Genomic DNA, 131,455 nt, shown 5'->3' on the forward strand with positions numbered 1-131,455 from the left:
AGGCAGTGTTAGCCTCTGGCCTGTACTCCAGCAGGCCAGTCCAAGCTCTGATGTTGGAGTGGCCCAGGTATATGAAGCAATTTGGCAGCAGGCAGGAGTGCAGATGTTCCTTAGGCCAGAGTTGTGCTGGTGTAGATGGGATAATGTATCTTTTGCAGCCTGATTGGTCTCAGGTTGGCTGAGGACTTCACTGAAGGAGACAAACCCAGAGATACTATTCATCTAAACAAATTAAGAGGTGCTGTTTTCTGTTCACCAGGAATTCAGGCAGCAACATGGGACCATCTCTGAGCATTAGAGTAACTGAAGTTTTAAGACCCTCCTATAACCACTTCACTTTTAGGTGATTTTTCTTTGCAGACCATACCATCAATTTGGTGGCTCAGGGATTTGCAAACAGTGAGTCATAACTTCCTGGGGTCAAAAATGCAGCTGCTGAGGCACCAGGCTTTGAAAAGTGTTGTCCAAGATAAAAGCAAAGCAAACCTCTCTGCCCACACACCCTTATCCTTCAAGGCTGAGTATCTTTGTCACCCTCTTCAAAAACATGCACTCAAATTTATACAGGCTTCTTGTGGTTGCTATTGATACAGAATTGGCTTCTCCTTTTAGAGCAGACCAGAGAGGATTGTGAAAATCTGTGACTTGAAAGAGCTGAGGCAGAGAGATCTGAAGGTAATATGCAGCACCCTGTGCTTGCAGAGAGGTAGCTGTAGGATGTGTCCATGTCCTTTCCAAGGTTGACCCAGAAAAGGGCTCCGAGCCTCACAGAATCACAGAATGTTAGGGGGCTAGAAGGGATCAAGAGATCATCTAGTCCACCCCCCCCCTGCCAGAGCAGGATCACCTATACCAGGTCTCTGCAGACAGCTCCTTGCCTTTTGCATCCAGGATGGGCCTATAGATCCTGGAGAGCATGCATGCAGCCAGAGCGGTTCTTACCCATGGAGCGCTGCCTTTGGGACACTTTTTGGCACTGACTCACTGCTAAGGAAGAAGCAAGTTGCGAGTCACCTGTTCCATGAAGTGTCCCACTCACAGTGGTCACGTGGCACCAGGCTCCTGTCTCATGACACATTCTGGGTACACCAGCAGCATGGCATGGCCACCTTTGCCACAAAACGCCTGGCTGCGGAGCTCATGTGGCTGGTCCACCCCATCACACAGTGCCCTGTGCAGAGAGGAGTGCTGGCACGCATCCTGTAGGTCCTGAAGAACATCCAAGCACTGCCAGCCCTCAGCATGTCTTGCCCATCCCCATGGCTTCAAAGCTGCTAGTATCACGACCTGTGAAAGGCCTCAGGCACACCAGACCATTGCTTCTTTGGCTTCAGAGCTTGGTAAATAACAGTTTGCAGAACCTGCTGCTCTGGTAATGCTGCTCTAACAGAACCTTGATTCCTGAAGAAAGGGCAGTTCTGTGCAGATCTGCCCTGGCTGTGTGCACCTCTCTGTACCTATTCGTACATTCCTACGGTTTATAAAACCTTTTGGACATGTCTGTCTTTAGAGGGCCTCAGACCTGACAAAATAACTGACTCACTCTAGCCTCAGGGAAGTTACTTCACGCCCTGGATCATCTTCTCCACTTGAGTACTGAGAACAATCATATGGAATTACCCTCCAATGCAACTGTAAAAAAATAATTATCTGTTAGTTAGCACCAGCTGTAGAAGTGGGAAGGTGCTGGTGGTGGTGGAGAACCTCTTTAACTGGGGAGGCCAGCTGGGAGTTCTGCAGGGGACTTGGGTGATGGTCACAATTTGTATGACAAAATCTTGGGATTACAGTCACAAAGAGAAAGGAGGGACCCCTGTGCCTCCAAGCCCAAACTTGGGACCTTCAAAACACCCCTTTGCTCCATGACACTTGAACTTTCCATGGGCTTTGGTTTTCTCCAGTCCAGGCTCTGGGTGGTACTAAATGAGTAAGTGCAAAACTGTGTGGTGCCCATCTGACACTGTAGCCCAGCAGCATGTGGTTGTTTCTCTCCGCCTGTCTCACCAGAGCCAGCAGAAGCATGTGTCTGAGGGGATGTCCCCTGTGCTAAGCATGTTGTACACAGTCTCTCCACAAGGCTGTGACTCAAAGGCAGAACAAGGGAGAGATTTGGACCTTCACATCTCAGGGAGCAGGCTGGCATCTAAGGAAAGGTGCCACCATTGCCACCTGACGGGTGGCAAAGGGATCAGAACTCTGCAGTGGTTTTGTGGCTCTTGCTGTTGAGCAAGGGGAAGCTGCTACACAAGTCCAAAGCCATTTCTTTTAGGTGTTTGTGTCTCCTTTCTCTGGCAGTGGGGATGTGGCAGAGTTAGGCTGTGTGCAATTCCACCTTCAGTGGCTGCATCTAGACCTGTTATCAGTGCTTTGGTTTTTCAAGATGTTCAACCTCCAGCAGCTGCATTTTATCAGTGAGTACAGATGCTGGTAATCCCTTGCACTATATGCAACATCCTCTGCACCTCAGCAGAAGCTCAGCTTGGAGATGTGCCATGAGATAACATGATTGCAGTTGCTTCCTATGGTTGGTATCTGGTGATCAAGTCTTGTCCAGAGCTAGCTTTTTGCTTTCATGTGTTGCTGTTGTACGATTTAGAAATCATCTGGAGATTGCAAAGGTGAAAGCATTAGTAGATTACTGGAGTGGCATTTGTACTGCAGGCAGGGATTAAAGAAGAGGGCAGGCAAAAAATTGGGCTCTGTTCTTGCTGGGGGAAATGCAAATGTGGTCATGCAATAGCAGATTTCTAATGCCAGCAGAAGCAGGGTGAATCTACTTTAGACAATAGGGTGACAAAGCTTGGAGTATAAAAGCAAGATATTGTATGTTTACTGCATTTTACTTCCTCATTTTCAATGTTAGCATAATGATAATTTGAGGAAGCTGGCCTGGAAAGCCAGAGGTGACAGGAGGAAAGTGTTGTATAGCTGGTTGAGAGAGAAAAGCTTTATATAGGGATCTCTGGACAGTCAGTTTTCACTCAGCAGGACAGCCAGTGTGAGCTGGTCCTAGATCTTTCTGGGCACAGAGACAAAGAAGAGTTCCAGGGCTGTGTCCAGTGATGAGGAGGAGGGACTGAAGGAGTGTGGAGAGCTGCAATATGCTGTAAAACTAGCAAAGGAATGACAAAAGGCTCTCTGCAAGCTTTTAACATCACAAATGGCCAGAGATGGGGTAGCTATGAAAAAGGGTGAAAGCATTAGGCACTGTGGAGAACGCCAGACATTCACAGCTAATGTCAGGGATTTGTAGGTACTAAGGTGATGAGCTCCCTGGACCCCTGCAGGCTCTTACAAACTTAGCAGCCAGCAGCTGGTTTTGTATCCCTGCTATTTATGTTCACGCTGCCATCTTACCGACTAAGAAGAGAAAGGGAGGGTCCCTTTTGTTCCAAGGACAAAAGGAGAGGTGGTGTAAGACATATTTTATGGTCTCTAGTTGGATCAGAAAGATTAGTAAATAGAGATTAGGTGTCACAAAAGGAAAAAAATCAAATCAAAGCTGGAGACATTCGTACTTCCTGGTTTAGAGGCATGAATGCATGAAAGTGAGGTTTCTACACTGGTTAATGTCTTAAATTCTGTCACTGTAACCTTAGGGTTCTGCTCACCTGTGGGAAGGTTCCTCCTTCTTCAGAGCAGTATTTGTGCTTGGGAGTGATTTGCTTTGGGTTTCAAACTGAGCTGTTTGTATGGGTTTTCATTGGGTTCTGATATTATGAAAATATGTGGTCAGATGAAGAATATGTTTTTTTTTTCTCTACAGACTACTGAGGCTACGTGTGCTGGGCTGCTCACTGCTCCACACTCTGGTTTCTCCCAGGCCAGATGTTTATTCTGGTGGGGAGGTGTGTGCCCACAGGGCCAGGCAAAATGCATGAGGCATGGCTTGGTAGTTTCCATTTGCTAATTTCTTACTGCTATCTTTCTACCTTCCTTCTGTGAATCTAGATGTCATCAGTGCCGAGAGACAGCTGTCCAGCCTGGATAGCAAGGACCTCTCTGATGACACTGGTCCTCCTAGATGCCAAGATTTGTCTCTTCTGACAAGGCAAGATCTTGCCTTGTCAGCCTGAGAAAATGCTGCATTCTTAAAGAGGATCAGAAACTCATCATGAACTGCTATTGCACAACACAGGTGTTGGTCATGCCAAGAAAGCTTAGTGACCTGTGCTTCCACCTGTGCTTTTTGATAGCTTTTCATATTGCATAGAAAGAAAAAAAGGAAAGTTTTAGGAGCTGAAGAACACTATAATTCACCATTAGTGTCTCCTGTGGGTCCCATGTGGGTCTCCTGCTGAAAAAGTGCTTTGCCCCATGAGCTGTTGATGTGCACAGATCCCACAGTCCTGGAGCTGAACGGAGTGGATGTTTTCCTCCCCATCCAAGAAATTATGTTTTGGAGGGTTTCCTCCATCATTTCACTAAGGAAATTTTGTTCAAACCATGTTTCAACTGGTCCCAGATTCTTCTGCAGCTCTTTGCATCTAACGTGGCACCTTAAAAGCACTAATAAAGCAGATGAAATCATAGAATTGTTTTGGTTGGAAGCGACCTCTAAGATTATCAAGTCCAACTGTCAGCCTGACACTACATGGCCATTAAGCCATGTCTCAAAGTGCCATGCCTACACGTTTTTTTAATGCCTCCAAGGACAGTGACTCCTCCACCTCCTTGGCCAGCTTATGCCAGATGTCACAGGCTCCCCTCTCTTGTTAACAATGATAAGGTACTAAACTTGTAAGGAACTTGCTGGCATTGTATGAGAAGAGCCCAGCTGCCCTGGCTCCCATTCACCTTCTCTTAGTCTGCATTTCCACAGCACAAGCACATGGACCAGCAGCCATGTCCTGCCTTATCCACTCCCCGTCCATGAGGTGTGCCCTGCATGAAGCCAGTTCAGTGCGTTAAGCTGGCAGAAAAATTATCCATGCTGATTTGTTGCTGATTAGCAGATTTAGTGCTTTGGTAACTCGGAGCAGCTTCATCAGAGAGCAGGCACTGGTGCACAAGAGGGAGAGTGTGACAGTGACTACCTGAAGTTGGCTTGGGCTGAGCTGCCCTTCGGAGCAGTGGTGGTTCCTGCTGCAGGCAGAACACAGCCTTCTCTGGGTAACCAAGATGCCAAATAGGGCTCAAGCCCCTGTGCCACTGCTGTTTGATTTTTTTTTTTTGAAGTAGGACATTGTAAGGACTCTCCATGTGCTCTGCAGTAGGGATTCCTCAGAAGGGATTCAGGCCAGGCCTTGTCAGGTGACTTTAACAGCACACTCACAGTGCTGTGCTACCATAACTCTATTGATCTCTAACTGCTTTGTGAGCATTAATGAATCAAACCTTGCAGCATCTTTCCGAGGGAGCCTTTCCAGGTGACAGACTGTGATTACCCTACAGAGGAGGTAAGCAATTTGCCTAATATGTGGCAGATCTGTCTCTGAACAGAAGGAAGAAAAAAGGTGTTCTGCCTTCCAGTTCTGTCATCTGTGTAAATCAGTCCCTGTGACTTAAAAGAACTCGAAGCAATCTGCTGTATATTGCTCAGAAGCTATTTTCTTTTTAGTAAGTAGTTTTGTTCCTTTTATCTCTTTAATTAGCTCAAAAAAACTTTCTTCCTAGGTTGCTTCAGTTTTTGTTTTGTTGAGTTCACAGTAGCCATGTGATTTGGATGAACCCAAGAGAATATTCAAGTAATTGCTGAATAATAAAATGAACTTGCTGCCAACATGCAGTGGAAAATAAAGATTTCTCTTCTATCACCAGGGTGGTTATTATCCCATGAAGTACCAGAAAGTTTACATAGTCCCATTTTCCTTGCCTGTAGTATAGATCTTGGAGCTGCTTATTGCCTGATTAATCAACCTGAATGTGTATTAAATTGTCTAAATATTTTTTTTTTTACTTACAAATGCTGTTGCTACTACCTCACTCCAGATCACAGCTGCAAATAAAAAGATCACAAACAACAGATTTACGCCCTTGTGTCCTCATTGTTTATTTTTGAAACCATGAAGTGGGAAAATGTCTCCAGCCCTTTCCTCTTTAGGCCTCTACAGACCTGCAGGCAGTGGCTGTCAGCAGTGCTGCTAGGCACACGGTGCAGTGTGTTTTGCGACGCTAGGTGTTCAGGAGTGTTGTTAGCTATAGCGCTAGGTGTGATGGAAGGCTGCAGAGGAAGCCAAGCCCCCCCTACACCCACCCGCTGCGCCTGTGTGGGCATAGCCGCTCGAGTGGTAGCACAACCAACATCTGGACTCCCAACGGGCGTGCTCGGCCGGGCCCGTCTTCCCACTTAAACTCCCGGTTTCACCGGGAGGCCGTCGAACCCCTCGACTGGTGCGGAGCGCGCCCCGGCGCCCCAAGATGGCGGCGGGGAGCCCGCAATCACGTGAGGCAAGACACAGCCTCCCTTACCCACCCCTCGGGCGCCGCTCCGCTGGCTGCCGGGCAGCGTGCTGACGTCAGGGACAGCGGGCGAGCCCCGTGACCGGAAGTTGTCGGGGGGGAGGCGGAAGTGAAAGCGGGGAGGCGGCTGGGCCCATTAAAGCCGACCGAGGCAAGCGGGGGGTGGCAGTGAGTCTCGGGCGGGCGCCGCGGCACACGCACCAGGTAAGGTCTTGTGGGGTCCAGGGCTTCCCTTACTGATAGAGGGATCCTTCATGCCGGAGCGTGGGGTTGAGGGGTGACGGTTCCGCCCTGGCCGCAGGATCCGCCGGGCGGGGGACGCCAATTGGGGCCCCTCCTCGCGGCCTGGGTGGCGGGGGAGCGCCGAGGACCCCTCCGCAGACGGGGAGCGGAGGTAGGCGCTGCCTTCGTGCTTCTCGGGTGGGCTCATTACTGAGACCTGGCCTTCTGGGGACAGGCGGTGGTTGCCCGCCCCCGTGGCGGGGTCCGGCGGCCGGCGCTGCCGGGTGCCGGCTTCCTCGAGCCTTCCCGGGCCCAGCCCGCTGCTTCCCATGGAACAATAGAGCTGAGCGGCGAGGGTCTCCGCGGGAAAGGGTTTCTCCGCGCAGCACTGCAGGAAGGAGGACCTGCAGGCCTTTCCCGAGATGCGCGTTTCTCGAAGCCTTTGTGGGAGCCTCCCTGGTACCTCGCAAGGAGGAGAGCGTATTGTCTGTGACATGTGCTGCTGTAGCTTTTCCTCAAAGCGTGAAGAGAATTTGGGGCAGGTGGTGGCCTGAGTCTTTGGGAAGCGCTGCACTGAGGTGGTGAAATGCTGCTCTGGGTGGTCAGTACACACCGCTTTTAAGATGAGCAGGCTGCCCTGGGAACAATTACCGTGATAAAATAGGCGGCTGAAGGGACTGGCAGTTATTGCGAAAGTGGCTCTCAGCATGTGTAAAGCCTGAGTCAGTTCTAAGAAGTATTAGAGTGGATGTTGGCAGTGCTTTTGGCTGTGAGTGTATAATAAGGTAAATTAAATGATAGATAGGTTATTAGTCTTCAGGTGTATATAGACTAATAAATATGGAAATACTTAATTGTTGTACTTAAGACAAGTACAGTGTCTTCCCTGTAAATAGAGGGACTACTTTAGCAGTAAAAGTGCTGTAAGACTCTTACTCAGAAGTAAGATAGGTAACCTTAGCATTAAAATAAGTATGTCTTACCCAGTTATTCTAAACCCTTCAAGTTGAAGCGGGAATGTTTGGTGTTATCTTCCTGAAAACTAAAAATACTTGCTGATAGGCAAGGCTGTTGTGATATGTATGCATAGGGTAGAAAGCACCACAAAATGAGAGCACATGGCGAAACAAAGTTCTCTCAGCTGTAAGCAAGCAGTTCTTTGACAATTTGCCAATATGGCAACTTCAAAACTTGGAGCACTTGCCACTGGCCAGCCAGCTGTGGCCTGTGCTCTGGTACTGTGTGCGAGAACTAGGGCTGGGGGAAGTGAAGAGTTCCTCCCTTTTTTTTTTTTTTTTTTTTCCGAGGGAAATGGTACATGACCAGCTATGCCATGGTGTTTGGCTGGCTGTGACTTGAAGGTTTACTTGTCGTTATGCTTTGTTCATGGATTCTGGTAGTACTAGAAGCATATGGTAGAAGTTGCAGCCTTGCAGTGTTTCCAGTGGAGCCAGGCTGCTGGAGTACCTGGTTCTCAGCAGCTGTATTTAAGGTTAAAGTGGGTGGAGTCATTTGAATATTCCTTGTTAAATAAGCAGGACATCGTTGTTGTACTTATTCAGGAAGAACAAGTATACTTGTCTTTTTTTTTTTTTTTCTCCCCCCTCCCCCTTGTGACTTCAAACAGCTGACTGAACACATGACTTGTCTTCCATGAACTAATGAGTAGATCCACCATGCCTGGCCTGAGCCCTCAGAATCCAAAGCAGCTCTAAGAACTGTTACTCTCAAGTGCTGGTGCCCTTCCCCCCGCCTTTTTTTTGGTGTTATTATGTTAATACTCTGCTTCTCATGTAGAAAAGCTGTAAGATGGGGTTAATCTCACCCCTCAGTAAGGAAAGCTTTTTAAATCCAATAGAAGCTTCTTGCTCTCCTAATCTGCAGTGTGAAGTATACCTGTTAAGGTGCAAGGCAGTAGCTATGTGAAACTATCTTTCTTATGGTGTCACACAGTGGTCTGTGTCCTCAAATACCCCAGTAATAGTTCAACGTGGCACATTAAGTGTTGTACCTTAAAAGGCAAGGCTGGAATGCTAAGGATTTAACTGTGTTGCAGAGGTTGCACTACAGGCATCTTTGCCCTTCTACCGAAGCCAGTCAACCTCCGTGCTGAGTAGCAGTGGACAAGTTACAACAGTGAGCTCTTAACTGAAAGTGGAAGGTGTACAAGTTCTGCTCTAGACTCTTCTCTGAAATCCTAAGGAAGATAGCACTTGGTTTTGTTTACTACCCAAAATGAATGCCTGTAGGCAAGAGGGCTACCAGATTCAGTTTCTGCAGCACCTTTTTAAAGCTCCTGTTCTAAGACTTGTGTTGGAAAGTCATGTGAATTACCTGTTGGAGCAATCTCTAGCAAAGCTTGTCCTTGAGGAAACATGACAATTGCAATCAGACCATCTGTGCAAAACTATAAATAGCTTTGCCTCTAACATGTATGGGACTTTGGTCTGACTTTTCTGTGAAAATGAGACTAGTTTATGCAGATGTCTTGCTTGTAAACAAACATTCTCGTGCTTGATTAGGGTGCATTTTTAAATGCCATGTTGCAAGATGGGTGTCTAGCAAGCCCTGGTTTGGGAATAAAGGCTGTAGAATAGGGCACTTGGATTTTTTGCATTCTCTGAAACTGTTGGATGAGGGGAGGTGCGAGGGGGCTCACAGATACTTAATAGTAGCTGCCATCGTTTTATAATATATCAGTTTCTTCAGTACCTGCAGTAAATTGAGTATTTGATGAACAAGTACAGAACTCTCTCACCTTGTATGCTGCCACTGTTCCCTAATGTCTTCTGGGCTTCTCTTTAGCTGTGACCTGAACTGCTCTTGAGACTTTGTCACTAGGGTCTGATGGACTGAAGATTACCTTGCCCAACTGTAGGATAGCTTAAAGGCTGCTGTCTTAATGGGAGGGAGTCCAAATGAGACCTACATAGTGGACTTGGCTGGTCACCAGCATGCTTGCCTGCTGCTTGTCTGACAGCAGTCTACATCCTTCAGGTGCTGAAATGCTTCGTCCTCTCACAGCATTGTTTTGTTAATTGCAGTTTAATTGCCTGATGAGTTGGACTTCAGTTGGCTTCCCCCTACAGCTTCCTAAAATGATCTCTTGTAGTTGCTGTATAACACTTTGCCTCCAGACATAGGTTGTGACAGTGGCCTGTCCAGGGGTCACTTTCTGCAGTGACAATCCCAAGTGTGAGCAGTGCATCTCAAAATTGAATTAGGTATGGGTAATTAATTGAATGACAATAGTTAATATACTGTTTTCAGTTCTACAGTTAGCTGCTTTAGTGAAGGTCCTATTTCCCTTTAAATGCACCTTGAGTCAAGCTTCCCAACGAGTGCCCAAGGTCAGCGACTCCACATGTGCTGTTCAGAAATAGCAGGCAGTGAAGGGATACCCCTCTATCACATGGCTGCTCTCCGGCTTCCAGCGTGCTTGTTGCTGTTGTGCTCGGTCTGCGGGGATGCAGTGCTCAAACCTGGTGTGCTGCTGCGTTTTCTGCTCGGTGGAGATCTGCTGTGGTGATGTCATTGTTGCTGTTATCGCTGTTCCTGCGAGACTGCTTCTCCTCCTTAGTGCCAGCAATAAGCGCTCGGTCCGTGGGGGAAGCTGTGTCAATACTGCTGTTGCTAACTCACAGGCAGTGATAGAGAGGGAAGCAAGCTTGTCAAGGCCACTGGAGTGTGTTGATTTACAGTTGATCTCAAATAGCCTTGACTTCTCTTGCTAGGGAAACTATTCTTGAGGCCATGGCTGTTTTCACAGGGCAGTGAAATTTCAGGAGGGGTGCACTGCCTTTGTGATGGGATTGAAATGTAAACTTGTGGCACAGAGTCCTGTTTCTTTAACTTAAAGACACTTCGTTTAGTGAGTGGTGTCTCTGCATACCTTCTTAAAATGTCAACTTAAGGTGACTAACTGTATCTAACTGTACTTGCATGAGTTTCAAGCAGAAATTCCTAAATGAAACTGAGTAGATCTTTATATTGTCAATTAAAAAAAAAATGCAGTATTTTTCTTTAGTCTGTCCTGTGTTGCTGCATCCTCGTGATTTTGGCCACTTGGCAGACAAGCTGGACTTGAGAAGTTGGGCAGCTGGAACTGCCTTCAGAGTTTGCCTGGCTGTCTGGACCTTGGTTGGCAGGGCTACCAGTTTATCTAATGAGTATGTGCAGAACCCTTGATCTCCCTGTCTGGGAAGTAGCATCCTCTTGAAAGTAACCTGATTGGTGCCTATCTCCAAGCAGACTGAGTCACTTGGTTGTGCAGCAATCTCTTCCCTTCAGCTTCCAGACACATAATGATATCTGAAGTCCAAACTGTCACTATGATAAGTGTCTCAAGCATGAGCAGTGAGATGGTTATAACTGAGGTGTGTCGAGGCCTGATCTTCACCCCTTTGCCCCCAACAAGAAGACGCAGTTCACCAGTGCTGCTTGCTTAATCTCATCATGCAAGTCACTTCAGTGAGGTTTTTGGTCCTTTGTGGAGCTTCACTGGGAGAATATTTGAGCTGTTAAAGCATTGGTGCAGGGTCTGGGCAAGAGGTATTAGGATATGAGTCTGAAGCCAAGTCCCCACAGTAGGAATTCTTTGTTAGGCACTGACTCAGCTGTCATGGCAAGTTACCTGTTATCCTCCTGTACTGGTACTGAAATACTTGTCCTTCCTGCTCTGCAAACTGCATTAGCATAGTAAGATGTATTGAGTGTGTGTAGGATCACACATCAAGGTTCTTAGATTGCAGCCTGTCCCCAGAGGAACTCTCCTCTGTAGAAGACTTGTTACTGAGAATGGGAGGAGCTTGTGAAATATATGTAAGGTTCTTGCCATCACTGGTCTTGTATTTCTCCACATCTTCTTGTGTCTGGCAGTAGGATTTCTCATCAGTGTTTGCCCTCTCTCTCTTATCAAGCTTCCGGTGCTCACAGAGAGACAATGTTAATTTTCAGATTAAAATCTCAGGTGTAAACTCCAGGGTCTGGCAGGCCTCTTGAGTGCCATTGTTTTTAACTTGAGGGTCTGAGCCTTGGTCGAAGTCTCATTTCAATCTCTTGTTTCCTGCCCAGCCTCTAGGAACTGGTGGAAGCTAGCAGCCAGGAACAGATAAACAAGGTTTGTTTGCCACTGACAAGGTCTAAAATCTGTGCTTTGCTTACACTGCAAAGGTTATCTAACACCACTTCTTTGTGTTTCTAGAAATGAAAGCATGAAAGGAGTGTGTGAAACCTTGGGAAGATGTAGACAAAACCTAGAAATTTATCTGAGTACTTGGAAAATACTGTCAGATACGGTAAAGATCTAAGCACTTTACTGGGTTTAGTGGTGTGGCTAACTTGCAGTGTTTTGGATTGGGCAGCCTTGCCTTCTGGACACAAAGATTAAAACCCAGCTGCCTCTAGCACAGCTTGATTTATTGGGAGAATTGTGTTCTGTGGGAGGGACTGGCATGAGATCTGGGCTGGGCTGTTGGTATTAATACAGGGGCTACTGAAACTTAGCTGGCTGGGTGGCTGTGTGCCAAAAGGCTGACAGACATGGCTATGTAAACCAGGCTTTATGGGTACTGTAGCTAAGATTTGTCTTGCTTGATTTGAGAGGTCTCCACCAAGGAGCCTGCTCTGGTTAGAGCAACATGGAAGCTATACTGGTACAGCTGAAATGCTTTGCGTAGGCAAGGCCCTTAGTCAAGACACATGGCTTGTTGCCTAGTGTCTCCCAGCAGCCAGCAATGTGCTCAACTCTCCTCCCACATCCTGAGATTGTCTCCCCCAGGGCAGAATAGGGGAAGTTCGGCTTGCTCTGATAAAGGGGGATGGGTGTTAAAGCAAGCATGCCTGTTCTTGTAACAGCTTGATCCGTGGGGAAAATCTGCTGGGAACTACCTGAAATCCCGTGAGATTTGCAGGGGAATTGCTTCCTCCTGGAAGGCAGTGGCATGCCAGTGCCGATTCTTGAATGACAATGTAACTTGAGCCTCCAAAGGAAGAGCAGCTGAAGATCCCTTGGGGATCTGTGTATGTCTGCCCATTCTGGGAGGAAGAGATCCTGCAGTCTAAGGGCCCTTCAGATGCTGGGGGAACTGGTGGTCTAAAACTTCATGATTAGAAACACCAGCTTTCAGTGAAGCTTCTGGCCTATGGCTTTCTGATAGATCTGTCTTCCTATAACCTCAAGACTACCACTTCAGCAGCCCTGGCTTTCTTTCTGGGCATCCTGGGGGTGTTACGACGTGGCATTAGCTCTGAAAGCGCCTTTCTGCCAGCTGCCTGGTGCACAGCTGCAGTCTCCAAGTACCTGCTGCCTGCTGTGGTAGATGATGATAATCATCCTCAGCTTGCTGATGAGCAAAGTGATCTGTACAGGATGGCTGTCCAGCATTGCTGGGGACACTTTCTGCACTCCCTTCCTTTCCTCTGGCTCAGGCTATTTATCTCTTGGAAGAGCTTATGTGTTCTGCTGTAATTTTTAGTCTAAGCAGCAGTCTGGGCAAAGTAATGTTCCTGTAGACACCATGAAATGATCTCCAGACCTTTCCCACTCCTCCTAAGCAATCTGGTGGCTTGACTTAAACATTCAGAGACACATCTACCTTGGTACTGTAAGCAAATGAGTTTCTGTGCTTGTTTTGTTCCTGCTTTCAAACCATATTGTCAGATCAACATGATAGCTCCTCAAGAGAAGGTGTCTGCTGTAAAACCTAAACTGGTAGAGATCAGGTTCTAAGCTTTCTACCTTCCTGGATGGGGGGGTGGGAGCTAGTCCCATGTAGCTTAGACTTTTCAAGGATAGAGTCACAATTCATAGTGGCAACTTTAAAGCAACAAACTTGTTCAGTTCCACATATAGTATTTAAGCGTTGTGCAGGCGTAAACCAGCTCTGATCTGGAGAAATGCTGAGAGGTGTAGCAGGGTTGTGAATCAGTGAGGCTTGGACCGGAGAACTTGGCTTCAAGAAGTCAGGCTTTGAGCCTGGTAATACACATCAGTGCCTCTCAGGAATGCAGTGCTCTCCAAATCTCAGCACTCACAGCCCTAACTGAGCTGCAGCTGAGCTGAGACCTAAGGGCAGACCCCTTCTCACATGCAAGTCCTGTGATGCTACTCCAGAGATGGCTCCTACCACTGGTATTGCTTCTGCCTTCCTTGTGCCATCTGGACTCTCTGACAAACTGGCCATTGGCATATCCTCTCCCAAGGAGCTCTTGGAACCCTCATCCACAACATGCATGCATCCTATAACCTCCAACTAGGGATTGAGGGTATGTCTGAGGAAAGTTAAAACATTGTTGTGACAAAGGTGCATCTTCCATAATGCCAACTCTGAAGCTTTCTTGGTCACACCAAGAGCCTTTTCTGCTCACACTGTTACAAAGCTTTTGCTTTCTGTTTGGGTTTCCTACATGTTTGCCCAAGCTGCATCATTCTCTCACTTGAGCCTGAGCTGTCTTAAGAGCATGCTCAGGAACAGGGTGCAGCAGACTGTGTGTAGTTCTGGTGTCATATCCATCTGGTGGCTAGCTCAGACCAGATCACTTGGCTATTAGCCCCATGTCTCACCAGTTTGGTACTCACACTGAGGCAGCCACTGGACCAAACTTGGACCCATGTGGCTGAGCTGTAGCTGGCTGCTCCTGCCTAGTTCCTGAGCTTCACTTGATCCTAGAGCAGTTCTGCCAGCATTGGGAGGCTGCAACTCCACCCTCAAAATGAGGTGGAGACTTACTGCACACAGCTGTAGTCTGAGAAGACAATTCCTCTGGGATGCTGAAATGTGTGTTAAGATTTTTATTTTGATCTGAGCTATATACATGTGCTAACAAGCATCTAAAGCTCTAGGCTGTTCTTCAGGAAGGTAGAATTTCAGGTGGGGGCTGGAGACATCGAACAGCACACCTATACCTGACTACTTGCAATATAATGCTTTGCACAAGGTATCAAAAATTAATTTGTAGCTGAAGCTCCCAGCTCCCTGAGCAGAGGTAATTCCTGCCTCACAGGGTTGTCTGGGAAAGGTACCAACTGGATGGAAGCCTGCTTTTGGTGAAACTGCAGTAAGTAGCAGGCAGCCTATCTGCTCCTCCTGAGAAGGGAATGATGAGCTGTGCTTGAGCTCTTGGCTGGCTGTCAGAAGGAGGGAATATGTTGGTTAGAACAGCAACATAAATGTGTGGGGAGGAAGGAGGTGGAAAGCAGTTTTGAGATGCTACTGATAGAGCAGCAGCTAGAGTGTATCCTTCTGTGAAGCTATTGGAGGAATATCTTGCCAGCTGCTTTTGGTATGGGCTTTACTTTGCTGCTCTGTGGTGCATCAGTGAGGCCTGAAAGCACCTCCAAAGCATGTATGGACTGTAGGAGCCTGTTGCCCTGAAAAGCAACCTGTTTACAGAGAGCAGTTCTTGCAAGCTGTCAACCCCAGTGGCAAGATCTTCCTATTTTGTTTTTTAGGCACAATGTTCAGTCTGCCCTTCCCCTAAATCAGAGGTTTTCCTAGCTGGGCTCTTTGAACCAGCTGGGGAAGCTGAGCTACTAGTAGAACTGTCAAGAAGGCTGAAGAGGGTCCTAGGGTCCTGTTGTGCTTGTGTGTTCTTTGTCAATGCAAGGCTCAACTTGCTGTTGAAACTTCATCTTCTTTTGTGGCAGTCCTCAGTGCAAGGATGCCAGGCACTTTTTCTACTTGTAGAGCACTCAAGTGTTGTAAGGGAAATATGCAGGCTTTGTAGCAGTCAAAAAAATCAAAGGCAGGCTTATCTCTAGTTTATTCATGAAAGGCAGCTTGGCATCTTTTAAGCCATGTTCATATGAAGGTAATAGGCTCTGCTGATTGTCCTCTGGCTAGCTTTTTCCCAGCTGGAAAGACAGGGCTTCTGATGTGCTTGTGGACTGTTGTCACCCTCAGGAGAATGCAGGCAAGAGCTGTTCAAGACTAATATTTGCTAGTGTCAGACAGGCATTCATTTTGAATTGCCCAGGCTGTCACTTGCAGCTCTGTAGTAGCAGGCACCTTCTTAGCTCTGTCTGCATGACCAGGTAGTTGGAACCAAGCTGCTGTTAGTAAATGGCATCAGTAAAACTTATTTAGCACCACCTTGAGCTCCTGCAGCACTTGGAGTCTGAGGATTCCATACAGAGGTTTTCTGGACCACCTGGGTGCTCTGGAAGTGGGAACTGTGATCCTGGTCAACTAATGGCAATTGCAGACCATCTACATTCTCTCAGGATGAGGCCTTGTTTTCCGAGTAACTGAACTGGAAGAAATTTGTCTGCTTAAAGCCTCACCTAAACTTGGTAATCACCTAATCATGGCAGAGTCTAGTGTGACTGTGGAGCAAGTGATATATGCTGGTGTGGTGTACTTGATCCTCTAAGAACAGGGTAAACATCCAGTGAGCATCTTACTTTTGGTGGCTGAAGGTCCAAGCAGGCTGAACTTCCTGCTTCAGGGAAGGAACTAGTTCAGTCTGAGCTGGTTCTGAATCATTCTTCCAGCTTCAGTTTCCTTAAAATGCATAACCATTGGAGGGGGAGAATAAAAATAGTTTTTTGTAGTACAGAGATGTAATGCTTTGCAGTCTCTCCCATGAAGAGAGAACAGTGAGCAGAGATGATGTTTCTGTGTCAGAAATGTACTTAGCTGCATTTTGGGACACTTCTTGCATTTCAGGAGCAAAAGTTGTTTGAGTGTGGCTGTCTTCTGTTGAGTATTGTCACTGCAGTGTGTGGTATGTCCTAACACAGTTCTACTCTATCCAAACCCTTTTGGTTGGTTATTTTTGCTGAAGGTCCTCCAACATAGTGGAGAAGTGAATGCTCCACTTACCAGCCACAGCACTTGGAACAGACGTGCAGTGCTACAGGAGCACCTACTTGTGCTGCCTGCTGGAATGGGAGAGCAGAACTCAGTGTTCATAGGTGTTGCAGCGAGTCGAGCTCTGAGTGCTCCCTCACCTACCACTCTCTGCCTTGTCAGCAGAGTGTTAAATATCCCTGGCAGAGGACAAGGCTAGAGATGCAGACCAACAGTCTTACTTCAGTGTTCAGCTGGTTTCTGGCAGAAGCTGCAGATGGCAAGCTGGTAGATATAGAAGCAGATAACTCCTGGTCCAATATCCCAGTTGTTCTAGCTTCTGCATAAACATGCTTTGCTTCTTGTTTAGGATTGGGATTTGAACTGTGTAACAGCAAAGTTTAAACAGTAATGACTGCTCCAGCAGCTTGTCAGCATGTTGAGAACTGAAACAGACAGGGAGCTGTTGTCTTCCCTGGAGGTGAGATTTCTGCCCCCAAGACTTACCTGCCTTTGTATTAAAATTGTCCATGAGCAGCTTTAATAGGGTGTTCCTACTGCAAGGCTTACATCTGTTAAAGGATAGGTAATCTAAGACAGCTGGTTGGGCCATCAATGCCAGCTCCTACTGCTCTTTGCTTGTACCAAGCTAATTAATATTAAAATGCCTACATTGTGCCTTGACACAGGAACATCTCTAAGGAATCCTTAAGCATCCATTTCTGCTTTGAGTTAAAGCAGCTGTCTTAATATAGCAAAAGGACAGTTGTGATGTACTCCAAAGCAGCAACAGAAGCCTAATCAGATTTGGCATAGGCTTTATTTGTGCTCACATCTGAGGAGCTGTAGCACTGTGGAGCTTCATAGGACAAATTTTGACCCTTCTTTTCTGATTAGCTAGGCCAGTAACACTTGCAGGTCAGCTGTTAGGGGTTCTCCCTTGCTGTTCCAGCAGGCCAGCCTTACCAAAGCAGTAAGGGTAATGGGAGAGAGAGTGTGTGCTGTACCAGGCTTAATATCATTCACAGTGTTTACCCTAATGGCTTGTTTGCTTAGAGGGATAGGCATTAAGAATTGAATGGGAAGACCCCTCTCCTGTATTAGCAGTGGTTGTCACTCCTTTGGTACCAGTTAAGCCAGGAGGAGTGATGCTCACTGATCTTCTGATGGCTCCTGAGCAGGGCTGGCTGGGTGTGTTGTTAGGCTGTGTTCTGAGCAGTCATGCAGGTGACCTTGCTCGAAGAGGCTTCACAGTGTGTAAAGCAGAACTGATGTCTTGGATCAAATCTTAAATGGGTTTTTCTTCATGGTGTTGTCTCTGAAAAAGGAAGTGTTTGTTCAGATATCCTCCTGGGACTGGATGTGAGCCCCGTGAGCTCTCGCTGCCATCTTAAGGGCTAACCTGACTCTTACAGAATGCTGCTCTGGAGTAATTACAGCAAGTGTCATAAAGGAAGACAGGATGCATCTGTAGTGCATAACAGCCTTAGACCTGGATATCACTGACTCAGCGCTATCACAGTTTTGATCAACCCAAGGAGAGCTTCTTCTTTGTCAGAACATGGGGGGGAAACCCTGCACAGCTTACATCTCAGCTTAGCTCACTAGTTTGATGTTTCTTGCAGGTGTGACTGGAGAAATACCTCCTGTGAACAAACTGCTCCTTTGGGTAGTCAAACCTCCTTTGTCTGAACTAGAACTATCTTGGTCTCCCTTAGCTGACTTTGTACTAGCAAGGTTCACTGGGAATGAGATCTGTGTGGCTTAGAAAATGTATGTGGGCTCTGTTAGGCAGTAATGAACCTACTCAGTGCTGTGCAATGTGAGAAACAGCCTGTGACTTCATGCAAGTAAATCTTGGGTACTGAACCTGGCCCAGGATGGGTTGGTTGCACCTTGTTCTCCTGACACAGCAAATGGCATGCTGTGACCAGGGTCAGCTGAGCTTTACTTGAACTGCAATGTGTGGAAGTATCCTTTGCCATGAAGATGTATTTGCTGGTGGCTTAGTTTGAATGAAGTCACCAAAATGCTTTTGTTAAGGAGACTGTAGTAAGGCTGCTCCTATAGGACCTTCAGGGAGCACTAATGTCTGTCACTTCTGCTGACTTGGCTTGTTAAAAGCATTGTGGCTGGAAGCAAACATTGGAGGAGATGTGATATCCTGTCCTTGGAGTAGTGTGGGTTAATCTGTCAAGACTAAGATCTCACTAGGACTGGTCAGACTTCTGCTTAGCAGAAATAGCTGCTTTAAAGTTGGAGCTACCCTGGAGACCTGCTCTGCTACACAGAACATGGTAAGGATAAGAGAAGCAGGCAAAGGTGGTGCTGTAGAAAGCAACTTGATGCTACTGAGAGGGTTTCCCTTCTGTAGGAATGCTTCAGGAAATGAGTGTCCTTCAAAACATGGAGATGTGGTCTCTTCTCCAAAGGCAACATCTCCTGTACTAAGCAAGGAATGTTTGTCTGTTTATACAGATTAAGAGGACTCTGCCCATCAACTGACTGGGCTTCCAAACAGCATTGATCAAGCCTGGTGGAAGAGAGTGGGAAACTCTGGGCAGTGTCCACTGCTGACCCCTGGCAGGACTGGAGTTCTTCGTGGTCTAATCGCTGAAACCAAATACCAAGCTGAGGCAGCTCCCTCAGTGCTATGGCTCATATCCGTTGCATCACCTGGGCTGGAAGCTGGCTGTCTCACCTGACTGGTGTTCATGGAGCAGTAATAGCTCCTCATGCTCATGGGGTAGCCTGTCAGCTATGACAAGAAGGCAGTGTCAGCTCTGACTTTTCACATGTCTGCAGGTGGCTGCTCAGATGAGCTTCTTCCAAGATAAGGAGATTTGACTGAGCAGTTTCCCCTCCTTTCATAGTGGGACTTCAGACTGTGTTGAATTTGGGTAGCAAGCATCCAGTGTGATTTAATGTTGTAATTAAGGGCTCTGCAAATCCCTCCTTGAGCATGAGAATGCCAGCTTGTCCAAAGCTGCTTCAGTGGCAAGTGATATTGCAAACACAGAGAAGAAGACAGAAGCAGTGTGTGCTGGGTCTGGCAGTCACTTCAGGGTGAGTTGTTTTCCTCTGTCCTGAGGAAAACAGGTGACTCATACTGGACTTGAACCTATGCAGATGTTTTCCATGACAGTTCAGTGTAACAGCTGCCTAAGCTGTTTCAAAGCTCTGCTTGCTTCTTGCTTCATCTGGGTTGATTGTGCTGTAGAAGTCTCTGGCTTGTAGCATACATGCCACATGCTTGGGAGACACAGGAGGTGCAGCTGACTTGAAGGAACTTAGGTGGTCTGTTGTCCCCATGGCTATAGAGGAGACATACTAGAGAATATGGATCTTGGCAAGAGCAGAAGCAGAACCAAATGCTGGCATTGTTAATGACTTTGACCTGTCTCTATCTTGGCTGCTAGAGCTGGGCTGCCAGTTGGATCATTGAGCAATGCAGTCCAGCATAGACAGCCTTGGAAAGGAGAGGTGTTTACACTTGGAGAAAGTGCCCTGTGCAGGCTCCCTGGCATCTGTTAACACCCATCTAAGGAAGGCATCAGCTCTGTGGGTGGCCTGATACTGCTGTTCACTCAACAGCCTTTGTTTGTTATCCTCTTAACCGTTTCCCCTCTGGATATGCCACTAGATGTGTGAGCAAGGTATAGCAATGAGTACAGCACCACCAGAGGTATATGGTGGCTTCTTCAGCTTCTGCAGCATCCAGTGATGGCAAAGTCTGAAAGACTTGTCTCCTAGCACTGAGAGCTTGAGAGGATTAAGACCTTTTGCAATTAGACTCTGCATCTAGTAAGAGGCTCCTGCAGCTTGGGCATGTTACCTGCTGTAGTAGTGGGATGAAGCAGGTTGCAGTTATCTAGCAGCTTAGGCTGTTGCATATTCCAAGAAACACAGAGGACTGAGTTGCTTGTAAGACACATCCATGTTGTAGAATTGAAGGTCTCTCTTAGCTGTGAAAATCAGGAATTGCCCCTGAAAAGTAGGAGTTGTATGGTGCAATGAAATGTAGCAGGGTGGGGATTTTAAGGCAGGCAAGTCCCTGTAATACATGAAACCTGTTGTCAAGGGTCTTTGAATTCAAGTAGCACAGCTATAACTATCTTTTGGCTCCCCTTGCTGTACAGAACCTGTGTAGCTCCTCAGGGAAGGCCAAGGGGTCCTTGTGTTGTAGACCAGGTCAGTACTAAATCAGAATCTGATCTGATTGACCCTGAGCACCCACGAATGTTTCCCTAGAGGTGGGAAGAAGTGCCTCCTGGTGGGAAGGGCATGCTCAACCGTTAATAGCAAGACTTGATACTTGCTCTCACTGTGCTAAAGCACATCCAGAAGTGTATTCAGGCCTGCTGCAGCTGATGAGCTTCTAGCCTCTTCACTAACTGGAAGGATACCTGAGAGCAAGTAAGAGTATATGGAGCTCTGGAGCTCATCTCTCACTCTTGCTAATTGGGTGGATTATTAGTGGCCCATTTAGAGGTACCTGCCTGTAAGATGGACAAGAGTCACGGCAGGATGCAGCGGAGCAAACATCTAACAGAGCAATAAGCTGAGTGTTGTGAGGTTTGTTGCTGTAGCCTTACTTGTCCCTCTACTGAAGGTGTGAGGTGGCAATAGTTAGCCTCATATGCTCTCAGCAGAGCTGCAGAGTCTGTTTGCTGTGTAACTCAGTTTTCAGCTGGTCTGTGTGGTGGTTGTGACCACTTCAACCACAGCGTATCCCTGGGACTCAACATCTTCACAAAGCACAGCTGCTAGAGAAAGCTCTCGCTTCTCCAAGCTGAACCTGAATGTAGAGGAAGTTCCCTTTTTTTTATGTTAAAGCTGCTGAACAGCATGAAAAAAGCTTGTGTGGTGTTAGACACATCTCTGCTTCCATCTGGCTTAGTGCCATGTGTAAGAATTCACCTGTGTTGGGAGCTGATCTGCTTTACTGCACTGTACCTGGGGAGGCTGAGGGAGATGGCCTAGGCTAATGTACCACACAACTGCCTGAAATAGGGTCCATAATGGACTTGGTACTGTAAAGGACAGGTGCCTGACTCATTTGCCTGTTGATATTAAGTTGCCACTACTAGTATGACATTGCCCTGCCTGTGAAGTGGGCAAACACCTGGTTAGTGCTGAAGCGTAGCTTTGAACTGAAGGAATCTGGTTTCAGGAGTGCTGGGCCCTGCCCCTTGCTGGTTCCTTGCTGGGAGTCAGGTTTCTCAGACTCCACACTTGCTGCTTTCTGCCTGAGGAATGACATGCTAATGGTGTCTGATGGGATTCTTCTTCCTTTCTAGTGTAAAAGATGACTTCTAGGAAGAAAGTGTTACTGAAAGTCATCATCCTTGGAGACTCTGGGTAAGTGGAGAAGCCTTTAAGCTGCCAATCTGCATCTACCTGGAGCAGTACTCTTGAGTAGTGGGAGCCTGGATGTACTCTAAGAAACCAGCACTGCCTGGAAGAGGGTTTTTTACAGTCCCAGGTAGCTGTGCTGCCTTACAGCTTTAAGAATTCTTCACCACCCTTTGTCATGAATGTGTTCTCTGTTTAATATCTTGCAGTTCTATCACAATGGTGAACAGTGGGCATGTGCTGGACAGACCATTCCAGGAGCAAACTGCAAGCCTTTCTGCAAGCAGGATGTGTGGTGTTGAAATGATCATTTAAATAATGAAAAACAAAAATCAATATTTTGCAGTCTTAGGTGACTTCTTAAAACTCTGCCTCTGACAGACACGGTTTATATTGAGCCATCTGCTCAGCTTCTGTCTCCTCTAGCTAGAGCCTGCCCCTTGCAGTGAAGGGCTTTGCTCTGTGCCATTGAGGAAGGAGTTTGCTGGCTGTTACAGGTTCCTTGCTATGCAGGCTGTAACCTGACTCCCATGACACAAGGCTTATTAATACCACAAGTGCCCAGTAAGCTGTTGATCAGGGAGTGTTTCTCAGCTACAGAACACATGTGAGCCTCTCAGCTGGCTCTCTGGGGAGGATCTCCACCTCTGGGTGCCTAGCAGAGTGTATGTGAGCTGTTACAAGTTGAGATTGTCTCTTCTTCCTCCACCTCCTGCAGAGGCTGAAGATGTCAGTTTCTTGGGGCAATTTCATCTTTTGCCATGCCCTCACAATCATAGTGTGATGCCTGCTCCTTACCAGGGATCAGATTACTCATGGGGCAAGGGTTTCTCCAGACTAATCCTTCATATCCTTTGGTAGCTAACGCTCTTACTCAGCATGTTGCTTCAGCATCTATTGCTGCAAAAGCCCCTTCTTGCAGGGATGGCTGCATTGTCCCTGGCTGAACGGCCAGAAAGAGGGCACTGTGGTGTCCTGTTCAGGGTGGTGAACACAAACACTGTTGCAGGAACAGCCTACCTAGTCTCTTCCTGTCTTTCTGTACAGGGTAGGAAAGACGTCGCTCATGAACCAGTATGTGAACAAGAAATTCAGTAACCAGTACAAGGCCACGATAGGCGCAGACTTCCTGACAAAAGAGGTTATGGTGGATGACAGGCTAGTGACAATGCAGGTAAGGAGTGACTCTGCTCCCTGCTGCAAGGGCTGCCTGGCTGCCAAGACCACACTTGTGTGGCCATATCAGCTGCAGTATAGTCCAGAGCAGTGCAGGCCTCAGTGCACTGGGTGTGAAGCTTGTTTGCACTGAGCTGCTCTTGGCCGTAAGTGCTGCTGGGCTTCTCTACAAGCCTGAGTTGGCTGAATGTGAGTGAGGGCAAGGATCAGCTTGGGCTCAGTTGAGTGCATCTTTGACAGGTCCAGTTAAAAAAGCAAAAAAAAAAAAAAAAAAAACAAAACACAAAACAACCCCAGCCTCTGGTACTGTCAGTAAATTAGGTCTTTTTTAAAAAATGGTTTTCCCTAGTGTTCAGGCTGGGAAGGGACTCCTTGGTCAGCTGAGCTGCTTGTGCTGCCCTGAGTCCTGTGGGTGTAGTGTTAAGCTGCCAGTCTGCTTAGGTCTCCAGTATCTGAAGCTTTCATCTCCCTATGGTGAGACTGACTGTAAGGCAGCAATAGGCTTGCTGCAGCCATCAGAAGAGTGTTTGAAGGCTGCTGCTGCCCAGGTGTACCCAAGCACTGCAGGCAGGTCACCTGCTGACCTTAATACTTAAGTTCTGCTTGCTCAGAACAAGGATATGTCCCTTGCTTATGCTGGGCACAAAGGGTCAGCTATCTTTAGAAGAGTGTTTCTGGTTCTTGTTACTTAGTGCCTACAGAAATTGCCAAGCCTTCAGGTGCTTCTCTCTGGCTTGCTGAGAGTTGTAGATTCCTACTGGGGAGTTTTGAAGTGTATGCCCCAGTTGTGGACTGTCAGAGTAGGCTTACCTGCCCTGTCTTTTGTTCCAGATATGGGATACAGCAGGACAAGAACGATTTCAGTCTCTGGGAGTTGCCTTCTACAGGGGAGCAGACTGCTGTGTGCTGGTGTTTGATGTCACGGCCCCCAACACGTTCAAGACCTTAGACAGCTGGAGGGACGAATTCCTCATTCAGGCCAGTCCAAGGGATCCTGAGAACTTTCCTTTTGTTGTGCTGGGAAACAAGATTGACCTAGAAAACAGACAAGTGAGTACTGGGACTTGCCTACTCTTAGGAAACTGTTGGAGTGGGAAACCTTGTAAGAACAGAAGAGGGTTATCTGAGAAACAGGAGTGGGAGGTGCCTGAGTGTGGCTCAGCTGTTCTGTGCCTCTGGGGAAGAGTTTCTCCTGCCCCTGCTCACAGCATGCTCCTGCCCACTGGTGGAAGGATTGCAGCAGCTTTCCAGGTTAGGTGCAAGGAGAGGAGCTGATTCTCCTCCCTCAGAATTGCTGAAGCACTTCTATGGGAGCAAGTACTCGCTCTGTAGTGCCAGTCTGTGCCCTGTGGTTTCATCTTTCTCAGACATGGTGCTCCTTGCCCCGGGGCTGAGTGTATCCAATGGTAGGCAGCAGTCTCCTGTGCTATGCTGCAGGTTTGATGAGGTCAGAGCTGTCTTAGCTCAGGCTGGATATGAGGGGTCTCTGGCCTTGTCCTGAGGATCAAATCATCTCTCTGCATAGCTGAAGGTGGTGCTTTCTGTCCACCCAGGTCACCACAAAACGAGCACAAGCCTGGTGCTACAGTAAAAACAACATCCCCTACTTTGAAACCAGTGCCAAGGAGGCCATTAATGTGGAACAAGCTTTCCAGACCATTGCACGAAATGCACTTAAACAGGTAGGGACTGCACCAATGGGTGACCTGCTGGTCCTGCCTGTTCAGCTCAGCTGCTGTGGGCAGCTTTGGGCTCTCCAACAGCTTTCCCCAGCTGAGAACAGTTCCTTGCATGCTAGGAGCTGTCTGTAGGGCCATGGCACTAACTCCTTCCTTCTCTCCCACCAGGAAACCGAAGTGGAGCTTTACAATGAATTCCCTGAACCCATCAAACTAGACAAGAATGACCGAGTGAAGGCTTCTGCAGAGAGCTGCAGCTGCTGAGGGGAGAGGGAGGGGTTGAGCACAGTCCTTCACAAATGAATATCACACTTAGGCCTTCAAACACACAGCCCCTCTTCTGTGTTTAAAATGAAATTTAAAAAAATTTCCATCTCCAGCTGCCAAAATCCACCCATCTCTCATGAGCATCTGTGAGTCCTACACCTCAGAGCTCACATCCCCACACCATCCACATCACACTTCATGGTAACAGACCTTTCTCTTAGTTTAAAATGGAAAGTCTTATGTATGTTTGGAACTGAATCTAATTCTGGGTGTCCAATGGAGAGAAACTGTTTACAGGTAATCTGTGTAACAAGTTACATACATTTTTAACTGTCTGGTGTTTTTTTCCCCCCCTGTGAAGGCTGCAACTGGAAAGGCTGATTACCCATAGTTCATTGCAAGCTCAGCACTCAGTCCAACTAGGTTGAGTTTTGTATGTATCTCTGTTTAATGCTTGTTACTTTTAACTAATCAGATCTTTTTACAAGTATCCATGTATTACGTAATGCTTCTTTAGGAAAAATCTTATAGTACATGTTAATATATGCAACCAATTAAAAAATGTATAAATTAGTGTAAAGTTCCTGAATTACATGTTCAAGTACTGAAACACAGATCGTGTAGAGAGTGAGGAGGACACTTTGTGAACTGCAGCGTGCTAGCAACACAGAGTCCAGATAGAGGCAGTATTCTGTACAGTAGAGATGAACTGTGTAAACCTTCTTGTTTTGAGGCCAAAAAGGCTTCATCTTCTGGAAAATCTGTCTGGCTTCCTTGTATCTAAATTCTCAGATTTGCATAACAGCATTGATATGCACACTGGATTATGGGATTTAAAATTAAATACAGGTATGAAAAGACCTCGTTTGTTCACCTCCCCTACTGCTTAACTCCTAACATCCTGGAGCGAGTGTGAGGAGCCAGAGCTGAGGTGTCCTGGTGACATTTTTGTACCGTGGAAGGAGCTTCTCTCCTACCTGGGTTGTGGTAGCTGTTTCTCCTTGAGTGACCTGGACTATGAATCTTCCCTTTCTTCCTACTGACTGCTAATCTGGATTTTTGGTATGGAAAAACCTGGCAATCTAGTCCCTTTCCTCTCTTTCCTCCTGGTATTTGTTCTTGCGTTTGTAGCTTGCTTAAATGGAGCCCTTCTACCTGTTTTTCCAGAGGTCTACATTCTAGTATGTAGGCTGAGCTCTTATGTAAAGAGACAAACATGATGCCAATAAACTTAACGAGAACAAACCTTCTTGTTTACTCCTGTTTCTGACTCTATTTTTTTTCCTTCACTAACATGCTTTCTTTCCTCTGTCTAGTGACCATTTTGGCAAGCCAGTACCTGCTAACTGGAGGATGTTTGTGCTTCTTCCTTACTCTAAAGTTTGTGTCTTTCAGACTGGTTTTCAAGGGTGGATTGAGCAGGCTTACCTGAAACTGCAGTGCCCCTCTGCTTCTCTTGAAGCTGGCTGCAAGAGCAGGAATGGTGCTGGATCTGATTGATGTTCTATCAGCATAGTCCTTCAGCCTGGTCCTAGACATGTGAAAACCTCTCTGGAAGGGTGGAGAGGAAGGCAATTCTGGTAAAGCTCTTGCTGCCCTCCTCTGGGAGGGGTTGGTGGGAAGAGCAGGCTCAGCCCTTCTCAGCTCACTAGTTAAATGCTTCAGCTGGAGGGGAAGCAAGGCTGGCCTGGGGTACTTCAGAATGAGTTAAGGACATTTCTGGGGTCCAGCCTAGTCAAGGTTAAGCCTTTAATTTCTAGATGCTGGGCATGACCCTCTTGCACTCAGCAGGACTGAGCTCACTGCCTACAGGAAGATGGAAAATAAAGTCTGGAGAAATGAGGCCAGTTATTTCAAGAGCCTTCTAACAGTCTTTGTGCTCTCTATCCTATTTTATGGCTTTGTCCTATCATGCTGTTCTCTCACTTGACTGGGCTTTTGCTGTCCACATCAATTTCAAGTAACTACTCTGCATCTTCTTGAAAGACTCAGACCTTCTGTTTGTCTCCATTTAAAGCATCACTCTGCACTTCTTTTCTGTAGATACAGTTCTAGTGTGGAGGAAGCCAAGCTGGAAGATGAGAAAGCAATAACTGTCAAGTGATGTTTTGGGGAGAGGGGATGGTCTTTTAATTCTGCACTGACCTCCTCCTGCTTTGGTCTTGGGTGCTGAGCTGAGGCTGGAAGGGCTGGGTGGTGCAGCTGCGGATGAGCTCTGAAGAGATCTTGTGTTTAATTCTGTCTCCCACCAAATAAACTGGCAGTGACACAAGGCAAAAGGAGAGTGCTCCACAAAGGGGGTAGGACAGCTGTGTAGCTCCTTGCCACAGGATGTTATGGATGCTAAAAGGGAAGGAAAGATTCCACTTAGTACTTACAAACCAATGGTTTTGCAAGTGGTAATATGATAGATAGGTGCACACGTGTGCAAAGAAGAGTAGAGTAGGCAAGCAGTGAGGGAATTACTGCACTGCTGTTGCACTCAGGGCTGATGGTGTCAGCTGGGGACTGGTGATCCTTCAAGATTCACTCTGTCACCACTGTGGTGTGAAGAAGTTGGCTGGAGCAGCATGTGAGGGCACTTAAACCCATCATTCAGACCCATTCCTAGCACTGATGAGGCCTCATGCCTTTTACTTCAGTGCTGACCTTTTTGCTTGATGAGCTGCCAGTGCAGTGATGATGTGTACAAGGGTTGCTGGCTGCTAGGCAAATCACAGAGCAAACCTGGCCCTGGAAGAGGCTGAAGCAGCCAGCTGATGCACTGAGGCAGCCAAGCTGGAGGGCTGCTTTTGCTCTTTGCTCAGGTCCTGGCCTGGCAGGAGGGAGAGACCCAAAGGAGGCTGGTTGGTGCAAGATGAGGGGGGTGGTTGCCCAGCCCACACCAAGTGTACTAGGCAGTATCTGTAACCAGCACCCCAGCCTGGCAAAGCAGTGTGAGCCTGGCCCCTGGCAGGGGCTAAAGCCATGCAAGGGTGCAGCAGGGCAGCCATGTGTGGGGCTTGGCAGCTGCAGCTGCTCCTGCTGAGGGTTGGAGCCGTTTGTGAAACAGCTGTGGTTGTGAGGTGCTGGTGCACAGGTGAAAGCTGGGGCCTCACACAACCCCATCTGTACTGAGGGAGTAGCATCAAAGAAGTTAAAGATCAGTGGCTGTTGCTGGTGCAGAGAAAGCAGCATGGAGGTGCCAAGCTGCATAGTTGGGGGCAGGAAGGCTCAATGCATGCCTTGGCAGCAGCACCCAAGTGGGCTTTGGGGCTGGAGGTGTCCTGCATTGCAACCTCTCCTGGCCCCACAGCAGGAGCCCTCCTGCCAGCCCAGTGCCTACTGCCACAGCTGGCAGGCAGGGTACCAGTCCCATCCCCGCACACCTGGAGCCCCAAAAGGCTGCTGCTGCCACCAGACCCGCTGCCATGGCCAGGGCTCCAGCACCCAGGTGCATACAGACCCCCTGCCTGGCACCCACCCTGGGGTGCTTGGAGAGAAACATGAGGTATAAGCACTGAAATATCTTCAGGATTCTATAGGCACACAGAAATACTTCAGCTAAATATAGGGAGGGGGAGGGACACACACAACAACTATGTGTGGAGAGTGTGGTTTACATAATCCAACATCTACACAACTAGTGATGTCCATGTGTACAAATTTACCAGGACACAGCTTTTGTGAGCTACAGAGCAAAGGAGCACAAGGCAGAGTGTGGATACATCCTCTGTGTGTGTGTGTGCTGCTGTGTTGTATTTACACAGACACCCCCAGGCTTACAGCATCAACGAGTTCAGTTATAAGTTTCTATTTGAGACACACATGGATGCAGGCTTCCCAGTGCACACACATGCACCATAAAGCATTTATTTCTTCATATACATGCATACACACTCAGGGAAAGAGAAGACATTTTCTCACAGGTAGATATGGCTCCTCTCATACACATAGTATTGACATTTATATAAGACCCTATGAATAATAGATATACACACAGGCAAACGTGTGTGTGTTATATGTCACCCTCATCTATGGACAGAGTGCTGGTCACACACAGACACATTTTACACTATTTTATGCTTCTCTGCTTGTATTTGTTTGTGTGCATGTGTGGGTTGTAGCTTTCTGTCTACACACCGAGACACTGCTCGTATTTCTTTTATTTTTATATCCATACACTTGTGTGTTTATATTTTTATATGTTATTTGTGTATTTATGGATTATTTCTATGTGTTATACACACACACACAATGAAGTCATATGGATACAGATGCATGTGCCTCTGTGTGTGTGTGTGTAGTTCAAATATTTTTCTATTTCTCTGCCAAAGAGGGGGAGAGAGGGAGGCGAGGAGAGAAAAATGAAAGAAAAGACAGACACGTAAATAAATAAATGTTAAATAAATCAGATGTAAAGGTGGATGTGGGGATATCTGTGTGTGAGTTGGGACAGCGGAATGACTGGATTCCTCACACTCTCCATACACACACGTGTCGTGTAGACAGAGAAGATATGCATGTATATATATGTGTGTGTATGTGTGTGTCACAATCGATACATATATGCATATGCAGTCCAGATACTATATATGGAAGTGGAAAAGAGTGGGAGAGATCACAACCTCACACAGACAGCTACCTCACATGCATATTTTTTTGGCAGGGGGAGTGGTGTGGGTGGGCCTTTTTTTTCCCCATTCTCTGTGTCTGTCTTTTTGTCTCTCTTGGGAGGAGGAGGGAAAGAGAGGAGGAATGATAGAAAATACAGACATAGCCCCAGACACAATTAGTTGCACATGTAAGGCAGCAAATAAAGTGTGTGTGTGTGTGAGGAGATACATGGAATGTGCTGTATGTGTGCCATGCACATGCTCTCCTATATGTATGTCCTGGATGTGTATAGACATTGTGTGTGTCTGCAGCAAGAGGCGGGGTACGTGTGTGAACAGCTCTTGCTCACACTCTCTAAGTTTTCACATCTATATGAATGCAGAGAGAGAGAGGGTGTGGTGTGCCTCTAAGTATAGATGTGAGATCCTGAACATCTCTAATTACAGCTATTATAATATATAAAATTATATATTCATAGATATGAATATAGAGAGCAAGAGAGAGTATTGTGTGCTTGTGTGACCAGGGTCCTCTCTCTCTTGTACATATGCAAAGACAGAGGTGAGTGAACAGGTCACTCTCTCCTCCATGTAATAAGTATATACACATATATATGTCTGTGTGTGTGTGTGTGTGTGTATATCTATAGGAAGAGGGTGTGTGTGTATGCAAGAGAACAACTCTCCATTTATACATACAAACATATATATATATATAAAAGTGTGTGTGTGTGTGTATATACAAGAGCTCTCTAGCCCTAAGTGTGTATACATATATATATATATATACATAAATATATATACACAGACACACACACATATATACATGCAGTGAGAAAATTATGTGTGAGCAGCTTGCATGCAGTTGCAACGTATATACATCTGTGTGTATGTAAACAGTGCTTTTATTGCATACATATACATAAAAATCATTTTGTGTGTGACCAGTCTCTCTCTCTCTCTCTCTGTACATAAGCATCTGTATAGGCATAACAAGAGCAAGTATTATGCATGCAAGCACAGCTATGTGACTGTAAAAAGCCCTCATTCTTTCTTTCTCTCTCCATATATATGTATATGTATGCACATATAGACAAAGGCTGAGCGAGAAGGAGGGGTGTGTAGGTGTGTGCAGACTGTGAACAGGGCTCTCAAAGTATAAATGCCTATATAAGTGTGTCTATATGCATACATGTAAAGAGACTGTTGTTTGCATGCGTGTGAACAGTCTCTGCACATGCATATATATATATATATATACACACATATATATATGCTTATATGTGTATATATGTGTATATATATATGCATATTTGTGTGTCTATATGTGTGTGTACATCTATCTATATCTATATTTATATCTATATCTCAAGAAAAGCCTGTGTGACAACAGTATAGATGTATATATAAAGGGGGGGAGGGGAGGAGAGGAGAGAAAGAAGAGACAGAGATCTTTGTTACCTCTCCCCCCACCCCAGCATCTAAGTATATGTATGTGTGTGTATACCAAGAGGGAACTGTGCAACTGTGTGAGTGAACAGCTGTCTCTCTGTATATATGTATGCATATAAATACATGCATGAGTGTGTCACATATGTACAGGAAGAGAATTGTGTTAGCAGCTCTCTGTATCTCTAAATATATGTAGGGCTGCAAGTGTGTGTATGTGTATGGGAGAAGAGCAGCCTCAATGGAGCATATATATGGATACATGCAGCAGGAGAGAGGAGTGCTGTGTGTGAAAACATATATATGTGTGGAGAAAGAATGGTGTGGTGTCTGTGGTGATGTGTTCTCTCTCATTCTGTGTATTATGTGTGAAAAACTATGTGTGAACAACCTCTCTGTGTATATTTATATATATATATATATATATATCAAGAGAGAGTATTGTGTGTAAGAATGGTTCTTGCTGCCTCTGCTTGTGCATATGCATACAGAGGGAATATATTGAGTTATATATGCACATATATTTATGTACCTCAGAGATTAGAGGTGATGGGGGGTGGTGTACGTGTGTGTGTCTGTGTCTGTGTGTAGAGAGTGATGGGAGATGTGTTTGTGTACACAAATCGTTTTCACTTGTTTTGTTACATATATCTATGTGTATATGTCTAAATTACAGATCTAGCAAGTGACAGAATGTGTGAGCAGCTCTCTCTCTCTCTCTCTCTCTCTCTCTCTGTGCATTTATGTGGAGAGAGTATGGTGTCCATGCACTGGTGTGTGACCAGCTCTCTAACTGGAGATGAGGATATGCAGTTTTCTGTAAAGGAGTGAGTGTGTGTGTTTGTGTGTGACAAGTGCGCACTCTCCTCTTACTGGAGAGAGATATATGTTCATATTGAGAGAGAAACAAGTGTCTATCTGCCTGATAGAGCAGATTTCTCCCCTCACACCAGTGTGTATGTGCATATGCATGTGTGGTAAGGGACTACCGCTTGTGTTTCAACACCCTAAAAAGTCCCTCCCCAGCTTTCTTGTAGGCCCCTTAAGGCCACAATAAGGTCTCCTTGGAGTCTTCTCTTCTCCAGACTGAATAGCTTGAATTCTCTCAATCTGTCTTCATAGGAGAGGTGCTCCAGCCCTCTGATCACCCTCGTGGCCCTTCTCTGGACACAATCCAGCACATCCATATCCCTCTTATAATAGGGGCTCCAGAACTGGAGTACATGTAGTGAGTATGTACATGTAGTGAGCAAATTAGGTTTGTGAACAGCTCTGTATATACAGTATATTTGTATATATACAATATATTTGTATATATACAGCAAGAGAAAGTAGTGGTGTGTGTGAGAGCAGCTCAGTATATAGAGAAAAATGCATATATATGGAAAGTGAAGTGTGTGTGTGTAAGCAGTGTGCTAATTACATAGGCATACAGAGAGAGAATTGTGTGGCCAGTTTCTCTGTATATATGTAAATATAAATGTATATACACAGCTATATAGAGATGGTATAGTGTGTGTGTGAGAGGGGAAAAACCCTTGCTCACTCGTTCCATATGTATGGACACACACATATACATTCATACTTCCATGCACCCCAGAGATTACACATGGATGTGAAGCAGGGAGCAAATGACAGAAGATGTGTGTGTGAGAGAGAGAGAGTAGTGCTGCCTCTTTTTCTTAATTATATATGCATGTATACCCATATAGAGACAGCAAGAGAGAAGAATGTGTGAGCAGCTCTCACTCCCTGTATCTGCATATATGTACCTATATAGTGAGAGAGATCACTGTGCTTATATTTTGTGTGTGAACAGCTAAGTATAAGGTGTATGTGTGCACTTCTGTGTATCAAGGGAGAGGGAGGGGCTTTGTGTGTGTGTATTGGACCAGACTCTCCAGGGAAGTGGTGCAGTCACTGTCCCTGGAGATATTTAAAAGATGTGGTGCTTAGGGACATGGTTTAGTGGTGTTGACTTACCAGAAGTGGTGGGATTGTGAGCTCTGTGTGTGCAGTTTGACTTGACAATCTCAAAGAGCTCTTGCAACCTCACCAATTCTATGATTCTATATATGTGCATATAGGGAGAGGTCAAGAGTGAAAAAGGAACTGTGTGACTGCCAGAGAACAGGTCTCTTACACCCATATCAGTCTGCATACATACATGATGCATACATATGTGTGAATGTGTAATGAGGCTGTTGCTTGTGTGTTTGAACAGCATGTTCTCTCTCTCTTCTCTCCAATTTCTATATATGCCTATATATTCATATATATGAATATTCATATATATATATGAATATATAGGCATATATAGTGACAGAACTGTGTGAACCTCTCCACATATGCTATGTACATATATATGCACATAACATACTGAGACAGAAGTGTGTCTTGATACATTTGAAAGATATGTATGCATAGGTGTGTGCACACATATATATGTATGTAAAGTATTTGTGTGAGAACAGGTCACTCAGTGTATGTGTACATAAGAGAGAGAGAGCAGCATGTATATGAGGACTCATACATGTATGTGAGAGATGGGTATATGTGAACAACTTTCTGTGTCTCTAAGTACGGATGTACATCTAGGGAGAGAATGTGTGCGTGTTGGGGCTGTTTCCTCCCGTTCTCTGTGTCTCTCTGAAAAGCACATGCACAGACACGGGCAGCCTCTCTCCATGCATGTGACTGCAATATGTATCCCCTCACACATCATACCTGTGTGCTGTTTCCTGCTCTCTCTCAGGAGTGGGGGGATGGATGCCCTCACCTGAACACCCCAGGTGTGCTGGGGGGAGTCTGTGTGTAAATCCACTTGCTTGTTGCACACACTCACAGCCACACAGATCAAGTGGGAGATCACTGCCACCTCACCCTCTCCATAAGGATTTTATTGAGATATGTGTATGTTATACAATTATTTTAAAAACATCTATACCTAGATGCTTATGTACAAGTGTGCACTTACATTTTTTTTTACATTTCCATGTAGCTATTACAATAACTAATAATTATCCTATATTACATATATATAAAATGCACATATGCACCTTCCCTCTGTACCATAACGTACAGCCAGCTTAGTTCAGTTTCCATTCGGTTGCAGCAATAGTTACACACCTGTGTGTTCGCATGTTCCATACACCCACACAGATCTATACATTACACATCCGACCCCCCTAACCTTACCCCCACCCCGCCCCACGGCAGCCGGTGGGTGTTGCGTCGCGGGTGTGGGTGACCGATAGTGGCCGTCCTGGGACCGACAGACTCCCACCGGGGGGGGTCCAGGGGCCGCGGTTCCTCCCGCACACCCAGCCCCCTCTCCCTTTCGCCAGGCCGGCGCCCCCGCCTCCTGCCCAAGCCCTCCGCGGCTCCCAGAGACCGGACGTAACTCAGCACGGCGGTGCCCGGGCATGGCTGATTTGGGGGCGCAGAACCCTGCCGCTATAGCGGGGTTCTCTCCTAGTGGGGTGATAGGGTGGTGGGAGAGGGCACCTTGCTGCGGGGGTGTGTGTGTGACGCGACCAGGCAGAATTCGGCTCCGAGTCAGGGCAGTGCCCCTCCCCTACCCAGGGATGCCCACCGCCGCGGGCAGCAGCGGCCGGTCCCCCCCGGCGCGGGAGGTCCGGGCTAGGGAAATGGCGGAGAGAAGCCGGGAGATGGGGAGAGGAGGAGGAAAGGGAGGCGGCGGGGATGTGCGGGCTCAACGCGGCGTGCGTGGGTTGGGGGCGGGGTGCGAGAGTGTGTGTGCGGGGGTGAACAGATATCTGCGTGCGTGTGCATGGTGTGTGCGTGTGCATGTGTAGGGGGTGTGTACGTGTGTGCACCCCCCTGTGCCTGGTGTCCCAGCACACGCTCGCGAACCCACCCGGCTAGGGGCTTACCCCCGCACACACGCTCTCCCCGGCCCACCCACGGCGGGGGCACATTGATCGCACTCCCAGGTACGAGGGGCAGAGAAGTCCCTCTAGGCCCGACCCTGAAGATCTGCAAGTAGAGGCATCGTGAACATTTCTACCCCGCGAAGGATCGGTTCTCTGGTGGGATTTATGGGGGTGGGTTACATTTTAGAGGGGCTTCATAGCACCGCTGCTGTCCCCTCCCCCAAGCCCTTGCAGAGCGGCTAAGAGAAACACATCCCACCACCGCAGCCCCCCACGCCGCGGCTAAGGGGATTCGCAGGCACTATTGATTCCCACAGCCCCTGCACTGTGCCAAGCCGATGGTCTTCCCCGTGTCCCCCACCTCCAGCCCACCCACACGCGCCGCGCTCTCCGTATTCTCCGCTGCAGGGCAATACCCGGGGAGGGGGGGGAGAGTACACGGGACACGCAGGGCTCCCCCCTTGTGGATCTCGACCGAACGACCGTAAGGGTAGGAGTCAGGGGAACGACCGTGGGGATAGGGGTCGGGAGAGGGGGCGGCCCCCGTCACCGGGGCGGGGACCCCCGGCCTCAACGCGGCATCTCCGTGCTGCTACCGGCGGCCGCGGGAGGGCGTCGCCTGTGTTAGTTCCCTCCGGAGAACCCCAGTCCAGCGTCGCCGCCACCGCCCCCCGCCGCCCGCCGCCTCCCCTCCCCTGCGGTGGCCCCTCTTGGGCAGCGGATGGCGGCGGCAGCGGCGCGCGAAGGGGCTGCCGCAGGGCATTAGCCGCCGCCGCGCCGGGCGCCCCCCTTCTCGCTGCTGCCGCCGCGTCGGGCGCGTCTCCGAAATCGCGGCGGGGGGCGGCGGATAGGGCGCGGCGAGGGGCGGGGGGGTGACGGCGGGCTAGGGGCCGGCAAGGTGCGGGGGGCCGAACGGGCGCAACGGCGCCGGGGGGGCCAGCGGCGGCGCGGGAGCCCCGCGAAAGGGCCCCAAGAAGCACAAGTTGGAGCTGGCGGCGGACCAGGCTGTTGTTGTTCTCAACGTGGTCCGCCCCGCGCCCATATAAAGGGCGGTGTCGGCGCCCGCCCCACCAGAGCGCGGCGGCGGCAGCGCGGAGCCGAGGAGAGAGGAGCTTGAGAGCAGTGCGCCCCGCCGGGCCTCAGCCACGCCGCGGGTGCCCCTTCCCGCCCCCGCTTCACTCCTGCCGCCTGTACTCCCCTCGGCACCATGTCGGTGGAGCTGGAAGAATCAGATTTGCCCCTGACCGAAGCGGAGGAGGTGCCTCTCTCTCCAGAAAAGAAAGCTGCCGCTAAGAAAGCGAAAGGCGGCGGCTCCTCGTTGTCGCCGTCAAAGAAGAAGAAAAACAACAAGAAGAAAAACCAGCCAGGTAAATACAGCCAGCTGGTGGTGGAGACGATCCGCAAACTGGGTGAGCGCAATGGCTCCTCGCTGGCCAAGATCTACAATGAGGCCAAGAAGGTGGCCTGGTTCGACCAGCAGAATGGCAGGACCTACCTGAAGTACTCCATCAAGGCGCTGGTGCAAAACGACACGCTGCTCCAGGTCAAGGGCACCGGCGCAAATGGCTCTTTCAAGCTCAACAGGAAGAAACTGGAAGGCGGTGGAGAGGGGGGCGCGGGCAGCAGCGCCCAGAAGTCCCATAAGAAGGCCACGGCATCGACGTCCCGGCGGGCGGAGAAGAAGCCAGTGACCAAGAGTAAGAAGCCCGAGAAGAAATCCCACAAGAAGGGAGCTAGCGGCGCAGCGGCGAAAAAGGACAAGGGGAAAACCAAGAAGGCCACCAAGAAGGGAGCCGCGTCCCCCGGGGGCAAGAAGGTGAAGAAGTCCGCAAAGCCCAAGGCACTCAAGAGCAGAAAGGCATGAGAGCGGGGCATAGGGAGCCCCCGCCGCCCCCCGGACTGTGGGCCCCGCGGCAAGGACTGCTCTGAGGACGGACTCCAGGGGACCCGCTTTGTCTTTGTGTTCCTGACTCGGCTTCGCAGCCGCCACCGTCCGCGGTGAGCGGGGCTGCGGCTGTCCCAGCCCCCTTCCCGTTCTCCGACGCCTTATTTTTTTTTCACCCCCAGTCTCCTCTTCCTTTCCCTCCCCCCCTCCCTTTTCCCTGCGGCATTACTCCCATTGCGCCCTTTTGTTTTCGGCTATTCCCCTCCCAGCGTGTAGACGGTTCCCGATTCCCTTCCCCCCGCCCCTAAACCCCCCCGTCTCCCCGGTGCTTTACGGAGGTTTTTTTTCCCGCCCGGTTTCCATAGCAGCCATTTTTGCGGCGGCGGCACCCCCGCGGCCCCCAGCGCCACGTGGGCCGGCTCCCGCCGCCCGGGCCCGCCGCGCGCCCCCGCCCCGCCCCGCCCCTCCCGCCGGGCGCCCCGTGCCTCCTCGAGGCCATTTCAAAAGCCACGGCGCCCCCTATTGGTTCCCGGCGCCCGCCGCCATGGCAACGGCCTGTGAAGCGCCAATTGGCTGCCGCGGCGTCGGGGCGCGCTCGCAATGTCCGCCCCGTGGCGGCACCGCCCGCGGGGCCCCTCGGACCGCCGGTTCAGGCGCCTCCTCAATGGCCTTTGCGGTTTTTTGTGTTCGTTTTTTGGTTTTGTTTTGTTGATTTTTTTTTTTTTTTTAAATCGGCTTTGGGTTGGGTTTTGTTTTTGGTTTTTTTTTGTTACTGTTTCTTTTCTGGGTGGGTGGGGGTTGTGTTAGTTTATTTTCGTTTATCGTCGTTTCAAATAAATTGTTACAAAATGTGGAGCTATCGTGTTGTCCCTGCGGGCAGGGAGGAGAGGCGGGGCGGGGCGGCAGAGCCCCCGGGGGAAGCGGGAGGGGCCCGGCTGTGCTGCGTTGGTCTCTACGGAGGAGGGGGCCGATGCCCGTCTAGGTTTTGATGCGCCAGGTTAAGCCCGAGGGACCGTGCCCTGCCTCCGGGTGAAGCTGCGTTGCAGGGCGAGAAGGGCAGGAGGAGAGGTGCGACCCGGGCTGGGATGCAGGGCGCTCCCTGAAGGCGGGGAGGGATGTGGGCTACAGTGAAGGGGTGCACCTTCGACCCCCACCCTAGTCGGCATCTCAACCTCCGCAGCACCCGGGTTGGGGGGAGTGCAGCTCCCAGGGTGCATCCTCCATCTCTTCAATCCCCACTGCTGCGAGCTTCTCCCCCGAGAGTGACAACGCAGGGAGCAGAGCCCACGGCAGAGCCCGCGGAGCCATGGCAGTTCCTATTTATAGCTCGCAACCAGCGATGTTGCGTAAAGCTCTCCTAGGGATCTGGGCCATCTTGTTCTGCCTGGTTGCAGGAGCCGAAGTGAGGGAAACCCGCAGCGCAAACTCGGCACACCCCGGGGACCCTCGGCTCATTGCAGGGCTGCCAGAGAGGGAGAGGGGGAAGAAGCCTGGCCCCCAGGCTTGCGGACAGGGAGCAGGCAAGGAGGGTGGCCAGAGGGGTTGCAGTGGCACTGTGCCTCACCATCTGGCTGCAGTACCCCCAGTGCAGGGCAGTGATGCCCTCACAACAGGCCAGCTGTCCCCAAGTCATCAGTGACAGCCTCACACCAGGGTCCTGCTCAGCTACCCCACCAGTGAGGGAGGAGAGAAAAATCGGGAGCATCACCCTAGGGTTGCTGTACCCAGAGCATCAATGTGCTCACAGTGCCTGAGGAGTGCAGCACTAACACACAAGGCCTCCCATTAAGCAGGGGACAGAGGGACAGCAGCCAGTGGTGCCTGGAGGCAGACACATTCCTGGGCAAATAGTCCCCTTCAAGGTCCCTCCTTGCATGGCTGCTTTATCTCTGGGCCCCTCAGAGCACAAACAGGGCGAAAGGCATCAAGTTTTATTCCCCGAAGAGAGTTCCATCAGCTGAATTCATCCAGAGCAGCCAGCTGTGCTCCTGGAAGAGACTAGGGCTGTTCTGCTGCTGGGAGGCTGTGGTGTCCTTCCAGGTCTATATTGAGAACAGGCAACTGCCAGGTCAGGCTAGCCACCCTCCTGCTGCCCTTGCAAGCCCTACACCAAGCCTGAGTGCCTACCAGCAATCTCAGGTACTGGGAAAGAAATGTGCATTTCAGCACTGACCTGCAGTTGTCTCTTCAGTCAACAGATGACAGTGCAGGTTTTGGAGGGTTGGAGAATATGCCACCACCAAAGTCTGGCTGGTTTCAAAGTCAGCAGCTGCCTGGAGCACACATGGCTGCAGGCAGAGGGTGTCTTCCTGCTCCCCAGAAGAGGTGGTCAGACTCACTGCCTCTCAGCAGGGGCACAGCTCTGCCCTTAGCACTGACCTGCGAGGAAAATCACTTGATCGATACAGAGCATGACCTCAAAGGGCAAACCACCAGTGGCCTTCCTGAGAGCAGGCACAGGGCAGCTGAGGGCAGAGGGAAGGCAGCCAGTCCAGCTGCAGCCCTCAGGTCTTGGTGGGAAGGGCTGGCAGCATCTTATTTCACAGGCTGAGACCATCAGGAGCCACAATTCCAAAGAATCCCCGAGTGAGCTCCCATGGTGCTGTCAGCCATGAGGGCCAGGCTCTAGACAGAAACCCAATTCCCAAGGATGCCCAAGGGATTCATCTCACAACCCAGACAGTGGCAGTCCCAGAGCTGAGGTAGAGCTGGCGGAGACCCTAACGCACATGGGGAGATATACAGCAGCCTCCTACAGCAGACAGCTCCAGTCCCAGGTCTGTGCTGATCTCACCTTCAGGTGCCCAAGAGGAGGCAGGGGAAGGTCCCTACAGCCTCCCTACCCTCTCCTCATGAGAAGCCAAGGCCAACAGACACCCTTCCAGGTTGACATGACCACTGAGAAGGCTCCACGCAGCCAAATCCTTCACATTTTATGAGCTCCACCACTCTGGTGCAACGAAACTTTGAAGGCCAGGACCAGCAGCACCACTCCAAAAAGCCATAAGACATAACTCTAATGCTGCAGGCTTGAAGGCAACAAAGCTCACTCCAACCAGACCAGGATTTCCACACTCCCCTGGTCATTACACTGTTCTCTTGTGAAGTTTAGGAGATGATCTGCACTTTATTAACACTTAATGAGTCAAACAGGATTTCCTTCCATCTGCCTTGCCACAGCCCAGCTTTCCCAGATGGTCCATCACATGGCTGGCAGAGGAAGTTCAGAACCCAGCTGGGGCTCAGTGTCAAAGGCACCATGTGTGCCACAGATCCTACTCATATCTGCAGGCATCACGCCACAGGCCTGAGCAGAGCCACAAAACAGCTCAGGTGGCCACAGACCTACTCAGCCCCAGGTGGGCAGTGCAGCTCAACCTGTCCCTGGTGCCTGCCCCAGGGCACCCCCAATTGATCAATACTCCTGTCTTTTGTTCTGGACAGCACATTTGGGCTGTCAAGTGACATGCTGCCCTACAGAGCAGCAGCTCCAGTCCTGTCCTGTCGCCCAGCACAGATGTCACCAGCACCCAAACCTGACCACATTGGAACCTAAGCTTCCCACAACCTCTCTTCCCCAAAACCCAAGCAAGAAGCAACTCTGGCTTGTGCACCAGACACTAGCACAGCAAACTGGGAGATGTCCAACAAAGGGAGAGGGTGTCAGAATAAGAAACAGCCCTGTGTCCCCCAGTCTCCTCCCTTCCCACCAGGATCAGCATTTCCCATCTGACCTCTACCAGCCTATCTCTGCCTACTTGCCTTTAAGGTCACCCAGAGGGTCCTGGGGCAGCCCATACAGTGGGGAAAGCACCACCAGCACTGGGGGAGGGTCCCAGGTCTAGCTCCACTCCTCTGCTGCTGCTGTACCCAGCCTAGGTCCAGTTCAGGCTTCCTGGCACTAGTGATGGATCAATCCAGCAACACAGCATTGCCATAGCAGGGAGAGAAGCCAGAGAAGAGTTTTATCTGCTCCTGGCATAGAAAAAGGCTATTTGTCCAAGTGAAGAGCAAGCAGGATCACTGCTAGGCCAAATCTGGTGTCTTAATGCTCCTTCCCCACTTGGAAAAAACTGAGCCCAGGCACCAAGCTGCCACCAGAGAGCCTGCTCCTCCTGCAGAGCACTGCCAGATCAGTAGGTTTGGTGAGGTGACAAGACACAGCACACCCGACAGCATTCAACCAGTTTAATCAGACATTGGGTTTGCACTGTTCTTGCCAGTATCACAAGTTCTGCATTTTTCTAAGAATACAAAGCACTCGTGGGTTGTACAGAACACTGGTCCTGGAGAAAACGAGAGGGAGAGAACACAACACTCAGAGTACAGACACATTGACTACCATGCTGGGCAGTGGAAAGGAAACCCCTCATCCCCACCTCGCTGATGGTAAGTCACTTCACAGGAGGAAGAGAGCCCAGGGGTCCGTGCCACAGCCATGGGGCTGCATCCTGCTACCCCCACCCACCCGAGGTCAGGGTACCCCATAAGCACAACACTAACGGACACTCCACTTCCATGATCCACGAGGGAGTGAGAAACCCCTTCATAAAGACCAGGCAACAAACATCGAGGTTCAGCTACTCTAGATAATAGACTCAGAGCCAGGGTAAGTTACTTCATCCACAAGATTAACAGCTGATTCAATAGGTTGAACACATGCTACTGGCAGCACATAAACAGAAGGTGCCTTTTTTTTTTTCTTTTTTTTTTCTACTTCAACACGTTATGAAGGTCTATGGTCTGATTTGCCTAGACACTGCCGCATGCACACGACTGTCAGCCTGCACAGAACCAGTCTGCTCTGGGCAGCAAGGAAAGCTGTCACTGCATCAACCATTCCAGGTGTCACAGGACAGCTCACCTGCCCCCATGCTCGCACCTTATCCACACAGCTGTCAATAAACACGGTACTAGCTAAGGGCAGGCTCGGTACAAACTCCAGGGTGGTTTTTAAAAAGAAATATTAATCCATAGAAGGTTACAGTTAACAGATAGCATCATCACTTTTATTTCTCTGAACCAGAAATAAGTGTGGAACAAACAAACAACAACAACAACAAAAAAAGGACACGGCATGTTGTTTCCATAAGTGCAACCAAGGTGGAGGGTAGCTCTCAGCAAGACGGAGGGCTGCAGCAGCCGGGAGAGGAGGGGAGCCGTAGCAGAAGATGGCAGCTCCCGCTCCCGGCGGGCGCCTGACCTTGCGACGCTCTGAGGGAATTCATCACTGCAGCCTCCACCCCACCCCACTAGCAGGACCCATGGCATGTGGGACCACAAAGTTCCCCAGCATCCACCCAGCCAGGGAGCTGCAGGAAGGTGATTTTGCAGGGATGTACCCCAAAATAAGAGACCTTAAAATAAATAGGACCAGAGCTTCTTTACAGTAGGCAACGCACTAGCTTTACCATGAACAAAACTAAGACTAACAGTCACTTCTTGCCAACGGAGAAACTTTTTCTCCTTTTCACATTTTTCCAGCCCCCTGCCCTCCCCACTGCAGTGCAGTCAGGATGGCATTGCTGCGGGGAGGGAGTGCAGCGAGTCCCATCCTCAAGCCAGGATAAGCAGGGCCGCCTGAGGAGACCCTACAGAGCCTCAGGACAAGTGTAGGAGAGAGGCAGACAGGGTGCCCATGTTCATCCCCACACCAGCCAAAATAATCCTCAGCAGCTACCAGCAGCTCTGCACCATGACCCAACCACACGGCTCCCGATGTCATCACCACCGACAGTTATGATCCAGCTGCCTCCTCTAAAAACACTTCTTCCAGAGGGAAAAGGGGCAGGGGGTGTGGACATGAGCAGGGTCTGACTTCACCCATGCTCCCCCAGCACCCCACCACAGCCTAACCGGGGGGGGGTGGGTGGGGGGCGGGCTACTAAAGGGCTGACGGGGTGCTGCCACAGCTCACTGCCCAGCCCGGGCTGGGGGGCAGGAAGGGATACTTCATCCCAATTGGAAGGAGAGATAGAGATGGGGTAGTGGCAAGGAGGGGACCAGAAGCAGGGAGCGGGGGAGCAGGGCTCACTTCTTGGAGCTCTGTGTCTTCTTGGGGAGTAGCACGGCCTGGATGTTGGGCAGGACACCGCCCTGGGCGATGGTCACGCCGCCCAGCAGCTTGTTGAGCTCCTCGTCGTTGCGGATGGCGAGCTGCAGGTGCCGCGGGATGATGCGCGTCTTCTTGTTGTCGCGGGCCGCGTTGCCCGCCAGCTCCAGGATCTCGGCAGAGAGGTACTCCAGCACCGCCGCCAGATACACCGGCGCCCCGGCGCCCACTCTCTCTGCGTAGTTGCCCTTCCGCAGCAGCCGGTGCACCCGGCCCACGGGGAACTGCAGCCCAGCCCGCGACGAGCGCGACTTGGCCTTGGCCCGCGCCTTGCCGCCGGACTTACCCCGGCCCGACATGGCCGGCAGGCAGCGGCACTTCGCCGCCGCCGCCTCTCGAGAAGCGCCGCGCACAGACGGTCCCGGCGCCTACAGAGAGACAAACGCCGTTACACCGCACCGCCGGGCCGGAGCCCCGCCGCTCCCCGCCCGCCGCTGCTCTTACCCGCAACAGCCTCCGCTCCGCCTTGCGTGTCTCCCGCCGCCGCACTGCCGGGGCCGCCGCCGCCGCGCCGCGGATATTCCTGCCCGCCCCACCGCTTGCCTCTTCCCATTGGCTACCGCCTCGGCCGGAGCAGGGCTGATTGGTCGCTGCCTCGATCCCTGATTTGCATAGGGCTCTCAGCGACCCGGCTCAGCCTCGGGGCTGGTGCCGAGGGCAGCGCCCGGCGAGGAGCAGGCTGGCGTGGCCCCTTGCTCCGGCGAGGTTCAGGCTTACAACCGTCCAAGCCCGGCTGCAGCCAGCGCTCCCCCACACCCTGTTAGCTCCTTGCAACAGCTCCTTGATGGCTGCGCCGAGGCCGAGGAGGCGGAGGGGTTGGCCGGAGCCCCCGTGCATGTCCCGGCAGCGCTACTCCTCACCAGCTACCCCTTTCGCCTCCTCGAAACCCCGGCCAGCGGGGTGGCTCTGATGGGAGAGTGCCAGGGCCTGCGGGCAGGGGGAATGCTCAGGGGTGGCAAGGAGTAGCACCTCGATAGAGGGGACACCCACCTCCGGAGCATTCCCACTGCGTTCCCTAGGCATCATGCATCAGAGGGGAAAGTTACTCCCAGGCCAGCTTTGGGGGCTAGGTTACCCCGCGTTGCATGGAATCATCTCCTCACCAGGTATGCAAACAGGGCAAACAGCACTGGGCAAGCAGCCAGGCTCCAGTTTAAAGGTGGCGTAGTTCAGCGATAACACCCCCTCACTAAACCCCCACTGCAGTTTCAGTGATGGTACTGCTGGTGCTCACAGCCTGGAGGCATATGATTTGCACCCTTCATCTTTGCATCAGCCCTGCTTCCCCGTGGGAAAGATAATGCTCCCCAGGGCAGGAAAATGTAAGCAATCCCCCCACTCGTGCTCAGCATCTTCCCTCCCTCCACAGTAACTAGAGATTAGCTAGTGACCTTTGGAAAAGCCTCATCTGCAGCTAGCACCCACGAGGGCCAGGGCAGCTGAGCTGAAGGCATTATGCTAGAGGAGCAATGGCTGGGCAAGGAACATCCCTTGCAGCTCCTGGTGACAGTCTCAGCACCTGCAGACCTATTTGTTGTGCCAGGAGCTGCTAATGTTGCAACTCTCTTGCCTCAAGTCACCATGGGAGCGATGAGGAACGAGATAACAACAGGCTTTCTATCTACAAATCCTAATCCCATCCAAGCTTTCCATAAACCAGGAGACCTTCTGGGCTCAGCTGCCTCTGTAGCACATGAGGAATTCAGAAGTGGATTTGGGTCTGAGAGCACTTGGGTCTCCCCAGGTGCCTGTCCAGTTGGTCCCTGGCTCCACAGTCCCACCCCAAGGATGAGCCCAGGCTACAGCAATATGAACCTGCTGGTACTGTGAGAGCTCAGCAGTGGGCAGCTGGTCTCCCCCACAGCAGACAGAGAGAATATATCAGATCTGCCTGTGAAACAGAAGCAATGGGGCTGCAGTGGGCAAGAGGGCTCACAGTCAGGCACATGGACAAGGGCACTGCACAGTCAACCAGTTAATCCCATTTATTGTTTCCAAACCAAATGAAATACTCCTTTCCAGCAAGAGCTGCACTGTGCAAGGCTTTTGGTCTGTAACATCTGGCTGTTTATGAAATCTCTGACCTCAAAAACAACTGCCCTATGCTGTTCTGTAATGGCACTTCGGTTATCCAGGCTTTAATGAATGACCTTTACAACAAGGCAGAGCGCATCCCTCCACAGATCAAGGAAATCCTCTCTAGGACTTCAAATCCCATTAACAAAAGGATTGTAGGAACAACGTGACCAAGACACCCTTTCCAACCCTGCTACCCACAGGGAAACCCAAGCAAAGTCCAGTTCCTCCCAGGTGCTACTTAACCATCTCTGTGTAGGGACCACAAACGAATGTGGCGATGCTGGTGCAGAGTGGGAAGGCTCTGGCAGACCTTCCCAGCCTTGGGTTTCCTCTGAGTATTTATTGCATGTTTCTCTGTACTGCAGCCACTGCTTGAGGGTGAGAGTAGTAGGAAGGAACTGGTACAGAATCAATATGGAATTAAATAGAAAAGAGGTATCAGTTTAACACTGAATATAAGGGAAAAGAAAAGAAAACAGGAGACATGAACTATGAACGCCATCAGAAGCTACTCCTCCCCAGCAGCCTGAGATGCTTCTCAGGGCTTTATCTTTAGCATGAGTGACTAGCAGAGTGGGAGGCCACCAAGTTATATTCACTCCTGCCACCACAAGACAAAGACTAAACCTTTAAAGACAAACAGAGAAGAACAGAGACGACAACCTGGAGCATCAAATCAACACCCGAGAGGCTTGGAGAATCTCAACATCAGTCTGCAAAGCCTTCCAAAAAAGCATTAACTCATTCTGCTTAGGAAGTTCAGGAAGAAGGATGGCCAGCCATCCCAGCTGGTGCCTAAGCCTTGTGCTTCTTTGCAGCTGGCTCTGCCTCTTTCCCCAGCCACTGTTGCAGGATACCTGCACTGGTTTTCTTGGGTGAAGGGCTGTGGATGAACTGACTTGTCCACTTCGGCAAATCATTTTCTTTCTTCTGCGGAGAGCCCTCCTGGGAGCTTTTTAACCAGCCCAGCATCACTTTGCTGCTTGAGGTAGCTTTGACCTCCTGGAGAGACAAAAGATAGTGGGAGAGAAGTCAGATGCATGGTGAGAGCAGGACTGAAGCCTACTGCCTGCGCTGGTGCAGAGTGGGATGCAGGGGCTGGAACTAAGGCCGTGCCTGTGATCAGGCACATCTGGGAGGTTCCCCAGGGTGCTGGAAACAGGCTTGTTTCAAGCCCAATTTCACATGGAAACTGCCTCATTTGGCAAAAAAATCCTGGTACAAGGTAACAGTTTATTTCTGGAAGCAGAGGTAAAAGCAGCTCTGGGGGTCTGCACTCCAGCATCATGCACAGGCATGCCCTGTAGATGCTGCCTGCTGCTGCCCCTTCTGCAGCCTAGCATCACTGTCGCTGCTTAGGGGCATCAAGACAGCCAAATTCTTCCCTGCCAAACTGCCACCATGACTCACCTTCTTGTCTCCCAGTTGGATGGGTGTGAGACACTCAGGTGTGTTGTTACGAATGCTGTTGACAAAGGTGGACACTGGGTGAAAAACTATATTCTCTGTGGGCTGGATGAGTTTAACTGCTTCTTGGGTTGGCACCTCAGCAAAGTCCAGCCATTTCCTGATGGCCTCATCCCCGTCCAGGATGGCTGGCATCCTAGGGAACAAGGCAGTCAGAGCCAAAGCCCAGCATGGATATGGCAAAGCTGGGTAGCAAAAGCCAGTCCTGTAAGGCGGCAAGGAATCAGCAGATCAGGAGGAAACAAGGTGAGAACCCAAGCAGCAGGATGTTTTTCTGCAAGGCAGAGCACGTGCTTGCTTTGCCCAGGTAGCTGCTTTGCTGGAAGAGGCAGAGGGGTTGACTGCCAGGCACTGGTCAGTGGAGAGTGATCCAAATTTGACTGCCACCTGCCAGGGCACAAAGATGGTGATTTCATGGAAAGGGCATGAGCCAGTAACCCAAAACAAATAGGGAATGCCATAGCATTTTCCTCTGGGGGCATCAGGAGCAGGCAGAGAGTCCTGCCTGCATGCTGTCAAGAGTGGTATTCAAAGGCTCTTTTCGTCCTACATGCTTTCCCCTTGCAGCCCCCTTGCTCACTCTCACTTGCCTGTGGTGGATGAAGCTCACGTCCTTGGAGGCATCCACAGTGATGATGGTGTAAGTGTATAGGGTTTCTCCTCCTGATGGTGGCTCCCAGCAGTCGAAAATGCCAGCCATGGTGAGCAATCTCCAACCTCTCCATTCCTCATCTTCCTCCTTCCCTTCACCCTGCAGGAGAGAGGCCCCATCATTGTGCTAACCCACAGGCAGCCAAAACATCACAGATTTGCCTGTGCCACAGCAGGTCAGCAACTCAGACCTGGAGCCATGAAATGAACTAATTTATTTAATGGCTTTCCAGGAGCCCTTCTATTCATTTGAGGTGACTCCAGAAGAAGTACCAGGAACCTCATCTTTTCACAGGCAAGTTCTGTTCTGAACATCCTAACCACCAGCTCAGCCCAAGGAAGGAGGTAGTGAAACTCCCAGTCCAGTCCCCTGTGAGATGCATCACCCAGATGTGCGAACATCCGGCACGTGCGGGGCAGAAAGCGTGACGGCAGGGACACCGATCGCAGCAGCAGGGACTGCTGGCCACAGAGGAATGCCAAAGTGCTGAGTCCACCACAGAACAGAGCCCCACTGGGAAACAGAGACCCCCCAAAGATGGGCACAGCTGGAGGGAAGGGAGCTTTTCCTGGGGCAGTTGGAGGAAGCAAGGCCTCAGGGGTGGGTGTGAGTGTTCAGACAGAGCGAGGGACCTCATACCATGGTGTCCTTGGTCTGGGGGAAGTAAATGAAATATGGTTGCTTCACCCCACTCTGCTGCTGCCACTCGTAGAAGCCATCTGCCAGGACCACACAGCGCTTACCCTTGAGGAGAGCACTCTGGGGAGAGAAAAAACAAGCAAGCGGTGAACAGCATGATGGGGACTCCTGAGACCACTTGTTCCCTCTTGAGACTCCCCTAAACTGCCCTGTAGGATGTGCAAATGCCACCACCAGTGCTGTGATGAAAGATGAGCTTCACCAGCAACAGCCTTTTTCATTCTCCTGTTTTAATGAAATCTGCCAACTCTGCAGTACAGGTAACTTACTCCCTGGTGCAGCAGGCAAAGGGTGACTGATACTTGCTAGGGAGATTCTTCAGCTCTGGTTCTACTAACTACAAGACCTCTCCGAGCTGGACACAAAGACAGCAGCAACTCACTTTGTAGGAGGACTTCTCGAGCATGGTGTCGCTGCGGCAGTTAGCGGTATTGAACTTCATTTTGGAAGGGTCATCCTTTTTGAACCAGGAGGGAATCAGGCCCCAGCGCATGTCCATGAGGACCCGCTCAGAGGAGTCGGCATCCTTTCACATGAGACAGAGAAACACCTCAGGTCAGAGCCACTTTGCAGAGACCACAAGCATCCTCACCACTTGAGAAAGAGGCTTTCATGGAGCACTAGCGGTTCCCCTCTGTAAGGTGGGGAACAGGATGGTGCCTTTACTGAGACCTGAGCTGGGGCTCCTAGTCTCTCCCATACTGTATCTGCCTTTTCTTTTCTGCACAGATGCCACTCACAAGCTGTGCAGAAATACCCATGAATTATAATCCTTTGCATATTCTAAATGGCTCTCCTGTAAGAACTGATCTTCAGCAGAAAGCGCAAGAATATTTTGCAGGAGTAAGTAACTGTGTGCCTCAGTGAGGTTCACCCAACAGCTCTCTGGAGGAATGAATTCAGTTATTCTTCAATGGGAAGTGCCTGGCCACCCAAGCTTGAGTGAATAGCCACACTGGGCTGATGTCAAGATCCTCAGAGCTCCCCTCTTCACAGCGAGTGTCCCACAGGGGGTGAGCCTCACCTTCATTTTAATGATTCCTCCTGACCTGGTTCACTCTTTCTCCTCATGCTTTGCATATTACCTGCCTTTGGACAATGCAAATGGCTTGTGGCTTTCACTTCTCCCCCAGCTCACTCTCACTTTCTGCCTGCAGCCGCCAGCCCTGAGTGGTACACAGCTGGAGCAAGTGAGGTCCCAGCAGGCATGTGCTCCCAAAGAACTGCAGTAGATGCATATATATACACATATATGTATGTATGCAGTAGGTGTGCATATATATATTATACACACACACACACTGCTGTGTATATGGATGTGTATGTGTCCAGTTTTGTGAAGTCTGCCAGAAACTCCTATAGTTGAGCAGCAAAAAGGGGCACCTTACACTGTACCTGTGTCCCAACAGCTGAACAAATGCACCACCAAGTAGGTGCCTGCCTGCACCCACCTGTGTCACACTCCCAGCCCCATACTCATCTGCTCCATAATCTTATTAGCTGCTCTTGGGGGGGATGTAAGACCTTAAGGTAGGAAAGAAGAGTACAAAGGATGTCCCACAGCATCCCCACAGGACTCCAAAGTGGCCCTACTGAGGTACCCCAGCCCATTGCCTGTACTGCTACCAGCTGTGAAGCGCATCAGCCCTTTTCACTGCCGCACTGGCCAAGTGAGGAAGAGTAGAGGGAACACAGATTGGGGTGTTTCGATTCAGCACACCCAGCTTCATCCCACTGAACATGAAAGAGCAGCAGGTTCCTTGGGCACCCTCTTCTGTGGAAGCCAAATGAGATGCACAAGCAGCTGTACATGCTGCTCAGGTTGCCTGGGGAAGGTTTGCTGAGGCTTAAATTAGCCAGATAACGGTCACTGCAGGTGTATGGTTATTTTACAGCTCTGAAGTTGAGAGGTTTTCTTTGGTCTGCCTTCCCCTATCAATGTGACCTGGGCACTCAGCAGCATTACGCAATGAACAAACATACAAACAAAGGCAGAACAAAGCCAGCATTTGAGAAAAAAAAATTCTACCCCAATTAATCACTTTTGTATCTATTTTTGCAGAAAATACAACACTACACTTGAAGCCCAGGAGATTCCCTGCCCTCCTTAGGAACACATAAATGCTTAACGAGACACCTTTGGAATCACAGACCCTGACACAAACACCGAGCCAGGAGGAGCCAAGCAAGCCGTTACCATCCGGACCGGCTACCCCACCTCCCCAGGAGGCACAACCCCACTCCCACCGCTCAGGCAAAGGCCGATCGAAGCGGCGGGACCCACAGCAGCTCTGCGGCCTTTAGCCCAGCAGCAGTCAGGCGCCCGGCGCCACAGGCCGCTGCCGGAGCTTGGTCGCGGCCCCCCGGGTTGCAGCGGGAAGGAAGGGAGGCACCTACCTGCTGGAGGTGCCGGCGGGAGAGCAGCACCGGTCCGCTGGACTGCGGGCCCTTGTTGTACGAGGGCCGGTAGCTTTCCGCCCGGACCCACTCAGGCTGCCGCCGGCGGCCCCGCCGGTCGCGATAGGCGCAGGCCCGGCGGAGGTTGTCGGCCCCGAGGGAGCAGGCCGTCCGCCCGCACATCGCCCGTTCGGCACACGGAGGCGGTTGGACGCGGCCAGGCAAGAGCTGCGCTCTGCTCCGCCCCGGGGGGAGGTGGCTACGGGCGGGGCGCAGCGGGACCGGGGCGAGGCGGCGCCAAGGCCGGCCCCGCGGCGCGGAACGGCGGTCGCGTCCCGAGAGACAGGCCAGGCAGAGTCACCAGATGGTTTTATTGGAACGAGAGAGAAAAGACAGGGCACGGCTGGCGCGGCCGCCCCTGCGCACGCCGCCACCGCCACATAGACCGGCCAGCCGCTACGGAACGCTCCAGCGCAGGGCGAAGCGCTTGGGAAAATCAGACCTTAAGATATCGTTATTTTACAGACAGAGCCCCGGGTACAGCCGCTCTACAGAGAGCGCAAAAGTCACGGTACGGAACGGGATCCCTATTCTGCTGCCAGAGAAGAAGCGTTGGCCACGGGGGCTCAGCCCTGGGACAGTCCCGGAGCAGGCGGTTTATCCGACGGAGGCCATGATCACATCCACCGGGAGCTCCTCTCCGCTGCGGGCAGTGACCTGCATTGTCACTGTGTCGGTCAGGACCAGACGAGACCGCACCAGAAGGTCATGGCCACCCCGAAACACACCTGGGAGGGAGAGTAGGAGGAAGGCATGAATGCTGCCCTGAAAGCTTAAAAATGCAAATAACTGCTTGGGGTTCTCACATGCAGCTCACCATGCCAGGTGAGACCTTTGGGCAGCACATTTCTCATTCATGATAATGTACCTGGGACTCTTATCACTGTAAAACTCCTAAGAATGTAAAATAAACACCAGTTGTGAAGAGATCCAGACACTCCTTCAGTGACTGCTCCAGTACATACCCGTTTTGCTCAGAAGGGTGCTTTACTTTGGCCCTGAGGCTCGCTCCAAAGCAGGATGTCACAGGTCATGAACACAGCAAATTCCACCCAACTGAGCCTGGGGCTGATCCTAGCATCCCCCTGCCACAGCACCCTCCCTGATCCCAGCATCAGCTGCTCTTCATTTGCAGAGACAGAAACCATAGCAGGTGTAAGAACCTAAGTCCTACTTGTAGATCAGTGGGCTCCATCAGAAACTCCTGCCCTGATCCTCAACAGGCAACTCCACGCAATTTCCCAGCTACTCCTCAAGCAGAGACCTCACCCCACAGCTCACCTGCCAGGTACAGTGTGTGGGAGTTCTTGTTATCTGGCACTTTATCCGATCGCTCACAGGGCTGCATCCCCAGGAACTTCACGATGTTGCTAACGGCCTCTAGTAAGATCAAAAATTAAACAAAACAGGCTCCATGTCACAGGTATCTTAACAAGGACACACAAAGGGCATCTAAAGGTGACTCAAGCTCTCCCTTCCTGTAAAGGTTCATGTTCCTTGTCCTGAGGGACACATTGCATTGGTCAGTATTGTGGTTTCGGAGGCTATCAGGCAGGCAAAGGCAACACACCAAACCCTGCCACCGGACAGCAGTTATTTTATCCGGTGTAGCAACAGTGCAACAGAAAGGTGACAAATGAGTCAGACAGTGGAGTAGGACAGCACAGCTGGCTGCATGCTTACTGCACAGCCCCAACAGCCTGCTTGCTTCTCTGGGGACAGATACAGAAGGAAGGAGACATCTTGCCAGAGACAAAGGTCTTCAGAAGGAATCTGCAAAGGCCTCAGGAAGAGTATTTCAAATCCCAAGGGGCTGTGCAAGGAAGCACAGAGATGGCTATAGAACAACGACACCCTTCTAAGCCATCAAAATGACTGATTTTTTTCACAGGTTTCTCAGGAAAAATAAAAGGGCTCTTTGATACATGCTGAAAGAGAAGAGGCCTTACACCACGAGCCTGCCCACCAACCTCTTTTGCTCTTTGCATCTTTTCTTACTGGTCTCAAGAAGGGAAGTGGGAGCTCACAGCTGAGCTATGGTCTATAGGTTTGGGAGGGCAGAGTGTGACAGAGCAAAGCAAGATGCTCTCTTGCTTTCCACAATCCAGCCTGGTCTCCACAGGGCACAGAATTCTCATTTGTTTAAATGAAACCTGAACTAACTTGTTATCAAGTAATAGTAGCTCTGCATTTAACAGCTGCAGTGGAATAGCTTGTGAAGGGTTTTGCCCCATTAGCCTTTCTGTGAGAGATCTGAAGCAAGCCAGACTCTGCCCCTTTGGACTCTGCCTGCTGGAGGGCATGTTAATAGTTCTGCTGGGCTCAGACACCCCCTTACCATCAAGGGTTTTAATGGCAGATAAAGTAAAGGTCTCTTCCTTTTCATACTCGTCACCCACTTCATCCCAGGCTGCTCCAAAGTTTGGCTTCAGAACTCGCTGGATGTGATCAGCCACTGTTACCTCCAGGTCTTCAAGCTGGTGGTAGAAGAGGTTGAAGTGAAACATGGTTGTTCTTAACCCTGCTTTCTCCAGAGTGAACTTCAAACTGTATTCCCTGAGATCAGGTGAACGTAGAAGAAAGCCTCCACTTCCACTCACAGATAAATCAGAGCAAGCTCTGCCCCTTTTGATTTGGTTGAGCAAATATTGCTTGGCTGAGCAACTGCTAGGTCTGGGAAAGTCACTGCTCAAGCCATCTCTGGTGTTTTCAAAGCAGGTTCCTGTTCTGTGGACAGCCCTTGGCCTGACAGAGATCAAAGCACTGAACAAACATCCAAAACACAGGAAAAAACAAAAGCTAAGCAATCGCTGCTTGTGCTCACACAGATGCAGTATTTACTCCCTGAGAGTACACATAAGCCTGTATTTTGCCTTTCTAGTTTATTGTTTTGCAGGCTGGCAAACTACAGTGGGACATTGTCAGATGCTTGCTATCATCTAATGCTGCCTGCTGGGTTAGCTGAGATGCTGGCTCTGACTATGTCTGTGCCAGGCAGAACTGGGCTTGTCCCTCCAGAGCATGCATTGAAGGGCAGCCCATGCCAGAACTGGCTGGACAGCAGCCCACGTTCATTTCAGCAGTCTCTGCAGGAAAGAAATCTCTTGATTCTAGCTGAAACACATGGAAGAGTTTGTTTAAATATCACTCAAATGACCTGGTGACTGGTGGGAAGCAGTGAAAGGGGTTAACCTCACACGTTCCATTGAGAAAAGCCCTCCCCATTCCTCCTGGGAGGACTCTGTGTCCCCAGTGACTCACTGCACAGAAGTGCCCCTAATCAGTTTTGAAGCAGTGACAGGAAACACGTACGAAACAGCCTCTGGAGCTAACAGGGCAAGCAGAGACTGTGTCACAACATCCCTTCCCCTCCAGAGGGTAAGCACCACCCTCTGTGAGCCAGTCTGAATTTCTAACCAAGCACAAGTTCACCTTTTTCCTTTGTGGTAAAAGAGCCTGCCTAGAAATAGCAAAGCCTGGAAGGGGGAAAGGTGCTCAGTGCTGGAGTAGGAAATCCCCATCTTCCCCAGGGCAAGGACAGGACATCAGACAGGAATCTAGGCAGCTACTCATGGAGAACACACGATGTGGTCCTAGGGCCCTGTCTCCACTTCCCTGACTGTGCAATTGCTGGAAGCCATAGGACACAGCTAGGCAAAACCTGGAGGACATACCATGGCCTCCCAAAACACTGGTATCCTGAAGAGTCAGGTATGGGCCTGGAGAGCAACAGAAGGATACTCCAAACAAGACAAAACAAGCTCTGCAGACCCACATCTGCATCCTGGGACAAACTTCAAAGAGACAGAAACAATCTACTGTACACACAGAGCTGCCCTCATCAGCATCACCAGTCACATCACTGCGTGAGATACAAGTGTGGCTTACAACCCCCCCCAAAACAACAGCAGTTTTCATGACTGGGTATGCACCCAGCTCCTTACCACATACTCATCCTCGTAACCTTCATCGTCTGTCTCACCCGTGTTCGGATCACAGTCCTTGACGGTGAACTTCATCATGCAGCTGAAGGTACAGGCAACTGGAGGAGGGGAAGGCAAAGCTCACATTACCACCAGATCTGTGCTCCCCTGCAGCAGAAAGGGTCTGGGAGATTTAAGGTGGCTGGGTTTTCCCCACTGCTGTCAGCAGCACAGGCTTAGCCACTGACCTACAGAGGGCTCTCTGACAGTTTCTGTCTCTCAAGGACAAATTATTCCTTTGTAATATTACAGCTAGCAAACAGTGATAAAGACAGGCTCATGATGGTTGTTCGGGACCATAATACTCAGATCCTCTGTGCTATTACTGATGAACCTCAAATTGTGGTGGAGAACACTAACTAATATGTCCCACGAGTGCCTTGTGAAGAGGCAAGTTCCTTATCAAGGGATCGTTTCATGCACCTCTGAAATGAAACCACCTTGCGCTGCAGCATGACAGCTGATTAATAGCACTCGGCTGGGAGAGGAAGCACTGACTCATCCACCAGGAGATGGCCACCGACGGGTGAACAGCAGCAACACCCAGAGGTGAGCAGTCCCAGAGCACAAATCAGGGTGACCAAGGTCCAGGCAAGGCCTGGCTCATATTCTGGACAGTGACAAATGAGGGGATGTTCAGTTCAAACAGAGAGCCTTGAAATCCTACCGGTTTGTCTGAAGCACCCCTTTGCTACTCGGAGCATCCTGAGCACTCACAGCACTTCCCAAGTGCCAGCCTCCACACATACAAACACAAAGGACAGGCTAAGGAACATGCCAAGGTGCATGGGAGACAACCCAGCAGAGAGCTGAATGCTCATCTGCCAGCTCTCAGAGCCTGACTCCACAATGCTACAGCACAAAGGAACGAGAAGGGAGGCCTGACAGCCCCCAAACAGCAAAGAGAAGTCATGTTCATCATCACTCCAGGCTGCACCCACACATAGGCTATAAATACCTGGCTAGGATGCAAGGTAGAGCGTATGGGGGCGAGCAATATGGCACGCTCAACTAGGGGCACATCAGGAAAACACAGAGAGCAAACTGTTTACCTGCTGTTGGATCCTCTTCAGACAGTGCCACCAGTGTGTAGCACGTACCCGGCTGGTTGTAGACCAGGGTTTTGGCAGGTACATAACCAATGACCTCATATCCCTCTGTTGGCTCCATCTGCACTGTGACATTCTCCAGGATCTGATCATTCAGGGTGTTCGTGCAGTCAAACTGAACAGGGAAGGGGAAAGCAGCAACAGCTTGAAGCTGCTCACTATAGATCTAGCAGCAGACTCACTTCAGGCAGAGCAGGGTCACGGTAACAGCTTGTGAATTACTGCCTCTGTGCACCTTGCAGTCAGCTGGCCAGTCACAGGGGTCATGAGTTCCAGTTTAGCCACAGATCGACATTTAAATGTTTTAGAGGAGAAACTAAAACCCTGCAGGAGCCTCCAATGCTCCAGCAAACTTTTTTTTTTTTTTTTTTAATAAGAGAACAAAACTTAAAATGGATCAGAACAAACCAGCCCACAGCTATCCAATGCCTATCCTCTGCAACACAGATTGGAGCAGAGATTCAGCTGAGAGGGGATGTGTCAGCTTCTGCCTGCTTCAGATCACCAGTTAGTTTAGAAGTTTTTCCTCTGAATGTACTTTATCCTTTCTCCCTGGGTGATTATTCTCAGGCTAACTCTTTGCTGTAATGAAATTTGAGAACTGCATTGCCTGTGTCTTCTCACTTGATACTACAGGGACACAGTGCCCCACACCAGATGGAACAGAATATCCTTTGCACAGCTGAAACTAAGGATAGTTTGGGCAAGTTTCAGCAAGTCTAAACTTGCTGGTCAGACTTGTTCCAGCTGCGGTGACAAGTCACTTAAACTCATGGTGGATGGACCACATAAGCAAAGATCAAGCCCCACAAGGACTGTGTAAGCAGTTCTAAGCTTTTGAGGAAGGAGTTGGCCAAGGACAAAACACACAGGACTTGCTCTGCCTTGAACTCCTCAGGCAAAAAGGCTGGCACAACATCCCTAACATCTCATATATGGCAGCCAGGTGGTACAGCCAAGGCCAAGACAGAGAGAAAAAAAGCACCTGTAATAAAACAAAGCATGTTTAGCACATGGGCTAAAACAAAATGTAGGGGATGAAAAGCTCTCCCCCACCATGTCCCTTTCTTGAGTATAATTTTCAGCCTTTCAGATAGAGTAAGGTTCACTCTTTCATGCCCAGACCCTTGCCAGCTGCTCAGTAAGAACTGCCCCATCTAGTGCCTCTGATTTCCTTTGACTGTGTGTATAACCATTGTTCAGACAAACACACAAGCTCCCTAATTAATTTTTTCTAGGGCTCTGCTGCCCTGGGTGAGAAATTAAGGGCTCCTCATTGTAGTCATGTGCTTTTTCTTCACCATGGAGCTTTCACCAAGTCAGGAGCTTATTTTCCAGTCCTTTGTCAGCACCACATGCCATAGCTTCCTACCTGGAACACCATGTGGTTGACGAATGTGTGCTTGGTGCAACGAACCACATACTCCGTCTCCAGCTCTGTCAGGGCGACAGGCTCTGGGGAAGACTTGAAAAGTGGGCCCAGTCCACGAAACTCTGGGATTGCCCCTAGTTGCTCTGAAACAGAGAACATGGAAACCATTGCCTTCCCCAACCCACAGGAAGATGCTGGCAGTTTCAGAGTTCTTGTTGAAGCCGCCAGAAGATGCTGCAGCAAGGAGCTATCCTTCAAACATTCACTATGGACTTTTAAAGGCAGAGTCATCCTTTACCTACATCCACTGCAAGACAGAAAGAACATGACTGCAGGCAACCCTACCCCCAAAAGTGAAAAGCTCTCTACAAGTTGGGAGCTCATGTCACTCTCTGAAAGGAGATGGGAAAAAAGCAGAGGGGCTAAGGCAGGCTCAGGAAGAGCTGCCTATACGGTTCACACACAAGCACAGAAGAGGCCTTGCATCATTTTACCCTGGAATATTTCTTGCCGTGTTGCTGCCACCTTTTCTGGCTGTTTGACTACAGCAACAGGAGCATTTTCTGCAAAAGAAAAAAAGAAAATACAAACACCAAAGGATTTGATGGTGAAGAACAAGAAGTAAGTAAATCAGAAAACAGATTAATGTCTGGAGGGGAATTTGACTAAAGAAAGGAAGGGAGCTCATTTCTTATCTTGCTATGGACTAGACACCCATATTTAGCTTCCTAAACACCTTTGGAACTGCAGCAGCTCCAGTGAGGATTATCAGCTATTACTAACAGTTGGATTAAACCAAAACATTAGTGTGGGAGCAACCAGATTTGCTGGCTTTAGTTTTCACAGAAGATGTAATCCCACAAAATTCCAATAGGATGGTGCTCAGCAATTCCCAGCAAGCCCAATGCAGCCTGTTGTCTGACAGCTGGAGCTGCAAGGGAATTTCTTCCTGTTTGGTCCAGCAGTCAGGGGACTGCTCCTCACCTGCTCTTTGCTCAATGATAGGAGCTGTTGCCAAAGGAACGGATTTCAAGTCAAAGGGTTTCTCAGAGGGTTCCAGAGTGTACTGGTGCAGAGCCCTCTCCAAGCCAGGTATGGACACTGTCAAACCTGGGGACAGAAGGGACAAGTCACTGAAACCACAGATAACATCAGCTCTTTATCACTTGTTAAACCAGGAAAGAGATATGGACTCGTTTTGTGGACTTTCTGCGTTACCATTCAGGATGTAGCCAGCATTGAGGGCTTTCTGCTTCTGCTCCAGGACATTCAGGTAGAAGGTGGCTCTATCTCTTACTTCATTGTCGTCGTCCATCACACACCTGAGAGCAGAAAACTTTGTTCAGTTCAAGGCAGCAGAGTCCACACGCTGAATCCAGGTGACTAAGCCACCTGGTCCATGAAGACCATGCCATAGGAGACAACCAGCAATCTACTAGTAATGGTATTAGAAAAGCAATCATCTGCCACATTTGTCTTCTGTCCAATTTGTGGTGCTGAATGCAGTGGTGATCCCATCACAGGAACCCAAGTATCCACTGCATCTTCTCAGATCTACAGCTAGAAGAGACCAGACATGCCTGGGGATGCTAACAAGCTCTCAAGCAAAGAGGGTTTTTTATCTCAGATGTTGAGAAACTCTGAGGTGTAACTCACCTCTTCAGTAACACCAAGATACTGGGCAACATCTCCTCATTCTGGGCTCCAAACTTGGCCAGGGCACTCACAGCACCTGTCACAGAAGTCACAAAAACAGAATTAGAAAACAAAGAAGCGAGCTGAAGTTTTCTCCATTTCTTGGCCATGATGAAATTCTGTCAGAGATGCTAGCACTAGGACAAAGCATTATTCTGACTAGAAAGAGGCAAACATATTACAACCAAATGCCTGCAAACCCTCTCTGTCCAGTTTCAGAGTCACTGTTTCTCCCTCCCTATCTCTCAGCTGCAGGCCACCTCTTCCATCAGTACTACTGCAGGATCTTTGCTGTGTAAAAAGATCTGCTCAGGACTAGAGCGAATCACAATCCTCCAAATCAGAGCTGTTCATACACTGCCTTTCCTTGAAGAGCTGTCATAAGGCAGACAACTTTCCAGGTCTGTCTCTTACCTGCCCGGACTTCTTCATGCTCCAGGACAACCCTGTTGTAGATGAAGCGAATGTATTTGGAGGGGTTGTTGGTCTTGGGTCCTTCCTGCCCCAGGAGGTGGAGGATACGGGTGGCCAGCACAGTGAACTCACAGTCCTCAATGAACTCGCAGAGGTGAGACAGGCCTGTCTCTTTGCTTTCTGAGTTCTCCTCAATGATGCTGATGATGCAGTCCACAATGGCTCTCTTGTATTCAAAGCCACCCTAAGGAGAAAAAGGGAGTTGCTCAGCTGGAAATCTCAAAGCATTTAGAGACTCTGAAATAGCCAGGCAGGAAAGAATTTCCTTTGACAAGGTACTTTTAATTTGTGTTTGAAAGGAGAAGGGCAGTAATACTGCCCCTACTTTTGACCCTCTTTACACCCAGAGGGGCAGCTAATATTCAAGATCTCCTGCCATCTCCCTTCAGAATGGCTGCAGTGAAGAAAAAAAATGTCCTAAAAAGGCTAAAAGAAACCATCCGCCTGAAGGGTTGACATCTCCTTCAAAATCCTCTGCTGCTGGAATTAGTGCATAAAACCAGCCATATGGGAGGAGGAAAAAAAAACAACCCTCTCCCCTTTAGCACATCCGAGGATGAATCAGGAGAGAAATATACTAAGGATCACATCTGCCACAGCAGGACCCAGCAAATAACCCATTAGTGAGGGAAGACAGGCAATCAATACCACCCCAGGCACACCCCATAACCTGCCACATCGTTAACGCTCTGTTATCTTCAGATATTATTTACTGGAGTCCTTAGTACACACCCGGGGATTAAACTGCACACTATCCTCTGCCAATTACATGCAGAGTGCTGCGCACTTAGGAGATCTTTCTGGAGCTATTTTGGATTGAAAAAGAAGCTTTAAAACAGAATGGTCTGAACTACAAAACCACATTCAAAATGATACCATCCACCCACAGAAAATCTGGGAAAGGAGAATGGTCCATTTTTCACGGGAGCAAAACGAGATGCTCTGGTTTGTTCCCAGTTAGGCTGTAATTGGCAGAAAGTGATGTCAGAGCAAGCAGTGGTGCCAGCTGTGTTGCAGACATGTTAGCTCTTTTAGAAATGGCCTCAGTAAACCTCTGTAAAACCGTCTTTATGCAATTTATGTCTGACTGAATGCAGAGAATGGTTGTAGGTACTCATGATCCCTTCACTGCCACAGCACAGAGAACAGAACAAAAGTGGGCCCGTGTCATCAATAAATAGGTTGTTATCAAATCTTTGTGTACAAGACAAAACTTCTTGGAATTTGCTGTCAAAGTACAAAAGAAAGCTGGTTCAGATGCAAAACACACATGGACTGCCAACAGATTTGCTGTTGCCTGCATTTGCTTTGAGAGCTAGTAAACCCCCAGAAAAATCAAAGAATGAAAACCACATTAAAAATATCCCTGGCAGTACTCATATAATTATTGTGCACAGCTGGTCATTTCTGCCAGTTAGACTGCAAGCTTTTCAGAGAGAGGCTTTTCTTGCACAGCATTATCAGTAAAAGCAGCCCTGCAGTTCATGCGTGCAAACAAGGAGCACAAAGTAGTTGTCTTGCAAACTTACCTCTTCCCGAAGCATTGTGAAGAGAAAGTTCATGAGGACAGTGTGTTTGCGAGGGTACTTCTGACACAGTGCATTGATGGCCTGCACCACTACAACCTTGAGGAAAAGGGGAGCAAGTAAAAAAGGATTCTGTCTCACAAAACAGGAAAATATAGTTGAACTATGTCAATTCCGTGCTGGTCCCTAGCCTGGAAATCCTTATCCAACAAATGCAGTTCCAGGACGTACAATACTAGGAATTGGAAGAGATCAATCTTTATGTACCAGCTAGCCCCTAGCAAAAGTCCACACCCACTGTAAAGAAAAAGAGATTTAATTCTCAAAGGGCATCTCCCCAGAAGAGAGCATGTGACTTTGGAGCTGGCTGCTGCATGACTGAGACATGGCTTAAGTCAAGAGCCTCAGATCCTTTCTCCCCACTGCAAACACTCAGCTCAGCTCCTGGAAGCTCAGCTCCATGGAGGTTTCAGAGAGCACACACAAACATAAACAAAGACCAAGGGGTTTCTTCAGGAGCTTGCACGTCCTTCCTCCTCCCACTTCCTTACTTTGAACTCATCTGAGATTTCTGACATGAAAGAGGAGATCTGCTTCATGAGCCGGTCAATGCTGCTTTCACTGCCAGTTTTCAGCAGCGTGGTGATGGCCAGGGTGGCTATGCTGCGGTTGGAGTCCGTCACAAGGTTCTCCAGGTCTAGGTTGCAGGCAGTCACAGCAGATGGGTGCTTCATGGCCACCTGGAACAGACAAGAAAGAGTGGAAACTGCTCATTAGATGCAAAAGGCCTAGCTGATAAAATCCACCAAGGATCTCACTGCTTCCTGTAAAAGCAAAGACTACAGACTGTACACAAGGGTCACCTCAGACAACTCTGAGGGTAGAGCTCTTTCTTCCTGCAGAACTTTATCTCTTGATGGAAGAGAAGCAGTAGTAATAAACAATCTTTCACTATTTTTAACTTTGTCATTCTACTTTATATATTAATAAAAAAAAAGCTATGAAGTCCCAACTGAAATTCAGTGAGCCCAGCTTTGCAGGACAGCTTTGTGGGTGGCAGCATAGCAGTTACCAGACCTTCTCTTGACAAGGTCAAGAGAAAAGCTGAAGCAAAGACTGCCACAGAGCAGGCAAGAAGCAACAGTTTTGGTCCCTGTTTTACAAGGAACTCCTTTGCCAGGGGAAACTCAGAACAGAGCAGTAACACTTAAGACCAATGACACTCTTATAGAGACCCGTAAAAATTATTTTTTTTCCTTCTGTAAAGTGTTCTTTGAGGTTTTATTCCACTCAGAAAGCAATGAAATGCAAGGCTTTAGCCCAGGATAAAGGTTATTCACACAAAATCATCAAATAATCTGGCCCCTTTTCTCTTCTGAAGCTTGCACCTCCCTGTACATGAGAACCTATTACACCTCCCCAGAGACTGGCTCCTACCTTGTTGAGGGTACGGACAGCTGCGTATCTCAGTGCTGCTTTTGGGGAGCTGCAGAACAGCTGCAAAACTGCAAGGTGGGAAAACCAACAAAGACAGACATTTAGGCATCTGTTACTGAGAAGTCTTTCATACCTAAAGCAAGAGTTTCAACGAAGAGGCAGCTGCAAGCACAAGATAACCAGAAGCCTGCTTAAGAAGCAGCTGTGAATTTACCAGCTTCCTCCCTCCCTTTTGCCACACACCCTGCTGACAATTTTCTTACCCATCTCCCTCTTTTCCCACAGTGCTGCTATCCTTTGCTCCTCTTGAAAGCAAATTTCATCACCTTGTCAACTTTTCTACTAAGTCAATGTGAACTGCTCTCCATTTCCATGCAAACCCTGTTTCTTTCCCAAGGCTGGTCCATGATGGGCACCCTCCCTGTCACCCAGAGGTGACACACAGCCTCCCTACTTGCCAGCAATCTCTGCTCAAGAGAACTATTGGACTGGGCTGAGCTGGGAAGGCAAGACCTTAACACCTGGGCTTCTTGCACTGTTACAGTCAGGGAGTGTAAAAGCAGGGAGATCTATCAGTTAGAGTTCATCCCTATTTCACAGAAAAATAAAATCAAATCCTTCCGGTAACCCACACTTTAACACACCAGGCAAATACCTTTACAGGAACAAAGCTATCCACACACATCATAGGCTAGCAGGAGCATAAAGCAGCAAAGGGTATGGTAGCATTATAAGCCTGAGACTACACAAGGTCCTTGTTTCCTGGGGTGATCAGCCAGTGACACCACTGCAGTCCCACGATGTCCTCGCCATTGCCCTGAGCACCACATTCACCTGAGACAGCTGGAGCCAGCTCTTTAGCAGTGCAGTTGGGCAGGTTAACAATGGCAGATGCAGCTTCATAGACCACCATCTCATGCTTGTTTCTTAGGCAGCTCTCGATGAAATCGAACAGGGGGCTATCACGGCTAAGGGACAAAAAAACCCAAAAGAATGAATTAAAACAAAGGCGCTAACAGAAATGAGCAATTTGGCAGTAGAAATAGGCAAGTCCCATAGCTCCTGGAAAGGTAAAAGCAGCCATGAATCCACTGTCCCCACATTTTGCAGTGGTCGTTATATTGTACTTTCAGAATGCTTGGGCTGGAAGTTAGGCTGCCTTCTGAGAAGACACCCTCTGCCTTAAAGGGAATCTCCCTCTGCCCTCACACCCTGAGAGCTGACTGTACACACAATGAGCCTTATCCACCAGAAAGCCACACTTCTAGCCAAATGATTACAGGGAAAATGAAGTAGAATGTCTCAATAAAGAACAGCTCTACAAAAAACAGTTTAGAGAAACAAGAAAATACTCCATGTGCAAGCACACAGACAAGACTTACAGAAGCCATCTCATAACAACCACAACAGCATTCAGCATCTTCTCTGCTGCCTTTTACCCAACAATAAGAGGGTAGAAGCTGTATGCTGAAATAATTGCCCTTTTGATATGGCAAGTGAGCCTGCAAGAGGAAATTCTTCCAGTGGGGCGAAGGAGCCCCCTCACCTGCCAGCCTCTTCCTCCAGCAGCTTGCTGGCTATTCGAATCATCATGCAGTAGGCAAATGGTGACTTGAGGCCATGGCGTGTGAACTTGCTGAGCATCTTGTTGACTGCCAGGCGGTCATTCTTCCGCACATGGTAGAGCAAGCCCAGAGCATGGTACTGTACAGGGAGAGAGGTTGTTACAAACCTGCGGTGTGTTTTCTCTGCTTTTATCCCCTCTGTTCCCCACAGGTGCCTGGCTGAACTAGAGCAGTTTGCTCCACTCCAAGCTGTTGCTTGCTGTTCCCTGTGTTGGCAGCGAGTCTCCTACCTGCACCATGATATTGTCACTGGAAGCTGCCTCCTGAGCCTCATTCACCCAGCGTTTTACCACATCGTAACTGGTCTTCAGCAGGTGCTGGGGGAAGAAAAAAAAAAAAGCAGGCAACTGATGAGAAGAACAGAGGAAGCTTTGGGAATCACAGCTCATGAGAGTGCTGGCAGCAGCAACTTATAGAAGAGCAAGAGATCAGTGTGCAGAGGCTTGGCCATGATGGCTGCAGCCTCAAGAGGTTGATCATCTTCCACAAAGTCAGTGCCAGTTCTTCACTTCACAAAGAGAGGAATAGCAACAACAAAACCCTGAAACTCCCAAGATATTCAGTCCCACTGCAGATGACTGCTTCCCAGCTTGGCTGTTCCTCAGGCCTGCCCTGCAGGGAGTACATACCAGGGAGGACACCAGAGCAGAGCTGGATACACTTGGCACTTTGTCAACAATCGCTTGCTTCATGTAGCGCTCAATGGCCTGCAACATGGTACTCTGCAGGTAGAAGGAAACAACAGCTGATACAGAAAAGCCATTTGGAGTGTGAAAGGGGAGATGTAAAAGCATGACACGCAGAGTAGTAGGTAGGATGGGGTGACACAGGGCAAGGTGAAAGATCTAGGGCTGCCCCAAGGGAAAAGCAGCACTTACATCAGTGATTTGACAGAGCGCTCTCACGGCAGGGCCTCGGTAATTGTCATCCTTCCCAGTCATGTCTTTGGTTAAGCTGGTTGAAAACGGAAAGCATTCAATGCTGCACTCCTGAGCCAGCAGCTTTCAGGTGCATGCACCCTGCACACAGAGCAGCAGGCAGCCAGCATCGCAGCTGAATGCTGAGCAGGCAACTGCAGGTCTCAGGCAAGTCCCACCAGGGTGGGAAGGCAGAAGAAAAAGATCGGTGGTGAGGTTCCAAGCCCAGCAGCAGGCTGTCTGAGCTCCTGATCACCAAGTGAGGCTGCAGCACACTCACATACCCCTGAGGCGTTTCCCTTCTTTACTGAACTCTCCTGCCTTTACCCAGAGTCCTAGTCAGTCTGAGACCATTTATGAGGGAACAGTTCGTCACATCACAGCACTTGGGACTGGCTTCTGCCTGCTGCATGGCCTCAGCCCTCAGCAGACTGCACACCCGCCAGCTCCTGTCTCCCCATACCACATGGGCCTTTCACTGAGATGATCAGCAATTCAGGAGTGAGTCACAGAGGGAATTTTTTTCCTGGTTGAAGTCGCATCCTGTTGTGCTTCAGAAACAGTAAATCCTTGACTACCTGTTGAAAGCCTTGGGATTTATGCCAGAAATCTTTAAAAAGCTTCAAGGCATTCAGACAGGAAAGGAGTAGTTAATTAAACAGCCTTTTGCAAAGTGGAAAAAGCACTGTCCTATCAAGTAACCAAGAGACAACCCAGACACCTATGTGCATAAGAGGTGAGGACACAGCACATTTTCCCCATACGTCACCAGGAGTTCGATGTCCGCATTTTAAAGACCCCTTTTAGAGGAAAAATTCTTCCTCACTAAAGTCATTCCCTACCCTTATCCTGCTTAGGGGCTACAATTATCTCCCAGAGGTTGGACAGGCACTATTGGCAGACATGTGAATCTAACAGTGAGAAAAAAGAAATGACTGACCTGCTAGTAACAATGATTACATCTTCTGCAATAGAAGACATCTCTTTGATAGTCAGGTAACACATCCTGCGAAGAGTTGGCTGACAAGGAAAGAGAGAAGCTAGATATCAGCTGAGAGGATCTCAGAAATAGGAAGGGATCTCAGTTTTCCCTGCTTCCACGATTTTAGTGTGAAGATCAAGAATCTGACACTTTCAGAGAGGCCCTGTGCCTAAGCATAAAAGATGTACAAATCCCACACTGATTAGCGAAACACCTTTTTCTTCTAACCCCCTCAATGTCAGAGTAAAGCTGCAGAGCTACCAGATTTAGCTGGATCTGAAGTTTCATCTTTCACTTGTCATTCACAGGAGCATGGAGAAAAGCTTGAAGTCATTAGCCGAATGCACCCTGTTGCTTCAAAAGCAAGAAGCAAACAATTTATACTCCTGAGTCTGGGGATTTCTACACGGGTCTCATGATTTTTAATGCCTTGTGGTTTGGGGGACAACTAGTGAGGGTACTACTGCTGTGGGTAGGCATTAATTTCCTGGCATCCTCCAGGACACACAGTCCTTGACTCTCAGCAGGAAGCAGCTGATCATATGCTTCATCAGTGTCTAACACAACCACAAGAGTTAAGCAGCAACTCAGAGGGAGGAATCTCCATCTCAAGAACAGAGAACGCTGCTACAAGGTCTGGAAAGGGCTAGGAAGCTGATTTCTCCTTCTAAACTTTCATGCCACTCCTCCCAAACTTTGTGATCCTACTCTTCCCACTCAGATCATACAGTTCCCAGGAAGGATGGAAAAGCTGATTGTACAAAATCACACACCTCCAGGCTGAAAAAGACACTGTTGACAACTTGTCGCAGTAAATAAACATAGCAGAAAATTACAAGCAGACTTACATCATTGGACTGGAACAGTTTGGTCATAGCAAAGAAGGACTCGGTAGCTTCCATAACACCAAGGTGCTCCCCCTGGGAGATGTTTGGAAGGAAGAAACTGCAGTTACCACAACCAGATTTGGGCCAGCTGCAAGTGATTCTGTACAGGTATAGATTTTCCCTCCCTTACCTGGTTTATGAGATACAGGATCTTGGTGAGGATATGAGCACATTTTCGTGGGTTTATGGGTGTCTCATTAAACACTCGTGCCTGGAAGCAAAGCACAGAGAAGAATGACGACACTAACACTCCCTTTCAAACACTCTCCTCTCTGGTCTTGGCTACCAATATGAGCATGCTGTGAGAGAGGTATGGCAAGATTCTTAATGGTTTTGGATCATGCTTCCTCTCAATTTCTGTTAAACATGGGACTCTTAAAAAGTTGGTCCTACAGTCTGGGCTCACAAATACCAGTGCAGGTAAGGTTTAAAGGCCAAATCCTCATCACACTTTCACCCACACAAGCCTGAACTGTGGGCTAGCTAAGATACTAGTCTTGAGACAGGCATACTCATGCTCTGTGAGGCCAAGGGGAACCACAACATTGCATCTACACAGATAACACTGAAACTAGTGGGTCTGGGGATTGAGGAGTTTACCTGCTGTGGAATACAAAGGCATTTTCTCAGACCAAATTCATAGACTATTCCTTAACCACTCGCACCCTACTCATGAACCTTGCCATCTACAAGACATTTGGGGTGTTCAAGGCCAATTTAGGGTGAGCTTTTCCCAGACAATTTTATTCATTACTTTTTATAGTACATAGTCTTTTAATTTATGACTACTTTTTTGCTTTTCTTCAACAATAAAGAGTGTTGCCCATTTCTTTCAGAGTTAACAAGACTGTAACAAACTCCCACTTCCTTGCTGAAGTTCTCCAGTGACCTTCTCTACAGAGGGAGAGACTCTATCCAGAAAGGGGTATGCAAAGGACATCGCCTGAGGATTTACCTCCTGCAAGACCGCACTTTTCTCCAGGTGCTGGAATGGGTTGGAGCCTCCACCTGCGAAATAAAGAGAGTAAAAGTCCAGGGACAGTGCTGTGGGAAAGCAACTTTCTAATCATGCCCACACTTTAAAACCAGATTGATCATTTTCAGGTAACCTTTTTCACAAATACCAAACACCCAGGGCTCCCTCTTAAGTAATATTAATAGGATGTCTTCATAGCAGTTAGAGAAGGCATTGCAGACAGGACGTTCTTCACTTTGTCATACACTCCAGAAGTAACTAGCCATGAGCCATAGCTGCTCCACTGTTATTCCCAAAGACCCATATCCAGCCCCTGGGCTGGGAGTGTGCTGACAGTTACAGCATCAATAAGACAGTCCTAGAAACAAAAGCTCAGACAGAAAGAGGTGTTGCTTGCCAGACTGTGAGTCGGGACTACTTTATTCACTTCCTTATAAACCAATCAGGAATCCACTAGTAAAGTATTTTTGGCTCTATTGCTAATTAAGAGAACAAGACAGTAGAGTCTGGACACAGCGTAACTTTCATTGTTCCACGTAAGAGAATAAATTATATTAAATAATTAAAAACCCCATCAATTAAGGATGAAATAATCAGAGAGAAAAGCACTATCATTCTGCATGGTCTCCATTAGCTTGCCTCTTAAGCATTTGTGAGCTGCAGCTTTTCAAAAGCTGCAAGTTATTGATAAGCAGATTTTAATTAGTACTGATGTTTAGCCTGGACCTGGGACAAAAAGCAGTCATTTCCAGCTCTGTTACAGTGTTTAACAAGTTTTATCTGCCAGACAGCACTACTCCAGGGCCAGCTCTGGTTTGTCCTTGTGGCTCCTGACTGGTGCCAGGAGCCTTTGCAAAAGTAAGCCTTAAACTTGAAGGCAAACCTCTGCACTCTGGCTCCTTCCTGGATCATAAGCTGCCCTCCTCCGGCTTGGGAGAAGTTTGCAAATGCAGCAGGTGACTGAACAAACACAGACACTTATGTGGGGTTGAGGAGAGAAGAAAACAAAAGGAAAGAACAGAACCGATGTCGTTAGTATGAACATGAACCAGTTCTAGCATTTGAACACTGCGCACCCAGGAGCAAAATATTTTCCACAGCCCAGCACATCTACAATACCTAAATCAACAACATCTACAACACCCAGACCAGCATCGCCTCTTAATCCTTCCTAATGCTAAGGATTTTGAAATATATTATAAATGAGGTCTTGTTCCCCGTAACACCCTGTGTCAAAGTGTTCTTCCACCAGAGAAGGAGAAAGGCACAGGGAAAGCAGAGGCTGTGTGTTCAGAATGCTCCTAGTATCAGATGCCTAACAACAATTTGTACTTATGTGCAGAGAAACCATCACTGACAAAGCAAGGATCTCAGAACGACTGTGTGCCCCAAATAGCATCTCAAAGTCCACTTCTGAGAGTCAATGGGACCAGCTCATCCCAGGCTACTAAACCATTCAAGAAAAGCAAAGACACAGATGCCAATTAAGCAGACACTCATCTCAACAAAAAAAAAGGACTGTTCTGTTAGCTTATACATGGAAAGAGTAAATTCAGGGATGATACATTCCACCTTATACTGGGAATGACACCAGGAATGACAGGCACTGAGGCTATATATTTTGGACATGTACACATCCACAGGAGAAAGGCAGGAGCAGAAGTAATAGGATGAGAAGTAAATGCAATAGCGAAGTAAACATGAAGCAGCAGTGGAAGAAAGAAGAAAGGAGAGATCTGTGAGCTCTTGGTATGAACAAAAGTCAACAAAAGTCAGCACTGCAATACAAGGAAGTGCATCTCCTGCCAGCCTTGGCCACAGGTAACACCAGTACCTTGAAGTGTGTGACAGGTGTAAATGGGGAATAGCCCCAAAAGTGAAAGCTAAGTGCACTTCCCCTCCAACAACTGCCTCACTAAATTTTCCATTTATCAAGATGTCACTGAAAGCTTTGGACAAGGGAAACAAGGGCAAAGCATTTAATGCACATTAGAATAAAGGGCAAGCACAGTTGCACAGAACAGTCACTAAGATTTACACTGAATCAATTCACTTCAGGACACACTGATTTGTTATGCACAACAAGCTGCATAAAGAGCTTCATAGGAAGGTGAAAAAGATATCACAAGGCACAACCATGAAAGCAAACAGTCATAGCTACCGCTATTCCACCTGAATTACATACCACACAAAATATCAGCCTCTCCCTTACTACTTGGGCCAAAAGATTTTAAAGATCAAGCAGTCTGCGTTTCTTCAGTGTTCTCAGCCTTTCAGATCCACTGAAAGTGACAGTGATCTTATTGGAAGGACAAACCACGTTTGTCAGAAAAAGTGACAGAAACTAGAAATGGGATTCTACCCTAAATTAGCACTTGGCTTGAGAGTTGGGCAACTGTGCTCAATATTTAGTCTCACATTCCACATTTGGCACTGCAGCAAGTAATCTCAGTGTGCTGTGCCCTGTGCAAGTGGTTTAGCCTCTGGCTGGAGCGGCGAGGACAGCACCAGACTGCTCTAGGGCTTCCTCAGCGCTCCTGTGCACACCAACCAGCCCCTGCGGTAAACCTGCTACCGAGCCGAGTCTCCCAGCTCCCCCCTACCCACGGTAGGGGTCTCCTCTCAGAGCTCACCCCTTACCCACAGGAGGGGTCTCCCTTCACAGCTTCCTCAAGGGTCGCCCCTCACAGCTGGCCCCATTACCGACAGGAGGAGTCTCCCCTCACAGCTCCCCCCTTACCCATAGTAGGGATCTCCCCTCATAGCTTCCCCTTCCCCACAAGAGGGGTCTCTTCTCGCAGCTTCCCTGCTACCCACAGGAGGGACCGCCCCTCACAGCCCAGCTCCGCCCGGCTCCCCCTGCCTCCCCTCACCGGACTCCTCGTCCTTCTTATCGAACTTCTTCAGCATGGTGCTGCCGAGTGGCCCCTCGACAAGGCCTTTCCCGCCCCGTGGCACTCCCGATGCCAGCCCCGATGCCAGTCCTGGAGCCGGTACCACCACCCGCCCCTTCCTGCTGCCCGCCCCTTCCTGCCAGCCTGTCACTGCCACCGCCCGGTCCCTGCGCAGGCGCGGCACAGCCTCCCTGACGTGGCTCCCGGCGGCGGCCCGGGGCGCGAGCGGGGCGTGGGGCCATGACTGACAGAAGGGGGGCGGACACCGGTTACGAAAGTTGCTGTCTGATTGGCGGAGAGGCAGGGGCGGGGCTGAGAGCGCTGGGCGTGAGAGGAAGCTGGGGTGGGGGACAGTGGCTGTATGGTGGCACGAGGGGGCACGCTGGAGGAGGGGGGAACACACGGGGCGGCAGAGGAAGGGCAGAGTGGGATACGTAGGAAACCGTGGGACATCACAGCTGGAGCAAGGAGTGGCACACTGGGACTCGGGTGGAGCAGGACATCGGAAGGGGAGATTCTGGCAGGGTCTTTGTGCCCAGGGGCAAGGAGGACGGCGAGGGAGAACTTCCTCCTGAGACTGGCAGTTGTCACCTAGACTGCCTGCCCTGAAGTGTCCCTGCTATAACACGGTGTCTCTGGCAGCTCCAATGCCTGTTGTGCTTGCTGCCACCTGCACTTTGTTTGTACCCTGCACCCACAAACCTCCAGGCCCAGCCCTTTGGTGCCCACATACTGAAGCAGGATGTCCTGAGATCCAGCACTGCCTAAGCATCACCGAAGCCCTGGGGTATCTAGGGAAAGCAAACAACCCAATTATCCACCCCAATGCCTCACACCGACCCACCTGTCTCCTGACACATTCCTTTGTTGGGTACCGAAGTATGTCCCTCCCATGGGGTGCAAGGTCACCTCATTTGTGTCTGCCTGCTTCCTGAAGCCAGCACCTTCTCCAAGGCAAAGAGGCTGCACTCACCCTGCGGCAGGTAGTCCTCAAAGAACATGGCTGTGTCCCCCACCAGCTCCACTGGCCTTCTCTAGGGGCGTCCCCCAGCCTCAGCCTCACTCGTGGCACCCTGTACTTTGCACGGGGTGGCCACACCATGCTTCATGCTGCTCTTATCTCCCAGCCTTGCTGAATACAGCAGCAACAGTGGCACAAGGCAGTGTGCCTGTTGGCCAGAGCTGCTGCAGGCACCTTGGGCTGGGCACCAACCCTGCTGCTTGTGTGGGGAGAGGGAACACAAAATGGGAGTGTACAGGGTTGCAGAACTGGTATAAATCACACCAAGTTGCATTTGATGCCACCTTTTATTGTGCATCCTCACCAACTCCAGCTCTAGGCTCAGCCGAGCTTTGCAGAACATTTGGTGTGCTGCAGCCGCCCAGAGTGAGGCAACACATGGAAAAGCTGCCTGACCAGATGTGGCCCCTTTGGAGGTGGGTAAATAGGGAGTGAAACAGGGCACAAAAATCCCCCAGGTGCATGGGGTTGAGATGCAGCTGTGCTCTGGTGCTGCCCTCCATGAGGTCAAACCCAGCTGTATCTTTGGTGGAGCTGTGGTGGCAGTTATTAAACCAAATCCTCCCGAGACTGCTTGTGCCATAGGCATGGGGACTGGGCAGACGAGGTGCTGTGTCCACAGTCCCTTGTAGGCACACCAGTGCCAGCTCGTGTTCCCTTCCAACAGCCCACTCAGCAGCCCTGCTGAGCTCTCCAGCCCTGTCCAAGAAGCGGTGTCCCAGCAGGGTAAGGTTTATTTCCTGCGCCCGAGACGGGCCATCAGCTCAGCATTGGCAGCTGCCTTGGCCTGCAGCTCCTTCTCTCTTGCCAGGTCAAGCATTATTTTCAGTACCTGGGTAGGGACATCAAGTGAGAGGGACACCTTTCTTGCCTTTTTCCTGGGAGCAGGTCTCTTGGTGGTCGGGCTAATTGGCCAGGACAATGCTTTTCTCGCTGACCCCTCTAGCAGCAGCAGGCTGGCTTTGTCCAGGTGAGACCCTTCCCCAGAGCCATGGTCGTTCCTCATCATTTCAGGGAGATCCGGCAGCATCCTATTAGCTCCAGTGGTTTCCTGCCCTGTCAGTTTGCCTCCATCCCCAGCTCTAGAGGCCAGTGGGAACCTCTCATGGCTTGGCCCCTTCCAGGCTTTCACTGGCACCACAAGGACAACCAGGCAGGTGAACAGCATCCTGCACTGCAGCACTGCCGGGAGCACCTACAGGAAGCACACATTGAGTATCCCCTGCATCGTACTGCCATGGCTCCAGGGCCCCTCAGCAGTGTGTGTCCCCACCAGAGTGCCATGCTCAGAGACCCTCTACTCCCCACACCAGCTGGCTATGTCTAGCAGTGGGGGGCTCACCTTCTTGCATGGCAGAGGGCATTTGAGGAGGCTGCAGCAGACAAGGGAAGTCGATCAGATGGGTGTTCTTGTTGTTTCCCACAGTCCCAGGGCAGATGCCCCACTTCCAGCCTTTTGCAACTCAGGGGAAGGGACATTCCCACCTGGAGCGGGTGGCTGCCTGGGGACTGCAGCGGCTCCTCTGCCCAGACCTGTCCTTTGGCCAGGGAAGTGTGACATGCCCAGGGTTTCAGGGCTAGGTAGGCTGTGGGGCTTTCCTTCCCTCACGACTTCCCCAGTGGATGCTGTCCCTGGATACTGTCACCTACGGGGCTGCTGGGCTCTCTGGGGCAAAAGCCACCCTGCTAGGAAGGACACGTGTCACTTAGCCTAAAATACACAGCTGGGCAGTGGCAGTGGTGTGGCAAGGGCACAAGTCTGGCCATGTGCACTGAGTTGTGCTGAACCTCAGCATCTTCCTCTGCTCCATGTCCCACCCTGGTCCCATGGAGGTCCCCAGGCGATGCAGGGTGCTGTGCCACAGGGTGGGGTCAGAGCAGCTGCGTGACACCACTGCACAAATTCTGCTGCATGGCTGCCTGTCCCCTGAATCAGTCAACCAGCAGGGTTTGCCCAGCTGGAACGAGGGCAGTGAAAGGCATCCAACCTCCTGTAACCCATCTCCAGGGTGAAACCCTCTGGAAAGTACTGGAGCAGGCAGCCAGATGTGGTTTAATTCACTGGGAAGCAGATAATGGAAAGCATCCAACACCCTGCAATGCATTTCCCAGATAAAAGCCCCCCGGAAAGCACCCCTAAAGGGCATGGCCTCACCATTTTCAGCAGGTCCTTGTTCCTGTGATGTTCAGGCAATGCTCCTGGGATGTGGGGACCACAAGCTGGGAGTCTGCACTGCTCCCTGCCAAGCCCTGGCTCTTATCCTGCCCTCAGCTCCACCTCTGACCCGCAAAGTGGGTGATGATGACATGCGGGAGGGGGTGAGGTTATTAATACATTTTGCCTAATAGCAGATGAAATCATCCCGGGCTGTGGGTATGCATGTGCCCCCCGCAGCTCCATCAGCTATATTTGGAAGGGATTCCAGGAACCTGGGATGGCTTATGCAGGGCTAAGAGTCAGGGCATCTGGTGCTGGGGGTCTTGCCCACCCCCATGGTCACAGGGTGACCTGTTCTGTCATTGGCAGTGGCGAGGACAGGAAATAATGCCAGCACTGTTCCTTCTCCCCGGGACAGTCAGGAACTCACCCTTGGCAGCCAAAATTAGCCAGCAGAACTGATTCAACCACCACATCATGCAGCCCCACGTGCTGACACGTCACAGCCCAACAGGGGGATCATGGCTTGACTTGCGTCAGCCGGGCATATGCTGGGCACAGGGCTGGGCAACGAGGAGGAAGGGCATCCCAGCTGGGATGGCTCAAGAGCAGCCCCCAAACCCCATGGGCATCTCCAGTGGTGCGCCAAGAAGCATGGCATCTCCCCATGAGCGCAGCTTTAATATCACCCCCCCCAACATTGGTACACATATACATTCCCTGTATACAGATGTACACAGAAAGCAGTAGTGTGTATGGGTGCCACACTGCCCACCCAGCAGCCCACATGCCCCTGGGAACTGACTCAGTGGAGACAATGTCTTCACTTGGACCTGGGCCTGGAAGGAGCTGCTGACCTTAGGAGCTGACATCACTTCTCGCAAAGGCTTTGAGGGTGAGCATAGATGAGCAGGAACCTCCTCTAACATAGCACCATCCTCAGGGTTTCCTAGATGGGCTGGAGGGTGCAGGTGGGCCCCCCCCAGATTAAAGATAGAGGTGCTGCTGACAGGCATGTGAGCTGAAGGGTAGATCATAGAGAAAGCCTCAAGTGTCCCTCTCAGGTCTTTGCCAAACCATAGCAGCCACAAAAGGGGAACTGGGCCCCAGTTGTGGTTAAGGTGAAATTTATTCAGATGGAGCTGTTTTCAGGATGGGGGTGGGTGAGGGATGCTGTGTATGGAGGTAATACCTTGTCCAAGGACACAGGTAGTGTGCCCCAGCAGGCAAAGGGAGCAGGGGAGGGTTAGGGGTCCATAGGGGCAGAAAAGGGGAGGAGGGTGTTAGATGAGGGGAGCCAACCATGGCAAGTCCCAGATCCACTCCTGGCCTGCCAGAGATGGGGCATGGGGCCAAGCATCATCCCATTGCAACAAATAAGTTAAAAATAAAATTGGGAACAGCCCAGGAAACCTCCAGGTGGGAAAATGGGTTAAGAGCCTTGGGGGTGGTTTCCTGTTTGATATTTCACCTTAATGGGCAATAAAACTGACATGAAAGGAAAAACCCATGAGCAGCAAAAAGACACGTTAGAAATAGCACCAGGTTCCTTTTCGGGGCTGGTGGGCACATGGCCTCCACCACCATGGGCAGCCCATCCCTGGCCAGGGCAGCAGCTGGGCCGAGCTGCTGGGCAGCCCTGCCTGCTGGGACACTGCCTATGCCTACACCTTTGTCTGCCTTCCCACCTTGCCACTGGCTGTGTCATGGGCACCTGTGGGGAGAAGCGAGGTGGTGTCAGGGCAGAGGCAGAGGGCCAGCACTGTCCCCGTGGCTCTGCACTGGGCACTGGGTGGAAACGCTGCCAGACCTGCCGGTGCCAGAGGCCATGCCCACCTGCCCTGGGGTGCTGCCCGCAGCGCAGCTCGCACTCCTCCTTGCTGTCGAAGCGGTTGAGGTTGCCCTGGCAGCCGCTGTAGACGAAGGGCCGGCACTCAGAGGCTCTTTGGTTGTAGTACCACCGCAGTGTGTAGCGTTGGCAGTCCCCCTCCTCCAGGGGCAGGCTGCAGGGCTCAGCTGCAGGGGGCAAACTGTGGTGGTGAGGGCAGGCAGCAGCCAACAGCCCACCAGTGGTGGAGGCAGCCTAACCCATTTATCAGAGAAGAAACCCCATGAAGGGGTAGGCAGGGGATGACTCCCTGCTGAGCACGGACATGATTTGGCTGGAGGGAACCTCTCTGTGCCATGCCCAAGTGCTGGGAGTTCCGGCAGGAGATTCCCCTCTGGGCAAGCCCTCTCCCAGGAAAGGCTGGAGGTAAAACTGGAAGAGAGGTGGCACAGGCACACAACAGCTACAGCATCCCTTGGAAGGGGGCTGGAGGGACACTCCACATACTGCTGCTGCCACCACCAGGCCTTCCCTGCTCTCCTGGGGATTTTAGGATCCCCTTCTGCAGCCCATGACCCAGTAGCATAGGAAACCTGCCACAGGGGCAGCTTGTCCCACCAGCCCAGCACACCACCCATCACTGCTGGTGAAGGCTTCAGTAGGGGTACAGAGCATGAGGTGTTCACAGCACTGTGATGAGGACCACACCGTCTGCCTGGGTGACAGTGAGAGGGCTGCAAATCCCAAATACCCCCGGCCAGAGGGCACAGGGACCCCACTGCTAGGTGAGATGTGGAAACACCATAGCAGCAAAGCCCAGGTAGCCCTGTGGCCACATGCAGTGGCTCCATTCTCTGTGCCAGGCAGGTGTGGCGAAGCTCACCACCGGCTGCAGGCTGCTCCAAGCGGTCCGCCTCCAGAACCTCATCATAGTCCTCCTCCTCGTCATACTCACTGTCGTACTCAAGGTCATCGGTGTCAAGCATGACCTGCCTGTCCTGCCCTGTGAGACGGCACCAGACATGAGCAGCCCTTGCCTCCTGCACTATCCCCTCTGCCCTGCTGCCCCCAGGCACAGCCCCTGCCCCGCGCACCCTGCAGGAACACAGCACACAGCTGTGCTTGCTGCATGCACACAGCACACACTCCCTGCTGCACACACCTGTGCTTGCTGCATGCACACAGCACACACTCCCTGCTGCACACACCTGTGCATGCTGCATGCACACAGTACACACTCCCTGCTGCACACACCTGTGCTTGCTGCATGCACACAGCACACACTCCCTGCTGCACACACCTGTGCTTGCTGCATGCACACAGCACACACTCCCTGCTGCACACACCTGTGCATGCTGCATGCACACAGCACACACTCCCTGCTGCACACACCTGTGCTTGCTGCATGCACACAGCACACACTCCCTGCTGCACACACCTGTGCATGCTGCATGCACACACACATGCACACACTCCCTGCTGCCCTCTGCTCTTCTCATTCTTTCATTAACCACCCGCCTGGGACTAGCAGCACAGCCACTGATGAATTATTCTTCAGTGTCTGAAAACTGAAGGCAGGGACATGACTGGCCACACACATGGAGCAGGTGAAAAGGAGGGATGGGGACTAAAAGCATAGAGATGACACTCACCCTCCTCTTCCTCAGCATGCGACAACTTGAGCACAGGGACTGCGCTGCCAGTGGGGAAGAGCTCTGTGAAAAAGGACACAGCAAAGGCATCAGGGAGGAGGCAAAGAGGTCCAGGGCTTCACCCAGTGCCTCCCATGTGGAAACCACCTCTAGCAGGTGGGGAGCAACCCAGCACTGCTGCAGTCTGCTGGGGTACCATGGCAAGGGATGGGGAAGCAGGGCATATCCTCTCTCTGCACTGCAGATGAAGCCTGCTAGGGACTCCCTGAGGAGGCACAAGCAGGAGGAGGAGGAGCTGCTGCCCAGTGAGACAGTGACCAGCAGGATGGAATAGGGATGACAATCAGCATGGGGAGGCACACAAGCCCATGGGGCTAGATCTTCTATGTCCTTGGAGCTCTTCATCACCTGTCTGCCCATGCTCTCTCTCCTGGCGGACAATTCTTCCTCCTCCATGGGTAGAGGGGAGGCTGCTTCTGGCCTGAGCCCCCCAGCCTCCTTGGAGAGAAAGCACCCACTTCATCTCAGTCCATGCTTTGCCCCTGTTCCTCCAGCCCACCCTCCCTTCCAGCCATCCTGGCCCCTGCAAGCCTGCCTGCCCCAGTTTCCCCACCCAGGCATGGATGTGGTGCAGTTCACATGGCCCCTACTTGATTTGCAGATCCTGAAAGCTCCTAGACCCTGTTGGCACCAACTCAAGTCAGCTGGTTCTGGGGATCTCTCCTTCACCATCACTTATGCACACACCATCCCCTCTTCCTGTGCATGGTCTCATGCTGATGGCAGCCCTGACTGAGGGGGTCCAGGAGCATCCCAGCTGCCTCCAGCCCACCCAAAACCAGGCACACCTGGGTGCCCGAACCCCTTCAATGCCACATGCACAGGGCAGGGTGGTAGGAAGGGAGAGCTGCAACCTGAGTGCTCACGTGAATCCAGACGCCGTGGGAAGTGGCCCCCGCAGGCTGCAGGAGAGAGGATGAGGGATCAGGGGCAGCAGGGCCAGACCCCCACCAGACCCCTAGTCCCAGAGCATCAGTAGGGGATGCTCACCACAGTGCTGGCTCATCTCCTGCCTGACAAAGGCACGGATCTCCTCCTCCTGCCAAGCACAAAGAGGGGCAAAGGGCACAAAGAGAGGCAAAGGGCACAAACAGGGGCAAAGGACACAAAGTGCAACAGGAGATGGTGCAATTAGGAGGAAAAGCTCTTTCCCCAGGCCCATGTGCCAGAGCAGAGCCCAGAGATGGGGAAGCCCCTCCCTGAGGGTGGGAAGGGACCAGGGCTCCATCCCACCCTGGTGACCTGAATGCCGGAGCCCGTGCCAGCTCCTCCCAGATCCTTACCCTCATGCCCGGCTCCCCTTTCTCCCCACGGAATCCCTGGGTGCCAGGACTGCCCTGGGAACAAGCAGAGGGGAAATGGGAGGCTGTCCCTGTTTGGGGGTCACTCAGACAGGGCCAGGCACCTGCTCACCCACCTGCTCTCCTCTCTCACCCGGAATGCCAGGCACACCACGGGCCCCTGGCACTGACTGTCCAGGGGGGCCTCTCTCCCCCTGCAAAGGATAAGTTCTTGTTATTTGGCTGGTGGCTCTGCAGCCTCTCTGCTCACCTCAGTTCCATGGATGTGCTGCTTTAACCACCCCCTCACCCTCTGGACTTCTGGGGCCGGATAGGTCCAGCCCAGCCCCAGGACAAGTAAGATCCCAACCCCCCAGGCTCCCATCCCCTGGACAGGGGGATGCAAAGGAGGAACTCAAAGCCAGTGAGCTGGAAGGGCAGGGACAGAACTGGGACGTGGCTCCTGATGCCACCAAATCCTCGCCCACTCCAGGGACAGGGCCACCCAGGGTGAGGACTCACCTTCTGGCCCTGCATGCCCTCAGGACCTCGGGGGCCAACACTCCCTGGGGGTCCAGGGGGACCAGGAGCACCATCAATGCCCCGGGGACCAGGGCCACCTATAATTCCTGGGGCACCCTGAAGGAGAGCAGGAGAGCAGAGGGTCAGGCCAGGGGTGTTGGAGACCCTGGCCCCACAGCAGCCACCATAAGCATCCTGCAATCCCACAGCTGGGCATCCCCAAAGCACCAACACTGGAGCCTTCTTGTGGAGCAGAGATTTTTTGTCATAGAGCAGCAACAGTATTTAGAGTATTGCTGGATGGCTCTTCTGGGAGCAGAAGACTCCAATGTGCTTTGAATCAAGGCTGGATCCTGGTAAAAGCACCATACCATCCCTTTCCAGCCTGCTCACCCGGTCTCCTTTCTCCCCGTGGTCTCCTTTGGCTCCCTGCTGCCCGTCGAATCCTCGGTCACCCTGCAAAGAGAAAGGAGCAGGCAGCAGGGGACAGGCAGCCAGGGAGCTGAAGTACAAGCACAGCTTTTCCCAACACTGCCCTGACCTACCTTGGGTCCCATGAGCCCCTCCTTCCCAGGGATGCCCGGTGGTCCTGACAGCCCCAGCTCTCCCTGGGGGACAAAGCAGATGTCTGTCAGCCGCCGGCTGCACATCCCCATCCCTCCTCAGCATCCGTGCGGTGCTTACCGGCTCGCCTTTCCTCCCTGGCAGCCCTGAGCGCCCCGGGATCCCTGGCTCTCCCTACAGCAGGCAGGAGAGAGGCAGGTTGGTCAGTCCTGTGTTCCTCAATGCTCACCCCAGAGCTACAGGCAGAGGAGGGGATCCCGTGCCCTGGCCGCAGGGCTGAGCTCCAGCCTCAGGCATCTCCCTGCTCCCACTGGCTGGCAGAGGGGATCCAAAGGGCCACGAGCTTCCAGGCACCATCCAGACTCCTGCAGCACCCAGTGGGCACCCACTCACCTTCTCGCCCTTGTCCCCATCAAGGCCACAGGCACCTTTCATGCCCCGGTCACCCTGCGAGGATAAGGAAGGGAGTCAGAACCCTGTGAAGCTGTCACAAGTCCTGGCCTGGAGGACTGCCTGTGGGCAGAGGAACCAACTCACCTTGGGGCCACGCATGCCCAGAGGTCCTATGTCCCCCTTCTCTCCCCGGGCTCCGGGGATCCCATCGCGGCCAGGCTGTCCCTGCAGAAGAACACAGTGTGAAGGGGATGCGCTCCTGCTCTGTGGGGAGTGACAGTGGTACTGAGATGCAGCTCCTCACCGGCTCACCAGGCTCTCCTGACACTCCAACCTCTCCCTGGGGAAGGCAAAGGCATGAGTCAGGTCAGGCAAAGGGGATGGTACCCCCAGCATGCCCTCAGCACCCTGCCAGTGGCGAGGGGTGCCCAGCTCTTTACCTTCTGCCCGCCAGGGCCACGTGCCCCAGGGAAGCCCACGGAGCCCTTCTCACCTTGCTCGCCCCTTGTCCCCTGCAAGCAGAAACCCAGATGGACACAGGGCAGGAGGGGGCTGTCTGGCCACAGCATGGCCATGATGACCTCCAAGGCCAGCTCTGACAGCTCCCCTTGCCATGGTGTCAAAAACCATGTCAGAGTGCCCACAAGCACCAGGACATGGGGTGCAGGGATGCCATCATGCCCTGGTCCCTCTCTCCATTGCCCTCTGCACCCCTCCATGGTCCCAAACTCAGCACATTCCAGCTCCACAGAGGACCCCTCAAGCCCTGTACCTTCTCTCCAGGCATGCCTTGCTCCCCCTTGTCACCTTTGTCTCCTTCCATGCCCTTCAGACCACGCTCACCCTGCAGAGAAGGGAACACAGGAAGAGGTCAGGGGACAGGGAGATGTTCAGATGAACACACGCTTGGGGTGTGTTGGGGTGGAGAGGACAGATACCCCAGGGCAGGGTCACAGGGCTCTGTAGAGTGGCTAAAAGAAAGGACACGACACGCTCTGTGAATGAGGGTCCCTCAGCTGCAAGAAGCACCACCAGCTCCTCTGGCAGGTGGAGGTGTGTGAGGGGCACAAGCAGGACAGGCAGGGCCTTGGGGAAGGGGACACACAGAACAGTCTCTGCACATCAGGCCAAGAAGGGACAACGCAGAGTGAGGCAGGGAATGTCTCTTACCGGCTCTCCCTTGCTGCCTCGAGCTCCAGCAGGCCCCTCCACCACCACAGTATCACCCTGCACACCCAAAGTTGGGGGAGAGGAGTGAGGAGGATGGGCCAGTGCTGCTGCCCTTCCTCCCACTGCCCCCTGCTCCTGGGACTCACCTTGTCTCCTTTGGGCCCTGGAGCCCCAACATCTCCCTAAGAGGAAAGGGAGATGGTGAGACACTGCAAAGATGCACAGCAGGGAGCAGCAAACACCTCCCTGAGGACCCCGCCCGGGATCTCCAGCCTGCAGGGTCCCTTACCTTGTCCCCGCGCTCCCCCCGGTTCCCAGGCAAGCCCTGTGGGAGACAGGAGAAGGGTGGTCAGGGAGGGGCCTGGCTGGGGATGCAGGCCAGGGCTGGGGGCTACTTACAGCTGGCCCTCGATCGCCTTCTGGTCCTGGGCGTCCATCTTCACCCTGCAAGAGGAAAGGGATGTGAGGAAGGAGCTTGGGATGGGAGCACCCCCAATGTGTCACCCTACACGTGCCTGCATGGTGCAGGCTCCCTGTGCCCTTAGGGCTGGCATGGTGGAATTTCTGGAAGTGGGGACATGAGTGGCTGTGGTGAGGCTGCAGAGGGAGTGTTGTGGTACCTACCCGTGGCCCTGGGTCTCCACGCTCACCTCTGGCTCCTGGCAGCCCAGCCCCAGGGGCACCCTGCAAGGGTAAAGCAAGAGCTTGTCCCTGTCCTTGCTGCCCAATGCTCCTCCCAACCATGCCATGTCTCCCCCATGCCAGGGGCACCCCACAGACCCACCACCACCCCAAAAGCCCAACACAGAGCAGGCTCCTATGCGCCATCATTCAGAGTGGTTTCAGCATCACTCAGGGGTGGCTGCAGTAGGGACACCCCTCAAAGGGGTGGCTCTCACATGCTTCATGCTGTAATGCTGCCCCTATCCTACCTTGTCGCCCTTCAGGCCAGAGGCCCCTTGTATGCCCTAAAAGAAAGGAGAGGGGTGAATGAACCACAGGAGGAAGGCAGTGCCAGGGGCTCCACCAACCATCTCTGGGGCTCTCACAGTAGGTCCTGCCTTGTGCCAGAGCCCCTGGCAACTCCCAGCCTCAGGGGGTGGGATTGGGAGGTGCAGGGTAGGGTCCCTACCACACTGCCCAACCTGGGGACAGAGCCAGAGCAGAGCCTGCACCCCCCAGGGATACTGTGGCACTGAAGCCCCTACTCACAGCTGGCCCAGGGGGCCCTGCAGGTCCTGGTGGTCCAGAGGTGCCATCTCTCCCTGGAAAGCCAATCATTCCCTGGCAGAGAAACACTGTGAGCAGGCAGGGGCCACATCTAGGGACCAGTGGGGCTTGCAAGGGAACTGACTGGCACAGTCTGAGGGTCCAGGGTCACCCAGAACAGAGAAGCTGAGCATTGTCCATAGCCTTTACCCTCTCTCCTGGGGCACCTGGTGGGCCAGGCTGCCCATTATCCCCTCTCAGGCCTGGCTGTCCTGGTGTCCCAGCAATGCCTGCTAACCCTGGAGGTCCTGGTGGTCCTGGCAAGCCAATGTCACCCTGCAGCAGAGAGGAAAAATACGAGGTCCAGAGAAACAGCCTTCAGGATCATGTTTCCTCCATGACTGGCTGAACCAGGGCAGCACCTGGGTGCCAGGGACACAGTGAAAGCCAGGGTGACATGGATGGAGGCACGGCTTACCTTCAAGCCTGGAGGCCCATCCTGTCCTGGAGGTCCCTGCACACCGACACCTGATGATCCCTGTGTGGTGGCAGAGCACACAGTGTGTCCCCTGGCTGACAGGCACAGGTTTGCTGAGGGCAACCTGCCACTCAGATTTGCCCCACAGGGTTGGGGCATTGCCTGGGACCTGTGGACACTCACTTTCTCTCCTTTGGCTCCAGAGGACCCCTTGGCTCCCTGTGAAGACACCAAGCCACCAGGAAGGGCTGTATGGTGAGTAGCAGGGGCACAGGTCCCACTTGACAGCAACCGTTGCCCCCAGCACCAACACCCTCGCCCTCCTACTCACATCTTCCCCAGGATCCCCTGGCTCTCCGAATCCTCCTGTCTCTCCCTGACAAGGAGAAACAAGCAAAAAGCAGAGTTGGGAGACAATGTGAAGGGGGAATGGCTGCAGCCAGCCAGCCTCCTGCCATGGGCAGGCAGATGGAGAGCCCCATGGCTGACTTCCCAACAGGTTCCCAGGGCAGTGCTCACCTTCTCACCCTTGGGGCCAGGTAAGCCTCGGTCGCCCTTGGAGCCCTAGCAGGGGGAGAGCAGCATTAGGGTAGCAGGGTGGCCACAGGGCTGGCTCACCCCCCAGAAGGTGTGGGGTGGTAGTGGCAGGGGACATGAGGTTAATGAGGAGGGGATAAGATTAATGGGGCCAACTCACAGGTTCTCCCAGCAGCAGATCCTTCAGCAGCGCTGGCTCACCCTGCAGTGGCACATGGGTGCTCAGGGGTGCCCACAGCAGGCACTAACACCCTGCAGACCCCTGCCTGCCCTGGGGGCTTTGGCAGCACTCAGAGGTGGAGGTTGCCCTGCTTTGTACCCTGTCTGCTTACCTTCTCACCTTTGGCACCAGGAGGGCCAGCGATGGCCTGGAGCACGGGGGAGAGAGACCACAGGTGAGCAAAGCTGCATAGGGATGCTCCCTCTCATCCCAGTCTGGGAATGCTGGGGAACTTCCCAGCAGCTCTGCACTGACCTGTCCTGGGGCTCCAACATCCCCTGGCTCTCCCTTGGGACCTGCAGGGCCTGAAGGTCCTGGCATACCCTGGCACAAGCAGCACAGCCCTCAGCCTCAGTAGCAGATACCCCAGGCTGAGCCCCATGGGGATCCTGCCAGAACAGGATGGGGTGAGCAGCAACGTACCATCTTTCCAGGCATCCCAGCCTCACCATCCTTCCCTGGCACACCATCCCTGCCGGGCACACCTGGCTTCCCGCTCTCCCCCTGCGGGCAGTAAGAGAGGAGCTGGGGTACAGGGATCCTGCAGCCCCCCCCTCAAGCGGTGCTGAGCACCCACTCTGATGGCCACTGGGCAGGACAGGGATGACACACTCACCACTTGTCCTGGCAGTCCTGGGACACCTGGTGGACCCTGCAAGAGAGGCATGAGTAGCAATCAAGTGGCAGCTGGGGTACCAGGAACAACCAGGGAAGGGGATGGAGGGAGCTACGGACACCTACCCCTGGACCAGGGGGGCCGGTGGGGCCAGGCAGCCCCATGCTACCCTGGGGACCAGGCAAACCCTGCAATGGAAACAGCCACATCAAAGAGGGGACACTGCTGCCCTGGCATAGATGGCACCTCAGCTGCTCCTGAAGGAAGGTGCACAGCAGCAGGGCTGGCCACTTTTGGTGAGGTTGTATGGCATTGAGCAGGGCAAGAGAGCATTGGGGGTGGGAGGTGCAGGTGCTTACCCGGATGCCAGAGCCAGGCTCCCCTGGCTCACCCTGTGAAGAGAGTGTCTGTGTCAGTCCCAACACCCTGATCTACTGGCCACCATGCTCACAGCCACATCCCTGTGCCCACCAAGGGGCTGTTCCCCAGTGCTGCCTGGATCCAAGAGGGGACCCAGACTGAAATGTCCCTTCCTTCATCCCAAAATATCCTCAGATGTAGTCCTCCCACCAGCTCCCAAATCTGGCAAATCACTGCTTTCCTCTGCCAGGTTGGACGTGGCAGTGCTGATGCCGGTGCCATACCTTGGTCCCAGCTGGCCCTTGAGTCCCTGGCGGGCCAGTGCTGCCCTGTGAGGGACAAAAGGACATTATATCAGGGTAGTGCCTGCTGGTGGCACAACTCAGAGAGGGGGCAGTGCAGTCTCAGCATTGCCATCCCACTCCTGCTCCCTGAGGGGGCTGTCATGCAACGGAGATGTCAACCAGAGCAGATGTCTCCCTTGCATGACAATCCCCTGCATGTAGTGCAGTGTGGCTCCTTACTGGAGGTCCTGGGGGTCCTGGGTCTCCCTGGTTGCCCTAAAGAGAAGAAGAGATGGGGTCACTGCAGGAGTGGGTTTTCCCCACCGGGTGCATGGGCTGTCCCCTGGGAGAGGAGACCCAGACAGTGCCAGTGGCTTTGGTAAGCACCCATACTAAGTGAGGACAAGCCTGGCTAGATCTTGGAAAGATGCCTGGGGCAAAACACCCTTCAAGGCAGCAGGGTGGGCCCCATGGCTAGAAGCCCCCAGCTGCATGCTGAGTCAGCAGGGCACATTGGCATGGGGGGAGGACACAGACACCTACCGGGCGTCCCAGCACGCCGGGGAAGCCTGGCAAGCCCTGCAAAGAACCACATCAGAGCCAGGGGTGAGTGGGAACCTGTGACCTCAAAGCAGTCCTGCCTGCCCCCCAAGGCATGATCCCCATTTCTGGTGTGTGGTATCCAGCTCAGGGTACTTATGGGGAGGGAGGCAGGAGGCCCCATAAAGCCCTGTGGGTCTGGTGCTGGTGGGGAAAGGAGGTAAACAAGACTTGAATGATCCTGCTGGTGTGGGTGGTGGCTGGTGTGGGGCCACAGCACCTTCCCCACATCCCAGCCTGAATCCCCATACCATATCCTCACTCACCGGCTTCCCCTCGAGGCCAGCCAGCCCTCTCTCACCCGGGAGGCCCTGGAGCAAGAGACAGAGCCGGGGTTAGTGCCAGGTTGGTGTCTGGGGCCAGCACCAGGTGGGGCACTGTGGTACTCACCTGGGCACCATCCCTGCCCTTCTCGCCGGGCTCCCCTCGCTCTCCCCGTGAGCCACCATCGCCCTTCAGTGGGGACAGAGCAGACACTGGGTTGTAAGACGGGCAGGGACCTACCTGTTTCCCTCTAGGGCCTGATAACACCCAAAGAGGGGTGCCCCCAGCAGTGACCCTGCCCAGGGCTTTGCTCCATGTGGTGCCACATTGGCAGCAGGAGAGTTACAACTGCAGACCTTATCTCCTTTGGGTCCCCTCTCGCCATCGGCTCCTGGCTCACCCTGTACCAAGGAGAAAACAGATGCCATCAGCCCCCACTTCTTCCCTGAGGACACCTGCCCCACCACCATCCATAGTCCCAGCCCAGTTCATCACATCGTCCCCAGTTCAGTGGCCCTTGACTAACCTTCACTCCCTTGGGTCCGACAGGGCCACGCTCGCCTGGTAAGCCCATCAGGCTGCCCTCCGCCACGTCTGCCTGTGGGCAGAGCACACTCAGGGCTGGCACCCAGGGGACCATAGGAAGGTCCTCTGAGGGGCACAGCCTTCCCCAAGCCCCTATGTTAGGAGACTGGACAAGACCATCCCTTGCTGGAAGTGCAGGCTGGCACCTCTTGGGGACAATCCCCAGCAGCAGCCATTACCTACCTTGGGCCCTGGGGGCCCCTGCGGGCCAGGCAATCCATCCCTGCCCTGGGGAGTGGAGGAAAACAGGTTGAGCATCAAAAGGACAGCAGAGCACAGATCACAGAATTAGAATCATGTTTTGTGTTGGAGGGGACCATTATAGGTTACCTAATCCACCCACCCCTCCAGCAAGCAAGGGACATCTTCCTCTAGATCAGTTTGCTCAGGGCCCCATCCAGCCTGACCCTGAGTGTTTCCAGGGATCAGTTCTCCCTGGGCAACCTGTGTTGGTGTTTGATCACCCTCACTGTAAAAAATGGCTTCCTTATATCTACTCTGAATCTTAACTAAAAGAGGGTAGATGTAGACTAGAGGAGGGAGGGGACTGCATCCACATCCTGGCTCACCTGCTCGCCCCGGTCACCCTTCTCGCCCCGGTCACCCTGGAAAAACAGCACAGTGGTGCTCACAGGGCTGTCCCCAGACCCCTGGACCAGATCACCCCATGCCCCTGCACACACTCACCTTCTCACCAGGCCTGCCAGCCTCCCCAAGCTCCCCAGCACGGCCTGGCACCCCGGGGATGCCTGGCTTACCAGGCTCCCCTGGCTGCCCAGGTGGCCCCTCAGGACCCCGCTCACCCACGACACGGCCCATAGGGCCCTGGGGGCCAGGGGCACCCAGTTCTCCTTTGTCACCTTTGGGTCCTCGCTCACCAGGAAAGCCTAAGGAGCCCTGCAAAACATAGTACCGTGCTTCCAGAGCCAACCCTGTACCAGACACTGTCAGGTCTCCCCAACCACCCCTGGGCTGAGCTGGCTGCATGTCCCCCCAGGCAGCTCAGGCAGGGGGCTGGGTGGGAGCAGGGCAGTGTGTCTGGGCATGGCACTGAGCCCAGCTCCACTCACCTCTCGACCTGGGGGCCCCCTCTCCCCTGGCTCTCCCCGGCTGCCCTTCTGGCCCCGCAGCCGTTCAGACAGTGGCACAAAGGAGTCCGAGCTCCCATCGTATGCACCCGTGAGCTCCTTCAGGGATGAAATCTGGGAGGCAGGAAAGAGCCACTGGTCAGGGGGCATGGTCCCCAGCCACACTGGCACTCTATGGCCCTGCCAACCCATCCTATGTCACTTGGGTCTCCCAGCATCTCTTATACTCCCCTCCTGCTTCTGTGTGGCAAGAACAGCCCCCAGCCTAACAGCTGGGCACTACATACCTTGATGCCAAGTGCTTCCAGGCTACGTTCAATGTTCTGCAATAAAAAGACATTAAAAAGAAGTGGGTGTTGGCCTGCTCCCACCATGGGGGTTGTGGAGGGTCCTCCATACCCCAGGGCTCTCGTCCAAGTCCAGCAGGTCAGGAGAGACTCACCACTGCAGTCCCAGGATCTCCACGTGCTCCAGGGTTGCCAGCTCGCCCCTAGGTTTGCAGAGCAAGAGGGAAGGAAAAGAGCAGTGCTGATGCTTCCCTCAATAGGTTTCAGAGTTCTCACTGCTAGTGCTACCTGGACCACTATCCTGAGGTGCTTGCATCTCTTCAGGCTCTCTGCCAGGTACTCACCGGCTCCCCTTGCAGTCCAGGCTCCCCTCGGTCCCCCTGAAACACAGAAAAGGCATCAAGAGCTGTAGAGCCAGGCTGCCCAGTGCTGTCTCCAGCACCACAGTCCAGCCTTGCCAGCCTCAGGCCAAAAAAGTCCCACCAAGGACTTGTCCCACAGGGTTCCCCAGATTTTGCCTTGGGGGTTTCAGGGGCAGGAGCTCACCTACCTTTGGTCCAGGCACCCCACGGAGGCCTGGCGAGCCCTGGAAGACACAGAGGTGACAACAGCACTCAACACCCTTGGACATGGGGCAGTGCCCCATGGGAGGCATGGTCAGGGGTCCTGCCCACCCCACAGCAGCATGGGCTCTGGGGGCTGGGCAGCACCATGGGTTCAAGGATTACGCACCTGGCCTGGGGGACCAACCTGCCCCGGGATGCCAGGGAGGCCAGGGGGGCCAAGGGGCCCTGGCATACCTCTGTCCCCCTGCTCGCCCTTGGCACCGCTGTGGCCCTACCAAGAAAACTGTGTCACCCCCAGGACCTAGGTGCCCAGGTCTGTTCCTGGTGGGGGTAGGTACCCAGCACTCCCATCTCCATGCTCCTCACCTCTCTGCCAGGGGGTCCTGTGTCACCTTTGTCACCCTAATTAGGAGGGAAAGGAGTTAAGAGGGTTGCTGCCCCATCACATACCCCAAAATGATGTGGGGCCCAGGCAGGGAGGTGCCACCAGATGTGTGTAGATCACGCAAGGACCTTGCAGGGACCATGTGGGAACCATGCAGGCACCACCCAGGACTTGGTTACTTACCTTTCTCCCATCCTCTCCTGGTGTGCCATCTTCTCCCTGGGGACACAGTCAGCACCCAACTCAACCAACTCAGGCATGGGCACCACATGGGATGAGGACAGGCAGTGGGGGTATGGCTCAGGGCATGGAGGGTTCTTTGCCACATCCCCACCTCGCCTTGGTGTTATAGTGGGACCACTGACCCTCAGCACCCCTGAGCAAGCCCCAGAGTCAAGCCTGCTCCCCCTACTCACATTCTTGCCATTGAGGCCAGGCTTGCCATCATCACCTGGTTTGCCCTGGAAGGAAGCAGCAACAGTGAGAGAGTCCCACCCTCTGCTCCCCTGAGCACCAATAGTTGGGATCCCCAGAGCCCAGGGAAGTGGGAACTGGGCACAGGGTAAACCTCAACAGAAAGATCTGCTGGGACTGCCTGCAGAGCACATGGGGTAGGATGTGTCCCCAAGGTGCAGCACAGCTGGCACTTACCGGGACGCCAGGTGGTCCCACAGGGCCAATGGGGCCAGGCAGTCCCTGCTCCCCACGCAGCCCAGGCAGTCCCTGCAGGGAAAAGAGACAGGGAGAGCACAGAGTTGGGGGGCACCAGCCTCCAGAGAGTGACCAGGATGATGACATCCTGCTGGGGACAGAGGACAGTCCCCACCGCACTGCCCCAGACCAAGTGAGCATGAGACAGGACCAGGACATCGGTCCCTTCAAGCATGATGCCCCAGTGGGAGCACAACCCTGACCTGCCCTCTCTGGAGGTACTTACATCCCGGCCAGGGTCTCCTTGCTTCCCTGGGTCCCCCTGCAGACAAGAAGGTGTTGAAGGCAGGGACATCCCTGTTCAGCCACAGCCCCCTGCCCAACACCCCCAGTTCAGAGCAGAAGAAGTCTAGGGGGATGTCTCCCCCCACCCCGTTGCCCCTCCACCCTGCAGCCCTCCCTACCCCGGACCACGCTCACCCGCAGCCCGCTGGGGCCTGGGAGCCCAGGTTTGCCTTCCAGCCCATTGCGGCCATCCAGCCCCGGTGGGCCACGGTCCCCCTGTAAGAGAGCAGGAAGGAGAGTTGCAGATGTGGGAAGGGATGATGGTGCTGTGGGGCAGCCTCCAGCCCCTAGCCCCCTCACCTTTTCTCCTGGTAGTCCTCGGTCACCAGGGTCACCCTGCAGGGGTGACAAAAGGAGTAAGCATTGTCTTCCCTGAACGGGAGCCAAGCAGGTCATGGACCTTTTGCTCAGCCCCTTGTGAGGAAGGGGGCAAGGGAGAAAGGGGGCACTCACCCGTGCACCAGGGGGGCCACGAGGGCCCTCCACACCCTGCAAGAGAGAAACACACTCAGCAGTGGAGAATGGGGGCAAAGGAGGGGATCCTGGATGCTCACCCACCACCCCCTGTCCACCAGGACCCCCGACTGTCCTGCAGAACATCATCCGTCCTGCTGTCCCACTGCTTCCTGCACCAGAGACTGGCACCTACCCTCTCTCCAGGCACACCAGGGGAGCCAGCATCACCCCGGGCACCCTTTGCGCCATCCTCACCAGGGTCCCCAGGGTCCCCCTGCCAAGGAAGGACATGGTGGTTAGAGGGTCCTGCTCTGCTGTCGGCACAAATACCTGTCTTGAGCCCACACCAGAGCCCATGCTGAGCACCTCTGCTTATTCTGTGTGGTTTAAGGGTGGCATAATAGCAAAGCTTTCAAAATACAGGCACAGGCTGAAAAAAAAAGAAAAGGTTGCTGGGCCCAGCAGAGCTCCCAGGTGGCCAGATAGAGTTTGCAGATGAAATGCAAACGAGCAAGGGCTGATGAGCCAGGAGCCAGCTGGGTCACAGCTGGGGACTACAACTTCATCCAGTATAGAGCACAGCCCGTGGCCAAAGCTGCCCAAGCCTGAGCTTGCTCATAAAAGCAGAGCACCCAGAGTGTGGGGTGCTGCTGTGGGATCCCTGCAGAGCTGGGGAGCCATGAGCATGCTGGTTCCTTTGAGGATCTCTGCCCTACAGGGATGTCCTGCCCTGGCACCCTTCCTTCAGCCCTGGGCAGGAGCATAAGCCCATGTGCCCCCCATTCCCACATGGCTCTCAGATGTGGTGTGTGTGACAGGGGCGATTTTAGACAGGGAGAGACTCCAGCATACAGACAGAGCCTGGTGGGGGACAACATCCCATCACCATCATCCCGAGGGACCCACTTGTTACCTTCTCACCCTTGTCCCCTGCTCCTCCGAGCCCCATGTCAACCTGTGGGGCAGAGAGGGACTGTCAGAGCAAAGCCTGGCATCAGCCCATGAGCAGGGAGAGGGTTGGGGGCAGAGCTTACGCTTCGTCCTGGGGGTCCAGGAAGCCCCTGAAAGAAGGGAGGAAGAAGGTTAAGGGGAGCTGGTGAGGCCTCGGGGAAAGAAGGGCTCACACAGGGGTGGGGGCCGGGGACACGGCTCTGCATCACTCACCGGCTCCCCACGGTCACCTTTACTCCCTGGTGCTCCAGGGCTGCCCTGTGGGAGAGAGAGACAGGGTGAGAAGAGGAGGGAATGGGGGACTTATGGGCTGCTGGGTCTCATGGGGTAGAGGTACCCCTAGGGCAAGGGTGGGTGTGGGGAAATGAGATCTGTGGGGTGGTCAGTGCCCACAGGATGGTGGGTGCACAGGAGGTGGTACTTACATTCCTGCCTTCAAGACCTGGGTCCCCTGGGTCACCTTTCTCCCCAGGGGGACCACGGTAGCCAGGGAGGCCCTGGGTGGGGGCAGAGGGAAGGTATGCATTAGTAGGAGCCCCTCCAAGGCCACTGGGCATCTCAGCCACACCAGGGTGCCCCCAGCCCCAGACTTACCCGTGGGCCTCTGTCTCCAGGTTTGCCAGGCAGACCTGCTTCACCCTGTGGGGAGAGAGGGGGTGAATGGGGGCAGTAGAGAAGGAACCAGAGGTCCTGGGGGTCCTCACTTACCGGGGTGCCTTCATCACCCTTCTCTCCACGCTCCCCCTGCAGCACAGGTCAGCAGACACCAGCCAAGGGGAGAAAAGCACAAGTCACCAGCAACCCTCTGCTCCTCATGACCCTCTCAACTCTTTAGGGCCAGAGTGCCCCATGGAACTTGGTTCTTCCACCCCCTTGTCCCACGCTACCTCCTTGCCACGCAGCCCGGTCTGTCCTGGGATGCCTGCTCGGCCCGGCTCACCCTTCTCTCCTGGCTCCCCTGGGTCACCCTAGGCAGGGAGGGAAGGGGCAAGGGGTCACAGAAACATTGGGAGGGCACAGGGGCTGCCGGGGATCAGAGAGGCTCAGCATGGCACTCTCCACTCCTTGGAACAGCACTGTGGCACGGCCTGCAGGGACAGCCCCTCCATAGCCCCACAGATGGACAGATGGACGGACAGGACAGAGGGGCAACGCCTCCTGTAGAGACATTACCTTTGGGCCGCTCCTGCCCGTGAGGCCAGTGATGCCCTGGTTGTTGGGAAAGGAGAGAATGTGTCACTGGGCACTGGGGTAGAGCCAAGCTGAAGAAGGGACTGGGGCCCTGTGCTGGTGCCCCTGGGACAGGAGCCCTGCCAGGCCCTGGGTGCACACAGACTCACCCGATCACCCTGCTCGCCTTTGGGGCCAGCTGGTCCTGGGATGCTCAGACCAGGGGCACCCTAGACATGAAAGGATGCAGCTTGGAGCTAGGGCACATGCTGTGCCATACCCCCTGTTCCTCCTGTCCCCAGGCAGTACTCACACGGGCACCTTTATCTCCTGCATCACCCTTGGGGCCAGGAGGTCCTTCTGGTCCTGGAAAGCCTCTGTCACCCTGGAGCACACAAAATGGCAATACCAGCCCCCCCCAACCACCCCCGTGTCCCCAACTGCAGCTGGGGATGGGCATCTGCTCAGGTTGATGCCCAGCTGTGCAATCCTCCTCCCTAGCCCACGACCATGCCCAGGAAGTGCCAGCACAGGGCTGGGGAGCACAGCCAAGGCAGGGTTACCTTCTCTCCTCCAACACCAGCCACACTGGGAGCCTGATAGAGAAGCAGAGGGGACCATGCTGGGTGCTGCCCGCAGTGCCTCGTCCTGGGGCTGGGGCAGGCAGAGGTGAACTTGCCAGGCAGCATCACTTACTGGCTTGCCAGGTGGTCCTGGATCACCCTGTAGAGAGATGGATGTCATTGCCAGTCCCTTCCCCAGGAGTTCCCTTCCACTCCTGGGACCCCACTTTGTCCTTACCTTCTCCCCACGGGGCCCAGCTGGTCCTGGAGCTCCCTGTGGCAAGAGAAGAGACCTCAGGGGCTGGCAGAGCCTGGGGAGGCATGCCTGGAGCAGCACATCTGGGGCATGGTAGCCCCACCACTCTCAGGGTGCCAGCTCTACAGCACTGTGGCCACTGCCCCAACTCACCTCTCTGCCTGATGGCCCTGGGCGCCCTGGGGCTCCTGCCTCACCCTGGAGTAGAGGAGGAAGAGGAAGATGTCAGAGGAATTCTCCCACCCTGTGCCAGGACAGCTGCTCCAGGGCAGGGCAGGCATTACCCTGGCATGGCAGCAGCCACCACAGCCCACCTACCTTCTCGCCCTCAGGGCCTGGCATGCCACGGTCTCCCTGCAGGGCAAAACAGAAGAAGGTTTCAGGAAACCTTCCTTCCTTCATGCCACACTGTGTTCTGCCCCAGAATCCTTTGGGCCTTGGCACCACAGCTCATCCAAAACTACTGTGCTCTGACAGTAACCCCTAGGCACAGCTATCACAGGGCCACAGGGCCACCAGGCTCTGCCAACACTGCCAAATGGAACAGTCCTGCTCTGGTGCCATCTCACCTTCTCGCCCGTATCTCCCAGGTCACCTGGTGCCCCACGGTCTCCCTGACAAAAGGGGAAGACAGAGTCAGCAGCAGCAGGACCCACAAAGAATGGCACATGTCCCTGTGTGGCACCCAGATCCCTTTTCTCCCCACCAAGGAAAAGGCAAGAGCATCCCTTTGGTCCCCACACCACTCACCTTCCTGCCCTGCTCCCCTGGTGGTCCCCGTGGGCCCTGCAAAAGGGAATGCAGAAGATGTCACCTTCAGTGTGGTAGGGCTGATGGGAGGAGGAGCCCTCTGGGGTGCCCTTGGGGCTCAGCTTTCAACCAGCTCCTATCTGTCCTACCTTCTCTCAGAAAACTCACCCGGTCTCCTGGGTCCCCAGGGCGTCCAGGTGGCCCTGGGAAACCTTCTGTTCCATCACCCTGCACATTAAGAGAGGTGACAGCCATGCTCATGAGCCAGGGATGCCCATGAGATGCGAATGAGTATCTCTGCTGTAGAGCAGCGCAGGGGCTGGCCTCAGTATGCACCATCCCCCTACTTCCTACCTTCTCTCCTTTGAGGCCAGGGGGCCCAGCAGGTCCTCGAGGCCCAGGGTCCCCAGGCAGGCCCTGCAAGAGAGCACAGCTCAGTCCCCAGGACACAGCTCAGCACCAAAGCCACATGATCATGGTGGCACTATGCCCCACTGACCCAGAGGTTGGACTCACCGGGGGGCCAGGCTCCCCTCGAGGTGCTGCCCCATCCACCAGTCCAGGGGGGCCCTGTAGAGACAGGGGTCAGCTCCTGTGCGATGGCCCCAGGGGACCATCCCAGTACCCCGGGGGGGTTGCAGTGCCCTCAGGCACCCACAGGACCCTCTGTCCAAGAGGGCAGAGAAGCCAAGGAAATGCACTCACCCTTTCCCCTCGATCACCTTTCTCTCCCTGGGAGGGGGAAAATCAAAAAGGAAGTAAGGGCAGGTCTGGGGGCTTCCCATGTCCCCCTCAAATGGAATAGGGACATGCTGGGCAGCCCATCATCAGTAGCATCAAGTCAGGTGCATGCCATGTTCCTCTCCCCACACTGCCCAGCACCAGCTCCTGCACATGTATGTGCGCACAGGCACAGCTGGTGGGGAACACAGCCCATGAGTGGGACCAGCAGGAATGCACACAGCTTCAAGTTGCTGGCAATTCCTCCACCTGTCTGTCCACACATCCCCCCAGCTATCAGCATGCAGCATTGGGGAGGATGTACCTTCACAAACTCTCCTGGAGGTCCTGGTGGCCCCATGGGTCCAAGTGGACCAGGGGGACCTGGATCACCAAATGGTCCCCTTGGGCCAGGGCTCCCAGGGGAACCAGGGCTGCCCTGCAGAAGAGATGCTCCATTAGCTGGAGCCATGCCATGGGCCAGGGGCGCTGGCAGGTACCCCTTGGCATCTCCAGCCCCATATCTACCGCTGTTCCTGGCTCCCCTTTCCTGCCTGGCAGCCCCGGTCCTCCATCCTTGATCACGCTGGGCTCTCCCTGAACAAGCAAAGAGAGTTAAAATCAGTGTCCCAATCTGTCATGTTGCGTTCCCAGTGCAGGACAGAGGCCAAGCTCCCACACGGCCAGGAGCCCAGCAGGGAGACAGGGAGACCCTGGGGTCACCAAAGCACCAAGTATCAGGAGATGCCAGGGGCTGAGGTGTACCCAGCAGAGTGCCACCACTCCCCGGGGACCCCATGGGACAGCCTCGTGCCCATCACCTACCGGCTCTCCTTTCTCCCCCTTCGGGCCAGAAAGCCCTGTCGGCCCCCGCGGCCCCTGGGAAGGGAAGATGAGAATGAGGGGTGGGGTGCAGGGAGGAAGCAGGGATGGAGAGAAGTGGGCAAATACTTACAGGATCTCCTCGAGGTCCAGGGATGCCTTGGGTGCCCTGGAAAACAACAGCTCAGGATATGAATGTGTCCCCCTGCCAGGCAAGGAAGCAAGGATGGAATGGGGTGGATGGGATGCCCTAGGATGAGACACAACAGGGGCTCCAGCCACAACAAGGATGGACAGTCTCTCCCCAGTACACTTGGTCTGGGACACAAAAAGGAGACAGCAAGGACCCTGCCAGCTACAGAGATCCCGTGGCACAGGGCAAGGGTAGGCAGAGACCTGCTCAGAGAGCAGGCAGGGTGATGGAAAGAGTACACCATGCAGAAGCAAACCCAAGAAACATCCCCACTCACTGGTTGGCCAGGTGATCCAGGGTTCCCAGGGCGGCCAGGGCTTCCTGGTGTTCCATCAGCGCCAGGGAATCCCTGTGGAAGAGAGGAGCGCTCTGACACTGCTGGACACCCCCCAATGCCCCAGGCAGTGCTGGTCCTGGCACCAGAAACCCAGGATAGCCCTGTAGCAGAGCTGATGGATGCCTTTTCCCTGCATGCTGAGCTGGAGTATGAGGGAGCAGTGTGGAGCTGGACTGGGGCTCTCCGAGGGGATACCCACTCCAGCATGGACAAGGAAGAGAAGGGAAGGAGAAGGGCTAGAGAGGCCCCATGCAGCCAGGTTATTGTGCCCCAGAACACTGGGGTGCCTCGATGAGAGGTCAGAGATACTCACCCTGTCCCCCTTCTTGCCTGGCCGCTCAATGGTCTCTCCTGGCACAGTCCGTGGCCCCGGGGGGCCCGGAGGTCCAGGCGGCCCATGACGGCCCTGGAGGGACAGTGGAGAGGATGGGCTGGGTGTTGGGTGGTGGCCAAGGGATGTTCCCTGTCCACCCTTGCAGCTGGACAGCCCCTTGCCCCACACCCACCTGCCAGCAGAATAAAGGGACAAGGGAACAGAGGGATCATGTCACTGCCTCCTGTCAGGGAGCTGCCCCCCCACTACCCCCTAGTCAGGATATTACCGGCTCGCCAGGGAGGCCTGGTGGCCCTGCTCGTCCTTGTGGTCCCTATAGAGACAAAGCCAGTGATGAGCATCCCCTGTGGGATGCAGCCCCTCCATGAGCCACCAGATGGGGGAGGATGACACCAAAGCACTCACTGCCTCACCGCGTTCTCCCTTCTCACCCTGAAAGAGGACAGAGGAAAGGGTTTAGGGGCTGCATCTTCATGCTTGGCTCCCCACTCTACTGGTGCCATTGATAAGCTGGGGGGTCCCTGATCCAAGCTGAGCTCCCATGGCACAGCATGGCATGGTACAGTATGGGGATGCTCACCCTGGGGCATTGCACAGTGCAGGGCTTTGGCTCCGGCTGGCAAGGCAAAATAAACCTTTGTGAACTCAGGGCTAGGAGAAGCTCTTGGCCCCCACAGAGCTGCTTCCCTTCCAAACCCCCTAGGGCACCCTGGCCCCTTACCCTGGTGGATATGATGGTACAGAGGTCATCAGTGAGCTCTCCCTCCAGCTCTGCCAGGGTCCTGCCACCATGGTAGATGTACCGTGGGTCCTCACCAGTGACCATGCGCCGGAGCTGCTCCTGGTCTGCCCCCTCCAAACCCACTGCTAGCACCTGGACCCCTGAACAAAGACTACCCTCAGCACACCGCAGAACTGCCTGCACACCCTGCTGGGACCCCATTCATCCTCACCCCCAGCTTTAACATCTCTGGCTGCAGCAATGGCATCATCCCCAGAAGGGCCATCAACCAGGACCACCAGTACTGCTGGCACATTGGGCCGGCGCCCTGCATTGGGGCTCAGCAGATAGGTCCTGGCAAAGGTTATGGCTGCCCCTGGGGAAGGAGAAAGAGAAAGAGGGTGGTCACTGGTGTCCCACCAGCCACTGCCCTGGCTCCCAGCACAGTCCCTCACCAATGGCATTGCCGCTGGGCTCCTCATAGCGCATGGTGCGGATCTGCTCCAGCACGGCCTGCAGGTCGCTGGAACGGTTGAGGAGCAGCCAGGGCAGGCTGCGGTAGCTGTATGTGGCCAGAGCCACCTGCAAAGGTACAGGGGAAGCAGTGGGCACAGCTGCTCACCTGCACCTCCCCAGGCCCCCACTGGTGTGGCAGCATCCTACCTGTGTGCCTTCTGGGCCCAGGTGCCCCAGGGAGGACACAGTGTTGGAAAGGAGGGTGCGAATGGCGTCAGCACCAGAGGAACTGTCACGGGTGCCATGCACCAGGAAGATGATGTCACCGCGGGCATCCCTGCAGACTGTGAGCATGGAAGGGGTGAAGTTGCCACAGGAGCAGAGACAAGCCCAGCCTGTCCCTACAGTGTCCCCCTACCTGTGCGCTCGCTGACTGAGCTCTCAGTGCCTGGCACATTCCCCAGGAGTGGGCGGAGGGTGAAGGTGTATCTCTGGCCCAGGCGCAGCCCAGAGACCTGCTGGGAGCTGGCAGTACCAGGCACCGTCCTCCTCGTCTCCCCACCAGCTGCCACCCAGGAGACAGAGTCATGAGGACCAGCAAGACCCCTCAGGGATGCTGCTCCCCACCCCAGGACCACCTGCCTATCTCACCTGCAGGGGGGCTCCATGAGAGGATGTAGCTGGAGGCACCAGAGACAGAGGTCCAGGTGAGTGTCACTGAGTCTCTCTGCACCTCTGTCACACGCAGGTTGGTGACGTGGGCTGGAGCAGCTGCTAAGGAGAAGGAGGAAAGGGTGTCCCAGCCCCATGGGACAGCCCTCAGCCTGCTCCTGGCCCCCCACTCATCACCCTTCCCCAACCCAAGGCTTTGACAGCCAAACCCTTTGGTGTTCCTCAAGGCTTCAGCCCTGCCCCAGGGGTCTGATGTCCCCACAGCCTCACACAGTCCTTTACCAGTGACAGCAGTAACAGTCGCTGGCTCACTCTCCCGGCTGCCAGCCAAGCTGGTGATGCTGATGTGGTAGCGCTGGCCTGGCACCAGCCCCCCCAGGTCATAGGAGTTGGTGGTGGCTGGGAGCTGCTGGCTGTGCTGGGGCCCTCCTGCATGGGAAGAGAAACAGGTGAGGAGTTGCAGTGCAGGGGCTAGGAGGGATGCCAGGATGCCATCCAGCCATGCTCACCCTCAGCCAGGCGCCAAACCAGACGATATCCAGCACTGCCAGCTGCAGGCACCCAGGCCAGGAGCAGGCGGCGCTCAGACGCCTCTGTCACACGGAAGCTTCTGACAGGGGGCAGTGGGGCTGCCTCCGCTGTGGAGCAGAGGGGCAGGTATTAGGGGCAGGGTTGCCCAATGCCAGGCCAGGGTGCTGCCTCCCGCTCCAGCACTCACGGGTAGTGACGATGATGGAGACAGGGTTGCCCTCCCGGTTGCCAATTAGAGCTGTCACCTTCACGGTGTAGGAGACGCCACCCTCCAGGTCAGGGATGTCAAAGGAGCTCGTGTGGCCAGGAACTCGCCGGCTGCTCTCCGAGCCCCCTGCCAAAGACCACAGTGTCAGCCCCCCACCTCACTGCCCTCACAGACTGTCCCTGTCCCCATCCCGTGGTACCATCAGTGCGGCTCCAGACCACGCGGTAGGCAGTGGCTCCTGGCACACCAACCCAGGTGACACGGGCAATGTTGCTCCTGGACTCCTGCACCTCCAGCTGGGACACCGTCCCCACCTGCTCGGGTGCTGCAAAACCGAGATGGCCACTGTGACCCAGGTTCGCAGCAAGTGGCAGTAGCCAGCAGTGGTGGGCACAGGGACACCTCACCTGTCCGCCCTGTGGTGGTGACAGGCCTGCCCTGGCGGCCATCCACAATGGCAGAGACACCGACAGTGTAGATGGTGCCTGCACGCAGCCCCTCGATGGTGAAAGCAGTGGGGTCAGTGGGGAGGAAGCGGGATTGCTCCAGGCCTACAATACAGTCAGGCTGGGAAGGGTCCTGGCATCACTGTCATGGTACCCTGTGGCCCTCACACTCACCATCGCTGCCTTGCCATGTCAGCAGGTAGCCCCCAGCACCTGGCAGCCCTCGCCAGGTGATTCGCAGCTGGCTGGGACTGGTCTCTGTCACCCGCAGCTCCGAGACACTGCCTACTGCCGGATACTCTGCACCGCCCCAGGGCACCATGGTGTCACCTCAGGGTGCCTAGAGGGGCCCTGCAGACACCTCAGTTCCCTGAGGGCTTGTGAGGATATAGAGGACCAACATATACCAGTGGGGGAAAAACAGCATGCCGGGACCCCTGGTGCCAAATACCAGTGCAGACTTACTGAGGCGGATGGTGAGCGTGGCGGCGCTACCCTCCCGGCTGCCTGCCAGTGCTGAGACACGCACCAGGTAGGTGATGCCCTCACGGAGGTCGCTCAGCTCCAGCCCAGTCTGGCTGCTCGGGACACGCCTCGTCCTCTCTGTGCCGTCTGCCAGGATCAGGGTGGTGGCAGACACTCAGCAGCAGTTGGCTGGTGTCCCCCGAGGGGCCACCTGTGCCCCAGCCCATAGACTCACCCTGGTTGTTGCGCACCACCACTTTGTACTCAGTGGCACCGGGGACACCAGTCCAGCCCAGCCGCACCCGCCTGCCTGACTCCTCAATGAGTCGCAGGTTGGACACGGTGCCCACGGGCACCTCCACACCTGCAAGCAGAAACAGTGAGGTACAGCCACAGCCACACAGCCTGGATGGCACAGCCCCCATCCTCACCCTGGGTCATGATCATAGAACTGGGGGACTCCCGTGGCCAAAGGGGTCCCTGGGCTGAGCAATGCCACATGAGACATCCTTCCATCTCAAAGGTTTGGGAGGGTGGGGGACACCCCAGGGGACCCACAGTGTTGCTCACCTGTTTGGAAGGTTGTAACAGGGGTGGCCACCTCTCTGCCATCATAGAGTGTGTAAAGGGTGATGCGGTACTCAGTGCCTGGTTGCAGCCCTGTCAGCTGGTAGGCGTTGGCATTGCTGGGGAGTGACACTGTCCTGGGGGGCTCCAGTCCTGCAGGGATGGGAGAGTCACTACCGGCTGCCAGTGCAACAGGGTCTGTGGAGGGGACCAGGCACCCTGAGCCCACCTGTGGCTCTCTTCCACTCCAGACGGTAGCCGCGGGCATCACGGGCACCAGTCCAGACCACCTGGATGGATGTGGGGCCCAGGATGTTGGTCTGCAGCATCTGATCCACACCTTCCTCTGCAAGATAGACCCCATGAGCTGGGCTACCATATGCCACTCTGCTACCAGTCACCCAGCCTGGCACATCCCCAGTCCCCTGCACAGAGCAGGAGCATTACCATGTGCGTAGTGGGAGCTAGTCCCCACCCCGTCTTGCAGCAACAGCATCAGGGGCAGGGCCAGAGGCCAGCAATGGACTGGCACCACCCACGCCCACGACCTACCTGTCCTCTGCCGCACTGTGGCCGTGGGTCCCTCCAGCTGTCCAAAAAGCGGGGCCACCGTCACCACGTAGTTGGTGTTGGGCTGCAGCCCCCCCACTGGATGCGATGTCTTCCCAGCATCCAGGTCCACCCTGTGCCTGTCCTGTCCTGTGAGAGCCAGCACAGCAGTCCCTTGGGGGTCCAGGCAGTGGGTACCACTACCCCACAACCCATCCTTGCTCCCTGGGGCCACCAGCATATGGGGAGCAAGGTCTGGGAGAAGCATGTACCTGTGAGGGTCGCCCAGGAGAGCCGGTAGCCAGTGGCACCACTGACAGGCTGCCAGGCCAGCAGCATGCTCTGTGCAGAGACATTGTGGACAGCCAAGTGCTGCACACCCATGAGACGCCCTAAGGACAAGAGGTGTCTGTCACATCCTCCAAGCAAGAGTGAGACAGGGGGCAGCTGGAAGCACCTTTGTCTGCAAACTCACCTGCTCAGGGTTGGGGAAAGCCCCTTTGCCCCTGCTCTGTGAATGCTGAACTGCACTGAGGTCACCAAGTGCAGCCCACATAAAGGTGGCTCCCTCGAAGCACCCCAGCTCCAGCAAACTGGAGCTCAAAATGCTTTCCTCTTAATGCCTTAAATTCATTCTGCTGGTTAAGGCTGCCTGGAGCAGCTGAGGGAACTGGTTTGCCAAAATTTGATGCTTGTAAAAGTGGCCTCACCCCAGTTTCTGCCTAGCAATGCTTTCCAGCACCCTTGTGGAAACAGTGTTTTCTTCCCACAGAGCATGGCACTTGAATTGATTTAAAAAACAACAACTGTGGTTTGATGACCAACATTTTTATGTTACTTGGGGAAAGCTCCAGTGATAACACTTCCATAAGGGCTATATACGAGCTGGAAGAACACATCATGCTGCATCCCTTCTAGGAGCACCTTCTGGGGCTCAGAGCATCATCTAGTAGTCATGCCCACCTGCACACCCATCCCCACCCCTGCCAGGCTAGGCAGCCTCATCCCCATGGAGCGTGGTCGCTGGAGGGGCTGGGAACTTATCCCTGTCCCCAGCTCAGCCCAGCTCTGGGTGCACTGCTTACGAGTCCGGGTGGTGAGAGTAGCAGGGACAGCAGGCTGCTGCGTGGGGCGGGGTCGAAGTGTCACCACATACTCAGTGTCGGGGCGCAGGTTGCTCAGCATGGCTGACTGTGCGCTGGGCCCCAGGCTCTTCTCCTCCCCCTGGGCTGCTCCTGAGGGGTGGAGAGAGGAGTACAGGTGGACATAAGAGCACAGCATGCACCAGGCCCAGCAGCAAAGGGGTCTCCATGGACCAGCACCCTGCCTCGGGATGTCAGGCAGTGCCAGGAGTGGGGAGCACTGGGAGAGGCTGGGACAGCGGCCAGGGAAGGGACATCCGTGGAATGCCTGAGGCCAGGGAGGGGCTTCCAGGTGCTGGCTCCAGCCTCGGGCTCAGCTGGGACTGAGGTCTACCAGTTGCGCCCTGCCACCCCAGTGACCACGGGGGCATGCACATGCCTGAGCTCTCAGCCCTGGTTAGGGGCACACGTGGGGCCCCCAGCATTCATGCACACCCATGCCCACACTCTCAGCCCTGTGCACTGGAGCCTCAGGCTGCAGGAACACACACTGCCTCCACACTTCTGTGCACACACGTGCCCCACAGCCTGCCACGGGCACCAGCAGTGAAGGCAGGGCATGCAGACACCCGCAGCATGCTCAACATACACCTCTTGCATCACCCTATGCATATACCCTCCCATGCAAGCCCCTACTATGGGGGCTGTCCAAAGGCAGAGCATCCAGATGGCATCCAGGCAGGGCCATCCCCTCACAGGGACTATCCCCTTACCTTGCACAGCATAGCTGAGGCTGTAGCCCTGCAGGGGCTCAGGGCCAGGCTGCCAGGCCAGCCTCAGGAAGGTTGGTCCAGTCTCTACCACACGGAAATCCACTATAGAGCTGGCATGGCTCTCTGAAGACACAGGGAGCCAGAGATGAGCCTGCAGCCCCGTGGGCACCCAGCTGCTACTGCATTCCCATCCCCGCTGGGCATGGACACTCACGGGTGCGTGTTCGGCTGGACACTGACTCGCCAATGCTGTTGGCATACTGGGCAGTGACGGTGACCAGGTACTCCGTCCCTGCACGCAGCCCCCGCAGCACAGTGCTCATTTCCTGTGGTCCTAGGCTCACCTAACCAATGGCAGTGTCACCCCCTTGGCATCCCCAGGCCACACATGGGGCTGCCAGGGATCCCCGAGGACTCTGAGCAGGCAGGTAGGAGTACTCACCTCCTGTCTCTCTGCCACGATTGGCTGCCCCAGACCCGTCAGTGGCACATACTGCACCCGGTAACCAGTGACAGGGCCACTGGCTGCCGTCCAGCGGATCAGAAGCTGGTCAAGGCCCTGCTCCAGGATCTCCAGGTTGGAGGGGCCAGTATGACTTGGCCCATCTGCAGGGGAGCACAGGGACCGTTGACTCCACAGTGTATGTGGCAGGAGGGAGAGCTTGCCAGAGAGGCACAATCACATGCCTGCTGGGATGGTATGGCCAGGGGGCATTTTGGGGAGGATGGGTGCTCAGAGTGAGCACAGCCTGGCACCCAGCATTATCACACCTATAAGCCACAAAGATGAGTGACCATACCTGGGTGGTACAGAGTGCCTCCAATGCTCGTGCACACCCTGCGTGTCATCAGTGGCACCAGTGTCCCCAGCAGCTTGAAGTCACCAACATAGAAGAAGAAGGCATCAGTAGGCACAGAGGCCACACGCATCAGCTCCTTGTGGTCGGCATTTTTGATCCCTGGCAAGGATGGAGATGATGGGTGAGGGCAGGGACCCCTCACCTGGCAGAAGTTCCCCATCAGCCAGCACCAAAGCCTCACTCACCCACGGCAAAGACCTTGATGCCCTGTCTCTTCAGCTTTGCTGCTGCCCCCTCAGCATCATCCTGGGACTTGCCATCAGTGATGAGGATGCAGATCTGCAGGGCCAGGCAAGAGCCATGAGATCAAACCCAAGGTCCACAGACTCACCACATCTCTCACTGGTTGTCACCAGGACCACCACCCTGCAAGTACCTGAGGGACCCCAGGCCGGAGCTGTGTGGGACCAAAGAAGTTGTCAGCAACATAGCGGAAACCAGCACCAGTCCGCGTGTTGCCGCCCTTGTAGCTCAGCTGCTGGATGGCCCTCCGGACGCTGGTGCCATCGGTGTGCTGGGAGAAGGGGAACTCCACCCTGGGTAGCACAGGGTGATGTGTGACCTTTCAGTTCTGCTGCCCTGCCACCCCACAAGCTCCCTCCCTGGTGCTCACCGTGGCTCGTCGCTGTACTGTGCCACCGCGAAGCGCACTGCCTTCTCGCCCACCACCTGCACAAAGGGCCCCACCAGCTCATCCATGAAGGTGCGGATGGCACGGAAATTGTTTCTGCCAATGCTGGATGAACCATCCACCAGAAAGGCGATGTCAGCCTCCAGCACATCCTTGCACACTGCTGTGGGGTGGTGACAGTGCTCAGGGCATGGAGTAGCACCACAGCATGGTGATGCTGAGCCCCTCTTATCCTTCAGACCATGTGCACCCAGTGCTTAGCACCCACCTTGGTTCCTCTTCTGTGCTGTGGCAGCTGGGGGACCCGGGAGTGTGAGGAGGACAGCAAGGAGCAGGAGCCTGCCACTCATTGTGGGAGCCTGCGGGAAAAGGATGATGCCACTGCTGCCCAACATCAACCCCATGCCTCTGGGGACAGTGGTTACAGAGCTGCAGGCCTTGGGATATCCCAGTACCATGCCATATGGGACATCTGGTAGCCTCAGGAGGGTGCCAGTGCCACCCTCGGCATCACTGCTGGCACCCCAATCCTGGTTTGGGTTGGGAGGCAGTAGGGCCATGCCCAGCCATGTTACCTCACATTCCACCCCGTGCCAGGGGAGCAGCCAGCAGCACCTATTCGGCATGCTGGCTTTCTGAAAAGGGTCAGGTGAGCAGCAGCTGTGCCTGGCCACACAGGAGCGGTGCCGGTGGCTGCCCCACAGCACGGCACAGGCGGTGCCAGCTGCGCCACAGCACGGTCGCGTGGGTGCCCCGTGCCTGGCCACGCTCCAGCCCTCCCCGTTCAGCCCAGCCGGGCCTGGCCACGGCCCCGCTCGACGCCCGGTGCCTGGGGCAGCCGTGCCCCAGCCGCGGGAGGCTGCCAGCCCCAGCTGCAGGGTGTGCGCGGGCTCTGCCTCCACACGCCTTTCCCGCTGCCTCCCGCCTGCCTGCTCCGCGCCTCGGCACCCGCAGCAGCCCACTCGGCTGCTCCTGCCCACTCGGCTGCTCCTGCCCATCAGTGCCTCTGCCTGCTAGGGTTCCCCACCACTCCGGGAAGGGTGGCACAAGCGGAGGTCTCTAGGGCAGCGGGCCCAGGGTGCCCGCGATCCCACACGCCCTGCCGCTTCCCACGCACACAGAGCTGCGGGGGACGTCCGGCCTGACACCACTGCGATGGCCACGGCGGCTCCCGGGCGCTGCTGAACCAAGAAGGTGTCAGCCCGGCGGCTGCCCACGGCATGGGAGGCCAAGGTGTACCCGCGGGTGCCCACCTGGGAGGCTCGGTCCTGCCCCGCAGCACCCCTCATCTGCAGCGGGACCTCCTGCTGCACCCCCCTTTGGCCGCATGCACTCACCCACCGCCCCACGCCGGGCTGCCCCGAGCCGTGCCGTGCCGAGCCGAGCCGAGCCGGGCGCAGGCGGTGCCGGCGCGGAGCGGCCCCCGGCGCTCCCGCCCCTTTATTGAGGGCGGCCCGGAGCGCGATTCCTGGGGCGGGGGGGTGGGGGGGGCAAAGCGGGAGCGCCGCGGCCCCCGCCCAGCCCGCCCCCCCGCAAAGGGCTTTCGTATCGGCTCCCCGGGAACAGTAGGAAAGTGGCTTCTCGGGCTGTTCAGCCACAAAGTGCCACTCCTGCCTCCCGCCCACCGGTCGCACTCCGGACAGGGGCTGGAGGGCTTCGGGATGGAGATGAGGAAGAAACAGGAGGAGGATGGACCCCCAGGAACGGTTTCTGCTGGCAGTGCCACAGTGAGCTCAGTACAGGGCTGGGAGGGCTCCGAGGAGGCTCAAGAGGGTTTTCCCTCCAGCATCTCCATCCACCACATCCCAGGAATGTGGTGAGTGGCTCTGGAACATGCCAGCCAGGAGCCTGTCTTGGGGAAACATGTCCCCAGGGACCTCAGGGCACCACCTGGGCAGAGTTGGACAGAGCTGCCACGGAGACCTAAGCCAACTCTAGGTTAGAGCCTGGCTCTGAGCACCAGCCTTGGGCAGTACAATGGTGGTGAAGAAGGGCTGGTCCCTATGCCAGCACAGCTCCCACAAGACTGCAGGATGGCTGGGTCTTGGCCAGGACCTTTCCTGCACCCACACATCATGGTACCCATTATGTGGAACCTTAGCACCCATGGCTCAACTACAGGGACTGCCCTGGAGCCAGCTGTAGATCATCTTGCTCTGCTCTGGACACCATCTCCCAGCAGCAGACTGGTGGCTGAAACCTACCCCAGACCTGGAGAAACTTGCTGGAAAGCTACTGGTAGTGTGACTGCATTTGATGGGAGGAGGTAAAAGGGAAAGGATGTCCAGCAAGGTGGGTAGGGATTCCATGCTGAACTAGCCTCGTCCCGTGCCCACCCAGTGACAACTGGGACTGTATCCTGGGGTTCCTCCTCAGCCCAGGGTGAAGCTCTAATCTTCAGGGTGCTCCTTACCCTTGGGGCACCCCCTGGGAGCACACTGTTCCTTGGGACCCCATCTTCCCTGCTGCTGCCTGTGCTCACTTGGGGCTGACCCCAGCATGTGCCCCATGCCATCTTCCCTCTTTCCCCTTGGTTATTCTGCACACCCCTGTCCTCAGCAGCCCACATACCTGTGCCCTCTCAGCCACCAGCCCCAGGGCTTCCCTCCAGCTCCTGGCAAGGCAGCAGGCAGGTCCGGGGGCATCTTCCTGCAGGCATTGAGAGGGATGACAGTGAGAGTCCTTGGAACCCAGGGCCACCTCACAGCTGGGTGCCCGGGGCAGTGCCACCTGCCACTGAGCAAAGATGCTCCAGGGCAGGCTGCAGGCAACTTTCCCAGGCACACACTGTTCCCAAGCAGGGGAGGAGCGGCGATTCCCTGGCTCTTCTTAAAGGCGCAGCAAGCAGTGCATCCCCTCCTCTTCATTAGCCTTCCTCTCGTTGGACCCCAGCCCTGGCCCCACAACCTGGCTGGCCATCTCCAAAGTTCAGTGCAGCCATGGGCTTCCCCCTGCCTGCCTCAGCTCTGTGGGTTCAGCCGTGGGTCCAGTGTCTCCAGGTCAGGACCATCCCCAAACTCTCCTCCCACCAGAGCTCACTTAATGAAGGCAAGGCGGCCTGTCCCAATTAGACAAGGGGCTTCGTTAAACAGGGAGCAGAGGGGTGTGCCAAGAGCTCTGTGGCTGGCCCCAGGCCCAGGCCTGGCAGAGCAGCCCCACGGCGTGGTGTCAGCAGCAGGGCACAGGCGGCCAGGGGTTACCCCGACTACCAGGGGCAGCACCAGGGCAAGCTCTGCCCAGTGGGCACCGCAGGCAGAAACATTGGGGCAGTGATGCTTTGCAGCCATGCCAGGAGCTCTGCCTGCCACCCCAGTGCCCAGGAATGTGACAAGCACCAGTGTGGGTGGTCTCAAAGCCCCCCTCCCACATGGGCAGCCCAGGAGCATCTTGACTGTCTTAACAGCAGCATGCCCTTTACATTGGCACTGGAGAAGGACATGCAGGGGTGCTGGGTCCCCAAAACCAGAGTGCCTCCTCCTCCAAGGAGTTTCCCAGCTTCCTCCCACATACCAGGGCCCAGGAAGGAATCCACAGCCCTGGGGCACAGGACAGTACTGCAGAGGGAGAGGACCAGGTGGGAGTGACTCACAAGGCTGCTTCATGTCAGTCCAACCAAGAACATACCAAAAAGCTGTCTGTCCTTTTCCATGGCTGGCTGGCAGACAGGCTACCAGTCTTTAAGCCCACAGTCTAGGCTTGGGGTTTCCCATTTTGGGGTTGGCTTGGCCCCAAAACACATTGACTCCTCTCCACTGACACTGATCAAAGCTTGCAGGGCTGATCCTAACTCCAGCCCCTCACCCCTGCCTGTCCTTTGCATGCCAGCCCAGTCCAAAAACGTTACTTGCCAGCTGGCCACACACACCCTGTGGCACAGCCTCTGATGCTCCACAAGTTTCAGATCAAGAGAAGCCCTAAAATATCTCCCCAGGTCCCACCAGCCCTCTTCCCTGCAGGCTGCAGGTATAAGCATGCACCAGCTCTGAGCCTTGCAAGGGGGTCACATCACCCCCAAGGATGGGAACCTCCCAGTTTGAGAGCAGGGAAGGCACTGGGCCTGAGCCATTTCTTGCCCTGTGCTTGCTAAGCAGGCAGCCTCACTGCTGCCTTAGTGAGAGACAAGAGGAAAATCTGTTTTCTTTAGCCCCAGGTGAGGTTTCAGCTCTGCACTGAGCAGCAGGAAAGATGAGTCACACAGCACAGTGAAACATGGTGTGGTGAAATGTGTCCTGGGCTCCAGAGCCAGCTGTGGCCTGGCTGCCATTGGTCCCACACCCCATCTTCTGCTCACCTTCTTCATATTCCACAGCTGCTGCCTTGATTCCACAGTACTGATCTGATGCAGACTGGGATTCAGCATAACTCTTACAGGGTTTGAGTTTTCTGGTCCTACCACAGTCCAGCAGCACTCCCCCTTGCAGTGTGGTGTGGGCATCCCCAGCTGGTGGGAATGGACCAGGCAGCACAAGGATCTCTTAAATCTGAAGGATTCCCATTGGAAGTGAGCAGTGGGTGGCTGCTGCTGACAAAGGTGAGGGGAGAAGGAGCTGGCCAGAGCCGAAGGGGGAACCTTGCCTGCCGAGTGGGCCAGTTGGGGCATGCTCCAGGAATGTCTCCTAGCACCAGGCACCACCAGCTCCTTGCTGCAGCACCCAGCTGTTTGCTTCCAGCATTCTTGCTCATGGATCCTTGCTGCTGTCACCAGCCAGCTTGGGGAGAACATCAGAGGGCCAGCATCATACTCATGATGTGGCCTTGGTGATGATGAAGCTCCCCAGCAAGCCCAGAGGTAACAAAACAAGCCAGGGTAGGGAACTGGTCAACCCTTACCTCCTACTGACTTGCCCTGAGTGGTTTAGAGCAGGAGCTGGCCATGCCAGCTTTCTGGGCTGTGCCTCCCAAGGAGAGCAGACAGCAAACCCCCAGCTCCTCTGTGACCAAGTGGACACCTCACAACAGCCCTCATCCTTCTGCTGTCCAAAGCCACATTCCTGCAGGAAAAAGAAGCAAAGTAACACATCATGGTGGAGCTGTGACTTGTGAGCTGCTCTCTGCCCAGGGGCTCTGAGGATACCCAAAGTGAGGAGGATGCGCTTGGCTGCGGGGACCACAGTGGGAGTAGGAGCAGCTGCAGGTAAGGTCTAGTGGTTGAAAGATGATGGAAGAAGTGGTCAGCTGCAGCCAGGCTTGAGACTGGGCTGAGACTGTCGTGCCCCCCACACCAGGGCTCCCTGTGAGGCAGATGTGTGCCCCAGCTTTCCTCATGGCTGCTGTGGAAGGATGGGAAGTTTTTACTGCCTGTAAACTGTTGTGTCTGGAGGCTGCTGCCAGCACGGCCACACACCAGTGTCTCACGAAGCTGCGCTGGACTGCAGCCATGCCCTGCTGTCCTCACAGACAGGGCTCTGGGAGGGAACGGTGACACCATGGGGATGTGACCTCCCCCTTGGCTGAGTCAGGCAGAAGGCAGCCCTGGTCAGCTTGACAACAGGGGCCAGGCTGGCTCTCTGGCACAGCAAGGGAGTGGAAAGCCAGGCACTGCCAAGGCTCTACCAAGGGCCAGTGGCACTTTGCCACAGCACAGAGCCAGCATATCAGAAAGGACAGGTGATGGTCGGGATGATGACAATGGGTTGAGGAGCAAACAGCACTACTAGGGCTAGTTAACAAGCCACCTTCCTCAGCTGCATCCTGTGGCTGAACTTTGGGTGATGCTGTTGAAGCCCAGAAATGCTGCACACTGGCTAGGGCTTGTGCATCAGGGACACAGGGTGAAGTAGAGTGCAGGCAGCTGTGACCAAGCTGCATGTGACCAGCCATGCAGCCTGGCTGATCCCACAGGAATTTGGCTTTCCACCTGATTGAGGCATGAGCTGCCCCCCTTTGCTCCTGGCCCCACAGCCCCCACCTGCAGTAGGGATCAGGCTCTGTACAAGAAGCCTGTCTTGCTCTCAAGGCTGGGGATGCAGGAGAGGGTGGAAATGCAGGAGTTGGGTGCAGCAAGGCTCCCCCAGCACCTCTGTGTGGGGCCAGTGTTGCTTTTCCCATGCCAATAGCCCTGCAAAGTGCATACACCCCAGAGCTGCTCCAGCCAGCCCAGAACACACTGTCACAGAAGGGGAACTCCTGCCTCTTCCTGAGGGCAGACAAATTACCTGCCCTAGAGCACAGAGGATTAAGGTTCTCCCGGCCCAGCCCTGGCTGTGGGGTGTGCAGGCAGCAGCAAGCAGTGCTTGGGGCACAGCCAGGCTCAGGGTGCCCAAAGGGGGACTCAGGGACCCATCAGGGTGCAAGAGCAGGGGCTGGCAGAGCAGAGGGAGTGGATTCCCCTCAGATGCCTGCAGTAAGGAGAAGATAAAGGGAAGGCGAGGGAGAGCTGCCAGCCCGTGGCGTGTGCAGGCTGGGTCCATGGTGTGCAGAGCTTGATTCAACATGCTGGGCAGCAGAGTCAGCCCCTGCCTGCCTGCACCCACTGGTGCCGCCCAGCCTGCCTGCCCCACCCTCTGCACCCATGGGGTGCCCCAAGAGCCAAGCTTAGCAGCAGTGCCTTGGGCCAGCTGAATCAATGCAGAGTTGAAAGGTGGCATTCTTGCATCCCTCCTGTGGGAGAGTAGTTCTGTGCAAGGCCAGGTCGCTGCCTGCAGCACCAGGGAAGGCAAGGAGAGAGTTTTACCTGCGCACACCAAGATGTCTTTGGCTGTATCAAGCCCTCCACAGCATTCCTCTGCCAGGGCATATGAGGCAACTCAACCACCACTGTGTGGTGGGGGTTGTCATCAGTGCCTGTCACTCTGCACCAAACTCAGCTTTCAGGGGCAGGGTAGGAGGGCCACTGTGGCTTCAGGGGACTAGAAGAGCACATAGGAGTTCAGCGTTGCTCCCAGGGACCTGATAGGAACACTCACCAGTACCATGTGCAGGATGGTACCACCAGTCTCTGCTTTAAATCAGACTGACCTCAGGACCAGATGAGCAGGGGCATCTGCAGGAGCCCAGAACACAGAGCCCAGCCCTGCAGAGCCATGGTGCATGCCAGCAGCAGAGCAGACCTTGATACATGTGAGGACAAGCTGCCCACCAGCTCTCAAACCCTACAGCACCTCTGCATCAAAGGGGGATGAGAACTGCATCCCATCAAAGGGGGATGAGAACTGCAAAGCTATCGCTTCCCCATCCCTCCTTCTCCAACCCTAGAGCTAGGAGCAGCCAGCTCAGGGGGAGACAGGCAAGTCACCACCACCTTTCAAGTGCACAGGAGCTGCTCTGTTGCTTTATGTCAAACTTTTCCACCTCCCAGGACTGGGAAACAGCAGCTGCCCAGCTCCCAGCATGGCACACAGGGCCATGAGTTACAGGCTAACCTGGCCATGGGAGTCCCCACAGACCCTGGAGATCTGTGAGAGGAGACCCTGAAGGAGTGGGCAGCAGCATGGCAAGGGGGTGTCAGAGGGAGGAGTGCAGTGGCAGGGGCACACAGTTCCTGCTTGCCTGGCAGGGAGGAGGAACAGCAGGCAGGCAGCATGTGTGTGTGTGGCAAGCTGGAGCCGTTCCTGGGATGCTACCAGCTGTGCTGCAAGAAGCTGCTCCTTGCAGGGGATTCACACAGCTTGATGGAGCCAGGAGTGTTTGTTCCTCTCTCCAATAGCAACAGCAGATGCCTGCTCAGCTGCAGTGGCTCAGGGCAGATGTATTCCCAGGGGAGGAGAGTTGCCAAGAGGAATAGTTGTGAGTCTGAGGAGTTTGCCTTCAGGGGCCCCTATCCCAGTCCCAAAGGACTGAAGCGAGGGCACACTGGACTTGCCATCCTAGGACCCTGCTACCACACTACACCTTGCTGAGGATGGTCATTGAATTCCCAAGGGATGGAAACAAGTCACTAACAGCTTGTGCACAAGACCTCCTGCTGCTGAGCCACAGGCAGAGGCACAGCCAGCACTGGCAAAGCAGCCTGTGCTCACCGGTGACTGGCAAGAGGCACCCACTCAGGAGCTGCCAGAGAGGGAGTCTGCCCACCTCAGCTCTCCAGTCAGCTCTCCTACAGTCCCTCTGCCAGCAAAAGGCTGCCCCTCACTACTCTTTCAGTCGATCCTACTCTCACTTCCCCACTCTTACATCTGGGATGTGGCTCTGGCAGCTGGGATGTCAGGGTGGTTGCTCAATGCTTCCTCTCTGCCTCTATTCAGATGTTTCACAACCTGCACCAACGCCCCCTAAAAAGTACCTGCGGCTCCATGTAAGTTTCTGGCAGGGTTCAATAAAGAGCCCACTCCTTGTGCAAGAGGCACCCGGTGCAGCCACGGGGAGCATCGCCCGCGATCAAGGGGTGGTGGGAGACGTGCGGGGCGGCACCAGGAGGCAGCAGGCAGCCGCTGGCACATGCTCCGCCCGGCAGGGAACGGCACAGCTTGCACCAAGGCGCGGCAGGGGCCCTGCCTGGGACAAGCAGGGGCACGGAGGGGTGTATGTACCACTGGAGAGCTGAGGCCACACTGCAGCCTCCCAGGAAGGGGCTTTCAGAAGTTTTGAGTGTTAGGCACGCTGATGGCACAAGCTCCTTTACCAGCAGGACACCATCATACCTTCCCCTACAGGCGTACGCCAGCTAACCACACCGAAGTTTTATGCAGAGCCACGGTCCATGGGAAGGGTGACAAACGTGTGGTCATCAGTCTGCTGGGGTGGCAAGAAAGCTGGCGGGGGGTGTGGGTGAGCACCCCAGGGACCAAGGCTGCAGGAAGGGTTGGGAGCACCACTACACGTGAGGAGTGAAGGGGGGGACACGCTCCGGAGGGATCTGTGCAGCTGACAAGACCAGACTTGTCCTCACGGCTCTCCCCCGCGAGGCTGTGCCATTGCTCCTTCAGCTCTTTGGCTGGGTGCCCGACTCCAGAAGAAAAGAATAAAGAGGACGAAGCAGCCGCCCCGTCCCGTCGGGTGAATTGCTGTCTGTCACCATGGGAACTCCTCCCTCCCCAGACCCCCCCTTCAGGATGACTTCATATCTCCACCAGGCAGGAGGGCTGCGTCACCGTGCTGGCACAGGGTGGAAGGACACCTACCTTTCACGCAAGGGCTTCCACAAATGCGGTGGCAGAGACAGGACAGGATGCTGCAGGCCCCGCGGGAAGGCTGAGGTCCTGCAGAGGATGGGATACAGCCTGCACCCACACAGCACATTCCCAGAAGAACAACAACTGAGAGCTCTCTGAGCTCTGTCTCCTTGCTGAAAACGTCTCCAGCACCTCTGCAAACCCCTCGTTGCCATCGAGGAGGGAAGAGCACAGGATCCTTCCTGTCACCCACAGAACTATGAGGACCTCATCCTTCTGTGTCCTTCTCAGCGAAGCCAGGGCAAGGTCACCTGTGAGTCACCACTGCGTGTGCAAGGAAGAAACAAGAGATACTTGCGTTCCCACGTCACAGGGGCTCCTGCCAAGTGCTGCACATCTGGAACAGCTGTAAACAATGCGGGGGAAGCAGGAGAGCTGCAGCAGAGAGCGGCCAAGGCCAGCAGGGACCTCCAGCTTTGCAGCAGTCAGTCAAGGGAAGGGGAGGAAATGTAGAACCACCATGTGGAGCCCAGGTGCCCAGGGCTCAAGCATGCTCACTCATCACCTCTTCCTGGAAGGCCTTGGCACACCATGGCATCCTTGTGCCAGGTGAGCAGCAGCAGGGCTCAGCCTGCTGCTATGGTTCCTAGAGCCACTGCACACCAAACCTCCCACAAGGGCCCCAGCCCCACTTGCTGTTTCCATGGGCAATTATTGCTCCACAGATCCCCACCTGGAAATCACACCCCACAAGTTTCATCAGTGTCACCAAGGCTGTTTCTCAGTTGGTACAAGCACTGCTCAAGAGCAATGTGGTCTGAATGGAGAGGTCATGGTTTTGGTCTACACAAATCTGTATGATGCTAAACTGTACCCAGAGCAGCTCAGAGTACAGTTTTCTGAAGCTGACTATGCACCAAACCCTAAATCCCAAGGCAACACAACTTTAATTCCCTAGATTAAACATTCAAATAACGGAGAATCTATTCCCCCCTCTGAAGAGTCAGCTCACGCTTCCCTAAATAAAACAAAGAGATAAGCATTGTGTCCCCTTGATGGAATTATCCAAGCACCTGCCTGAACAAAATTTACACACAAAGGAGAAAATAGTGCACAGCACTGGGGCTGTTTGCCAGAATGCCTCACACACCTCAGTCACCAGGTGCTGCAGGCAGCACATGTGGCCAAGCAGCTTCATTCTGCACACTGCAGCTAGTGCCAGCTCTCAGTCACAGCAGGGCAACGCAGCGCCCGGAGAAGCCAATGCTCCACAGTGCACTGCAGGCTCTTGGTGGAACTTGGAAGGTGGAGGCTCAGCAATGGATGGTGGCACACTGAGCAAAAGCACTGTCTCCAGAGAACCTGCTGGGTGATCCACCACAGGTACTGCTGCCACCAATACCCTCTCTCCTGTTCTCACTGACCTGGGCTGCAACCTTCCCAGGCTGCCAGCCCCAGCAGCCTAGTTCTAAGCCAGCAGCTCCACTGCCCATTCCTAGGCAGGTGAGAAACCTGGGCAGATCCTCCTCCAGAAACACTTCTTGTACCTGTTCCGGGCATCCCTAGCAATGGGCAGTAAATCAGAACATCAGCTTAGTAGTACCACTACAAACTTCAGAGCCCTAGGGAAGGAACATATGTAGGGGCAAAGAGCTAGAAAGAAGAGGTTTGCACAGATAAGTGATAATCACTGATCCTCCCTGGACGATGTGTGGGGCAAAGCAGCTTTTAATGAGGGTGTTCAGAGCTCAGACTCATCCCTACCAGGCACACCATTGAAGAAAGAGTGGAGACAAAGACAAATCCTGCTGTGCCCCACTCAGCCTCATGTCTCTCAAGAGGCAGGGATGGCTGTAGCTGGCAGTCAGGCCTGGATGGGTCCTTTGTCCATTGCTTTTCCATGTAACGAGTTCACTAAAGCTTTAGATGAAGCTTCCTTTTCCAAATAGGAAATGAGATTTCTGGATAGGCATCCAGATGCTGCCACTTACCACTCCTCTTTTCCAGGCTAGAAAAGGGCAAGGTAAAGAACAGGAAGCCTGGCCAGCACAAGCCTGTGATGCCAAGTGTCAGGTACCACCCTCACTGTAGCAATCCTGCAGCCCTACTGAGTGAAATTTCATCACAGGGAAAACTCAACCCTCCTCTGAGCAAACCACACTACACAGGGGCTTGTGAGGGAACAAGGTCTCTGGTCATAGCCATGCTGGTCAATCCCTGCTCCAAGGGGTCCAAGCAGCACAAGGCTCCAGCAACACAAGACACCAGCAGTGCTGCACTTCAGTCCTGTCTTCTAAACCCCACTCAGCTATTTCTCCCACTGTCATTTTTCACCATCCTCAGCAGCAGAGTGGGTAGAGAAGCAGGCCTGGAGGGCTGCAGGCTTTCCTCTCAAAGGCTCTCTGGCACCAAAGAGCAGCACAGCTCCAAGGCTCTAATTTCTGTTAAAGCCTCTCTGCAGCTCCCTGCTTCCCCGAGGACAGGCTTGGCTCAGCACCTATGATTAGTATCAACTGTACTTTCCAGGGCAGGTAATTAGTTCAGGTGAGGCAACTACTGACAGTTGGTTGCTGTGGCCCCTCTCCTGGCAAGCACCTGAATCTCAAACAAGCAGCTCACATATCAAAGAGGCTGCCTCCTCCAAAAGCAGACCCACCCTGCACATCTGCCCTGGCCCCACAGCACCACGCTGGGGGTACCAACAGCTTTTCCTGATAGAGCTTATGGAACCTGGAGCACTCATCACAGGTCTCCAAGAAAGTGCTCCCCATTTTCACTGCTAGATCTTACGTACCTGGAGTAGCTCTGTATAGTGGAAACTGAAGTGCTGTGCAGGTAGCCTTGCAGAGCCTTGTGTAGGGTGCAGCTAACAATGCACAGTAACCTCCTTTCCAAATCCTCCTCTCTTCCAGCCAAGAGACAGAGTGCCAAGCTGTCAGGGAGGGAAAGCAATTGCCTAGAGGTAGGTGGAGGGCATGAGCTTCAAAGAGGCAACTTCACTGGGAGAGGATAAGACAGCACCATGCAGGAGAAGAGGAAGCAAAGGCCAATTCATACACCAGGCTAAATCTATCAGCAGAGTCTAATGGGATCCCAAGTAACCTTCCAAGTGAAGTAGCAAAATAAAACACTTAAGCCATTGAAAACTAGACTGGTCAAAGAGCCCCGCTGAACAATCCTGTATTGTCTGAGGAGCCAGGAAACAGATTTATTAGGTCACCCAGGCCATCTCCAGTTTCAGTGAAATTGCCCTGTTCCAGGGATGCTTGCAACTCCCTTCTCTGGTACTGCCACCGTCCTTCAGTGGTCAGCAGAAACCACAGGAAGGGGAGCAGAAAGGTCCACGGAGAGATTTCACTTCTTCAAGGTTCAGGAAGAACATCAAGGTTGGACAGTCCATTGTGCCAGACATTTTCCAGTTTGGATTCCCTTGGACTGAGACTGCTGTGGTGAAGGAGCAGATGTACAGCTCCAATAGCAAGAGACCTGTCAAGGAGATTAAAGCTTCAGTTCCCCTGACAAGAAAGGGTTCAGCTGCCAAATGCTCAGCTACTGCACCAATTCCGGGTTACACTTCCCAAGCCCCTCTCTAAGGCTCACAGCACAGCTGTCTCTGCAAAGCAGTAGCACTCTCTGCTCCTGAATGGGTTTTTCCTCCCCACCTTTGAGATTCCCCGTCCAGCTGCTTGTTTACAAAGGAAAAGTGACACTGCAGACCTCTTAATCCTTAGAGCTGGTGAGATACCTCTGTTTCCTGGAAGCATGACTGCCACAGCACCCAAATATGACCAGCACTACAAGGCAGAGTGCCACCAGAACTGCAGTGAGGTGCCAGCATCTTGGACATGACTCAGCTTCAACTCCTAGCTGCTAGCAGGCACCCAACAGCACTCTGCATCCAATGCCACTCAGTTCCTAGCCCAGATCAGCACAGATTTCTACATGGATCAAAGAATCTACAGGGTATCTTCTAACACTACATAAAACAGACATCCTTGCAGAGCTGCAGCTTCTTGGTCAGGAGGAAGGAGGAGGTGTTAGTCCTTGCTGAAGTGCGGGAAGCACACTGCTCAGCACAGCCAGCCTGCTGCTTTTGCAGAGAAACAGCCATTCGGAAAGCAGCAACTGCAGAGAGGTTTGAATCTGTGCCTAGCACAGAGCAGTGCGGCAGGACTCGGGGAACTAGTTGAGGAAGACAACTATTCCCAAGAAGATGAAGAAAACTTGTAGGAAATGCCAAAGCAAGGATGTATATCTCATTTTCCTTGTATTTCTCACCAACTGCAAAACACTCACCTTAGGGGGACAAAATATAGAGCGATAGAAGACAAAAGAGGATTATAGTGTGATTGCAGTCACAAAAATCAATTATTGCTTCCACACAGCTCGGGGCATAAGTGAGCTTGTTTAGTTTTTCAGCCCTTGGTGCACTTGTGACGAGCCAGAGCTTGTGGTGATAGCTAAACCCAAATTACATCAACAACATTTAACAGTTTCAAACTTGCCTGCTGTATGCAATGAGTTCAGACACACCGACTCTCTCATCAAGAATCCAGATTCAGCACAAATTATTTAGTGCACTGGATTAGTCTCAAGTGTAATGACTAACTCCTAGAAACTTTTACACTATTTTTAAATCCCACTCGTCAGGGCAGCACCTGGAAATTAAATGAGAATCCCAGGGAGATTTATCCTGGACAAAAACAAAGCAGGAGTACCTCGCAGCCTCCAAGGGTAGCTGTGACAGGCTAGTGCCACCTGGTGGGAGCTTTTCTCTGCCCCCCTTGCCCAGTTTCATCCTTTCTGTTCCACATTCAGCTCCCCAGACCCAAAACAAGGTAGGCACAACCAGGTTAACACCAGAAAAAGCAGAAAGGGTCAGGTAGGTCTTTCAACTCCTCACACCTAATGCTTATCTTCCAGGCACAAGCCAAGTCACCCTACACTTCAGTCAGTATTGCACAGCTGAGACACACTGGATAGAAGGAGGCTGATCTGCAAGAGGAACTCCCAACATACTCCACAACATGCAACACACTCAGCAACCTCTGCTTGTTATTCAGCTAGTTTATAGATAACTGGGAAGCTTAAGACAAGAGGTAACACATCCCTGTACAGGCTCTGGAAAGATGTTTGCCTAGCAACAGCTCCAGCTCCTCACACCATCCTGACTCTGCTAGTGACAACTGTTTCAGTGGTCCTAAGGCAGCATCAGGCAAGGCCAGGCTGCCCACCAACTTCAGAAGGTGATGGAAGCTCAGCCAAACAGTTTTGATTATAACTTATTAGGGAGTGAGGGGCTGCACAAATCACCCCTACTGCAGAGGCAGCCCCTCCAACACAAAGGTCACAAACAGTCATGCCAGGGACCAGAAGACGACCATAGATTCATTTTGATCTGCTTGACAAACAGGAGAGCACAGAGGTCCCCTCAGATGAGAACCTTTTGGTTCTTAGCGCACAAACAGCACTGCTACAGCCCAAGCTTGATCACATTGCTGCCTACTCAGGAGGACAAGGTAGAAATACCTAGAGCTACCTTGGCAGCCTTGTACCAGCCTAAAGATTTCCTTCAACCAAACCAAAGTCAAGACATCCAAACCAGGACACTGTCAGCTCAGGACAGAGGAGGTGAGGCTGCAGACAAGATTCTAGTATTAGAATTGACAAACAGTGATCAGTTCAGTATCTCACCACCTTGGCAAGATTAACAACATCTATGTATACGACCCAACAAGAGACAGCTGACTCCCAGCAGAATCAACTCCATGTAGGACATATTTATTTTTATACATTTAACACTGAGAAGACAGCCATTTTCGATGGGACTCATCTTGCCCCTGGTGCACAAGACATTCAGATCCAGAGGGAGCCTGTTACAGTCCTCAGCTTCACTGTTTCCAACTTGCAGGGACACATCCTAGAAACGGACCCAGTACATGGCACTGCGGATACGGTTGTAATCCAAGAGCTGTTCAATGGGACCTGAGAGTGAACAGAAGTTAGTCACTGGAGACACGGTAGTTGAAATCCCTACACAGTTTCCCATGGTCTTAAAGCAGCTGGAACAGCCTGTTCTCATGAACCAGAGCAGCTAGGCATAAACCCAGGCAATTACAGCTCAAATCTGCATCAGGAAAACCAGTAGATCCCATCTCCTGACAGGGAAACAGTTCCTGGTTTCCTCAGAGTAAGTTGTCTTCTCACACTGCTCTATAATGCTCAGTACAGGCTCCACACACACAGGTATGAAGTACAGGGAGCCACCAAAACACAAAGTTTTGTCTAGTTCATTCCAACTTCCTGTTCAGAAATTGTCTCTCTTTTCCAAGCTGCTCCACTTTGAAGGCCAGAGGAAACAGCTGCACCAAGGAGGGGAATCCACAACACACAGGAAGGAGGCAGCAGAGTGGAGCTGAGCTGCTCAGGCAGGTTTGCTGAGAAGGATTTGTCCTTGACCAGACAGGCATGTCAGAGCAGCGCAAGAGAATCAAGTCCCTTCACTTGCCTTACATAAACCACCATGACCCCAGGGTAAGCACACCTGGTAGACACCACTGGGCCCACACCCAGCCCATGGGACTCCCAATCTTAGTCATGGCTCCACAGCAAGTAGAGAGGTTGGAGGACAGCCAGAAGCTCACTGCCACCATCCCCATCACCTTGCAGATTTGATCTCTTGGCAAATGTACCATGGCACATCTCATATGCAGAGGATACCAGCAAAGAACCAGAGTGGCTAGGAGGCTAGAACAGACACATGAAAACTGCCTGCAGCTCACTTCCACTCAGCTCTTGACCCCTTCCTGGTTTTGGAGCTATTGTGTACTGATTGCCACATGCTACTCACCAACTGCTGCAATCGCTGGGCACTTGTCATAAATGTATTTACTGCAGACATCTCTCACCATTCTTGCATCAACAGCCTAAGAAATATCAAGCAATTAATGCCCATTCCAGCAGACAGCATTTCTCAAAGTTGGAGATGACTGTTGCCATTACATATCAAGATCATTTAGAAAACGATCAGACTTGGGGGCCATCTGCACCAACTGTTCAGCTCTTGTTTATGAGGATGGCTAATATTCCATACAGTACATTCTTCTGAGGGTACAGAAGACCCAAAATCCAAAGCCTTTCAAGGCACTGTGGCTGTAGAATTAAACTAGATGCTGGCCACCTCTAGGGAAGCTGTTAAACTAATTTCAAGTTGTTCTGCTTAACACAGGCATAAGGCCTTTTCCTGGGATGGACTGAATCCAGTCACAGGGACACAGGATATGCTGAGTCTATGCCAAAGATCCTAACAGATCCCTGTCAGTCTGTGAGCTGACTGCCTAGACTCCAGGTAGCTTGACTAAGAGATAAGTAAACCTCATATTGCTGCAGCAAACTAAGGCCAGAAAATGCTGAAAACAGCCAGCCACACTTAGATACCCTAACCAAAACAATTGGATACATACAGCAATCCTGGCATCCCACTCCTCCAGGGGGATACGGCGTCCATAGTTTAAGAGATGGCTTCCAATATTCTCACACACTGGGGTAGTACCTAGATGTTGGGAGATATCACATGGTCAGCACAGCAGAAAGCCTTCCAGAGCTGCACAGCCTGTGATTGTCAGCCAAAGCAGACAGAAGAAACTCTATTTGTTAAATTGGCTTCTCATGAAGTACCAGTTGTAGTTACTGCTCTAAGCAGCTCCAGCAGGAAGTCAGCAATACCAAGATTGCTTCATCAGCCTCCAAAGTGTTACAGCCAAGGCACACCAGTTTGAGGGTCTCGATTCTAAGTTCATCAGGCAGCACATTATTTGCTCTCAGAAATGGAGCAACTAGAAGTTTACAGAGTCAGAGCTAGCCTTTAGCACAGCAGGCTGGAGTCAGCTGCTTTGATAGCACGGTAGGAGGAATGCATAGCAGAGGCAAGAAAGTTCTGGCTGGTGCCTGCCAGCAGTACTGCAGTATCTAGCTGAGCTCCGGCTCCCCAGCAGAGACAATGAGGCAACCCTCTGACAGCTGCACAGTGGTCAGTCCACAAACCAGAACATACCATCCAGCTGAGCCACCATAGCATTTCGGAGACAGTTCTTGGCTCTCTTCACCTCTGCTTCTGTGGCACTAGTGCACAGACGCATCCTGGGGAGGAGATGGAAAGACCACTAAAGCTCTTAAAGATATGTCTGCTCATACAGAAAGCGAATTCCTCCCGTCCCAGGCCTAAGCTATTATCAACATTGCTTGTCTTGAGATTCATTCTTGATTGCTGCAGAACAGCTAAGAACTGGGGAGCACTGAACAGCAGGAGGCAAAGGCTCAAGCTTAGAGGCAAGAGGTACCATCCAACAGGTTACACACTGAGTTACACTCACAAAGGTCTAAGTAGCCCTGGTGCTGGCTCTAGCTTGCCATCAGGCACAGCAGCAGCAGCCTGTGGTACACTATCACAGGAGAAGGAAGGCACGTCAAGCTGCTAAGGAAACTGATAATAAGAGAACAAGACAGTTGCACAGAGTCTGTTTGGACTCCAGCTGCTAAATCCCCTCCTCCCCTGTCAACTGAAAGGTGTCTGGGGCAAGGGCTAACTCCACATGCTTCCAACACAGCACAGCTCGCCTCTGAATCTTAGACAGAGCCTCAAACTATTACTGTGATATACATATATACAGTAAGACAGATAGAAGGCCCCCCAAGCATTGGCGTAACTCCAGAAATGGGGCATTTATCAGACACAACACAACAGTCTGAAGGACTGGAACTCTGCCTGCTTTGCTCAAGCTTAACAAGACAATGGAGATGCATCTCTCGGGCACATGGAAAAGCCTTGTCTCCAAGGAACGATCTCACTTGTAGATGAAAAAACCCAAGCCTCAGTACTAATACTTGGAAGCATGAACAAAAGACCCAGAGAACCCCAAGGGATTAAAATAGTTCCTCAAAAGCCACATCCTAAGACATTCAGAGAAACCACTTACAGGATCACTTAACCAGAATGCAAATTACCAAGAAATTCATAAAGAGGCACTGCTCTCTGAAGGCTTAATATGCTCCTCCCACCAGCTTATTCTCCCACAAGAGGGTAAGATCTTCAACAGGAATGTTTGCTGAAGTTGTACTTACCACTCCCCCTGAGCACAGTACATCATATCATCTATAGACAGAGGATCAGAAACAAAATGGAACCCAAAGAGGCCGGTATCAGAGTAAGAGGTGTTGAATGTCTGGAAACTGTGGCAGAGGTTGTGCTGCACAGCAAGCGTAGCCAGCCTGCTGGACTGATTCTGTAAGTGAGGGGATACCATCAGCCATTTCACTCTTACAGCTTCCTCAGTTCAAATTCTTTCCCACTGAGCTGTTTTCACAAAGACCACAGACAAGACAGAGTGGAATACTTTACTGAAGATGAGCTTAATTTAGACCTTTCATTTGGTCAACAGATGAGATTCACTGGTGGGAAAGCCACAAACAATGGCCTAGGAGTCCATCCAGCAAAACCATTTCCTTTTCCAGCTGCAGATAAGGAGCTGGTATGCATACCACTGTAGGAGTGGAAGAAAATGGGAAAGTGCAAGGTCTCTCAGTACCAGGGGTTAACACAGTTATGCAGGCCAGAAAGGTTTCAGATTGAGAATGGATGCAATATTTTAAACCAGTTCCACTTGCTTTACATTTGTAAGGCAAGCTTGCACCATGAGACTACAGACTACTCTGTCCTACTTCCATCACTGCCCCCTACTGAGCAGTTAGTTCATGAGAGCAGGAATAAGCTGCTGAGAATTCATCAGCTAAACCTCTTCCAAACTTAGCAGAGAAGGCTCAGGTCATCTGCCAGCATCACCTGTCCTGGATTAGCCTTGATTACATTTCCACCCTACTTTCCAGGCTCCTAACCACTTCACAGTCAGAAGCTAACCACAACAGCCTTCCATAAAGCACATTCACCCAGGACCTCCATAACACTTCACATTAAAAGGCTCCAAGTTCTTCCTATCACACTCAAAAGTCTCTTACCTTCCCACCTCCAAAGGTACGGTCATAGCGTCCAATGATGGCATTAGCCACATTGAGGACAACGTTGTCTGGATCAGCCCATCCTGGCCCCTCCACAGCAAGAGCAATATGGGCAACAGGCAGAGCATCATCTCTGGCACGGATCTAGAAAACAACCAAGGACTGGAGGGAAGAACTGCATGAGCACCACAGCTCTGCCTGCAGGCTGCTGCAACGCCAGGTGACAAACTGGGGCTCTTGGTATTACCCCAGTGAAATGAAAGTCTCAGACTACTGAGCACAAACCAGCTGCTGCAACAGGACAGTACTGGCAACAGCTGTGTGTCTTGTTCAGGACCAACCCAGCTTTACCTCACTCCCTGTGAAGCGACAGCGTGAAAGGATAGGCACAGCATCGTCTTTGTATGCAAAAGGGATGCCACTGAAGTGCTGCCTAGCTGCATCTACCAGCTCTTTGTGGGAAATACCTGGCAACAGCAAAGGGAAATTTGCACTTGGTTTAGATCAATTTAACAAAATCATCTGGTTTTACATTACAGACATGTGACAGGGGTTTGATCCCCATGTTGAAAATACCCAGGCCTCCTAGAATCAGAAGGATCTAGAACTTACCTCCAGCAGCTGCCAGGATCATACGAGGTGCCTTGAAGTGACTATCAACATAGGAGGCAAGATCTGCTCGAGTCAGGTGCCTAGGAGGAAGAGAGACCCAGTACATCAGCACCTCCAAGTAGGAGAGATGAGAGTCTTAGGAGACACAAGTTCACAGCAGTGATGCTGTCAATTCTCTTAGTTGTGAGGTAACAATACTTTTTAAAAGCAAAACTGCACCATCTGTATTGATCCTGGGCTCTGAACGCAGAGAACTGGTGGCCAAGATATGAGAATTAAGGATAGACTTCAATTCAGCCTGAGCCACCAGCATGCTATCAGGTGTGTATGCTCAAGGCCACTGCTTTAATGAGCACTCCCAGCTCTTAATTTCTCTAATGGTGTTAAACTGACAATTATAGGACAAGGTTCAACCTAGGCCCACTAACCTCACACCTCCCATGAGGGGAATTGTAAATGCTGTGCAGCATTACACTTGCACCAGCACTAACAGGGAAAACTCAGTCAGAATACAAGGAGAAGCCCACAGGGCAGACCTGTGTAGAGACTGGTTTCCTCATGCAGTCACCACTACTGAGAAGCAGCAGTCATGCACCCCAAAGACTGAACCCCATCCAGCCTGTTGCTCACTTGATGTTCTCTGTGGTCCCCTCAACAGTGCGGGCCAGTGCAGTCCCCTGGAAAGCCGTGGCATGAAGGTAATCAAAGGTAACCTCTGTCAAGTTGCTGTCGTTCTCTTTCAGCTCCTGAAGGATGACGCCACGTTCCTTCTCAATCTGAGACTCCTCCAGAGCACAGTTCTGCACAATGTCAGCCAGAAGCTCTACAACTGCAATACATTTCCTGCATTAGCAATCCCACTGTCTGACTGCTACCCAGGGCTGCTGAAAGAAGAAAAGACAGCACCGCAAGGAGAGAGAGCAACAAACCATGCTGAGGAGATGCAGTAGGGATCAATTCCCACGGCATCAGGGACACACAAGTCATGCTGGTTTAGCATGAAGTCTCCAAGTCTTGCCAAACATCACTGTCTGCAGGAAGCAGGCAGCAGGTGAAGCATGTTAGAAGCAGGGTATTGCTGCAGAAACATGCCTAACCCTTACAGGCCACTTGCCCACATCCACAGTAGCTTTGACTCAAATCACCACCTATAAACAAAACTGACCCCAGAAGGAGTCTGCACAGAGTAATACAGAGCACAAGCAAGATCTTCAGGAGCTGTACTGAGGACTCCTGACAGAGTAACTGTCATTGACCTCAGTTTCTCAGCTCCATAAAATAACCACAGACTACTGACTCCCCCATTCTCCCTCCTGGCAATATAATGCAGCCTGACACAAGAGTTTTGCAAATCTGGGTTTAGGAACGCATGAACTTGCAGTCCTTGAAGCACCACAGCGTAACAGCAGTCTCTTCACTTATGAACTAGAATCTCCAATTTACTGCAAGGCTACAACTTCATTCCCTGGTCTGTTGTTAGAAAGGATGCTGGTGTCAGAGAAACCCAACCATACATGCTGGCTTAATGTGCAAATCAGACTTCACCCACTGGCCATCCTACCTTTGGGCATGTCCTTGGACAAGGCTTTTATGTAATAGGCAGTCTGCTCACGTGAGGTGTACCCATTCAGGTGAGCTCCCATGCTCTCCACCTCCTTCTCAAAGGCAGTGCCAGGACGATTCTTCGTGCCCTGAAGGAAAACAAATAAACACAATTATGAAATGAAAAAAATCCCTCTCAGGCAGAACTAAAGGAAAAAAAAAAGAACAATTAACACCTAAAGCAATAAAACCTGTCATGTGAATCATAAAAGCCAGAAGCAAGTGCAGAAAGCAACAAATTTAAAACTTGGCTTACTTGCTCTACATGAAGGACAGTTGAGGTGTATGTTTAAAGACCTAAGAAACCTAGCAGAGAAGGAGATGGACTAGGCTGAGGGAATTGGCTGAAGGTCACATCCATGGAAGAAAACCAAGAACAAGACTAAATCACGTTTCTAGTTATGGAAGCAGGAATATTCAGAACTACACAAAACTACTTCTAATACAGAGGTCATCTCTTAAGGAGCATGCCGATATTGAAGTTGCCTGTGATGGCACAGTTTGACAAGTGTCAGCAATCCCCAGGCTTAGATGCCTTCTGCCTCAGGGCTGTTCAGCAGACACACTTTCTAGTAATAAAAGTAAGAGCTGGCGCCTCTAAACTTTGCTGGTCCACTGGAAAAAGAAAAGGAGGAAAATAAACAGTTACAGGAAATGCTGCTTTGAGCTCTGCCTGCTAACCTGAAGAAACACACTTCATAATGTAGTCCTGCATGTACACTACGCAGTGGCTGGGACACAGCGTCAGAGACTCAGTCTCATTACTTACAACTTTTTGCCTTTAAGAGGGAAAACACCAACTAGTAAGTAAGAGCTGTAGTAATTCATGCTTGCTCATGTCACCCATTCAAGCAAACAGCACCACATAAAGCAGCAAACAGACCATATAGACCTTCTGAAACTTATTTATATACTATGTGAAAAGTTTCTGGGACTCAGATGACCTGACTTACACTCCTAACAGCTACAGCCTCTGAAGGCAGAGCACAATATAGAAGCAGAATACTTAGAATAGCTCTCCACACACACCTGTGCCAGACCTATCTCCTTACCTTAAAGGCCAGATGTTCTAGGAAGTAACCAGCACCATTGTTCTTCTCATTCTCATAGCGGCTCCCCACTGCGATCCACACCCCCACCTGAACACAAAGCACACATATCAGTAAAGGAAACAAACAGCATGCTCGACCCTCTTGTCACAAGTTTAAAGGCAGGGGCAAGAAGACTGCTCCACACACATTGCACTAGCAGAAGCAAAATAAGAATAAACACCATAAACTGTTCCTGGTACACGTTCTGGCTTTTTATCCAGCAGCTTCACAAAATCCTTTGATAGCTTTGCCAAAGGTATAAATGCTACTAGTCACTGCTTACCCCAAAACCGCAAGGCTGAGAACACTTGTAGAGCATGAAAGCTTGACTACAGACTTACACAAAGCCAGGCTAGGCCTTCCACTGCTAAATTATCCTTCCAGTTAACTGAGAAGTAGCAGGGTCTCTGTCAAAACTTTCAGTTCAAACAGATGTTTGTCACTGTTAGAAGGTCAGCTACAGACCAGGCAAGCCCTTAACTCATCTTAAACTTACTGTGCATGTTGGCTGATTGGACTCCTCTGAAGCAACACGAAGACCATTGTCCAGAGTGGTGACTTGGGTCTCAGGGATATTTTGGAGTGTCTGGGCGTAGGTGGCAGCACCTCGGTTCCTTGTCAAAGTCAACAAAGCTGTCTAAAGAAATAAAGGCTGTGATGACCGCTAAGCAGCAACTTCCCTCTACAGGGCAGTCCTCCAGAACACGGACTGCCAGGCACACAGATGACCAAAGCTAGGCCAGACAAGCTCATTCACTTTTATAGTTGGGAGCTCCTGCTACACATCGTTCAGTAAGCAGAGGGCTGGAAACCCTCCGCAGCACCCGAGGTTTCGAATAGGTCGAAAACCGCTGCGAAGTCTCACGAACAAGTCACAACCAGGATGGACAGGGGAGCGGACAAGTAGGCTCCCGGCAAGCTTCGCAATCGGTAAAGGCCGCTGCCTCCCGGCCGGCCCAGCACAGCCCGACTCCGGAGGCTGGAAGGTTTCCATGGCGACCGCTGTCCGCCCCGCACTGCCCGCCGCATCCCCGTGACCTTCCCGACCTGCCGGCAGGTTAGGCCCAGCAGCCCCATGGCATCGCCGGACTTCTCGCTCCCTGGGCCGGCCTCCCCCCAGCCCACCTTCCCGCTGCCCACTCCGCCGGCCACGATAACTCACAGAGGGGCGAGGGGCCCGGAGCAGAGCCCGCCCAGCCACACAGCCAGCCCGGCACACAGAGGAAGCCGCCATCTTGTCCCTGCCACCGCCGCTGACCGCCCGCCCGGGCCACTGCGCGGCTGCGCGGGAGGCGGGGCTGCCGCACGGCCGGAGCATGCGCAGGAGGCGTGCTGCGTGCTGGACTGCGCTTGCGTGTAGACCGCAGAGGTGGGCGGTGCGTCCCACGCGCAAACTGGCTTGGGCATGTGGCGGCGCCCTCTGGTGGTGAGAGGGTGCGTAGATGGGTGAGGACAGGAGTGGGCTGGAGGCGGCAGCCCGACGGGACCGGAGCGCATCGAGGGCGAAATCGTCAGGAATAGGTCAGAGGGAGGGGTGGTGGGTGGCAGGACAGACTGCCCGCAGGGAAGGTCAGGCCCAGGCCAGTGCCCAGCAGTGCCAAAGTGCAGCCAAATAGCCCTGCCTGCTATCACCTTTATTGAGGAAAGGGCCATAAAATGAGGCTTGAGAAACATGACACAGTTTAATCAGCGATGCCAAGCCACTGCCGGGAACAGGCTCCCCTTGGCTAGGTCTAGGGGTCCCTCTGCCACTCCCCTGACTCTTGCCTAGCCCAGTGGGACAGGTCTGTGCAGGGGCTGAGGAGAGGTAGAAGTGGTCTTCGGTGTGATGACCTGCAGCACTCAGAGCCAGGACAGAGCCCCAGCTCTCAGAGTCCACTCAGAGTCTCCAGCCCCCTGAGCGGGTGAGCTGGTGCCATCATGGTGGCAAGACGCTTCTCACCCACCCAGCTCCTCAGGGAGATGTCTTCCTCTTGTAGGGCTACATTTTGGTGCTGATTTCCACCTAAGGGACAAACACGAAGGGGTTGGATTGGCCATCCCCCTCCATCCTCGTGATGTCAGGTCGGGGTCAAGCCTGGGTGCTTACTGAGGGCAGGCGTCGTTCCCTGGTGCTGTGGACCACAGCGTCATGCACCGAAGGGAAGAAGCAGTGCTTGGTGATGGTTGAGCTGAAGAAGTTGCCCCGCTCCAGCTGGGCAAGGACAGACACTGTGTGGTGGGAGAGACATCCAAAGCTATGGCACCCACCTGAGCTCCCTACACCCCATCCAGATCAGCCTCTCTCCTGCTGTGCTGCAGGGGATGCTGGGGCCACCACCAGGGGTCCAGCTGCCTCGCTTGGGGCTGCAGGGCTCAGACTGGGTCCATGTAGCATCTGTCCCCTGGGGAAGCCCTGGGGACAGGGACACTATGAAGGGAGCATGGCCTGCAGCTGTGTTGCAAAGGGGTAGGCAGGCCCAGCAGAAGCGTTGATAACTCTTTGGAAACTCCTCACCTGGGCAGCAAGCAACAAAGACATCCACTTCTATGTCACGGAAATCCCTGAAGATCTGTAAATGGCAGAAACTGTTTTTCCCAGGAAAAGTGATGGGCAGCAGCCATCAGGCCACCCTGAAGAGGGCCCCGGGCATACACTTGATGAGCCTGCTGGCCTGCCTGCTCCCCCAGCCCCTTACATTCTTGAGGATCTTGATGGAAACAGTGTCCACGAAGCTGACAGGGCTGAAGTCCAAGACGACAGCGTGGAAGTCAGGCTGGGGCAGTCCCAGGGCATGCAGGGTAGGTTCAGGGTTTGAGCTGTGTTCTGTGCTGCTCAGCTCTACCACTGCTATGCCTGGACCATTCTGCCCATTCTGCATGTCCTGGGGGGGGATAAGGAGACCCAGTCTCACTGTGCAGGGACTGGCAACACCCCTGGCTGGGCAATGTCCCCTCCATGGGCTTGACCTGCCCTATAGCACAGTGGGGCTTGCTGAGGCTCTTTGGCTGCACAGGTGGTGAGTGGCCCCGGGTGTGGGTGCCTTGCTCACACCTTCACCCATCCTTGAGTTCTTTCCGGATTCACCAGGACTCGCCCCTCTCCTCAGTGACCTTCTCCACTGCTGGGCTTGCTAACTGGCGCCAGGTCAGCCTTTGCTCTCACTCTTAATTCTGATTAACTCAACAAATGGCTAATGACTCACTGGCTCCACCACCTAATCATTAACAGCATAGTTTTCCCATCCGACCTTGGGTGTGACACTGTGGCCCAGCTCTGCCCCAGTGGCTCTTCTCACCCAGACTGAACCCAGAGCCCCATGGGCTACTGAGCCCCACAAATGCAAGGGCAGGAGGGCCAGGGCCAGGTAGGGAGGCAGTGCAGGGTGGTAGTGGAAGGGTCCCCCATGGCAGGGAACCACCTTTTTCCTCTTTGCCTTCTCCTTCTCTACTTTCTTCTGTTGTTTCTTCAGCTTCTTGAGGGCCTTCTTCTTCTTCTCAATCAGGCGGTCCACATTCATGCCACTCTGCAAAATAACAGCCCTGTGTCTCCAGGCACCCCACTGCCACCTTGGTGCTGGCAGGTGGGGGCACTGAGGATCTGGCAGCTCTCCTACCTTCTTCTTCAGGGCCTCAGCATACAGCTCCACATTAGCAAAATAGATAGTGGAGGAGGACCTGAATATCTTCACACCAGGGACCTCCTGTGCCTAGGGACAGATGGGAAGGGTGCTACCCCAGGAACGGAGCCCCCTGCTCCCCTTCCCTCCCTCCAAATGTCCCCCCACTTCTTTCCCCAGTGAACAGCACCTAGGAGTGCTTTGACCTGCCTCCACAGTGCAGGTGGATCTTCTCCCACCCCCTAGTGCTGTTACCATCTGGTATTCAGCCACGTCTCTGTAGACATCTGTGTCAGAGATCTGTCCCAGGATCGAATAGTGGGGGCTGCAGGAAGCAGAGCAAGGGACTGTTGTCACCATGATCTTCCCCTACCTTCAGAATGCAGCACTGGACCCAGCCCCACAGTACTCACAGCTGGGTGCGGAAGATGACTGTGAGCAGCCCAAAAGCTACTGAGGCCCCCAGGCCGATGTCCAAGTTCAGCAGAAGGGTGGCCACAAATGTCACAATCCAGACCATCTGGAGGAGAGACATGGTCAGTTGTGGCCCAGCCTCCTTGCTGGCACCTGCAAGCCTCAAGGAGGGCAGAGATATCCTCTCCAGGGACAAGACCAAAGCTCCACAGCCAGTCAGCACCTTACCAGGTCCACCCGGTTGGACTTCCAGAGCGTGCGGACATCACTGAACTGCTTGAACATGCCTTTGAGGTTGACAATGATGATGGCAGACAAGATGGCCTAGGAGAGAAGTCCCTGCAGCTATGAGGATACTGATGGCAAGTCTGAGGGAGGCCCTTGTGTTTTCCCGTGCCACACCACCTTGGCATGGGAGGGACACAGGGATGAGATGTGGCTATAGGACCAGATGTACCTTGGGCAGGTCTCGGAAGAGCTCCCCAATCTTCAGGATGGTCACTAGGATGACCAAGGATGCAATGACACCAGCTACCTGAGGGGAAGGAGGGCAGAAGGTGAGAAGTGAGCCCCACCACTACTTACTTGTGCTCCTTGCTCCTGCTCCAGCCCTGTAAAGGGAAGTAGAGCTGCCCTGACCCACCTGGCTATTGCCCCCTGTGCTCTCCTGCACCAGGCTCCGTGACATGGAACAGCTGATGGCAAAACACTGGAAGAAGCCCCCCAGGAAGTTGCAGAGGCCCAGTGCAATCAGCTCCTGCAAGGACAGAAGAGTGATGGGGGAGCACCATGCCTTCCCCTAGCTGCAAAAGAAGTACAAGCGTAGTTTTCACCCAGGGTGGGGGCCCTGCATGTCAAAGCATCACCTGGTTGCTGTCCACTTTGTAGCCATGCTTCAGGGCAAAGATCTTGCCCAGGGAGATGCAGATGGCATATCCCACCACAGCAATGGCAAAGGCATTGCCCACCACTTGCCCAAAGTAGCTGACATTAGGGGCCACAGGAGCCTTCAACCTACAGGCAAGATAGGGAGACAAGGCTTCAAAGAGGGTCCTGTGGGCAGTGTGATGTCCTGATGCAGACAGCCTCACCACCCAGCCCTGCTTACCCACTGGGGATGTTGCCCACCACAGAGATGCCAAACTTGTCTTTCAAGTTGACGCCATAGGAGATGCCAGTGGAGACGATGATCTGTGGGAGGATGGCTGGAGTGAGGTGAAGCCTTCCTGCACAGGGACCATGGGGGAAGAGGAGGGGGGGATGCCAAGGCACCCTGGCAGCATCCACCTCTGCCTGGGGAAGACAGGGACAGCCGTGGCTGTGTCCCCACAGGGAGCTGGGACAGCTCAGGGTACCGTGATAAGCTCGATGGGGATGGGC

At 53.0% G+C, this 131,455-nt stretch overlaps 8 protein-coding genes across 8 annotated transcripts in view; 2 read left to right on the forward strand and 6 right to left on the reverse strand.

Moving 5' to 3' along the window:
* The first annotated feature begins 6,560 nt into the window (after positions 1-6,560).
* Positions 6,561-26,128, forward strand: RAB7A (RAB7A, member RAS oncogene family). Its single transcript, XM_054387160.1, has 6 exons — positions 6,561-6,606; positions 21,716-21,776; positions 22,818-22,944; positions 23,778-23,996; positions 24,500-24,628; positions 24,794-26,128. Exons 2-6 carry the CDS (start codon positions 21,724-21,726, stop codon positions 24,887-24,889), a joined length of 624 nt encoding a protein of 207 aa, XP_054243135.1. The 5' UTR covers positions 6,561-6,606; positions 21,716-21,723; the 3' UTR covers positions 24,890-26,128.
* A 9,848-nt stretch (positions 26,129-35,976) lies between these two features.
* LOC128971773 (histone H1.10) lies at positions 35,977-36,823 on the forward strand. Its single transcript, XM_054387449.1, has one exon. It carries the CDS (start codon positions 36,040-36,042, stop codon positions 36,694-36,696), a length of 657 nt encoding a protein of 218 aa, XP_054243424.1. The 5' UTR covers positions 35,977-36,039; the 3' UTR covers positions 36,697-36,823.
* A 5,890-nt stretch (positions 36,824-42,713) lies between these two features.
* Positions 42,714-43,128, reverse strand: LOC128971936 (histone H2A type 2-B). Its single transcript, XM_054387700.1, has one exon. It carries the CDS (start codon positions 43,126-43,128, stop codon positions 42,748-42,750), a length of 381 nt encoding a protein of 126 aa, XP_054243675.1. The 3' UTR covers positions 42,714-42,747.
* Positions 43,129-45,703: 2,575 nt separating this feature from the next.
* On the reverse strand, positions 45,704-50,306 carry HMCES (5-hydroxymethylcytosine binding, ES cell specific). Its single transcript, XM_054387540.1, has 6 exons — positions 50,124-50,306; positions 48,109-48,252; positions 47,667-47,786; positions 46,966-47,126; positions 46,319-46,511; positions 45,704-45,910 (listed from the first exon to the last, which is right to left on the reverse strand). The coding sequence occupies exons 1-6, from the start codon at positions 50,304-50,306 to the stop codon at positions 45,704-45,706; spliced, it is 1,008 nt and encodes a 335-aa protein (XP_054243515.1).
* A 249-nt stretch (positions 50,307-50,555) lies between these two features.
* On the reverse strand, positions 50,556-70,076 carry COPG1 (COPI coat complex subunit gamma 1). The gene is made up of 24 exons (XM_054387169.1): positions 70,040-70,076; positions 67,146-67,198; positions 66,321-66,401; positions 66,152-66,223; positions 65,262-65,341; positions 64,283-64,358; positions 64,034-64,126; positions 63,635-63,721; positions 63,326-63,483; positions 62,614-62,747; positions 61,780-61,847; positions 60,894-61,082; positions 60,346-60,441; positions 58,757-59,000; positions 58,304-58,379; positions 57,866-57,969; positions 57,632-57,757; positions 57,142-57,210; positions 56,648-56,790; positions 55,219-55,390; positions 54,128-54,225; positions 52,522-52,660; positions 51,465-51,563; positions 50,556-50,911 (listed from the first exon to the last, which is right to left on the reverse strand). The coding sequence occupies exons 1-24, from the start codon at positions 70,074-70,076 to the stop codon at positions 50,781-50,783; spliced, it is 2,625 nt and encodes an 874-aa protein (XP_054243144.1). The 3' UTR covers positions 50,556-50,780.
* A 4,827-nt stretch (positions 70,077-74,903) lies between these two features.
* COL7A1 (collagen type VII alpha 1 chain) lies at positions 74,904-104,694 on the reverse strand. The gene is made up of 103 exons (XM_054387612.1): positions 103,965-104,694; positions 103,679-103,859; positions 103,442-103,601; positions 103,251-103,344; positions 103,006-103,164; positions 102,648-102,811; positions 102,420-102,549; positions 100,623-100,742; positions 100,354-100,500; positions 100,031-100,147; positions 99,805-99,954; positions 99,470-99,598; positions 99,235-99,381; positions 98,944-99,069; positions 98,731-98,874; positions 98,523-98,648; positions 98,303-98,449; positions 98,094-98,222; positions 97,867-98,013; positions 97,551-97,686; positions 97,331-97,461; positions 97,120-97,256; positions 96,912-97,038; positions 96,689-96,832; positions 96,457-96,617; positions 96,004-96,167; positions 95,715-95,807; positions 95,342-95,413; positions 95,183-95,189; positions 94,875-94,928; positions 94,578-94,646; positions 94,375-94,488; positions 94,035-94,061; positions 93,846-93,899; positions 93,684-93,746; positions 93,498-93,557; positions 93,330-93,365; positions 93,149-93,193; positions 92,898-92,933; positions 92,562-92,597; positions 92,074-92,145; positions 91,931-91,990; positions 91,764-91,799; positions 91,478-91,558; positions 91,299-91,334; positions 91,185-91,229; positions 91,016-91,087; positions 90,804-90,848; positions 90,674-90,700; positions 90,553-90,594; positions 89,833-89,913; positions 89,637-89,672; positions 89,484-89,519; positions 89,319-89,399; positions 89,125-89,160; positions 88,839-88,910; positions 88,604-88,648; positions 88,371-88,406; positions 88,169-88,204; positions 87,969-88,073; positions 87,787-87,822; positions 87,581-87,616; positions 87,237-87,272; positions 86,932-87,063; positions 86,549-86,758; positions 86,431-86,466; positions 86,045-86,089; positions 85,403-85,465; positions 85,264-85,323; positions 84,956-84,991; positions 84,413-84,457; positions 84,128-84,160; positions 83,894-83,956; positions 83,769-83,804; positions 83,576-83,656; positions 83,408-83,476; positions 83,265-83,300; positions 83,093-83,134; positions 82,915-82,959; positions 82,727-82,771; positions 81,641-81,676; positions 81,333-81,392; positions 81,108-81,152; positions 80,998-81,033; positions 80,855-80,890; positions 80,709-80,765; positions 80,311-80,382; positions 79,979-80,050; positions 79,843-79,878; positions 79,683-79,763; positions 79,539-79,592; positions 79,266-79,319; positions 79,127-79,189; positions 78,975-79,037; positions 78,582-78,698; positions 78,197-78,274; positions 78,063-78,116; positions 77,770-77,818; positions 77,646-77,681; positions 76,720-76,782; positions 75,951-76,070; positions 75,076-75,255; positions 74,904-74,953 (listed from the first exon to the last, which is right to left on the reverse strand). Exons 1-103 carry the CDS (start codon positions 104,692-104,694, stop codon positions 74,904-74,906), a joined length of 8,790 nt encoding a protein of 2,929 aa, XP_054243587.1.
* Positions 104,695-118,516: 13,822 nt separating this feature from the next.
* LOC128971589 (cytochrome b-c1 complex subunit 1, mitochondrial) lies at positions 118,517-127,300 on the reverse strand. Its single transcript, XM_054387179.1, has 13 exons — positions 127,225-127,300; positions 126,559-126,699; positions 126,024-126,110; positions 124,931-125,060; positions 124,000-124,198; positions 123,370-123,449; positions 123,109-123,224; positions 122,758-122,901; positions 121,867-122,027; positions 120,800-120,885; positions 120,210-120,298; positions 119,597-119,672; positions 118,517-118,731 (listed from the first exon to the last, which is right to left on the reverse strand). Exons 1-13 carry the CDS (start codon positions 127,294-127,296, stop codon positions 118,667-118,669), a joined length of 1,446 nt encoding a protein of 481 aa, XP_054243154.1. The 5' UTR covers positions 127,297-127,300; the 3' UTR covers positions 118,517-118,666.
* Positions 127,301-128,043: 743 nt separating this feature from the next.
* Positions 128,044-131,455, reverse strand: part of SLC26A6 (solute carrier family 26 member 6) — a 5,101-nt gene continuing 1,689 nt past the window's right edge. The window contains exons 6-19 of the mRNA XM_054387613.1: positions 131,431-131,455; positions 131,184-131,266; positions 130,942-131,089; positions 130,719-130,832; positions 130,533-130,610; positions 130,304-130,399; positions 130,075-130,181; positions 129,917-129,986; positions 129,659-129,751; positions 129,464-129,568; positions 128,741-128,926; positions 128,560-128,614; positions 128,152-128,273; positions 128,044-128,067 (exon numbers count right to left, since the gene is read on the reverse strand). The exon at positions 131,431-131,455 is cut by the window's right edge and continues 128 nt beyond it. Of these exons, the coding sequence (XP_054243588.1) occupies positions 128,044-128,067; positions 128,152-128,273; positions 128,560-128,614; positions 128,741-128,926; positions 129,464-129,568; positions 129,659-129,751; positions 129,917-129,986; positions 130,075-130,181; positions 130,304-130,399; positions 130,533-130,610; positions 130,719-130,832; positions 130,942-131,089; positions 131,184-131,266; positions 131,431-131,455 (1,306 nt within the window). The remainder of the gene's footprint in view (positions 128,068-128,151; positions 128,274-128,559; positions 128,615-128,740; positions 128,927-129,463; positions 129,569-129,658; positions 129,752-129,916; positions 129,987-130,074; positions 130,182-130,303; positions 130,400-130,532; positions 130,611-130,718; positions 130,833-130,941; positions 131,090-131,183; positions 131,267-131,430) is intronic.

Source organism: Indicator indicator, chromosome 15, assembly GCF_027791375.1.
Source record: "Indicator indicator isolate 239-I01 chromosome 15, UM_Iind_1.1, whole genome shotgun sequence".
Lineage (NCBI taxonomy): Eukaryota > Metazoa > Chordata > Aves > Piciformes > Indicatoridae > Indicator > Indicator indicator.

Bases quoted from the DNA above. Each gene is read 5' to 3' on its own strand.
- RAB7A (XM_054387160.1), top strand. From the start codon at position 21,724: ATGACTTCTAGGAAGAAAGTGTTACTGAAAGTCATCATCCTTGGAGAC. The intron at 23,997-24,499 runs GTGAGTACTGGG...CTGTCCACCCAG, and splicing joins TTGACCTAGAAAACAGACAA to GTCACCACAAAACGAGCACA. The intron at 24,629-24,793 runs GTAGGGACTGCA...CTCTCCCACCAG, and splicing joins CACGAAATGCACTTAAACAG to GAAACCGAAGTGGAGCTTTA.
- LOC128971773 (XM_054387449.1), top strand. From the start codon at position 36,040: ATGTCGGTGGAGCTGGAAGAATCAGATTTGCCCCTGACCGAAGCGGAG.
- LOC128971936 (XM_054387700.1), bottom strand. From the start codon at position 43,128: ATGTCGGGCCGGGGTAAGTCCGGCGGCAAGGCGCGGGCCAAGGCCAAG.
- HMCES (XM_054387540.1), bottom strand. From the start codon at position 50,306: ATGTGCGGGCGGACGGCCTGCTCCCTCGGGGCCGACAACCTCCGCCGG. The intron at 47,787-48,108 runs GTGAGTTGCTGC...TTCTCTCCCCAG, and splicing joins TCGAGAAGTCCTCCTACAAA to AGTGCTCTCCTCAAGGGTAA. The intron at 46,512-46,965 runs GCAAGTGAGAGT...CTTGTTCCCTAG, and splicing joins GTGAGCTTCATCCACCACAG to GATGCCAGCCATCCTGGACG.
- COPG1 (XM_054387169.1), bottom strand. From the start codon at position 70,076: ATGCTGAAGAAGTTCGATAAGAAGGACGAGGAGTCCG. The intron at 65,342-66,151 runs GTAAGTCTGCTT...TTTCCTTGTCAG, and splicing joins AACTGTTCCAGTCCAATGAT to CCAACTCTTCGCAGGATGTG. The intron at 59,001-60,345 runs GTAAGTTTGCAA...TTTTCTCCTTAG, and splicing joins TCACAATGCTTCGGGAAGAG to GGTGGCTTTGAATACAAGAG.
- COL7A1 (XM_054387612.1), bottom strand. From the start codon at position 104,694: ATGGGCAGGAGCAGCCGAGTGGGCAGGAGCAGCCGAGTGGGCTGCTGC. The intron at 92,598-92,897 runs GTAGGTGGGCTG...CTCTTGCCACAG, and splicing joins CAGGCCCTGAGGGCGAGAAG to GGAGCTCCAGGACCAGCTGG. The intron at 89,161-89,318 runs GTGAGCGTGGTC...TCTTGTCTGCAG, and splicing joins CAGGCCCCAGCGGGCTGCGG to GGGGACCCAGGGAAGCAAGG.
- LOC128971589 (XM_054387179.1), bottom strand. From the start codon at position 127,296: ATGGCGGCTTCCTCTGTGTGCCGGGCTGGCTGTGTGGCTGGGCGGGCT. The intron at 126,700-127,224 runs GTGAGTTATCGT...TTATTTCTTTAG, and splicing joins TCCGGGCCCCTCGCCCCTCT to ACAGCTTTGTTGACTTTGAC. The intron at 123,450-123,999 runs GTGAGCAACAGG...TCTTCCTCCTAG, and splicing joins GGGACCACAGAGAACATCAA to GCACCTGACTCGAGCAGATC.